The 141,470-nt window shown below is 48.8% G+C and overlaps 7 protein-coding genes and 1 long non-coding RNA gene across 19 annotated transcripts; 3 read left to right on the top strand and 5 right to left on the bottom strand.

Moving 5' to 3' along the window:
* Positions 1-26,770: 26,770 nt before the first annotated feature.
* Positions 26,771-35,467, bottom strand: inhbb (inhibin subunit beta B). The gene is made up of 3 exons (XM_023826898.2): positions 35,004-35,467; positions 34,198-34,621; positions 26,771-29,032 (listed from the first exon to the last, which is right to left on the bottom strand). The coding sequence occupies exons 2-3, from the start codon at positions 34,583-34,585 to the stop codon at positions 28,257-28,259; spliced, it is 1,164 nt and encodes a 387-aa protein (XP_023682666.1). The 5' UTR covers positions 34,586-34,621; positions 35,004-35,467; the 3' UTR covers positions 26,771-28,256.
* Positions 35,468-38,936: 3,469 nt separating this feature from the next.
* klhdc3l (kelch domain containing 3-like) lies at positions 38,937-45,986 on the bottom strand. 2 transcript variants are annotated; one of them, XM_023826976.2, is made up of 8 exons: positions 45,713-45,986; positions 43,762-43,993; positions 43,607-43,680; positions 43,357-43,435; positions 43,189-43,235; positions 42,913-43,033; positions 42,413-42,599; positions 38,937-40,180 (listed from the first exon to the last, which is right to left on the bottom strand). In XM_023826976.2, exons 2-8 carry the CDS (start codon positions 43,922-43,924, stop codon positions 39,565-39,567), a joined length of 1,287 nt encoding a protein of 428 aa, XP_023682744.2. In that variant the 5' UTR covers positions 43,925-43,993; positions 45,713-45,986; the 3' UTR covers positions 38,937-39,564. The 2 variants fall into 2 exon arrangements, with proteins under 2 accessions (XP_023682744.2, XP_023682745.2); XM_023826977.2 differs by lacking the exon at positions 45,713-45,986 and adding an exon at positions 44,891-45,696.
* LOC111851761 (ras-related protein Ral-B) lies at positions 44,050-59,079 on the top strand. 4 transcript variants are annotated; one of them, XM_023826980.2, is made up of 5 exons: positions 44,050-44,341; positions 54,298-54,447; positions 54,795-55,003; positions 55,505-55,682; positions 56,591-59,079. In XM_023826980.2, exons 2-5 carry the CDS (start codon positions 54,334-54,336, stop codon positions 56,702-56,704), a joined length of 615 nt encoding a protein of 204 aa, XP_023682748.1. In that variant the 5' UTR covers positions 44,050-44,341; positions 54,298-54,333; the 3' UTR covers positions 56,705-59,079. The 4 variants fall into 4 exon arrangements, with proteins under 4 accessions (XP_023682748.1, XP_023682747.1, XP_072556917.1 ...); XM_023826979.2 differs by lacking the exon at positions 44,050-44,341 and adding an exon at positions 47,192-47,340; XM_072700816.1 differs by lacking the exon at positions 44,050-44,341 and adding an exon at positions 47,206-47,340 and having other exon boundaries at positions 54,278-54,447.
* Positions 59,080-59,257: 178 nt separating this feature from the next.
* Positions 59,258-79,477, bottom strand: epb41l5 (erythrocyte membrane protein band 4.1 like 5). 5 transcript variants are annotated; one of them, XM_023826974.2, is made up of 25 exons: positions 79,219-79,476; positions 78,183-78,371; positions 75,509-75,613; positions 74,112-74,154; positions 73,766-73,844; positions 72,986-73,030; positions 71,932-71,984; positions 71,019-71,139; positions 70,757-70,844; positions 70,547-70,635; positions 70,322-70,412; positions 69,831-70,000; positions 69,404-69,510; positions 69,183-69,201; positions 68,906-68,945; positions 68,695-68,810; positions 64,648-64,799; positions 64,375-64,466; positions 63,957-64,103; positions 63,813-63,877; positions 63,304-63,411; positions 60,865-61,132; positions 60,729-60,773; positions 60,535-60,647; positions 59,258-60,418 (listed from the first exon to the last, which is right to left on the bottom strand). In XM_023826974.2, exons 2-25 carry the CDS (start codon positions 78,360-78,362, stop codon positions 60,361-60,363), a joined length of 2,394 nt encoding a protein of 797 aa, XP_023682742.1. In that variant the 5' UTR covers positions 78,363-78,371; positions 79,219-79,476; the 3' UTR covers positions 59,258-60,360. The 5 variants fall into 5 exon arrangements, with proteins under 5 accessions (XP_023682742.1, XP_023682739.1, XP_023682738.1 ...); XM_023826971.2 differs by having other exon boundaries at positions 60,535-60,773; positions 75,509-75,610; positions 79,219-79,477; XM_023826970.2 differs by having other exon boundaries at positions 60,535-60,773.
* A 1,695-nt stretch (positions 79,478-81,172) lies between these two features.
* LOC111851729 (protein tyrosine phosphatase non-receptor type 4) lies at positions 81,173-110,649 on the bottom strand. 4 transcript variants are annotated; one of them, XR_011983159.1, is made up of 28 exons: positions 110,062-110,649; positions 102,335-102,489; positions 99,076-99,183; positions 98,889-98,931; positions 98,721-98,799; positions 97,954-97,998; positions 97,772-97,824; positions 96,630-96,750; positions 96,310-96,397; positions 95,439-95,527; positions 95,007-95,070; positions 94,379-94,551; positions 94,022-94,090; positions 92,692-92,826; positions 92,224-92,379; positions 90,201-90,360; positions 89,897-89,980; positions 89,740-89,796; positions 89,047-89,203; positions 88,620-88,786; positions 88,076-88,166; positions 87,933-87,994; positions 87,690-87,836; positions 87,360-87,488; positions 86,945-87,093; positions 85,809-85,944; positions 84,383-84,878; positions 81,173-83,743 (listed from the first exon to the last, which is right to left on the bottom strand). XR_011983159.1 is itself a non-coding variant. In XM_023826911.2 (27 exons), exons 2-27 carry the CDS (start codon positions 102,470-102,472, stop codon positions 84,801-84,803), a joined length of 2,778 nt encoding a protein of 925 aa, XP_023682679.1. In that variant the 5' UTR covers positions 102,473-102,489; positions 110,062-110,649; the 3' UTR covers positions 81,173-84,800. The 4 variants fall into 4 exon arrangements, 2 of the variants coding, with proteins under 2 accessions (XP_023682679.1, XP_023682680.1); XR_011983160.1 differs by having other exon boundaries at positions 81,173-82,199; XM_023826911.2 differs by having other exon boundaries at positions 81,173-84,878.
* A 1,295-nt stretch (positions 110,650-111,944) lies between these two features.
* tmem177 (transmembrane protein 177) lies at positions 111,945-113,939 on the bottom strand. The gene is made up of 2 exons (XM_023826944.2): positions 113,798-113,939; positions 111,945-113,384 (listed from the first exon to the last, which is right to left on the bottom strand). The coding sequence occupies exon 2, from the start codon at positions 113,345-113,347 to the stop codon at positions 112,418-112,420; it is 930 nt and encodes a 309-aa protein (XP_023682712.1). The 5' UTR covers positions 113,348-113,384; positions 113,798-113,939; the 3' UTR covers positions 111,945-112,417.
* Positions 113,940-122,679: 8,740 nt separating this feature from the next.
* Positions 122,680-131,086, top strand: LOC111851762 (ras-related protein M-Ras). Its single transcript, XM_023826981.2, has 6 exons — positions 122,680-122,850; positions 126,041-126,247; positions 126,478-126,631; positions 127,093-127,192; positions 129,195-129,274; positions 129,978-131,086. The coding sequence occupies exons 2-6, from the start codon at positions 126,055-126,057 to the stop codon at positions 130,072-130,074; spliced, it is 624 nt and encodes a 207-aa protein (XP_023682749.1). The 5' UTR covers positions 122,680-122,850; positions 126,041-126,054; the 3' UTR covers positions 130,075-131,086.
* A 3,530-nt stretch (positions 131,087-134,616) lies between these two features.
* Positions 134,617-137,286, top strand: LOC140578860 (uncharacterized). Its single transcript, XR_011983140.1, has 3 exons — positions 134,617-136,149; positions 136,623-136,723; positions 137,132-137,286. It is a non-coding gene; the product is annotated as an uncharacterized lncRNA (long non-coding RNA).
* The last annotated feature ends 4,184 nt before the right edge of the window (positions 137,287-141,470 follow it).

Below are 141,470 nucleotides of genomic sequence, written 5' to 3'. Positions count from 1 at the left end.
CTCATTGTTTGACGCAAACCATTTATCTTGGGCCCATGATTTGGCTCAGTGTTGGCCCTTTCACTCTCATCGCTAGAGCTCAAAGCTAAATTAGCATCCACCCTGAACGTTCACTCGAACACAAAGGAGCAGATTGTAGCTGTCGGATTTTGGGCACATTACGAGAAGAGCCAGCGGCTTGGAGAAGATCACGACGCTTGCAAATGATGAAGGTTGAAAGAGGAAGAAGATGACCAGCAACAAGATGGATAGACTCTATTGTCAGAACAATAAACACAACTTAGTGCAGCCTGTAGGCTGAGGTGGAAGAGGATGTTATGGGGAAATGCCACCTACATGATCAGCAGGAGTTCCACATCCACCAGATGGCACTTCATTATTATTATTATTATTATTATTATTATTACAATCCATCCATACAACATCTTCCATAGTTACCCAGTTCAACGTTGATTGATTTATGAGTCTGAGGTGAGTTAAACAAATGTTTGTTCTGGTGTCTCAGTTTAGCATCACGGCGGCCTGACCTAGCGGCAGATAGGTTTAGCATCGCGACCGTCTGAGAATAAGTGATTTGGACAGGGGTGTTCCGTGATAATTGTGGTGAGCAACCCCACACCAAACCCCCTTTTCCACTGAATAACAGTCGTGCCATTGTAATGTATCCTACAATAAGATAAGATTTATTGTCATTCTGCAAAACACAATATTGCACTAATATGTTTTTTGAAGATATTATTGATCTCACGGGAAATGGCATTTGATGGCATTAGCAATGCAATCCCAGAGATATCATCACCTTATCTGCTCTTCCATCTCTGTTGATATTTGCTTTTCTGTATTCATGAAGTTGTGACAGATTTTTCGAAGAAAGAGCAAGTTTGCTCAGCTTCCAAGGACCACATCGGGTAACACTGATGTAAGGGATATGCGAGCATGTTTCTAATCATATTGCCGTGTGCTGGGAACTCGGGTGTAATTTACATCGCAAAATGCTAAACAAAGGAAGTGGCAGGAATGCGTTTTATGTCGAGCCCAGAGCTTTCGGTTCCGTGTCGACCACATAAACGCTGTCCATTAGATGACTCAGGGCACTTCCACTCGGAAACACGGCGTACAAATTGCGCTGTCTCAATGTCTGTGCCACTGGGGAAGTGAGCTGCTGATAGGAACAGCACAGGACCACACCGAGCTAATGGCAGCCCATGGGGCTCTGGGCCAGGGAGTCATGGGAAACGGCACGGTGGATAATTAATAGGTCGTTTACGCTCTTTGATGACACGCAGCATCTACACTCCCACCGGTGGTCAGTGATCACGAGGTGGCCCTTAGCAGTGCTATGCTACCCGGCATCTCCTACATCAGGGCGTGTTCCATCTTCCATCTCCCGCGTCTTCGTTTGCTTGTAAAACCAAAAGGTTTCTCCGTTACTTCTCTCAGCGGAGAGAGACTTGCTGTAACTGTCCACCCATCCTCCAACTCCTCCTCTGCAGATGTAAGCCGGGAGTGAGTTTCTGTTGTTGGCTCAGCGGCGGGGGGGGGGGGGTGTTATGGCCTCTGAACACAGAAGCGGCGCCTGGAGGGACGGAGAGCCCAGCCCGGGGTCGTGAGGTCACCGGTGGCGAGGGAGCCTAAGAGCCCAGCTTTGTCCATGGTCCACCAGGCCCTGACCTTGAGCCACAACGACGCCGAGCCTCACATTAGTCCTTATCATGGTGATTTCTATGCCCTAGTCATTTACCGCTACAGTGGGGCTGATATTTTCCGCCACAGTGGGGCTGATTCAGCTGAAATGGTTTACAGATCACAGGGGGCATCATCAAAAGCAGAGGCTCTGTGTCTGCCACCTCAGGGAACAGGCCGGGCGGAAGCATGGCGATCTCACGGCAGCCCTGTGCCAGACAGGAATGACCCATTTGGACCTCATGGCCGAATGCAGCGGCTGCGGTACTGGCGTGATTCAGCTTTCGGTTTACCTTTATATCATCCTCACCATGCCACCACCGGCCCTAACACAGGGCGCCACAGCACGCAGCTGTAAGGTAAACAATGTCACGAGCGAAATTTGGGCACTTTCACGCATCTTGTAAGGATTCATTCACACTACATGGGTGTGATTATTACATGGTCACAGGACATCTTCAGCGGATATCCTCAAGGAATCCCAGGACACGGCAGACTCTGGGAACTGGCCAAAGACCTTGGCTGGTGTGCCCTTCCTGGGCGGATGTGCTGTTGGAGTTTTCGACCGACTTTAGGAATCCACATAGGAGTGCAAAAAGCAAAAGTAATATATTCACAAGCATTCATGTGAACATCACCTCTGTGCAGCAGTCTTTAAAGTGCCTGTATCTTACTCTGCAGACGTTAAGGATCCTCCTGCACCTACATTCTGGTATCTGTGGCAGCACCGTTGTTTCCCATCATCTGTGCATCAGCTAAGTGACTTGAGTAGCCCTGGTATTGTTTGGTGCTTTCTGACCACAGGAACTTTCTTCCAGAACCAGGGACTTTTGATGCGTTCACACCCCAGGAACTCAACTCGATTGTAATTCCTCGGAGGCAGTTCCCAAACCGTGTTTTAGGCCCTACTCCAGTGTAGGTACTTTTCATTTGAACACGAAGTACTGGGGAGGCGCTGACAGCGATATACGTTGCTGAAAGTGCAGGGAAAAGAGATGGAAGTAGGGGAGCAAAAACTGAGCAGATGAAATTGCTTTTGTGCCTTGATTACATTTAATGCATTAATTGATACCCTTTTTGCTTCCATCACCATATTTCTGCTTCAGGAAATGTTTTTAGGTGGCAAAACTTGCAACGCTTATTAGCAGAATAATGTTACATCATTTTTTATTATGTGGAAAATGAAAGATCTGTCTGCTGGTGCTGTCCAGATTTAATAATGAATTATAAACATGTTTTAGGCTGTATAAATAAGATATATGCAAAATGCTGTGTCCTGTTATTAACCAATATGGGACACAATTTGTTTAACCTACAAGCTTTTTGTGTCTCCTATGCTTGTTCTCATAAAGGTCCCAGTTCCTGTTCTGTGGTGGGAAAGCGACACACAAAATTGTCCAGGAGTGAAGTTCCCAGTTGAGACAGCATAGGAACTCCAGTGGGAAAGTGCCTGTTGGTAAGTCTGCCAAAAAAAGGAGAACATTGTGGTTTTGGTTGGTTAGTTGAGTATGAATTGTAAAATGTTTGATGCAATTTTTTCTATTTTAACCAAAAAAAATGTAACATCAAACATTTTACCAATGTTATTGTGAAATTATGTTAAATTTAATTGTATTTAGATCAAGGCTTGTGTGTGTCACATAAAGAGTTATCCTGGTTGGTGGCCACATTTCTATATGACACCATCAACATTAAGTTAGCACTGAAATGCGAACACTGAGGTGAAGCCACCCTTCACCTGGGTGGAGGCGTGGCTCATGTAGCCCGCGGCTGGAGGGGTTTCCCGACCCGTGGAAAAGTGATTCATAGACAGTGGTGCTGAGGTCTTTCAGCCTCATCGTGTGAGGGTTCTGTATGTGGCTGAGCCAGTGTGTGTACACAGCGGCCCGCACCCCCTTCACGGGATCCTGAGCAAACACACAGTGAGCGGGCGGGAGTGGGGGGGGCTCCGTCCTACATCAGTATGAAGCTCATTCAAGGTCATTTAAGCAGTGAAAGAGCCTCACATAACACTGGTCCCTTCCTCCATTGTTCTGCCAGATTCTTCAGAACCCCGCCCCCCTTCCAATGATGTTCTGTACAGCCAGCCCTCCCATCCCTTCTGTATGTGCTGTGTGCGTGTACACACGTGGGCGGCAGCCCGTGTACATGTTTCACGTGTTTGTGGGGGCGGCGCCCTCGTCTGGGTGCGTTCTCCACTCAGTATTCCAGGCCGGTGCACCTTTCATGTGCCTGTTTGGCCACATTAAAGCGATGGCTATCACGCAGCCACACTCCAGGCCCACAGGCTGCTCCGCCCCCCCATTCTCTGTCCTCCAATCCCTCAGCGTTGACAACCCCACCTTTTCCAGGAACCCCTGTGTGCTCTAGTGAAGTCGAGATAGCACATGGCGCCAGGAAAACACTGAAGGGATGGGACCTGCATCTCTGAGCCCATGGGGGATGCCTCACTGCTCCTGCTCTGCAGCCGCAGCACAGCCTGGCCATGCGCTGGAGTCATGGCGCTTGCCGCATTCGGCGCCTCTCCAATCCACCGCTAAACCTTAAGCTAGATCTCATTAGCCAGGCAATCAGGAGTCACACTGCGACGGCTCTGGATGAACTTTCCTTCACTCTCTCGTGCTGATATTCTGCTGCGGCGGTGTCGCGGGGATAGATGCGGCCTGTGTGGCCACCTGCAAAACTGACTGTTTTGTCTGGTTGCCATGCATCTTGTTTTCGGCTACTCAGTGTGGGCGGGAAACAAGCCGATATGAGTTGCTATCGCCTGTTTTAACTGCTGGTAACATCAGGGTTTTGCTGGCCCTTGAGTGTGACTTCGAAAGTCCTCTTCAGTCACTCTGTGTAGTTCCCCCAATGTCGAATTTCACTTTTTGATCAGCTTGGACCCGAGGCACAGAGGTACACACCTGGTTTGCGTTTCTCAGAAAGCTGAACAACGCAAGGCCGCCATTTGAGCCGCTAAAAGCTCCTGGCTGGGCTAGACCAGGCCCTCGGGGCCCATCTGCCTGCCGCACCCTTTGCTTTCGTCTTTCATTTGCCGCATCAGGGGGGAGAGTCACCCTGTTGTGGGTCCCACCATTCGTGGGGGTGCAAGGTGGTGTGGTAGAGTGGAGTGACCCAGGACACAGCAGGAAGGCATGGACACATAAATGACAAAAAAAAAATCAATAATCCCAATCCCCGTTAATAATCCCAACAACATGTAAACGGCATCATTGCTTCTGGCAGTGACTCCTGAGTGCTTGAAATGCATTTAAATCAGGGTCAGTATGTGTTTTGTTCTAACCGCAGAGTGCTTACAATGCTGAGGTCCCGACCTTCTTAACCTCTCTGACATCGGCCCTTAATAAGTTTTACTTCTGGAGCATTAACCGAATGGTTAAACATATGTCAAGGATAATTTCGGGTCAAATTAACCTGACCTGATGTAATCCACTTTGAAAGGGTCCAAGCGTTTAACTGTGTTTAACAATGCCTACGGGCTTGGGCCACTCTGAAAAGTTTTATAGTACCTTTCACAACTGCCCAAGACCTTGAAAGAATCCACAAATATCCAGAAAAACAAGGACAAGCCCCATTCTCCTAATGAGCTTGACAGTGGCTGCACCAGGCTGCCGTGTAGGGTTGCTCTCAGCAGTTTGGCTCATAAAGAAAATATTCCTGCAATGTGTTATTGAATTTATTGCTTTGTGTACGTAATTCTGTGTTGTTTACATGCAAGATGCTGTCTCAATACTAACATGGAGGTCACTGTATTTTCCATGGGCATGATGTTTTGGGCTTTAAACTTTTCATCTTCCAGGACAAACCACAATCCTGGAATGATCATGGTGTGAATGTCAAGCTCTCATTAGGGGTGACCTTATCGGAGGCCTCTTCAGACTGGTCAGCCTGCAGTCCACATCCACCTGCTCCCATCAATCAGCCCCTCGAACCCAGCACCGACAGAGTCACAGACCGTCCGCCAGTCCTCTAATGGTCATTTTAAGATCTAGAGGTCCTGAGATTAATGTCCCGTCTCAGCTACAGCGCCTTTAGTGTTCAGACACTTTCTGTGATGACAGCGTGCCATGTCTACGTGCTGCGTCTGCGTCCTGCATACGGGACTGCGTCTGCGCGGGGGCTCCGTGCACCGGCTTCCCCTTTAAACACATGAGTGAGTTTGCAGAATGCGAGCTGACGGGATTAAGCACAGGAATGAGGCAACCGTCTCTCTCCCTGGCAGCGGTGCCGCTCCTGTCTGGTCAGGGCAAATCCCAGCCTGGTTAAGATCCCTCGACAAAGGGAAACCTGCCTTTTTATAGATGATTTCTTAATTATTTCATTTTTTGCTTCACAAGTGACAAGTGACCTGAGCACCCTTCTGGGGAAAGGCGGGGGGAGGGAGATCCGTGGGTCATCGTCCCGAGACTCCCTGGCTCCTCCCAGGGGATTCTGTAAAGCCCAAGGCCCTGAATGGAGCCCGGATCACAGTGAGATAGGGGGCGCGCCGCTTTTCATCTGCCCAGCGGCCCCCCGCAGCCCCCCGTGGCCCCCCGTGGCCCGCGCCACACTCTCCGTGCTCCAGCGTGTCAGACACGGAGCCCCCTTTTGTTCCTGTTGGGATCCAAGCCCTCGGGGGCACTCTGGCTCCTGTCCCATGGAGGGACGCCCCATGTGGGCCCCCCGGTGCAGGGCCCCAGGCGCTCCCGGGAAGCACCTCACTTCATACCCTCATTTGGGTAGCTGACAGGAACTGCCACGCTGTTTCGGTAATCCTGCACACAGCAGGCTGGCTGAGGCACTGCCCAGCCCCTACGCCTCAGCCTCTACACCACAAGCCTCAGCCTCTACACCACAAGCCTCAGCCTCTACACCACAAGCCTCATCCTCTACACCACAAGCCTCAGCCCCTACGCCCTACGCCTCAGCCTCTACACCACAAGCCTCAGCCCCTACGCCCTACGCCTCAGCCTCTACACCACAAGCCTCAGCCCCTACGCCCTACGCCTCAGCCTCTACACCACAAGCCTCAGCCCCTACGCCCTACGCCTCAGCCTCTACACCACAAGCCTCAGCCCCTACGCCCTACGCCTCAGCCTCTACACCACAAGCCTCAGCCTCTACACCCTGCACCCCAGCCCCTACGCCTCAGCCTCTACACCACAAGCCTCAGCCCCTACGCCCTACGCCTCAGCCTCTACACCACAAGCCTCAGCCTCTACACCCTGCACCCCAGCCCCTACGCCTCAGCCTCTACACCACAAGCCTCAGCCTCTACACCCTGCACCCCAGCCCCTACGCCTCAGCCTCTACACCACAAGCCTCAGCCCCTACGCCCTACGCCTCAGCCTCTACACCACAAGCCTCAGCCTCTACACCCTGCACCCCAGCCCCTACGCCCTACGCCTCAGCCTCTACACCACAAGCCTCAGCCTCTACACCCTGCACCCCAGCCCCTACGCCCTATGCCTCAGCCTCTACACCACAAGCCTCAGCCTCTACACCCTGCACCCCAGCCCCTACGCCCCATGCCTCAGCCCCTAAACCTGTACACCTCACACCTCAGCCCCTATGCCCTGCACCTCAGCTCCTACACCCTGTGCCTCAGCTGAGATGTGGGGTATTGAGGCAGAAGGGATGAGGTGTAGGGTGTAGGGGCTGAGATGTGGGGTGAAGGGGCAGAGGTACAGGGTGTAGGAGCCCCAAACTGGACTGGGAGGACCCCCGGTGTGGAGAGACTTATAATGGCAGCCCCCCACTGCCATGTGATGTACGCAGTGTTGCAGCAAGACGGCACCCAGGGGCTGACACATCTCACCTCACAAGGCAGGCCCTCCTGGCAATTATAGCTACACATCTTTGGGTGATACCTGCTACTCATGTTCTCAGGCATAGGTGGCGAGCTTCCATTTTGCTCAGGGTCTGGGCAAACGAGATATAGTACCTCCATATGGTAAATGCCCCCTCCCAAGACAATGGTACTCCCGTGGTTCCCCAGCAGCCCTAAATGATAAAGCTGCCCCCCCCCACCCACAGAGAACCTGTGGGGGCACTGACTAGCATAGCAACAGCGAACTAATGAGCAAAGAAAATGCATAAATTATGCAAATGAACTCCCTGCTTTTCTCTCCCTGGCTTGCGTTCGGCAGGAAGCAGCATGAATATCGACATGGATTTCCTACAGAGTCGGGCTGAAGCCGCAGAACTGGAGGTGATATAAACCCTGTGGAGGGAACGTGTTGCACGTTTAAGGCTGGTGAAACAGCTTAATCTGTAATAAGCTGTTTGTTCAGACCTTCTCTGATGTCATTCTGTGTTTTGCTTCATTACTGTCAACTCCGATCCCAGGGAAGACCCTCTCCCAAGCCGCGAATTCCTAACTGCGGATGGTAGCGGATCCTTGTGGGGTTTAACGAGCGCCATGGGCCCCCCTCCGCTTGGGCAAAATGGGGCACGCAGGGCAGGGGGTTTGGGCCTTTTCTCAGATGGGGGGTGGGGTGGGGGCGGCCAGCTTCTCTGAACAAAACAACATGTTGCACGGCAGCGCACAGCGCCTTAAAGGGGGGGGTGTTTGGACCAGTAAGTACCAAAAAGAAGCGGATTAAGAGGACGCGGGCTGAGGGTGTCCTGTGAGCTGTGACCTTTGTTCTCCTCCGGGGGATTATGTTCCCATACGAGTCTCCTCATAACAATTGCCGTGGCAGTAGCCTTGTATGAACCCCCCCATGTCCTGATCTGTGCTGCCAATAATGCTGCCATTATAAACAGCGCAGCCCGTATGGGTGCCGTGTGGCCTCTCCGGTTCTAATGGGCTGTTCTGGGATCTGAGGAAGGGGCAGTGTCTTGGCGATGGAAGGAGGGCAGCGTAGGGGCCCATGTTGGCCCGTAAGTCATTTCCTTGGGTAAACACGCTGGCGTGGAACACGGATAGGGGGGTGGGGGGCATGATAACTTCTGGGTTAGATAAATCACCATTTCCGCAACTCCTCTCCTGCCCTCCATGTTTCCTGTGCGAATTTAACGCCACATTTTTGGGCGAAAGAAGCTGCTCTGCCTGCTGCAGCTGCACCATGGGAACCAAGCAGCAGGCTTCCTGCCAGCTGCAGCCGTATCATGAAAACTGCATGCCCTCTGCCCGCTGCAGTCATACTATGGCAACCGAGCTGCAGCTCCTCTTTTTTTCTGCAGCCATGTCATGGAAACCATGCTGCCACTGCTCTGCCTTCAGCAGCTATACCATGGAAACTGCGCAACAGCCGTACTGTGAGAACTGCGCTGCCGCCGTACTGTGAGAACTACGCTGCGGCCGTACTGTGAGAACTGCGCTGCCGCCGTACTGTGAGAACTACGCTGCGGCCGTACTGTGAGAACTGCGCTGCAGGCGTACTTTGAAAACTATGCTGCGGGCATACATTGAGAACTGTGCTGCAGCCATACTATGAGAACCACGCTGCAGCCATACTGTGTGAACTGCACTGTGGCCATACTGTGTGAACTGCACTGCGGCTGTACTGTGTGAACTATGCTGAGACCATACTGTGTGAACTGCGCTGCAGCCGCACTATGAGAACTGAGCTGCAGCTGCTCTGCCCACTGCAGCCATCCAGTCAGTACCATGCTGCTCTCGATTCTGCAGCCATACCATGAAGACCGCATTGTCGCTGCTCTGCCTGCAGCAGCTGAACCATGAGAACCTGTGCTGTGGCTGTTCTTCCTACTATAGCCGTATCATGGTAACTGCGCTGTTGCCTCGCTGCCTGCTGTAGCTGTATAGTGGTAGCTGTGCGGCTGAGACCTGGCCCAGTCACAGATGTTTATGGGAAGCATGAAGTGGGATTCGAGGTGTTTTCCTGGCAGTAAGGGAGTCTGCTGACTCCTCGTCATGTACGCCGCTGCAGATGTGAGCTCATTCCCGCTCATTGGGGGTGGGGGGGGGTCTTTGGTGAGGCCCTACCATGTGACACAGTTCTCATAGCAAGCACCTTTTTCCTTGACGCATTTTATAATGTTATTATGTCTTCCGGAGTCCAGTTACCGTTCTGTCACTATCTACTGCTATCCTTGACGTTACTGGAGCTTGGAAGGGCAGCCCAGCAGGAAATGCAGCGTCATTCCCATGGTCTGTGGCTCTCTCTGTTTTCATTACCGCTTGCCTTGTTTGGGCTACAGATGTGCAATATTTTTGCTGTTTGTATTGCAGCATTTAACAGCATGTGTGTGGAGGGGTGTCTGTTTCACACGTGCGGCCATCTGACCCGCAAGGGCAGCGTGCAGAGGGTGGATGGCCCAGGGGGGGGGTGGGTGCTGCACTGAAAGAGTGAAAGGATCCAAAGAGTGACAGGATCCAAAAGCTGACAAACTTCTTGCCGCTGTGTCACTCCCGCTACTGTGATGCTCCAGTTGCTGTGTTGCTCCCACTGCTGTGGCGCTACAGTTGCTGGGTCATTCCCATCGCTGTATCGCTCCCATCATTGTGACCCTCACATTGCTATGTCATCCCACCGCTATGTCATTCTTGGTGCTTGGTGCTCCCGACACTCCCGGTGCTCACTGTGAGCGGACACCTCGGCGACACTTCCCACCAACGCCAGATAAAGATATCAGCAAAGATCTAAAACTGAAACACAAAGAGACACAGGACAGAATTTAATTACAGGCAGCCACATGCATGCCGTCAAATTAGAACTAATCCCACAGCTATGAATGTTGGGCTTCTTAAACAAGACAGGGGCATCAAAGGAAGAGCTGCTGTTGTTTATGTCGTCCCGTCTGACTTGAAGGGATGAGTTCCTTTCTTGCGTTACTCTTCCCTGTCTGCTCTCTGTGTTATAAAAGAACAATGTGGCGATTGTTTCTTTGCTCGACAGGATCAGAGCACCCTTACCCAGAGTAAACAGACTCGAGCGGAGAGAGGTACCCCCCCAACAAAGCCGACACAATCAGAGATCTGACTACACACAGTGCAGTCGCTCATCCGAGGAGCCATATTGAAGATGACAGTCTGTTTCTCAGATTTCAAAAGGGGAATGCTTTTTGATTTCGACCTGCCTGTCTGAAGCTGAAATAATTGGCACAGGAACCGTTTCATCAGGCGAAGCTGTTTAAGGCAAAGCTGGTAATTACAGTTTGCTCGTAATTCACAGACTGTTGGCCGGCTATGTTGCCGTTTGCGATGACACATGGGAAGACAGAACTCGATATGAAAGGGAATTTGTAACGAAGCCTGAGAAGGCAGGCTGGCATGATGGATGATGGTGAAGGCTAGCGGACACCCCCATTGAAGCCCACCCTATGGGGTATCCTAAACCTGTTCCCAGGTCCCCATGTGAGGACAGGCCCAGAGAGGTTCACTGGGCAGCCCCAAAGCATTGTGCAGTGTGCAGGCAGAGAGCCCAGAGCTTCCGGGGCAGCATTTGGTTTGTACCCCCGACAAAGACAGCATGTGGTTTGTGGCCCTCTGTCCATCATGCTGTGAATGAGTAGCTATGCTATGCAATGCTGGTGAGACACACTCCTGTCTTAGCCACATGTGGTTGTGCCATATGTTTGCAACTTGTAGTATTTTTGAACAGTGGCTTTGTGTGGTTGCCCAGTGCAGTAGTTTTGTGTGATATCCCTGTGTGGTAGCTTTGTGCAGTTGCCCCATGTAGTACCTTTGTGTGGTACCTTTGTGTGGTAGCTTTGTGTGGTAGCTTTGTGTGGTGGCTTTGTGTGGTAGCCCCATGCAGTTGCTTTGTGCAGCAGCTCTGTGTGGTAGCTTTGTGCAGTAGCCCCGTGTGGTAACCCTGTGCAGTAACTTTGTGTGGTAGCTTTATGTGGTATCCCCGTGTGGTTGCTTTGTGCAGTAGCCCCGTGTGGTATATTTTGTGTGGTAGCTTTTTGGGGTAGTTTTGTGCAGTAGCCCCGTGTGGTTGTTTTGTGCAGTAGCTTTATGCGGTAGCCCTGTGTAGTAGCCCTGTGTGGTAGCTTTGTGTTATAGCCCTGTGCAGTAATTTTGTGTGGTAGCCCGGTGTGGTAGCTTTGTGCGGTACCCCTGTTCTAGTACATTTTATTCAATATGATTCAAAGATTAAATGCTTTCCTTTGTCATCCAAGTTTCGCTCAAAGTCAGTAGTCAGCAATAAAATTGAAATGTGGGAACAAAAGCGGCTTCTTCAGAGTGTGTAAGCTGTGTGATCCCATCTGTTTGTATGAACCCACAGCAGGAGGATCAAGGCTCTTTTCTTCTTTATGCTGTAAAGGGGGAATTATTTGGGAATCACCTGAGTGTGACCAAAATGAGGGTCCTGTCAGCTCTGCTCAGGTGTTCGCCCGGTATGTGAACCTCAGGGCACATGAATGGGAGTTTGGGAGCTTGCCCACAAAGCTCAGGACATGAGGGTGGTTTTTTTTTTGGGGGGGGGGGGGGGGGGTCTGACAGCCATCCAGGGATCTTCGAGGTTGGGAAAGACACCATGCTTGTTGATGTGGATGGCTGGAATCATCTGGGTGTGACTGAAAGAAAAAGGACACAAGGAGGTATAATTACTTTAAGGTGCACATCTTGCCCTTGGTGTTCGCACACTTCTGAGGGCACTGCCCCTTGCTACAGCCCCATGGGTGACAAAGTGTCCCCCTCACTGGAGGCATTGAGGCTGAGGGACACTAGGGGGCCAGTTCAGCTGGCAGCCTACAGCCTCAAACGTAGCCCCCGATCACAGCCCTCTCTGGGGCGGTGGGGGGGGGCGGGACTTTTCGAGGCTTCAGCTTTAACCTTCGTGCACTGTTCTGTAATCCTGAGATGAGATAAAAGCTGTAAATTAGGAAGCTTATCAGTATCCACACCATGATAAAACATATCTAAGCGCGTTTCCCAGCATAAATAAACCGCATGCTAACATGGCATAGCGGTCAGTACAGGCAGCGCTGACATGCAGTACCGGCCTTCAGATTCTCCCAATCAGACCAGCTTAGACTAAATGCGTAATTGCTAATTATGTTGACTGACTGGCTAGAAATGTAAACATTTCAAAGGACGCGGGGCAAAGAAAAAGGTAATGAAGTCCTTAAATACTCAGGCTTCTGTGTAATTTCTGAGTTAATTATAGTGTGGGTTTCTCAGAATATCCAGCATTATTCTACATTCGCACAATGAGCTTTAATTATTATTTGTACCTACAAGTAATCATTTGTGCCGGTTATGGCCGCACCTGTGATTCAGTTCTCCGGCAGGCCTGACAGGACTTGTTTTCTTTTCCTTGTTAAATAAAGCCACCTTTACTCATCCCATGTTTTGCTCCCCTGTCCCTGACATTTCTTCACAGACACGCCTCGCAGAGACAAAGCGTGTCCCTCCAGACCCACTGCAGTATTGTGATGGCGGCTGCTTCTGCGATCCTCCCCGTGATGGACAGATAGTGCTTTTCAAAATGCTTCCATGCTGAATGAACTCATCTGCCAGCCCCAGCTACCGCGTGCGGCTAAACCCTCAACGGACAGCCCCGCTAGACAATGGTGTCTAATTAATGAAGGCTTTTGAAACGCCTCGTCACAAACGCTTGTGCCACCATACAATATATCTGTCTTCTACCCAGAGCAAATAAAATATTGGGGCATTGCGATAAAGAGAGAGTTCAGTTGAAGCCTATTTATGACATTGTTACGCACTAATAAAAGGTCCTGTAGACTGTCGTATTTGAATCTATCATTATTTTGTTTCCCAAGGTTTGAAAAAAAGGGGGTCTTTTGAAATACGTTGGGTGCGCCATGGAAACCATTCAGATCCAATTAGCCATTCTTTCTTAAAATGTCTATCATCACGGAGGTCCACAACAAAGAATGCACAGTTTGTTGTAAATAGGGCACTCTTTACAAAGAAAGACGGGCAATGAGATTCACTGAGTTTGTATGTTTATTTCAGAGCATGATCTAACATTCATTTAGTGTCACATTAGTGATTGACACGGCTGCTTTACTCCGATATGGGGCCGTGATGTTTTCAATCACATTTCGAAGATATTTACTGCCAACAATGAGAGCATTGAGGATTAACACAGTACCTTTAACTCTGCTGGTCTTTTTGTGTGAATAGTCAGCGTGTCTGTAATCGGAATTCTCCACCTTAACTACCCATCTCTCGAGTCAGACATGAATGTGCAAATAACTACGCGAAACCGCTAACGCTAATTTTGGAGAGCCGGCACTATTACTTTATATCATGAATGGCTGGTGAAATGGAGGCAGTGAGTTAATAAGAACCATGTTTGTTGGGGGCTGGGAGTGCTCCGGGGACCCTGTCACTCAGGCCCCCTGCAGGAACTGGCTGCCCCACGGCCCCCACGTCTCACTGAGCCCTTTGGTCCTGGCAGACAAATGAGTGACTAACTTGGGCCTGGGGCCTTAGTGTAATCTCACAACATCTTAATGTTTCCTTTAAGCGGCATACAGTGGCCTACATGAATCAGTCATCCTTTAAAGCTAGCTAGAACAAAGGGGGGGGGGTATTGATCTGTTTCCCTGTTGTAGGATGTAACCCCAGAGAGTGCAAATGGACCGGGCCCCGCCCCCATGCCGATAGCCTAGTAGGACACAGGCTTGTTCCCGCTGCTTCTGGCCCATTGGTCTGGGGGAGCCCATTGATTTGGTGCTGAGGCGGTGGCTCATCCTATGTCGTGATCAGCGAACAGGGTTTACACATTTCCTTCGCTATGGTATGGCCGTGTGATGTGAATGATGCCCGACAGAGTGGCCATTGCGGAGCCTAGCAGTGCAGATGGGTCGTCCCGGAGAAACAGACCCAATAATCAAGCTAATATGATCCTGCAGGCGTTTGGGGAAGCCCAACAGTGTATAAGTGACGCTGTGGGACTATGTGACAGGGATCCGATGTTCTGCAGCCTGACTTAAGAAATGGGGGGCGGGACAGAGGGGTGTGGGGCTGCATGGCGGCTTTGTTCAAACCCTGCAGGTGCTGCAGAACCGTCACTGCCTGAAGTTACACCCTCCCTCCTGGTGGTGCTGCTGCTTTGGAGTGCAGGGGTATGCATGTCCCCCCCCCAGTGTTTGGAGCCCCCAGTGGCCCCTGGTGATTGTGCCGGAGGCTTAGGAGTGGTGGCACTGGAGTTCCCCTCTCAGGGACATCCTGCTCCATCTGCAGGGTTGGCAGCAGATCACCATGGGACACCGCGGCGGGGTTTGCAGAAGGCCAGAGTACGAGCGCCAGGGCTCAGGCAGGCCGAGAGGCACCGGGGTACCTTCCACGGCCGAGCACTGCATCACGCCCAGGGTCCCTAAGGCCTCAAGCTTAGCCACAATTAAACTGGAATTTCGTTCGGAAAAGCAGGTGAAGGCTCACCTCTCTGTCTCTCTCACTCTCTCTTTCTGTTTCACTCCATGTTGCTTGTTAAAGCAGGGGGAGGAAATGAGCCAGTGAAGCACAGGGCGGCAGAAATGCCGCGCTCTGGGGGGTGGGGGGTTGCATGGTGTGGAAACATGAAGCTTAAATGAAGCATTTCATAAAAACAGGATCAAGCACTGACATATGTAGGATATGGGGATGTAACCGGGGGCAACTCATGCCGTGATGTCACACCTGATACAGACACGTTAAAAAAATCACACGAATGTGCCTGAGAAAGTCCCATTTGGGTTTGGAGCACAGAGCTGAGCGGTGCGTCGGTATGGAGGCCCCTCCCCTCCGTCACTATTGATTGATATCTTGATTAATTGCCAGGCGGGCCAGGACCAGGTGCTCGCTGGGCACAGATTGGCTGCAGCGGGCCACAGTCTTCATGCCGTATTACCGAAGGAGACGGGCCGTGGCTGGAGTGCTAAGCCATTGTTTGGCTTGGCACGGCTCAGCGTTCCCTGGGGTACGCGCCATAAAGGGGTTTCTGTCGGGTGCTGGAGTGCCCATTGTCAAAAAAATTGTCCCTCGGAAAAAGAAAAAAAATTAGCATGGTAGAATGAAGAATGCATTATGGTGTGCAAATGACAGCTGCTTAGCTGAAACAATGGCTGCAAAATGGCTTTTGGTGAGCAGCGCTTCGTATGGAAATGAATGCCCCGGCCGTCAGGAACGCCACTCTGCCCAGAATGCCGCTCTGCCCGCAACGCCACTCTGCCCGCACGCTTGTTTGTTTTCTTTAAATGTTTGTCTGTCTGTGATAAACTCGCTAATCACTGCAGAGGGAGAGATTCTCTATTCATCCCATCCGCACAATTTTTTTGTTCCCTTTGTTAGCTTTCATATTTAAAGCATAACACTCAGATTTAGGCTTTTCGCAATCGCATCTCTCTCGCCTACCAGAGGTAATAATGCCGAGGGAGACTCCCGCAGCTCGGAAATGATAAATGGGCTCATCGGCGGCAAGATTAATGATGTCGACTTTGCGTGCAGCTTGTAAACATGCCCATAAATAGCTGCAATTGTCAACAACCAAAGGTGCAGCTTTTCATGAGTGTCAGGATGAAAGGCTTATCTGGCATGGATGGCTGTGCCCATCGCAGGCGAATGTGCTTTTAATGCATGGAAACAATTACCATAATTAAAAGCAAGCCTTGTAATTCTCGGATCTCGATGGCACAAACCACACCGAGCGGCATTGGGGGCCGATACTTACGAACGCTCCCCAGTCATGGCAAATGCATGTGGAGGAAGGTTAAACGACCTTTTATCTTTTAAATAATTGCAGGATTGGAGAAATTCAAATGGAAAAAGGAGGTGCCTCGAGCAGAGGAACGAGTGAAACAGGGAAAAAAAAACTCAGATTAAGAGTCTGAACAGGCAGATGATCTGGGCCGTGGATGTGTCAGTGTTTGGTATGCTAATGTATTCCGAGGTTGGTCTGGGACCCGGCTCCTGGGCACCAGTGCGTGAATTGAGGGGGCGCACGTGTCCAGATCAGGGCAAGCCCCCTCAGTACCCAGAGCTGTCACCTCGGAGCGTTTGTCACCGAGCGGCACGGTTCCTTCACCCAGCACGGATCTGTGCTCTGGATCCCTGTCACTCAGCCGTGCGGGAACATTAATAACGAGTTTTTCTTTTCTTTTCTTTTTTTGTCATTAAAAGATTCAAAGGCATCCTTACGGATTAGGCTCTCCTAGCCAGGTGCATCTCTGTCAGGGACACATTAACCTTCCACACCACCTCGGTATGGATTGTTGGCATTCAGAGCCATTTTGCTACTTGATTAAAACAAACCCACACAGGGCTCCTGGGATTGTAGGGGGGTGGGACACCCACAGTTTGCAGCGGGATGCCCCAAATCACCTATTCCTCAGAGCGAGGGACTTGCCCTACCCAGCCGATACTGTTTCCGCCAAACAAGAGACCATGGCCCATTAGCCATGGTGTGACACTGAGGATGCCAGGCATTTCCAGAACCATCCACCTGACACAGCATTTGTGGGCAAACACAGTAAATAAACGCCATAGTCAAAACAAAAGCCACGTTATCATGGCAACAGCTACTCAAGGCAATCAAACTCAATGTGGATTGTCTGTATTATGTCTTAAGCGGGTGCTTGAAACATTTTTGAAAAAGTTTGTTTTGTAACATGTCAGTTAATATTTTTCAAATTTGCTGTTTAGCTGGAAGTGCAAATAATCAGCAGAAGAAAATAGGATGAAAACTGGTCCCATATGGACTCAATCTGGACTCTCTGGACCCACACTGGACCTGCACAGGACCCTCTCTAGACTCATAAAGGACTCTCGCTGGTATCTCTCTCAATCTGCTCTGGACCCTCTCTGGACCTGCTTTGATCCTGCTGTGGGGTCACTCTGGAGTTCCTATGGACCCATGATGGACCTGCTCAGGACCCTCTATGAAAATGCATTGGACACTATTTGGACCCATTTTGGACCCACTCTGGACTCTCCTTGGACCCACACTGGACTCACTCTGTATCTGCTGTGGACCCACATTGAACCTGCTCAAGACCGTCTCTGGACCTGCACTCAGCTTGCTCGGGATCTTCTCTGGAACCTTTCTGGACCCATGTTGGACCTACACTGGACTCTCTTTTGACTCTCACTGGACCAGCTCTGGACCGACATTGAAGTTGCTTTAGACCCCCTCTGGACCCACACTGGACCTGCTCAGGACCCTCTCCGGACCTGCACTGGACCAGCTCTTGGTATACTAATTCAATTCTGTTTATGTCATAATATGGTGTGAGACACTTGTGTGTTATTCCATCTTCATCCAGCAAATTCTTCCTGACTTGCCCAGCTGCTCCTATGACATCTCCTTTTCCATACACAGCACAAAACGTGTTTATTCAGTTTAAAAACCCCAATGGCTTTACCAGAGCGAGCATGCAATACATTTACATCGCTAATACAATTACAGACACAAAAACGCCTTTCTCTGCAGTCTTTGGGGTATTCTTCAGACGGCAAGTAAGATGGACACTTTCTTGGGTCTTCTTCGCCGCCGCCCCCCCGCCCCGGGCTCCAGCGGCCCTTTGAAAGGCCGTCCGGCGCGATGTCCCCTCTCCTCATTGTCCCCCCGGCACTGCAGTGCCCGCTTGGTATTCCCCTCACAGAGAGGCCTAAACTTTGGCCTGCAGGATGTGCTCGGGGCTTGCAGGCCTCTGCCAGCCCTGCTTTCTCACCCGTCAGCTGTCCAGCCCCACTCCCCCCATCAGCCCCCCACCACCCCCCCCTCTCCTCTCAAAAGCACTTTTTAGGACACGCTGGCAAAAAGAAAAAAAGTTTAAATACAAGCATTGCATCTTCATTAACTTTTCTGTTTGTTTGTTTGTGCCATTCTTCTGCGTGATGCGAGCCTTTGTGCCCCCCGCACCCATACGGGCGCATAGCGCAGACCGCTCCCCTGGCTACAGTCGGCGCTGTGGGGCCAGGCCTGCACTCTGCGGGGTATATGCATATGAATATGTCTTTAAATGCCCCCCCCCCCGCCAGGGCCCATCCTCTGGCTTTGACGGGACACAACAGAGCTGGTGTGCAACAAGAAATAAAGCTCCCCGTCACCCTCAGAAGTCCCTTTTCATCTGCGTTTGATCACACGGCTGTTCTTCTGTCGCTGTCAGTGCAAGACAGGCAAGCATTCTCTCTCGCCTTTTTAAAGTTATCGGAGGATTGTAATCTGATGAGCACATCTGGCAGCCGTGGGCCGGAGGCTTGAATACCGAGCCGCAGTTGGGTGACGGCTCCGCGCGCCGCGTGCTATAACGCGCCGCACACTAACGCTACGCCATTGTGCCCCTTGTGAATCAGCTCAGGAGCTAATTGCATTTTCTTCTCCCCCCCCTTTTTGGCTCAGTCTCCCCCCGCCCCCCCCCAGGCCGGTTCCCGCACTCGTCTCAGGGCGCTTCCTTTTGCCGGCGACCCAGAGGCGACTGTAAAACCAGGTGCTGGTGTGCAGGGATGCAGGATCCGCGAAGGGGAGCCTCCAGCGCCGTCAGAAAGGCAGGGATCCACCTCAGGAAGGTGAGATCCGTCCCCCCCGCTAAGGGCTCTCCTGTGGGACTGAGCCAGACAGCTGCGGTGCTTCTGCTGAGACTCTGTATTTCTGCTGAGCAGAGCTCAGGAGAGGAGTTTACACAAAGCCACTTATTATTACATTTTGCTAAATTATAGAGTTGGATATTTTCTTACTGAAACAAGTCACTGCAGGTCCCCCACACAGGGCGAAGGACATCCTCCAGTTCTCCCATCTTTCTGAGCCTGCGCCCTTGTTATCTGCTACCCGCTCCATTCCAGTTTGACAGATAAGCACCTATGAGACACTTATTTTCCTCTCACTGGGTTGCGAGTTGGCCTTCCCGCGCTTGGCCATGGCGGGGTGGTGGGGGCTCACCTGGCCTCACATGGAGCCGCTCCCTTCGGGGGGGAGGGGGCGGGGGAGCCAGCAGCTGTTTTCTCTTCACTGCCGGGCTGATTAGAAGCCCGGAAAGGAGAGGCCTGGCTGCACACTGCGATTGGGCTGAGGATGCCAGCTCTGATTTACATTCCCAGGGTGCCATTTGTTTGCGTGTCCGTCCCCACTGGAATTCGTCACGCTCGGGGGGGGCGGGGCTGCACACCCCCTCCCCGAAACGGTCACCGCCGAAGCCTGATTCTTTCTTGTCAGTAATTGTGGCTGCAGCGAGGAAGCTCCTGCGAGTGTGGAGCATGCGGCAGCGGCGCAGTGCGATGCGCCCGCCGGCGACGCTGCACTGAGGGCTCTTTGTGCCGGCAGTGACGCATCCTTCTGGACAGTTCGACAGTGAGGGATGGACAGCACCGGAACACAGTGACAGGCCGAGCTCTGCGTACACTGTGCTGCCCTCTATGGCGCCCCCACATGCTGCGTGGGATTCTATGCTCCCTTAGATTCAATGTTATGGTGCCCCTCAAAGCCTTGGGCTGGTTTTATAGCGCCTTACGTGCGCTGCGCCTGGTTTCCGCGCGACCCCTCGGCGCATCACGGCAGAGCCTGCGTGGATTGTGCCGGATTCTCGGTGGGGCCCTGGGCACTGTCAGAGAGTGAGAAACCTCCGCCAGCCAGGCCCGGGCTCTGTGCTCAGCCCACTTTGGTCGGGCTACCAGCGGGTTTGCCGGGAGGTGGGGGGGGGCGCAGTCCATGCACGCACCCCCCCCCCCTTGTTTGTGTCCTTCAACACGCGTGACTCCCAGGCCCCAGGCTGTGTTTCCTGCCTCCTCCTTTCACCAGCCCCCCCCAACCCCCCCCCGATTTATTGCACTCTGATGCTGATGGCATGTTAACGATTTATTTACGAGATCATTACTGCGATGAAAGAGAGGGCGAGAGAAAGGCGGGGGTGAGGGTGGGGGGTTCGGCTCGGCGGAAGAGTTCTGTCCACCATCAACTTCAGAGGCCGCTGCCAATATTTGTTTATTTTCCCCCATCTGAGATGTGAGGCCGCGTCTGCAGACCAGCAGCTCATTCAGACCCTGCGCGGAGGCTCAGTGGGGCCGCTGAATGGGGGCGCGTTAAGGACGGCCTCCCCTCGCTGAAGCGTCCCCTGAGGACGGCATGTGAACCCCCCCCCCCCCCCCCATCTGCGCAGTAGCGCACGTGCAATTCACGGGGACACGTCGGCAAACAGCCCGCACGCAGACAGGGGAGGTTAAACGCGAACATGGGATGTTGGCTGAATTGTAGCAGAACCCCACTGGGGGCGATTAGCTATGCAAATACATATGGAATAAATAAGATGGGCGTGTGCCAACAGCAGGCCGGCCCCCCAAACCCTAACCCCCCTAACTCTAACTCCACCACCCTAAGCCTAACCCTAACCCTAACCCTAACCCCTGTATCCGAGATGGTAACAGCAAACTCACGCCCCTCCCCATCTATCACTGCATCTACTTTGCTGTCTTTCCCACTCGTGGATGTTTTTCTCTTTCGGTTTCTAAGCCGCCGTCCCCGAGTGACTGAGTCATGCTGCCTTTTTGTAACTGTAACTTTCACGGCTGCTGTGAATCCGATTCATGCAACCGAACTTGCTTCAGACCGAGGGCTCGTCGTGTCCTTTCATTCTAACGCATGGGGCATTTTGCGGCGTTGAGCGTCACCCCCGTCGCGTGATGCCAGGAGGCGGCCGCACCCTCAGCCTCCCGGCTGCGTGCTCTGGAAGCCGGGGATTGAGCGACGGGAGTTCTGAGCGTGCGGAGCGGGCGGAGGATGGCCAACACGGAGCATGGGAACGTGCCGGAACATCCCACACGCAGCTGTCACGTCGGCGACGAACACACATCCCACTTTCCGGGCCTATTGTGTGACACTGAGTCACGGCGTGGCTGACCCAGCGAGGCCGTCACTCGCATCTCACATTGCAATCAGAGCTGCAGACTCGATTTGGCGCAGTCCCCCTCCTTCTGATTGGAGGCCCTTGTCCCCACCCCACCACCATGCCGAGGGGGACAGACCCCTAATGACACCTGGTGCACTACAATGTCAGTGATACCCGGAGGTGTGTGAACCTCGAGGGGCCCAGTGAGTATAATCCTTGGGTGTCAGATCACGTGCATCTGGCCCAGCAACCGGCTCCTGCCTTCCAAGGCATGTTTTTATTGAGGTGGACAGAGTGCATGATGTAAACAGCACACGGTGCACCTGGGAAGCAAGGGCCAAACCATCCGATTCGTCAGCTTCACACCCCCAGGGCCAAGCTGGCCCACTATGGTCACAGAAGGAGCATGTCAGGGCTCGCTGCAGGAGCCCCGCCCCCTGAGCGCAGGTGTAATCCAAGCTAAAACGATATCGTGATGTCATTTCAATGGCCGGAGCTTCCATTTGTCATTTTAAAAAAGGTGTGTGACTCACTGAAACCGGCCTGAATTATAGCATTGTTCAGTTGCATTTCCACTCCGACTTTAAAGCGAGATAAAGGAGAGGACCTCTGCAAAGAGGCCTCCTGTTTGCCTGCACTGTGCCTGACATTACCTCACCCTCCCTGACTCATGCAGCATGGCACCCCCACCTCACCGCTGAGTTTCCCAGAATGCCTAGGTGACGAAGGCCTGCGTGGTGCTGATATGCTAGGAGAACCCCGAGAATGGCCTGCAAGGAGGGGGGGGGGGATTTTCGCGTTGGACTTGTTCACCATTACGTGAAATGTGAGTCACGTTAGGGCGGTGTGCGCCCAGCTGCGTGTGGACTGCGTGCTCCCTAGTGCCTCCTGTCCTGACTTGTCCACGCGCTGCCTGCTCCTGAGGCCCAGGGGCTATTTGTCAACACAAGGCCTCCTTAGGTGCTGTTTTATTCCCCTCCATGGACCACGCATCTACTTTCCCGATGCACGAATGCAGCTGCCTGCCTGCTTTCCTCATGCATGCATCTGGCCTTGCATCTGCTTTCCTGATGCACGCGTCTGGCCATGTGTCTGCATTTTTGGTGCATGCATACAGCCGCGAGTCTGCTTTTCTGATGCATGCATGCAGACCTGTGTCTGCAATCCCTATGCATGCGTTCAGCTGCACATCTGCTTTATAGATGCACAGGTCCAGCTGCATATCTGCTTTCCCAAAGCACATCTGGCCACACATCTCCTTTTCCGATGCATGCATGCAGCTGCGTGTCTGCTTTCCCAATGCACACATCCAGCCTTGCATCTGTTTTTCTGATGCACACATGTAGCTGTTTGTTTGCTTTTCCCATGCACGCATCCAGCCATATGTCTGCTTTCCCAATGTACGCATTTTGGAGAATGGGGTCAGAGCTGCTTTGCACGAATTATACTATTGCCATGTGCAGACTTTAACCCCCCCCCCCCCCGCCATCCCATTGTTGGGAAGGGGTGGAGGGGGGCTCAAACTGAAGGCTTCTTAAGAATTTCATTAATGTGATGTGCAAAGAGCCACAGATGTGGTGAGAATGCTGCACTTCCCTGCTCCTGTCCAGACACATCCCAACTGATCCGTTGTTGACCCAACCTTGCAGCCTCCTGCAGTCAGACGTGTTGTTAAAAACAGGAAGTGGGCAAGATGGTTATGCCATCGCCACTGTGACGTTAACACATTGAAAACCAGAAATAACGTCCATCGCCTGAGCTTGAATCTGTGCATACAAGCCCCAGCTGGAAAAACCCCAGGCTTATTTGCATGTTCATAACATGTTTTTCCCATCCCTACTTTTGCATTATGTTGCAACAAAAATATCGCAACCATGTCCATCTGCATCCCCGCTGTTCCTGCAGTTACAGAGTACAGACTACTAAGCCTTTCGAAAATCTCCCAAAAGCTGAATCTTAAGGTTACCTGCGCTTGACTGGCCTTCCAGGAATGTACAGAATGCACCTTAGGATGTCGACAATAAAAGTATTTTGAGGATGGCAGGGGCACACAGAGACCTGTTATTAGCACAGACACTCTGCTGTGTGTCATTACCTGCTGGGAACAGAGGGCTGGGAGTCCGTTCCCCACAAAAAGCAGCATTTGAACAGGAAAACAGGTAAACAGGAAACCGAAATGGCCCAGGCTGCATGTGCCAAGCAGACAAATGTTGCGACTTTAATAACTGCATGGGCTCAGCCGAAAAGACTCCTAATCTCCCGGGACTATTTCCTGTCCACGGATATGAGGTGTATATGTCTATCCCAGCTGCTGATTATCTGGCTATCGTTTTATTTATCTGCTGCATGCCTTTTACACCTCCAGGGTTGTGGGTTCCATTCCCAGCCTACGTGAGCCTGTATGCTCCCCCTGTGTTTGTGTGGGTTTCCACCCACAGTCTAAAGATATGCAGGCGAATGGGACTCTCACATTTACTGGTTATTTGTGTGTGTGTGTGTGTGTATTATGTTTATATTACTTTGTGGGGTACAAAATGTCCCCCACAATGAAATAAAAACCTGTTCTTCTGATGTTGTGGGGACCATTTTTTGGGTCCTCACAAATATCTGTTAATGCAATCAAAAACGTGAAAATGCCAAAAGTTTCATATTTTGTTTGGTTAGTTATGGTTCAGATTAGGGCTAGGTAGGGGTTTAGGTCGTCATATTGGGATTAGAGTTTTCCCCATAAAAATGGAGAGTCCCCACAAAGATATGATTACAAACGTGTGTGTGTGTGTGTATTTAAGTGTGTGTGAGCCCTGTGATCCTGTCCATGATGTTCTTGCTTCTCAGGTTAGACTCTGGGTCAGCAGTTATGGACAGTAGATGGACAACTGTGACCTTCTGACAAACCCTGGGGGTGAAAAATCCATCTGATGTACACATTTTGATAACCACAGTGGAACATTCCCATCATTCTTGCCCAAAGATTCATAAAATGAGTTTTTTTTACCTCTGCCTGTGGCTACCATTCTCCTCAAGAGATATTAATGAATTTACTTTGGCTGATCTTCCTTAAGACTTTCCTGCCTGTGAAGTGTGAGGCCAGCTCCTCTCTCTCCTTCTGGGGGGTGTGTGCCCTCGGGCTCTGAATCACTGGCCCAGTAAGCTGCTGAACTGGGAGTGGTTCCTCAGCTGGACTGTTGGGGGGGAGTGAATTTGGTACAGCCTACATCAGACCGGACAGAAGATGGTTTCCTAGTGTACAGAGAGGTAACATGCTGAGGAAGCTGGGCACATGGGGTGGTGAGTGGCTATGCAGGTTAGGCTGCTGTGCCTGTGATTGGAAGGTCCCTGGCTTAAATCCCAGGGTCAGCAGAGTGATGTCATCATTGGGCCCCATTGCTCCTGGGACTGGCTGACAATGTTCCCTCTAATTTTTTCAGCCCTAAGCAAATAGAAATGAGTACAAACCTCAACACTGTGAGCAATGTGTGATCCGTGTTCCCCACTGGACCCGACCAGCGGGCTACACAGGACAACTTTGGCCATAAAGTAGAGGGTGGGAGATATGGGGTGAGTTTCCCGAAGCCTTCTTAACGCTACGTCGTTCGTTAGTTCTATCTTTTAACACTTAAGAATGACGTAGCGTTAAGAAGGCTTCGGGAAACTCACCCATGGACAAGATTAATATCATGATAAAATCACAGCAATATCTGTATAATGATATATTAAGATATTTGTTAAAGTATTGGATGACTGATTTCATTGTGTTAATGTTTTTTAAATGTTTTTCAACAGGTACAGCACATTTTAGGGATGGCGTTGTTGACCTGCTCTGGCTGTGACTCACCCTGTCAATTAGGGGTATGAGGAAGACTTCTGTCAGAGAAGCATCTAGAACACACATATAAGCCAAGGGGAACACTGTTAAAAACATTTTTAAGCTTCAGTCAACTAATTAATAAAGCTCAATGAATTATGACAGCACATTATTTATTACACAAAAAGTGAAACGTATAAACATTTTAAGCTTTAATCGCTTTCACATTCACGCGTTTGACGTTCGCGATTTCAGTTCGCAAGTTGGCCATGAACAATTAAACAGGAATATTTTTGGAGCTTGCTGAAAGATCGCAGAAACTCACAGACGACGTGTAAGCCAAAAACAATACTGAAAATGATTTGGGTCGCTTATAATCATATAATATATAAATATTAGTGTTACATCATATTTGTTAGTGTAAGTGCATGGTATATCCTTAATATTGAAGGTGTTCAAAGCATATCTTTGTCTCGGTAACCAGTAAATTTCCTTGTGTGCGGGGTCTGTAAAATCTAGTACGTGGGTCTTTCAACTGGTCCGTGTGGCTGCACATGTGCAGGGTTTGGGGAGCAGCACAGTCTGACCCTGCTGTCTCAAAAAAAATTGTATGTCACTTTTGAAAAAGCATCTGCCAGATAACTAAAATGTAAATGCTGGCCTGACATGTGATGTCTCTGCAAAGAAGATGTATGCTGGGCAGTGACCACAGACATGGTGGCGGATGGAGTTCCTTTCCTTTGGGCCCCGGCCCACCCTACACCTCTATGGACTACAGCCTGTGCTGTTTAATGTTCCTTTCGTTTGAGCCCCTGCCCATGCTGTACCTCTGCAGCCTGTGCTGTTTAATGTTCCTTTCGTTTGGGCCCCGGCCCACCCTACACCTCTATGGACTACAGCCTGTGCTGTTTAATGTTCCTTTCGTTTGAGCCCCTGCTCATGCCCCAGGATGCCAAGCCCTTCTGCCACAGTTACGGATAAAGGTCACAGGCATCTATGCACGGCTGTTTCGCTCATTCTCACTATTCCAGTCTCTGCAAAGAACAGGTATGACATCACGGCTGCACAGGGACTGTCACGTGACCCTGACCTGCTGCCCAATGTCTCCTTTTAATAAATATAATCCCAGCATTAGGTCTCTCATGGTGCTCACCTGTGTAAACATTATGGCAGGGCCTGGGAGGGGGCAGGCCTTCTGGGGAGCCGCCTGGGAGAGTCGGCTTTCAGCCACTGACCGATTTTTACTCCAAGCACCGAGAGAAGAGGGTGGGAGTTTCAGCACAGGACAGGGAAGGGGATGCCCGTCTGTTGGCAGGAAGGGGCGGGACTATTGAGCAGCAACCTGCTTCTGGAATGTTCCTTGGAAAGCTTTTACGGCTCTTGCAGGTTGGTTTCAGAGTGCAGGCTGCCATAAAGGTCAGTCACCCCCAAGCGCGCTGCCCCCGGTCAGAGATGGGTCTCCAGGGATCTCCATTCTACTCTGCCTAGTTTGAAAAGCTCACTCGTCATTCTACCAACGGAAAACACTCCACAAACCTTCCAAATCCACACTTTTCTGCAGATTATTTTAATGAATTTTATTCCAGATACAAAGCACAAAATATTTTAAAACCATATTTTTTATCTTACATAAACTGTACAGAGATGGCATTTGATTCTAACTGATTCTTGGACTAAAAAGTACTTTTTTATTAAATAGAAAACTGAAATGAATTAAATTTGATGAAAAAATTATGAAATATTCCATTTTTCTACTGTACAAAATAGAAAAGACGTTTAGATGAAAGTGGAATCCATGATTTTGTACCCTGATACAGCACTTAGGCCTTTTAAAATGGTCACAGACTACTTCACAAAATAACAGATGGTGACACCATCATTATAACAGCTCAAAATTTGGCCTCTTTGGTTCCATCATTAGGTATAATACATTTTAACAGAATTCAATTTGCTTCTATAAAAATAAGTTTATTATTTTTTTTTTTTTCAATGGCAGTTTTTTTTCTTTTTTATCTAATCACGTGACTTTTCAGTGCAAACGTCGTGACAATCATCCGCTTTTGTAGAGGAAACGAATGATTACATTTCAAGTATTGATGAGAGTTAAAAACTAGTAGGATAGTTCCGCTCGTCTGCTTGTGGGTCAATACTATACATTGCATAGCTCAACGGCACTTGTTTCATTTAGGACACTGAGCAGGGGTCCCCAAGGCATTTAAATCGGCAAGTGCTATGATGTGTGCATGCAGGAGCTGCGCAGTGGCGGCTGCGCAGTGGCGGCTGCACCGCTGGCGGCTCCGTGCTATGGCAGCCGTTTAAGTACATCGCTATAAACCTGGGGGGGGGGGGGGACACCAGTGCCATGTGGGGTCTATCCCCCACCGGCGTGTTTTTAGCTCCACCGGCAGAATCGCGGGGATGCCGCCAAGCCCCGCCCCCTCTTGGTTCCCGGTAACGCTGAATGGTCATGCGCTTCAGGCGGGGGACGAAGGGTGGTTGAACGGAGTCCCATCCTCATGGAGCGCGAGGAAGAGAGTAGCGGGGAAGAGAGGTGGTGTTCCCTGTCGGAAGTGCTGATGATCGGAACGTTGCGTGGTCAGTGCTTCTGCGAGGTCCTCGTGCGGATGAGGCCGGAGCGTCGCTGGCTGCCTGCTGGCCCTCCTTCATCGGCCCCCGGAGGATCCTCGTCACGCTGGAGGAGATCTCTCCTTCTTTCATACAAAAACGGTCAACTACAAAAATATAATCTGCTCACGGCTCCCCTATCTTCCCTTCGACACCGAGACCTATGGTTCATCTGTTTGCCCACCTCGGCGTCACCGGGTTCGATCTGCTCGCCGGCGAAATCGATAAGTTTCTACAACGTGATATTAACAGACATAAATATATGTACAACACGTATGATTCTGCAGGAGTGCTTCGCGAGGGTGTGTGTGTGTGTCTGTGTGTGTGTGTGCAGGAATTAACGTCACAGAATAGGGTGATATTTATAAAGAAGATGTATCTGTGATGCGTCCCCCCCCCCCCCTCAGCCCCCTCAGGCACAGCCACACTCCTCCACAATCATGTTGGGCACATCCCGCTTGACGATATTGTACTCGTCGTCGAAGTACAGCATGGACATAGTGCTGAGCTTGGTGGGGATGCAGCACGAGTTCATGGAGCCGGGGCTCATGCCCCGCATGCGGTACTGGTTCACCACGGCCGTGTGGAAGGAGGATGCTGAGCCAGGCACCCCCGCCATGTAGGCGGGGCAGTTTCCCTCACAGTAGTTCCCGAAGTAGCCAGAGGGGGCGATGATCCAGTCGTTCCAGCCGATGAGCCGGAAGTCGATGTAGAACTGCTGGCGACAGCACAAGCTGCTGCTACCGTCGCATTCTAACCCCCGCTTGCGGATCCGGTGCTTGCCGTCTGCCTGCCGCGCCTGCACCACCAGGAAGGGCCGGTGCGACTCGTCGCTGGGGTTCACCAGCGCGGGCAGCACGCCGCTGGCTTGGCAGGCCTCGCACTGCACCTCCAGGTCCTGCCGCCGGTCGCCCGTACTGAAGGCCTCGCGGACGGAATCCGTCAGCGGGAAGGTGTGCCAGCCGCTGCGCTTCAGCTCCACGCGCTTCTCCACCAGGGTCCGCGTGCCAGCAGCGCCCGGCTCACGCCGGTGCACCTTCACCGCCACCTTCCTGCGCAGGCCCTTCTCCGGGCTGGAGGGAAGCACCTTGAAGTACAGCCAGAGGTTCGCTTGCGTGACGTACAGGTTCTGGTTGCCCTCGTTGGAGATCAGGAAGTAGAGGCCTGCCTGAGGGGACTGCGTGACATCTGTGGGGGACAGACGAGACAGAGACAGCGGCACGTTAAGGGACCAGCTCTGTTTCAGGCCATTTTACGCAACGATACAAAGCAATCAAGACGGCCGAGGGATGTGAAATGCGGACTGACTGCTTGCCTCCCTATCCAATGAGAACGAGGGCACTCGACTCTATGCGTCAATGTCAGTCACATAACAATGGTGCGTTTTTTTGCTTTCTTTTGCATCATGCATAAAAACATGGGGGGATGCCGCTACGGCGAGGGGCCGCTCCACAGTCTCTGACAGACACGTGCCAGAGTGCCGCAGCTCGGCGAAGGCCGTCCCCTGAAACGTGAGCTGCTGGTGAAGGTGTCCCACACAAGCTGCCCTCTGTTCCAGCAGAGATTAGCATGCGGCGTGGGCGCTGCCTCCGAGCGCTCACAGTTGGACTGCGTTCACGGAGGGAGCGGAGAGAATGGCTGCGGAGAATTGGGGAGGTTCAGAGCGATTGCCCCTGCCACTTTGCGGGGAAGCCCCCCCTTCACAGAAGGATGTCACTAGGGAGGGGGGGGGGCTCACCCCACACTCACGGGGGCCCCTGGATGGTCGGCTGCAGGGGCAGGGTAGGGGGATGGCAGAGTCCCCATAGAGAAGTGCAAAGGGCACAGTGCCCACCAGCTCATGCCCAGGTGGGGCCTCCAGAGCAGTAATGACACCAAGCCAAACAAGTGCGTACAGCTCTGCACTGGAAGGCCAGCCGCTTCAGCAAACCACGCCTTGGCCAAACCCCCACCCAGCTGTGATGTGGGACACTCTGTCAGGGTCACTGTCAACAGCTGCAGCCTTTAGATGCCACTCTGCCGTCTCTTCCCAAAGTGGTTATTTACACCCTCACAGCCCTGTCAGGACTCAGCAGCCCCCGTTATCTAACTGAGAACCTCGAAACCCCATAAATCACCAGCAACTGTGAGAATGGAGGTGGGTGGGCCAGGCAGATCAGCAGGCCAACGGTAATCAGCATGTGATGCACTGAACCGTGAGTAAACATTGCCAGCGCCCTGATTGTACACTTTTACCCATCAGCCACTGGGCCAGACCCTTTTAAACACCATCCAAAAACAGCCCCCGTACACATGAGTGAATCTAAAGCGAAAATACTCCCTGCCTGCCGAGATGCCAGGACAGCGGTGGCAAGGGGTTGGTTAAGGTGACGACATAAGGTCTGAGCACCGGTCACATGGTCTGATCCCTGCTGCCCCATTGGCCGGGCTGAGACTCTGCCTGGCACTGGGCCGGACTCTCGCCTCCCTGCCTCCCACCTTCTCTGTCCGGCCCGACGCTGAGCAGCCCGGCGTCGGACGCCGTCCAGGCGAGCTGGGTTATGTAACGCGCATATGAATCACGCATCGCACTGAGTCGGAGGTGCTAAGGGAGGATCAGGAGCCGCACTTGTAAGGAGTTTCGAGCGACTCACAGCCCCTGTTGTGCTGCTGAGAGGAGGATCAGAGGCCTGTGTCTTTGGGAAAGCACTGCAGCTTAAAACGCGGTTAAAAAAAAACATTTGTATGCATTCATGTAGGTTTGTTTTCTTGAAAAGTGAAAATATTTCCAGAAATAACCAGCGGGGTGTCCAGCAACACCTGTGTGTGATCTGTCATACCCAATCAGAGGGAGCTGGCGCACAGTAACATGCAGCTAGTGAGACATGGGGGAGTCCGGCACAGCAGCCTGGGTGGGCCCGCCGGCAAGTCCCCACTTGCAGTGGGAGGTGGGGGGGTGATACCTTTTGTTACTCAACTACTTTGTCAGCCACATCTCATAAGAACACGTGCAAAACAAGTGGAGGTATCCCAACTGTCTCTGGTGTAAAGACGTGTGTTGCGGGTGTCCTGACTGTCTCTGGTGTAAAGACGTGTGTTGCGGGTGCCCTGACTGTCTCTGGTGTAACGACGTGTGTTGCGGGTGTCCTGACTGTCTCTGGTGTAACGACGTGTGTTGCGGGTGTCCTGACTGTCTCTGGTGTAACGACGTGTGTTGCGGGTGTCCTGACTGTCTCTGGTGTAACGACGTGTGTTGCGGGTGTCCTGACTGTCTCTGGTGTAACGACGTGTGTTGCGGGTGTCCTGACTGTCTCTGGTGTAACGACGTGTGTTGCGGGTGTCCTGACTGTCTCTGGTGTAACGACGTGTGTTGCGGGTGTCCTGACTGTCTCTGGTGTAACGACGTGTGTTGCGGGTGTCCTGACTGTCTCTGGTGTAACGACGTGTGTTGCGGGTGTCCTGACTGTCTCTGGTGTAACGACGTGTGTTGCGGGTGTCCTGACTGTCTCTGGTGTAACGACGTGTGTTGCAGGTGTCCTGCCTGTCTCTGGTTTGATGGCAAGGCAAGTTTATTTATATAACACAATTTAGACTCAAGGCAATTCAAAGTGCTTTACAAAGGCAGAACACATTTAAATAAAATACCTTAAAGACAAAAAAAAATAACAATACAATTAACTTTAAAAAACCTAAAACAAATAGATAGTTAACTGAAAATAAGTTATATTGTAGTCACAGTGTATGATTAAACTGATTTAATTTATTGAAAAGCTGTAGTAAACGTTTTAAGTCCTGATTTAAATGAGTTGACAGTTTTAGCATAGAAATTGAACGCTGCTTCACCTTGCCTGGTACTGATTCTGGGAACGCTGAGTAAACCTTTCCCAGATGACCTGAGGGGTCTGCTAGCTTCATAATGTTCAAGTAATTCAGAAATGTATTTGGGCCCGAGACCATTTAGTGCTTTGTGCACCAGTAATAATATTTTAAAATCAATCCTATAATGCATGTGTTGCGGGTGCCCTGACTGTCTCTGGTGTGATGGCTTGTGTTGCAGGTGTCTTGACTGTTTCTGGTGTGATGGTGTATGTTGCGGGTGTCCTGACTATCTCTGGTGTGATGGTGTGTGTTGCGGGTGTCCTGACTATCTCTGGTGTGATGGTGTGTGTTGCAGGTGTCCTAACTGTCTCTGGTATAACATGTACGTGTTGAGGGTGTCCTGACTGTCTTTGATGTGATGGCGTGTGTTGCGGGTGTCCTGACTATCTCTGGTGTGTATTGAAAGGCAATAAACGTGCCGAGGAATGTGTCTGTGATACAGGTGAAAAGCCAGCACAAGCCAAACAAGACCTGACAGTCAGCTAGGGTTTCTCACACACTGGGCTAAGTGATGGAACATGACTGCTACTCTGCTGTTTGAAAGAGGCTTGTTTCTGCGGGGGAATGACGGGACCTCGCCAAGCCACAGGACGAGCGGCGGACAGGAGTCCGGGAGCCAGAAGAGGGAATGACAACAAGTGTGATTTGTGATTCTGCTGGGCAGTGTAAAGGAATTCCACGGCGACCCAGGGCACGAGCTTGCCCCCCCACTGGAGCACAGTGCACCGCGTCTTCTGGGGGGAAAGACAGCAAAGGATGTCTAAAAACTGACAAGCACACAAGAGGCCTGCTGGGGGGAAAAGAACAGCACTTTGCTGGGACAATCGGAGAAGAGCTCTCAGGGCAGGACGCTGCTCCTGAAGGGAACACGCTGAAGACCTGTGATTCTACGCTGAAAAGCAGGTATTCCAGGGAGAGCCGGGTTTTATAATGACCCCTTTGTGTGGCAGGAACATTGTAGGTAAATATTAATACCGACACTGTCATAATTTGGAAAAACGTGTAACGTGTAAATATATTATTAAAGATATTTTGTTAACCATCGAGCAGGAATTAAAATATTTTCACTCTGACATGCGATTTATTAGAAGCCAGGTGACATCATTGACAGAAACTCGTTTTGCAGATGTGAGATAAACAGAGTCAAAAGACACGTAGTGTTAAAGGATGATCAAGGGCCGGACCGTCACCTATAACAAGGTAGGGACTGGTTTAACACGGAAGCCAAACAGATGTCGCTCCATTGATGAGAGCCAATCCTGGCGCATGGGCACCAGTTCCGGAGTGTTGTGAACCATGCCACACTTTACACCAGAGTGCGTGTGAGGCCTGACTCAGCACCATGTCTGTCTATCCAGCAACCCCCCCCCCACACACACACACACACACACACACACCACACATGCACTGTGTTGGGGGTCTCTGTGTCTGGGAGACCCGAGTACAGCAGAAAGATGCAGAGAGGCATCTGTGAGTAAGACCTTCGACTTGTCCAGGAATGGACAACGCCCCCCCCCCCCTCCAGCTTTGAGATGACTCATACTCTGTGTACTATTCCATGGTTTGTTTTACGTCGCTTTTTTAGACCTGGTCACAAACCGTTTGTACCCAAACAAAAAGTGTCGTCCAGAACACAGTCCATCAGTCCTATTGTCATGTGAACACACAGAGATAACATGCTCCGAGGGGTCGTGGGAAGGGCATCGAGGGGTAACCATGCCTGCCACCACTTTGAAAGGCTGGAAATGTGTCCCTGTACCCCCCCCATACAACGCCTGTGCTGAGGTTTAGGCTACCCGCTTACCCTACCAGAGGGCTTTTATTCGCTGGGGGCTACACACAGCCTTCGCTACTGTTTAAGGACAGAGGTCATTTAAGGTTCTCAGAAGAGACACAGAATCCAGGGACAGGGCTGCGTCTACGCCTATGAATGCATAAAACACGTATTAAATGCGGAATCAAACAGCGGGATGGTCTGCTGCGTGTCATTTTAAACATCTAATCACTTCGACTTGTTTTAGTTGTTTTATCTTATTTATTATGTGTGTAGTGATGATATGGTTAATTGCGGTCTTGTCGGCGCTTTTGCTCGTATGTATAGACCCGGGCTGAAATGAAACATCATTTTAAAGTATCATATCCCGATGTAGACAGAAAGCGCTTATATCGCGGTGTGTGTGAGTGAAACGCTCCAGCGACTTCATTCACATTCCCGTCTCTCTCATTACATGCGGGATCCAAATCCGAATTTTAATGGACCATCCATTCATCTGTCATCTTGGTCGTCTGCACGTTTTAAATTAAATTTGTAAAAAAAAAAAAACACACACACACACACACACACACAAAAACAAGGCCATATGTAAATAAATGACGATTATATGTTATCACAATTTAAATAAACCCAGTAGCCTATATGTCTTGATCTCCGACGAACCGGTTCAACTATAGTTAAAAAGTCTATTAACTATAGAGATGTTTCGAGCGCTTTATACCTGACTCCGCGAAGCTGATGATCTCTGACGTCTCCTCCGGGACCTCGTTAGTAAACGCGGCGTGTCCGTCTAGGGTGGGGATCTCCACCCTGCCGTCGTCTCGCACTTTGCCGGCGTGCAGCTTCTTCAGTGCGGTCACCATCGCCGCCTTCGGGATGGGCTGCGTGATGTTGGGTCTTTCCCGCATCTGTAACCTGTTCAGAATATGTCTCTTCACGGCTTCCAGGAAGTCTCCGTCCAGCCGGCCCGGCTCCTCTGGCTGAGCGACGCCGCAGGACGCGCACGTATCCCGGGATGTCGCTTTGGTGTCGGTCCCCGGCGCCGGTGTGCAGCAAGCGGAAAGTACGCAAGCCACGATGCAAACCACTCGCAGCATGTATCTTCCCATTTTCTCGCCTTTTTCCAAGTGATATTCCCCTGTGCGCTGGAAATAAAGTGTACGTTTCTATAACTCGCCGACACGTATACTAAGCGTAAGAAGTTCGTCTTCCCGTTATTTCCTAAAATGAACCTCGAGGGCAAGCATAAAATTTAGAGTGAAGAAATGCAGCCGATCGCTGGAGACATCCGATCGATGCAGAGGAGCAGTATGATCGGTCCGCACACAGCCCTTCATTCATGAATCCCCCGTAGCTTTCTGTCTTTGGTCATTTTCATGGAAAGCATACAGTGGCGTTGCCCTCCGTCTTTATCTGACTCAATGAACAAGTTGACTTATAACCCCCAAGTTAGGGTGGCCCTACTCCACCAACAAAAAAAAGAAAAAGAAAGAAAAAAATGTTGAGCGGATAAGTTAAAATCAGCACCTTTTAGAGCAGTGAGAGGCACTCCAGCGCAGCGCCCGGCGCTTCATGCCATGGTTTCAAAGGAACACTGGAATAAATAAGGAAAAGCAACGGCATTTAAGAGCAGAAAACACGCTCCGGAGTGACAAAGCATCCACAGGGAAAGAAGGGAGAGCGCACTTTGGGGAGAGGTGCGGAGCGCCGTGCATTTAAATCATGTGCGCCTCTCACTCGCTATGCGTTCGCTTCTTTCTAGCTATGCGCTCATTTCTCCTGCTGCCGATCTCTGCCGCTTTGGTTTATTTAATTAGGCGCCTTGTAATTTCCTGCCGACCTGCGAACGGCTGTCGCTCTTATCTGAAAAAAAAATATGATGTAATCTTCGCATGAGCTTTTTCCTCGCAGTCGACTTTGGTGCTATTATGCACACTGAAACTTTTTATATGAGAGTCGGAGCCACCTCAAACGCGCCACCAACGGGCTGACTGACTATACGTTGTTTTTAAGGGGGATTATTCCCGCGACGAGGTTTCATATTTAGATTTATGTGCCACCCCAAAATGACCTCTGGTCCCACCCTGGCCACCACACTGAATTTTTTTTGGCTCCGCCAATACCCTGTGGCCTGCAGAAAGGAAACGGCTCCAATTAAAGTCATATTTATAAAATTGTATAACATTATTCTGCTTTTAATATAAGGAATTATTTCGGTAGGCTGCCTCAAACAGACAGTACATCATTTTACATGCCCACAATATTGTGATAGTTACCTCCCTTTGTTGAAGCAGACCATATGTATTGCGACATGTCATACGCACGAGACTGTATGTTTGAGAAGTGTCACATTCAACCCGTGATTTGTTTAGAGTTTTCAGTGCAAACTGAAAAGTAGTCAAATTACTCTTCGTTATGTCTTTGGATAAATTGTTATTAGGCCTGATTCTCATTGTTCTTACAAAACTCATCTTTAATTTGGGAGAGTTATGAGTTGTGGTGTGTGGAGGCTCACAATTGAAATACTGAAACATTCGGCACTGCGAACAAAGAGGAGCCGTAAGAGGGCGTTATTTTAAAACTTTTGTCACTATCAGAATTTAGAGAAGCTGTCTAATGACTGAGGGGTGGGAGGAAGCACAATAAATTAACCGTTTAGGGAAGGGAGGTAGGTAGGTAAGTAGCTCTTTCTTCATGTAGGGCATGCTCAACATATCCTTTCATTTGTTGTGTTGCTATTTTAAACCGTGACAGTAACCTCCAGACGGGGATCCCCGGTGCCCTCCGGTGACCTGTGCGCTCATTCCTTCGCCCCTGATCGCGGCGCTCCGGCCGACTTCGCTAATTAAACTTGACACGGAGAGCATGAACACCTAACACAGGGGTCTGCTTTATTTTCCTGGCAGTTCGCGATCATTTCTGCGGCCAACAATGAGCCGTTTGTATTCGGGAGCGGCGCAGACAGCAGGCCGCCACCTCCGTATGGTCTCCGCTTTACTGTAGTTTTCGTTTTTGCTTAATTATTTCGGACAATTAAATGAACTGCGTGGAGTCCATTAAAATAGCAGCGATTAAGCCGCTCACGTTGCTGTTTCATTATGTTAATGCCCCCTTAGATTTCTGATTTATGAATGTCGCACTGGTGCGTCAACCCATAACTGGAATGAAGCCTCTTGAGACATAATTTTAAACTACGAATTCATATTTTCATGGGAATTACAGTTACATATGTATCTAACTAACAATGAAAAGTAAGTGGAAATAATAACGGAAGAGCGCCATCATTCTTTCAGATGTAAATTTTATACTGAAAGAACTAAAACCGAGGACAATTTTGTGTACCTCTTGAATATTGTATGTACATTTTCGCTATTAGAGCTATTCATTTAAACAACTCGGGCGATTGTGACAGGTGCGTTTAAGCTATTTTTTTTTTATCTCGAATTGGGCCCTTATGCAATAGGACTTAAATATGACATCTGTTAAAAGAAAAAGCTGCAATTTGTTCGTAATGAAAGTCGGCATGCAGATAATACGCAGCATCTCTTGTCTAAATATATAGTTTTCTTAAGGGCAAGATACCTTGATTTAGGTTAGTGGGTCAAGTGAACAGACGCAACAGCAACAGTCTGGGCTGGATTAAAGTGGGCTATCTAAATCTTAAAACATCAAGAGAAACCGCGTCCTGTGAAATGTTTCTCATTGTTATATGATGATAGTGATGTTGATTATTATTAGCAGTAGTACTTGGACGGTTGTGCGTGAAAACATTTGTAAACGGTTTTTTAGAAGTGGAGGATTCTGCAGACGATATCGCCAGTTATGACTGTAAGAGCAACAGAATCAAATTTAAATTTGATCCTCTTCTGGCTACTGCAGCCTCTGTATCCAGTATTACTTTGTCTTTATAGACTTATAAGACGGGTTTAAGTTAAACCACAAAAAAAAATCCTCTTTACAATAAATAAACATTTTTAAAAACTGTAATCGGTGTGCAAACTGATTGTAAAGCAGCTTCTGATGTGTGCGTTATTATAGACCTACTCCTGTCACGTTTCATTGCTTATTTAAATGTACATTAATACATGTTTTCAAATAGCAGATTCCACACAGAATCCAGGCTGGGGAAATCAATTTATCTTCGCGCAACTTTTGCATCTTAAGATATATATAATGACGTCTTTGAATACATAAATTCTATTGTGATACTGTCCTAGGATGAGTTTCTCGAAGCCTTCTTAACGCCACGTCGTTCGTGAGTTCTAGGCCTATATTTTAACATAGAACTTAAGAACGACGCAGCACTAAGAAGGTTTCGAGAAACATGACCCTGTATGATTCTAGGTGTTCGTGCTGCCCTCCAGTGGTAGATAAAAAAACTTACCGTTATTTGCCATAGGAAGGGAAGCCAGCGATTGATTTGTTCTTTTGATTTGCTCATTTGTATTTCTTAGATTCTGATAGGAACTTCACAGTATATTAACATAATTTTCTTCTGAAAGTTTACCAAAATGCTGAAGTTTGGAACAAATCACCCACAGCGGACACTATGCCTATATTATATATATATTATCAAGCTACATTTGTTTTATATTAGGATATGTGTGGCTTACAGATGCACCGATACTAGTAGCGGTACTCGTAGTCTTTTTAATGCGCCAATAGATAAAAACTTTAAACTCGGTATCGGTTATAAGATGTTACTGAGTGAAATATTTAAATTGTGTTTGTCATTTTTGTTGTTGTGAGTTGTTTGCATCTGTAGTGTAAATAAATTAATTGACTTAATTGACCCATTATCTGAGTGTTCATGTTTGTATTTGGGGTATTATGGGTTTCTGAAGACACTTCAGAATATCTGATCATTTGTTTGGTTTCACATTTGTATTCTGTCTCATTAAGCAGTGAAAAAATGTTGCTCTTGTAGAAAAAATTAATATATAATACAGCCTATTTGAAAATTATTTTTATATTTTAAAAATACTGTATTTTGTAGTTTATTTAGATACACTTACAAATAGGGTATTTTGTATTAAAATGCATCTCTGACTGTACTCTTGAATGAAAAGTATTCTATCATTTTAGCCTAATTCTCAAGAGAAAATAGAGTAATCAGGGTGGCATGGTGGTGCAGTGGTTAGTGCTGCTGCATCACAGCAAGAAGGTCCTGGGTTTGGGGTCGGGTCTTTCTGTGTGGAGTTCGCACGCTATTCACGTGGGTTTTCATCAGGGGCTCCGGTTTCCTCCCACAGTCCAAAAGCGTGCAGAGCAGGTTGATTGGCGAGTCTAAATTGGCCCTGTGTGAGTGTGTGTGCCCTGTGGTGTGTTGGCAACTGCCCAGGGTTGGTTCCCACCTGTGCCCCTTGTTCCCGGGATAGGCTCCGGTCCCCCCTGCGACTCCAGTTGGGAATAAGCGGTTACGGTGATGGATAGATATAGTAATGAAAAAATATCAACCAGTGAAAATCATGCTTTTTATACCCATCAAAGGATGAAGAAACATACTGTTTCACATTTTACATTTTTTTCAGACTGCTCACGGCATATTTTTAAAATCATAATTAAACCTGGATCCATCGTTTTCCAGAGAGACTACAAACGTGTTTAAGGGATTGTACGTATATCATTCTTTCACGTTTTTTTTTTCCCAGCTAAAAAAAATAAGCGCCCCTCTTTGTGCTACATGCGTCTGTGGTGTGTGTATGTGTGTATGTGTATGGCGGGGGTGTGATTTAGAATTTTTCTTTTAGCCAGATATTTTTACACTATTGCATAGACATTGCCCAGCCACATTTCGTACCACTCAGTCTGAAAAAATGAAAGCAGTGCATCCCCAGTATGGCTTGTTATTACTATTTTGTTGGGAAATAATGTTCCATCTTGAAATTAAGTCAAATCAGTAACTTAATAAAGTCCCTATTTTCATTTTAATTTGGCAGAATACTCATAAATGAACTGTAAGTCAAATAAATAAAATATTAATGGTCAGTAGGTGTCAAGCAGACGAATAATGAGAACCTCATCTACAGACAATGTAGACACCCTGCATCTTTTGGCACTGGAGGGCCGTCTGGTCCTTTTCCAAAGGTCAAAGGTCAGAAGGTGTCATCTGCCACACGGAGATGCTTGCACCTTCACTGAGGGGCCTTCCCCCCAAGAGCAGGAGTACATCTGGGTGTCTGAGCACGCCCATCCCTGGACTGGGTGTTTCCGCGCAGTCCGTGTCTCTACTGCAAGCGTCTCGGTTTTCGAATGTGAGCCCGACCCCATTCACTGTCACCTCCATAGTCTGGGGGCTGCCTTCAGCCAGTCTGCTAGATTGATAGTCCTTCCCCAAGACGTTACTCACGCAGAAGGTCTCCAGATGAATGCTGTCCTCAATGGGGCCAGTGGGCCGGCTGAGAGCCCCGGGAAAAGAGCGGAAAGCCTTGAACATGGCCCTGCCGCTTTTGGACCTGCCTAGGCACGCAGGAAGGGCAGCACTTCGGATCTGGAAGGCAGGGCCCAGTCCCACGCTGCAGTGGTACACCTTGTAGGGCGGGGCGACCTCGGTTAGCCTGGAAAGCTTTTCCCAGGTCTGATCGGCGAAGCTGAACCTCCAGAGGTCTTCACTGGTGAGGCACTGGCCCCTCGCTCCCCCAAACAGCAGCATGCTGCCCCGGCAGACCACCGCCGAGTGGCCCACGAGCCGGGAGGGGCCAGAGCTGTGCAGTGAGAGAAGCGGGAGGCGTGTGAGCGATTCACCTAAAACTCATCCTGCCCTCTTCCTTAAGGTATATATGTCGATGCAGATGGTGGTATTAACATCCCCACTGGGCAGCTGGGCACTCTTGGCCATCTTACATGTACAAACTGCTATTGTTACTATGGTTACACTGTTACAGTACACATGGAAAGATACCTTTATTTATAATCACTGTGCTCTTAGCTGTTACCTGTGTCAGCACAATGAAATGCCCATATCTTTGTGCGTTGGCTTTCCATGCCAAGACCTGTGATGCGTCTTCCATTTCTAATATAAGACGGGGTGTGAATCTTGCCCCTGATCTCCATGTGTGGAGTCCCTGTGCTCTAACCCAGTTCCCCAGTGTCATGTGGGGTTTCTTAAAAAAATCTCTGGTTTATTTTCACAGTCCAAAGACAGAGTTCAACATGTCCCTGGGTCAACAAGGGAGGGGCTTGTGTTTCGCTTTAACCAATCACAGTGTTCACTCTATGACATCATAGTATTAATTAAAACAAAGGACCCGTTTTATTGTGTATGGCTTTTGTTTATAATGTGATATATATTTTTTTGTATAAGCAAATGAATAAAGTAATGACTTTTGTTACAAAAACCAAATATTTATAAAGTTTCTGTGTGCACTATATATATATTAGTGTATATGTTGGGGTGCATATATACATACAGTATGCATTCATACAGTATATATATGATAATAATATCAACAATCATGATAATAAGCTGAAAGACCTTTCTCAAAGGACCCACAGATGTAGTTATTCTGCTTGAACAAATGACTTTCCGGTGATAAGCACAGAGGCTCAGACTGTTGAGCCTCACACGACCCGGGACACAGCTGTACGGCCGGAAACCATGAGTTTGAAAATGAGAAAAAAAGGACTAAGTTGTAGAGCCGTCACAATTACTTGATTAAACTCAATCACCCAATAATTAAAAAAAAAAATCAGTAAAAAATTCCCTTCCCATTACTCAGCTATATGGCAGAAGGAAGACGCCACACAGCTGACAAGGACCCAAATAAAGAACGAGAGCATCAGAAGTGAAGGAGCACCACAGAACTACTGCAATGCAGGTACATCTTAAAAAATGACATTTGGGTTTGACAGACTCACCCAATGATGGAAGGTCAGCCATAGATACGTGCCTTTCAGCCAATCATAATCTTTCACTTAAACCTAATTTATTTTCTACGATTCCAGTATGTCAAAATTAAAGCTGCAAAAACGACGGTCAGCATCACCTTACATAATACATAATACTGTAGACCTACCTAACAACCATATTTCATTATTATTGTTATTATTATTACTACTACTAATATATTTTGTTATATTGTGTTTTTTAGGGCTGAATGATATTTCAGGAAAGTTCACACTGCCATATTCTAAGTTATATTGATGAGCTGAAAATGAACTATAGGCCTATAGACGAACAGAATTTATCTAGAGTCCGTCACATAAGTCGGTGGTGTGTTATGCTAACAGACACAAAGCAGTGCCGGCAAATCAATTGTCTCTGTGGAATAGAAAATACAGCTGTGGATGAATATATTTCCCAGACTGGCGCTTGCTCACTTTTCTCCTCTTCGCTCACTTTTTGTGTCATTTCTCACAAGTCGCCACACGAGTGAGTCCAACGGCAAGGATGACAACAATGTTTGTCTCAGAGAGCGCATGCGGAGTTTAAAGAAAAGCAGCGGTGGTAAAGCGGTAAAAATGTTTTAACACAACTTATTGGTAATTTGAACCCAGCAGACTATCATGGTCCTTGCGATGTGACAACTGCAGGTGCATGAAATGCCACACCGATATTTGCATGGCGCATCTCGTACGCCGGGGGCTACGGTGGCATGTTAGTGCAGAGGGGAGCGCTGTCTCAAATTATACAGTATATTATATTATATTATATTATATTATAAATGATTACTCAATAAATCAACTGATTAATCAGTACATTATACGATTATTGATATAATTGATAGTGACAGCCCTACTAATTTGGTGATGTCGTACAATGAAGACTCTGATTGGTTAAAGAAGTGAAACACAAGCCCCTCCCTTGTTGACCCAGGGACACACTGAACTCAGGGAAATCAGGAACCTGTTCAAACCTGTGTTAGAACATTGCTCTCCTGAATTAGGCGGATGAAGGTAACAGTAAGCCAAGGCTGGAGGGGGGTGCAGATACTCACTGGGATCTGATGCTGCTCCAGTTGGTTCTGGAGAAGCTCCACCTCCAGAAGTCACCCAGCTCCCTGAGACCTGCCAACCCCCCGTAGAGGTACATGTCGTCCTGGTGCACCACAGCCGAGTGCCCGTGGCGTGGTCCGGGGCCCGTCTCTCCCTGCGCACGGGTCAGTGACGACCACACGCCCGAGTCTGCCGTACACAGCGCAGCCAATCAATGTAGCAGCTACACCATGGCATTCTGGGAAGCTACAATACCAGCACCCATAATGTGTGATAGCAAGCCGGGCTGGTGATTCAGTTAATGATCATTCAGCTGTTAATGAGCACTGCTCCTCCTTAACCTGCTGCTAATATTACTTCAGTTCTTTTAACATGTAAGCTCACTTTACATTTTTTTATTTTCAATTTTTTCCAAGATACTCTGAATTTGACATCCTTGTGAAGTTCTACTTCATTTTATGCAGATGGCATGAATGTCGGCCGGCGTTGGCTCTGCACTCACCAAAGTGAAAGCTCCAGAACTCCCCCGATGAGCCTTTCAGGTCAACGTATCCCCCAAACACGTACATGGCTGCCTCAAAAACCACAGCACTGTGCCCCTTCCTGTTCACAGGAGCCCTGTGCTAAAACACGCGGCATGCAGTCAGGCGCTGTTTCACTGGCAGGCAGCCATGAGGCGCTGTTTGCAGAATGGGCTGCTAAAGGGCCCGTATCCGGGCCGTCACCGTGTCTGTCCCACATCCGTCAGGTATGCGGACTCATCGCCCTGATTACACACCTGTGACTGATGGTCCTCATCCTGGCAGTGCTGCCATTGTTCAGTATCTGTGGGACAGAAGCAAGCAGAACCATTGGCCCAGGTTACCAGGTCACCCCAGCCTGTCGTGAAACATACGGAGTAAAGAAAGCAGCCAGCTGACGTTGGCACCAGCTCAGCGCCTCACACCTGTATTGTAGAGCCAGAGGGGGGTCTTTCTGTGAGCATATGCACAGTCTATCATCCCACCGAAGACATACAGGAGATGCTGAAACAACACAGAACCACAGCATTACCAAAGGGGGTACAGCTAGAGACTCTGTGCTAGTTTTCAGGTGATTCACGCCTAATTAGAATTAGATGCCTCTCTTCATGAATAAGCAATGAGGCAGCTAGAGGCGGAGTCAGTCTACAGAGCTGACTGCATGTGCCCTTTTACCTGATTGGCCACCATGGACGCCTGTTCCAGGGCCTCCTCGCAACCGCAGTCCAGGCTGGTCCACTCATTGCGAACTGCAAGACACAGCAGATCAGGCCCCCGTGCTTTCCTTCCGACCCTCATGTTCAGTCATGTGACCGCATGCCTGAGCTTACCAACATTGTACTTCCAGAAGTCATTCAGCACGGTTTTGCCTCGCCCACCCAGCAGGTAAATGTTGCCCCCCTGGCAGCAGCACGCGTGGTTATAGCGGTCACATGGGGCGGGGTCTTCCTGAGGTACCAGGGTCCACAAACAGGGACCGGTCTTCCGAATCATGATGGAGTCATTTCCGAAAAGCAGTGAGGACCAAGGGACGAGGCTCTGTACACCTCGTGTACTGATGTCCTGCCAAGGGTGATGGTATAACATGAACCATAAATATTAATCACGATTCGTCTGTGTCACACTTTCCCTGGTCGGAAGGCATAAAGAAGCACGTGACACAGGGATGGGAGGACGGGATCAGGAAAGAAGGGAAAACAAGCAATCAGACTGTAGGAAGGAAGGAAAACAAAACAGTCATTCCAGCATCAGTACGCGGGGAAAAAAAAGAAGAAAAAGTGAAAGTTAGCTTGGGAAAGCAGGCACTGGAAACTGGGCGAGATAAAAAAAAAACAGAAGACGAATAACGTGATCATCATCTGACCCTGGCCGGCACAGGAAAGCCGCAACCAACCAACCTTACAGTCACAGGTACCGTGCCTCTGCTAATTTCACCGTTTACTCCCCTTCGGAAGAAATGTAAGCCAAGGAACTGTTAATTTAAACGATGTGTTATATGAATCCGTAAAATACTCATCTCAATAAAAGTAGACTACTTCGTATTAAAATTTTCACACGGTAAAACCCTCCAGCGAATATAGTGACTAAGTCTCAAAACCAGTATAATCCGACTGGTTCGGTATTTCGTCATATCTAAGACTCATATAGCATGTTCCTGTATTAAACCACACGTTTTCATCATTTCAATCAATGGATTTCAATGAATTGAACTCCTCGATGTTTACTATCACTTGTTTGCTTGATCGGACGGTAATACGTACTCGTCGTACTGTAATACGTACATCACGTTTATCGGTCTTCATTGTAGCCCTATATTCGGACTGGGTTAGTTTCACCTGGGGACGTAATGTAATTGAAGCGATTACCGACAAGGTCCGTAATTTTAACCCTGCCCGAATCTGCCATGCCTATAATTAGCCTATTATAAACGTCCAGAGTAAGAATCCAGGAGCGAATTACCTTCTGTATTTCGGCGAACCCAGGCTTCTTTCGGCATAGGTACTGCGATCTGGCATCTCGGTAATACAGTCATATATGTAACGGCACGCCTCTTTCCGTAAGGCGGAAAAAACATTTATGCGGTAAAAGTGCAGCTTTTATAGGAACTTAAGTTTTCCACACGACTGTCTTACAGCCAACACTTACAGCCTCTATTACACTAGCCGACTGAGCACAGAAATTTGTAGCTACTGTACGGGAGAGGGAACGGTCCTGTTTTTTTTTATCGTGTTTCATGAATATATTATACCCAAAAAAGAAAATTATATTGTAATTTGTTTTCTAAACGCGTTAACATCTAGATTTTATTAGTTTTATATCTAAGATAGCTCTACTAATTTGGGGAAATTACACATCTTTCTTATCCCGTCCAAATCGGTTATCCGATCACTTTGCAAACTGTACATGCCGACCCCCAAGAAGAAACGCCAAACCCGCCCGAATAGGACTTTCCGCTGGCTAGAAGCACCGCTCCCTTTATTTTGGACTTGAACGTGTATTCGTTTTTTACGTCGACTAAATAAGCAAACTTCACAAGTAAATAAAAATGCATCTTATTGTTTTTAACTGTGTCCTGCTTATATTTATACGTGCAGAAACTAGCGTCGATGCATTATTTACCCCTGAACAACACTCTCCAAAAAGGGGCTCCGCTCGTAGTAAACATAAAATTCGAAATTATGGCTATTCGTATGATGCAAATCATAATTGCCTGTACTCTGTAATGTCAAGTGTGGGTTTACTCATCAAAATGCTGGATTAAATGTTATAACGTTAACTTACATGATGCTGCCCCGGGGATCAGTTCCGCTCCTTCCTTTTCCGCTGGCGAGGACCCTAAGACACGAGGTCCGGGAGAGATCGAGCTTCTTCGGAGGCGGGCTGTTGCAATGCGCTTATTAACCTCATAACCATGTATAGGGGGTGTAGCAGGAGATATAGTGATCCACATGCGGGGGTCCCTGTTAAAATAATTTTGTCCCGGGCCCAGGAATTATACACGTTGGCCCTCTGTGCAGCTACTGCTCCAATACTCCGATACGAGTACCTGCAGGCATTCATTGGAATCTCATTTGGAATCTCTATTTATTACTAGTTGTGACAGTACGTATGTTTGCAGTGGACTTTTTGCCTCACTTGTACATCGCTTTGAATGCAAGGTTTTGGTAAATATGTGTACACCTATATATAGAATTTTAAAAAATTTTAAATCGCACCATTTTGCTAGATTTCTGAGTGAAATTCACTTGAATAAAATTTTAATGAGAAGAATTTGAGAAAACAATGAGGTTGGTCTTTATTTAATCTATATTTTAGATAACTGGTGATTAACGGAACAATGAATGGGAGGAACACGATAATGTAGTTGGAAACATACCATGAGTTAGGGCCATTCCGGAATGCATTCATCAATTCAAGTCCAAATCAGGAAATGGAACTGGAGTTGGTATTGGGGGAAAAAATCGAATTTCAGCGACATTTAAATTCCAACACCAGTTCCATTTCCTGATTTGGATTGAAATTGATTAATGCATTCCGGAATGGCCCCAACCCTGGCGCACACAACATGAAGGAATGTAAAAATAAAACAGCCTGGCCATTAAAATCTTTTCCCTTCTTTACTCCGAATCATTGCAGGTCAGGAAAATTACAAGCAACCATGAACGATTCACACTCACAATTCATCATACCATTATACACGTGCTCTGCAATGTCATGAGACCCTGCATACTGGGATTATAAATACCAGTGTTATGCGGCATGCAACCTCAACTCAAGTGTTCTCTCAATGTTAATAAGAACAATAGAAAAAGGGCAAGCCCTGCAGTGTTTAAGTACTTGTAATCAAAATGTTAACAGTTTATATCACAGAGAATGTGTCACTGTAACCTTGAACAATGTACATAACCTGATCTGCTATCTGCAAGACATTTTTCAGTGCTTAAAAACGTTTGTTTCACCAAAGTAGGCAAAGCTTGATTTAGAAAAAACAATCAAGGCAAACAACGCCACCGCTGCTGATTGAACATCCTTCCTTCACCGCATTTGCACCCGTTTCCTGTGTCTGATGCCCTAACCAGCCACAATCACTCTTCTTGAGAACCACTTGCACTACAGTATTATTCCAGTAAATGGGGGAGTTTATGTCAAATTGTATTTTAAAATCTGTGCAATCACACTCTACCGAACATAAAACGGTTTTTAACTGCACGCGTGTATGCAGGGAACCTCCCCCACACTGTGAACTGCGTCACGTCCGGCCAAATTCCTTCTGTTGTGTAGCTGTGCGCGTCGAGTGGAGGGCGGGCCTTTGTGCCTCTGGGTGGACGGAGCGGTGTTCGGCTGCCTCGCGCATTCATGCTTTATTCAAGATAACATCTGGATAGAAGCGACAATACGTTAAAAAATCGGTAAGAACGGCTGAAATGTAATATTCGACATACGCCTCTTACTGGAAAAAGAGATAAATGAATATGACATGCAGTTATCTGTATTCCTTTAGGCGAACGATACAGCTGATTGCGGGTATCACGTTAGTTGATTGACAGAAGGAACAGCCAATCGTGTCTTAGATATGGTGATCGGTACGCGTGTGACTGATACTAACGAACCAATAGCTGTCTGCATTTAGCCGGAGCGGGGCGGGAGATATTGGGGATGTGGCACAGACCAGGGTGGTGCTTCTCCCAGATTTCTGTCATCTCCAGTTTATCTCTTTATAATAATTTTCCCATTACAAATGATGGAAACCTGGTGAAAGAGTGGGGCTGCTAAGAATGTCGCGTTTTCAAGTATGTTCAGTGTTTAATCCATTTTCTGACATGGAAAATAACATTTCACTCTTATTGCTACTAATCGTAATAGATAGATAGATCGAGATAGATAGATAGATAGATAGATAGATAGATAGATAGATAGATAGATAGAGAGATAGATATACGTTAATGCAAACATACATACATACTTAATTGATATTAATTTGTTTTGTGCCTGAAAACTCCCTAGGGTGCATTACTCAAGCGACCAGTGACAGACTGCTAAACTACCGTAAAACTACTGTCCATCGGCACTTCTCACGGTGTTAGACGGCGTTGAGCCCTAGAGGTGTCCGGGTTAAGTAGGAGCGGGCTGTCACTCTATGAGGGTCCCCTGGCTGCCTTGTGCTCTCACGTTTCCACCAGCATCTCCTGTGGGTGGTGTTTACATGCCGTAAAATGTGGTTTCACTTACTCTTTTCTATGTAAATCACTTCGTGAGGTTAGATTGGGTAGTATTCTCATATGCCATTTTGAGCTTCTGTGGAATGATCGGTATAAATATACTAACCACCCCAGGCTTTCTATACTTCTATTTAAATTAGTTTACAGTTGAATATGGGTAACCCGTTTGACTAATGTCTATGTTTAGCACGCCTACCATTTAACTGTGTTGCTGTTGAGCTACATTTGTGCCCGGTGTTGATATCCCTTCTGTGATCATGCACATCGTGGCTTTGCATATCTGATACTGCAGTTGCTGCTTTTCCTGCACTCTGACTAAAACAGAAATTGCATAAGTATACGAATAGAAATGGGGCCCCAGTCATACTTAGGGCACCGGTAGACATTTTGGACCCCATGTAAGCGTAACCCCTAACCCAGACCAGTTCAGTTATGGTCTTGTTTTTTCGGGCTCCTGTGAAGTACATAATTGTCCCAACCCCCCCCCCCCCCTCCCCCCGGTACGGTGTCCCTGGATAGGTGTGAAAGGCTGACTCTGTTCATGGTCCGGTGACCCTGCATTCTGAATGAGTGATGACCGTTCAATGCCGATTCACCGTCAGACGCCTTATTTTTTCAGGCCGCGTTACTGCTGTGAGCAGCACTGTCACCCGTGTGTGTTACGCTGGGAACATTGGCCACTGCTGCACTGAGTGTGTTTGTACTGAAAACATTTTGGCCACAACAGCATTTGTTGTGCCTGGTGTGCAGGCGAGTGCTTATACACTGTGCTTATTCCCGAGCACAACTCAGGAATAAGGCACAGAACACCTACAGCCAGCCACTCCTGGAACACAGAGACACACGCACAGTGGTCAGATTAGTAGATGCCCCTGTGTTGGACCCTCTTTACTTCCAGAACCACTGTAAGGGTAGACGGGCTGAGCATTCAGAGATACCTTTCTGCTCACCGCCGTACTTGTTGCCTTCCTATTCGCTTTTGACCATTCTGGCCATTCTCCTTGGATCTCTCCCATGAAAAATGTGTTTTTAGCCACAAAACTACTGCTGGCTGCCACTCTTCAGGGAACTGAATATTGTGAATAGTGGCAAACAGTGCCTGATAGTGGTAAGAGGAAGTGTTCCTGGAACGTCCAGTGAGGCCTGTAGGTCCTTTTCCATGTAACAGGATCGGTGTATGTATATTTACTACAGCGCTGAGTAATTTGTTCCCTCCTGTTTGTGTGAACAACACCCATTTGTTTGCTGTGGTTCACGCCATTGAGTCTTCCTGGCACAAAGAATGTCGAAATGTGTGTGTTTGGGGTATTTGTTTTTGTTGGGTAGTTGGGGGGGGGGGGGGCAGCTGTAATTCACATATCAGCAAACTGCCAAGTAAGGTGCATCAGTGTCTCCGGACCCTGAAAGTAATCAAGCAGTGCTGTCCAGCCTGCTCCTCGGGGACTTACACACAGTCCACATTTTTGCTCCCTCCCAGCTCCCTGGCAGACAGATTGTGTGGACTGACTAACACAGGGGTGGCCAATCTTATCCCGAAAGGGCCGCAGTGTATGCGGGTTTTCGCTGCAACTCCCTAATTAGATTGCTATATAGAGGACTAATTGGCTGAAGAGTCCTCATACCTGGGGTTGAACAACTGACCTAAAGGTTACCCCAAAAACCTGCACACACACTGGCCCTTTGTGGATAAGATTGGCCACCCCTGGTCTAACACAATGTGGACTCTCTGATAGGGAGCTGGGAAGGAGCAAAAACGTGGACTGTCTTTGAGTCTCTGAGGACCGAATTGTGAAACACTCAAAAAGAGAACTTGGCTGAAAGAGTGCTTCCCATTTCGCCCCTGCTGCTTAGAGACATGGAGGGAAAGGTGCATCACATGAACTGTGATGCCACACTGGTATTGTCTGTCTGTTTTTCCCTAAATCAATGTAATGAACTGACTTTCTGGTTTAGTGTAGAGAAGAGGAAATATATTGCAAACATTACTTCCAGTTCTGGGAATGGACTTATGGCAGATCTTAGTTAAAACCTCTTTATGTCTATATGATGTGTATAAGTAGCAAAGTAATTGATTAAATGCTATGGTTTTGTTCTTTGGCAGGGTGTTTTGGAAAGTTAAGACTGTACAATACTTATGGGTTCAGAGGCACCGTGACATTAGAACAGGGCTGGTTAGTTCACCATGCATGTGATTGGATGGTTGCTGGTTCAAATCCCAGGGCCGGCAGAGTGATGTCACCGTTGGGCCCTTAGGCAAGGCCCTTAACTCCCAATTGCTCCTGGGATTATATGTCCTGCTTTCCCTGTTGTGTATATCTTTGGATAAAGGCTTTTGATAAATAAATGTAGAATGTCTGCCTAATTTGGGTGGCGTAGCCTCCTTGCTTAATGCCGTCTGGATGAACTACACTGACGCCTCTACCTTTCACGCCGGTCAGCTGTGGAGTTCCTCTGGTGAGGTTTACACTTGAACCTTCACTACTGGGAGCTCTCTGTCATCTTAGCAAGAGTCAGCAGGCGTGTTCCTGTGTTCAGCGTTGCATTCGATGGCCCAGGCAGAGGAATCCACATTTTTTCAGGTCCCATCCGATGTACAATTGCTGTACAGATTGTGTGTGCTTTGTTTAGTGAGATTTCCCACTAAACACTACTTCCACCTCTCAAAACTTTATTCTTACAAGGATTGCATATCGCTGTGCTACTAGTTGCTGTTAAAAGCGTAAGATACTTCCAGATCGTCACCGTCTTATCTGATACTCTTATGCTCCTCATACTGTGAAGAGTATGTGCGTGACGTCACAGCAGGCGGAAGTCACCGTGCTCACGCCTACTAAGTGGGAAGAACTGCGTGCTTGAATGCCACAAAATCACATCTAAAATGGGAAAGAGTTGTCGTGGGATTGATTGTACAAATAGATTTGACACGAAGCAGGATCTTTTTAGAAACTGCCAAAAATGAATTAGTATCGGATGTGGATCGGTTACGTATGACTGATACCCGATCCGCCAAATTGGTCGAATCTAGTTGACAGGCCGTAATCTAAAAGAGAGAATGGAAGAAGGGATGGAAGGAATAAGGCAGGGAGTTGTAGACCCCGTTGGGAGACTCTCCTTGTGAATGTGGTCCTCGTGTTTAAAAAAAAAACAGACAGAAACCATAAAATGTGGAGCAGTGCAATATGAGATATGAGATGTCACCTGCCCCATAACATTCATTTTAATCATCAGGATAATTGGCTATATTGTTTCTTTGGGAAATGCTTAACCTTTGGGATGTGGGACTGGCCTCCCTAGTGAACAGTATGGGGGTTCTGCGTTTTAAAGATTCAGTCAACCATCTGTACTCAGAGCCCTGCTTTATAAGACTTTTTTCACGATTTTGTTGGATTTGAAGAGTACAAGAAAGTTCTGGTTTCCCGTTGCTGCAGTTTTCATTCAGAACTGCTACGAACCAGAAATGTTTTAGACCCACTACAGTTCCAGAACCAGGAATTGCTATAAACCGTGAGATACCATTGACTTGAAAAATTGGTGCCAATCATCACCCCAATACTGGACATCTGTTACACATGTAGGCTAATTAAATAATATGCACTGCTTCTCTTTAGGGCGGTACAGTGGCACAGTGGGGAACCTCAAACCTGGGTTTGAGGGGTACAGATCCCACCTCAGTTTGTGGAGTTTGCAGGTTTCCTCCGGGTACACTGGGCTCCTCCTACCATCCACAGGCTTGCAGTTAGGTTAACTGACATCTGTAAGTTGTGTCTGGCATCCCATTCAGGAATAATCTTCAGGTCCTACTGTGAGCGTGATCAGGATAACTGTTTGTTGTACTACGATACTGTGGGTTTTGTACTAAGCTAACATAGTTTACATTCCAGAGAGCACGAGTTAACTAACTTAAAGGCTGTATCCCTTCGGTAAGAAAACATGTGGTCCCACAATGGTTTGGGTATCAACAGTTCCCATTGATAGGGGGCCATAGTGGCATCTGGGTCACTCAGGGTTACCATTGAGCTTGAAGCCCATCTTTCCGATTGTTGTCTCATAACGTCTGAGCCTGTTAAGCAGCACAATCTGCCTTGTGTGCAGCAGGAAGGATGTGGTCATCGTGATGTACGAGGATAAATGGAATCACACTCGGCACACTATCAGTTAGGAGGTGCTGACCTCAGCACACTGGCCTCCTGCCTGATCCCATGTCCTCTTCCAGGCTTCTCTGCATCAAGGTCACCAGATGTGCAACAATGGCAGGATGCGTGGGGAAACCTGGGCCTCTTCCTGTGGTTCCAACAAAACCGGGTCTCGGGCTCTGTGTTGCGGGCTCGGTCCAGCTTAGGCCACGTTCTGGACTGATTCAGCCTCCGGGTCCGATGGGGCTCCTGTCTGCCTCGGCAGATCTGTGGCGCGTTCCAACTGCGTTGCATTTGTTGGTGTATTTCCAGTGTCTCACAGTAAATAATTGGCAAGGTAGAAAATCGCAACTCCCATGTGTTACACGAAAACATCATTTTACTTAGATATTAAGTTAATGTTTAAAATTTTAAGTGGTATCAAATTGGATTAATCAAATCAGAATCGGTCTCGCAGAACAGCGTTTGAGAAGTCAGACTCTTTTTGCTTTGGTGTGGAAACCTGTGGAAAGCGGAGTGGCCCACACTGGGGGGAAATGGAGGGGGGGGGGTGTATAGAGCAGTATGAGGTAGGGGGTGCTGATGTTAGGGGAAGATCTGAGTTTTTGAGTGTTTGCTTTGTGAGAGGCTGACTAATGCCGTCTGTCATGCCTCGATGACAGATGGCATATTAAGTTTGCTTTGTTCTCCCTGGAGGCTCTTTGTAATGTCGAGTGACTTATTGTATATTCAGATGGCTGGTTCTCGAGGACAGAAGTGCACAGACAAACCTGAGTGTGGACCCCAGAGTGGCTGGGTTTGAGGTCAGCTGCGGTCTTCAGATCTGCATGTCGATCTCATTGAAGCCATTGTTAAAGCTGGGGGCAGATTACGGCTCAAGCTTGGGGAATTACCATGGGAAACAGCGAGGTGTGTGGTATTCTCAGCCACTGGGAGTAGAAGGCTCCAGACCCCACCAGGATCTGGTCTTTTAATCTTACATCACCCCCTGATTGTATAACCAATAAATCTTCATAGAAAATCACTGCACCAGTTGCTTACATAGCAGATAAATTAATAAAATAAATTTACTGTTCAGCAACATCGGGACTCAAAAAGGGTAAAGAAGAAGAAGGATAAACAACAGAGAGCACGCATTGTATCATCACTGCAGATCCGACTGAGACAGACCGTGTAGTATTATGTTACTGTAATAGGAGAACATCACAGTTCCTCTTGTTTTGTGTAAAGTTTAGAAACGTGGGTTTTCGCTTGCTTCCTGGCAATACTCAGCCAATTGTAAGCCCAGTCTGGGCCACCATCCAGTCTGGAAATGTTACACGTCGTCACAATGCCGTACTATCAAGTCATGTGTCCAGTGCAAGTTCCCAGTTCAATTTGGCCATCTAGCCATTTGGTTATAGTGGGAGAGAGATGCACTAAGTAACCTCCAGTGATCCTCTCCCCCTTTGGCATAATGGGCACAATTTATGTTGCTAACTGTTTCAAGTATTGATCTGTTGGGCTGCTGGAATCTCATAAGAGCTTCACTGTTTAAATGGACGCCTCTCCCCAGGGCGATATCCTGCCCAGGACAATAACACCAAGCACTCCCCAGGGCAGCTGCGGCCCACTGGCTTTTATTACAGACCCCCACTGCCCTGTTGATGTGGAATGGTCAGTAAAATTACCCCTCCCCGACCTCAAAGAGTGACACACAGGTGTATGGTGAGCACAGTAACACTTAAGGCTTGTAAAATCTGAATGAGCCTGCAGGGGGGGTTTATACATGGAGGGAGCTGTCAGCGAGCCACTTATTCATGATGATAACAATGTGAAATGTCATTTTTCTACAAAGTAAATATTATTTATCCCCAGACAAATTGATTGAGATGTGTCCACTGGCTAACTGGATGCATTGGGAACAAAAGCTCTGTGGGCCCTTTTCTGACCCTCGGCTACATGTCGGGGTGATCTCTTCTCTCAGCAGTGGGCGGTGCCGCTAACAGGCGCAGCTTTGCGCTCTTACCCACAGGTGGTGTTGGTCAGCATCCGGAGAAGGAGTCCAGCCATGGCAGCCAGCAAGAGCAAAAGTCAGAGCACCCTGGCCCTGCACAAGGTCATCATGGTGGGCAGTGGCGGCGTGGGCAAGTCCGCGCTCACCCTGCAGTTCATGTATGACGAGGTGAGCCACACATGAAACTTGAAACCCAAACCTGCTCCTCTGCTCCTACTTGTGGCAGAGCCAGTGTGGGCTTGTGGTCAGGTAGAGCCCATCCTAGACAGAGCCTGAGTGGGGTTGTAATCATGTAGATCCCGTCCTAGGCAGAGCCTGAGAGAGGTTGTGGTCACGTAGAACCTGTCTTAGGCAGAGCCTGAGTGGGGTTGTGGTCTCATAGAGCCTGTCCCGCACAAAGCCTATGTGTGGGATGTTTGGCACGAACAAGCATCACTGTTTTATCTAAACCAAATGGAACAGCAAACAGATGGACGCTGGAAATAACGGTTGCCAATTCCACTCCGGCTATTCAGTTTGTAGAGGACTACGAGCCCACCAAGGCAGACAGCTATAGGAAGAAGGTTGTCCTGGATGGGGAAGAGGTCCAGATTGATATTCTGGATACAGCGGGCCAGGAGGACTACGCTGCCATTCGGGATAACTACTTCCGCAGTGGAGAGGGCTTCCTACTGGTGTTCTCCATCACGGAGCAGGAGTCCTTTGCCGCCACGGCTGAGTTCAGGTCGGTCCCGGTTCAGACGCACTAGCCCCGCCCATCGTGCCATTAAGTTCTCACTGAATGTTCTGAATGCTCACATCAGCAGGACTACTACACACAGTGGGCTATTTATGGCTGAAGAGCACATAGAAAGATGCATTCAGGCTTCACTTGTGCGATTTCTCCAGCTGGAGAGTGTGACCAGCTCTTTGCATTGACCCGTCTACCAGTGTCCTGCTGAGACAGATACTGTTAAAAGTACAATACTGCACAGCTACTTTTAAGCAATTTATTAAGTGGTATTTTAAATCAACCCACACCCTTTTTAAAAAATAAAAGCTCCTTTCATGAAAAAAGGGAAGCTGTTGATTTGTTTCACGAGCTGGTGGTCAGTCTGTTTTCTTGTAAATTGGCTGATGAGTCAGTATTCGATAACAGTCATGACGAACACCCGGGGGGGGGGGGGGGGACTTTACCCACAAAGGCAGGACATGGACTAAGTGTGTGTATCCGATACACTGCCAGGGAGCAGATCCTGCGTGTCAAGGCTGAAGAGAATTGCATCCCTCTGCTGCTGGTGGGCAACAAGTCTGACCTGGAGGAGCGCAGGCAGGTGGCTGTGGAGGAGGCCCGGAGCCGGGCCGAAGAGTGGGGGGTGCAGTATGTGGAGACCTCGGCCAAGACGCGTGCCAACGTCGACAAGGTAGGGCACAGGCTGGCACTGGGTGAAACCAACTGCACCACCATGTACAGCACTGTGCAAAAGTCTTAGGCAGTCCAAAGAAATGTCTAAAGCTGTTTATCTGGGTAGCAAGTGTACTTTGGCTTAGAACAAAAAACACAATTTAACATTAGAACATGTGCAAATGAAGAGTAACACAATTAAAAACTAATAATAATTTCTTCTGTTTTCTCAAAAGTCACTGATATCTGGCTAGATGGTTAGATGAACACCGCTTCAGTTCCCAAACCTCTCCTCAGGGGCACCTCAGCCGTTCCATGATTTTGTTAAATTTCACCAACAGCTCAATTAAATAATGAAATAGATTGGTTTAAAAAGTCAGTGACAGATTGACTGTATGGGGTGAGCTAGTGGCCAAGTCAAAAAATACATGGCTGCACTGGATGGTTGCTGCAAATACTGGGGTGATTTTAGCAGAGGTTCTGAAATGGCTACGCTGACACACTTTGACAGGCATAATATCATAGTTTTACACCAACACGAGGATAATCTAAACATCATTTTCTTTGCTTGCCTAAGACTTTTGCACAGTACTGTAATCATGTTCCTTCTGAGATGCATGAGCTTTACAGAATGTTCAGAGAACATCTCAAGTACAGCAAATAAATGAGGAGAACTGGAATGTGTGTGTCTCCTCACCACACCGCCAACTGACGCACCAGTCAGGCTCCTCTGAGTCAAGCTCCTGGGAACCGTTCAAGATTAGGAACTGACCCAAGGCCAGAGCGGACGGTGCCATCTTCCCCCACGTCACAACACAGCTACGTGGGCTGCAGCTTCCAGACCAGCAGATACCAGTAATGGTGAACAGTAAACAGTTGGAGTGATCAGTAACAGCACTCTCCTCCCTCCCTCCCCCCCCCCCCCAGGTGTTTTTTGACCTGATGCGAAATGTGCAGGCAAAGAAATCAAAAAACAAGGAAAAAAAGGAAAAGAGCGGAGGAAACAAGAAAGGATTCAGGGAGCGATGCTGTTTACTCTGATCGGCGCTGGACTGCAGGCCACCGGACACCCTTCAAACAATCAACAAATATCACAGCTCCCTTCCTTTCACTCACGCTGAGGGTTTAATGCTGAGGGTTTAATGCTAAGGGAATCCGTTTATTTCTTTGATATTTTTAAACATATTTTGATTGTAATGATGTTCCTCTCTCACTTCAGACCTCCACAGCGCCTTGGAAGCACAGGAACGTACCGAGCTGCTCGCAACACTAAGCCTTTGTTGAGTATTTTGTCCACTTTAGTTCTGTTGTTAGGCTGTCAGCACGTCTGCAAGGTCTTTGCAGTCCATCGGGTTTCAGTATTTAAACACGGGGCATGTTAAGTTTGAAGTAGTGTATCTTTAGCCAAGCTGAACCAAATATGGAGGAGAGCCGACTGGATGGGTGCAGTGTGATGGAGGTGGATGGGGCAGACAGCCCTACTCCCTGTGAGCCTTGGGGCCCTTCCCCCCCCCCGCCGCCGAGCCTTTCACATGGTTTTAGACTCAGAAACACGCAGCTGAGCACCTTGGTCCGTTGTGGCTAGCGGGCCACTGCCTCCTGGCGCTGGTCTTCTACCTGTATCTGTGAGGGCCCATGTACCAAATCCAGGTCCCTTGCTGGATCATTCAGGGACAAACAGTAAGGCGACTCTCCATAGACATTCCCACACCCCTGTGCAGGCAGTCAGCTCACCTGCCTTTTCTCCATTTTTACATTACCAGAACTAGTACAATGGTGCTTCACTGTAGACATGGCAATTGAGCAAATACCTCCCTCAATAATGGTCTCTGATTGTCACATATGACAGTTTGGCGCACTGATAAGATGTTCTGAAACTGGCCTCCTACAAAAATGGACTTGAATCTTAAGTCAAAGTTGAAACATAAGGCAAACATTAAGCAAAAGGCAACAAGATGACAACAGGCACAGGTCTAGCTGAGAAGCCAGCAGTTCTTGGTCTGCTGTAGGCTCATTTTTCCTGCTTTAACCCACCGATCATACCCAAGAGTTTTAAATGAGAATCAGCTGAATTGATTATGATTATGCAGAAGAATTTCCCCACACTGGACTCAGGAGTACAGTTTTCACCAACACTGGAGACCCCATCTGAAGAAAAAACAGAAGCTTAAAGTAAAAATGGCAAAATGAGTTGGTGCAGGAGTGTGATGCTCATAGCGACCCAAAGGCTCTCAGTCCTCTGTCTTCAGATCATGGGACGTCAAAATAACGCTATAAGTGTTAAAATCTACCCTTTCGCTGGGATTGAGAGCCTGCAGGGATTGTCGTTTGTGTAATCAGTAATCAGATTGTTTCTTCCATTTGGTCCTCTGTGAAAAACAAAACACTAAATGACCAGAGAACAAGCCTTAAATCAAGTGCCTGCTTGATTTCTCAAGGGCTAACGACACCCAAGTCAGGGAGTATCGCGTTTGGCATGACGCATGGTGCTGCCCGCTAACTCGGCGGCTCAGCCAAGGATGAATGAGTGAGTTCAGGTAGAACAAAAGATGGCACATGCAGGACCAGGGCAAAACCTCTATGTTTACAGAGCTGCACGTTTTCAGTGCTTTGAAGATAATGTAAAAGGTAGTTTAGAGACAGGGCTTCACTGAGCTGCGACACAAAGGGCTTCCCCCAGCACACTGCAGCCCTGTGCTATTCTGGGGCGGTCGCCGGTAAGCCATCAGTAACATGCTGACCGATGACTCTGCTCACATTCCTAGAATCACTGGTGCTGCTCTAACGACGTCATATTCACAAGAATTCGCAGTGTCAGAATTCTAACCCCATGTCTTACTGTCGTGTTCAGTTTCCAAAAAGGGAAGCAAGGTTAAATTTTACATTCCCAGATTTCCGATGCATCCATCCATCTTCTGCCTATCCTAGGGTGGGGACCACCCTGGACTGGATGAAATTTTTGATGCAAAATGCCCCAAAATCCATTATCAGCTTTTTACTACAAAAATACGTATTGCTGTCCATTTCCAGCTCCATTAATATTTGTTAAAATGCAAACATTAATGTGCTACATCCAGATCTTGCCCTTCTGTATGCACAGTAGCATCGTCTCTGGCTGTGAGGAGACGTCGCTTCTCACATGAAGGACCCAGGGCAGGAGAACTCTGCAGCCTGCCTCCGCTTTCCGTTTGAGGATTTTTCAGTCACACGTCCCACTTGACGTCCCTGCTGCAGTTTGTAAGGGGCGATCAGCTGTGAACAATCCGCTCAATTCAACAAAGCAGGGCCCTCTGACCCGACGGAACCATGAAGTCACCTCAAGACATTTCAAAGCTGAAACACTATTTGTATGATTTTTCTGCTGGCTGTTTTTAATGAATATTACTGTTGCCAAATAAATATTTTTTCCCATGTTAGCCTGTCTGTTACCCTTAAATGTGTATCCTCAGATTCTGCCAAAATGCACCTTCCAACCTTTATGGCGTCTCCCACTCTTACACAAAGATGGCAGTGTGGGCAGTTGTCATGCGAAACAGAACAATGTCACAGATCCACGAGTGTCACCAGTCACAGATCAAACGAGTCAACAGGATGTATGAGTGTGAACGTTTTACTTAGAAACGCTACATTGTAAAAAACTAAAATATAAACCAGCTCTGTGAGCTTCTTTACACCTAGATGATGCTTAAAATGTACAAAGGGGTGACAAAATACAAAACAAAACAATAAATACACTGAGTGAGCTACAGCGAATTGCACTTACAAAGTGAAGGTTCTAGAAGCATTAGGGAGAAGCACATTTCATAACAGCAATCCGTGCTTTATGGTCCGAGGGGCGGTGCCAAACATTCCCAAGCTCAGCCTCCTCAGTGATAGGGTGTGTGTGCTTTTCCAGCTTATGAATTCCGAATGACACAATGAATCCCAGTTAGCTGAGACTCACTGCCCTGTGACCGGCGTATGGCCTTTGGGCTAAACGGTCACCTGTCACAGTGCAGCTATATAGCACAGTGAGCTACGCGTTTCAGTTTCCATGGTTATATGATACTAAGGCAGATAAGATTATTGCATAATATACAGAGGAAACAATTCCATTTGCTTTAGACGTATTTGCATCACCACCCCCTTGCATGAAGGTCTAACGGAGTATCAACACAGTCGCACAATTATTCAGAAACAACTCTAGTGCCGGAATTACAACAGAGTACAATCCAAGCAGGACAGACGCTACAGAGGTGCCTACGGCATGCCATAGGGCAGTGATTTGGGGTACAGCTGCAGCCGTCCCCTGGGACTTCGTCAAGGTCTCCAGGCTGTGTCAGGGTCAGCTCTGGGTCACCTGGTCCGTGGCAGCAGGTCTGAGGTGGCACGTTCCCAAGACCTCAGTGAGAACGAGTGGAATGCAACTGGAATGTGGTCTGGCCCCAGAGCTGGAGGCCTTATCTCATTCTCTAATGAAAGGTTTAGTATTTCCATGCCTATTTTCAAATTCCCCACATTACTATCATCAGTAACCCTAGAAGCAGTATATCAGGAGGCTTATGGAAATGCCATAGTCCACGGTGTGCATAAAAATAAGAATTAAAAACCTTCTAAGATCTTCCAAATGGAATGTAGCTGAAAGGAAGGGCACCCGGCCAGGTGGACAGGGAGGTGTATGATGATCTGTGATGGAGAGGCAGGCGCCCCAGAAGCCCTCAGAGCTCGGTGGTCAGCAGGCGTGTGGATTTGGGGTACTCCTCCTTTCTCACCGTGCTGGTGGACACACAAGCTGCTAGTTAGCAATTGTAACTCACCACTTCTCCTTGGTGCAACAGGGTTAAAGTCCAGCAACATGGAGGTTGCCCACATCATACTGAGGAAACGAGTACCTGATCACAAAACGTGCGTGAGACATTTGGGGTTGAGCGCCTCCATCGGGATGGAGAGGAGCAGCATTCGCAACATCGTAGTCGTCCAGAAGGCCATTAGTAAAAACACCCGTCTGTCCAAATGGGGCAGGGGGGTCAGAGGTCATCAGGGGAAGGGTGGGGGGATGAGGAGGTTTCTGCTGAGCTGAACTCACTGCAGCCGTGGGCACGATCCAGCGCGGCATGATGACGGCTTTGGGCTGCGCGGATCATAGAGAGGGAGCTGGTGAGAATCTGGGGCGTAAACCCAGACACCTTGGGCGTGTGCGACCAGCACCGACACAGACTCACCACCGGGGGGGGCTCTGAGAAGTCGATCAGATTATCGCACAGGGGGGCCATCGGCTGCTCTGGCTCCACCGAGGTCACCTGTGTCTCGAGAAGCTGCGCAGATGGCGGAGACGCCGGCACGACGCGCTGTGTCACGTCCACCGACGCACCCGCCGGTGACGCCTTTGCCATGATGGCCGGGGCCTCATTCACGGGGACAGTAGGCAGGTGGGAAGCCGCGTCGTCAGCTTGCACCTCCTCGCCGCGGACGGCGGGGCAGTTCAGGTCCCTTAATCACACACAGGGTTCAGAAGTGGTGCTCAAGCTCAACAATTTGGACAAAGCTTCTAATGACATACTTTATGACATAATTTGGACTGCCTGATACAATTTTTATATCGTCTCACACACAGCAACCGGATGGTTAAAATCAGGAAGGGCCGGCTCGCACACTGAATGAAGGGGGGGGCGGGCATTAGGGCAGGATGTAAGCCCCCACAAGCCCAAGACCTGCACGGCTTTGGAGGGCAGGTCTGAGGGGAAGCAGAGCCACAGCTAACAGAGACAGCAAGAAATAAAAAGGCCCGTCAACGACGTTGCTGCTAAACCGAAGCAGTTTCCTGTGCTGTGATGATGCCGTTTTTACCATTTCCATTCAGGCGAGCTCCTTACACGCGTACACACACAGTCGCACGCGTACACACACAGTCGCACGCGTACACACACACACACACACCTCCCTGCCAAGTCTGCAGGAAGCCAATTGTCACGGGTCTGCTAAAATTCCAAAGGGAGTCGGGGTGTGAAATTGCCACATCCCTCATCCACATGAGAGGAGCTACAGCAGATACAGTCAGCGCCAGGGATCTTTATAAGATCCTTCTCTCCCCAAAAAGCACCGGAGGACCAGCCGGCAGGGGGACTGGCCTGATCACAACTTCCAGCCCTGGTCCTTCAAGAAGGTTGGAGAAAGCTCTACCACACTCCTAGAATCCATGTTCCTGGGTCTGGAGCCAGTATCGGGCCTTTGAAGTGGGGAGGGGGCAGCGCCAAGGGTGTTTATGGGGCAATTAGGGCCCATTCACCTTGACTTTGAATGAAGATTGTTTCCGGAGTCTTGTTGGCACATGCAGAATGACCAATTGTGATGCTCGCAGGGACGACCTGGTCCAGCCACCCATCTGGCGATGCATTGTGATGTTCTGAGGCCAAACAGGCCCATGGGCATTTAAACAGAGGGTGCTAACTAGCATGCTTCTCATGTCACCAAGTCTGGCAGCAATGTGGCCGAAGGCAAGGACCCAAAAAGATACTGATCTCACTGACTTAATAGTGCTCCTTTATTAACCGACGCTCTGCCCAATGTCCATAACATCGACCCAACACCATCAGTAGCTTGGGGGGGTGCTGTTGTTCAACCTATTCTGAGCCAAACATCACCAAACAAAACATACAATATCTATCCATCCATCTATCTAGCAGATTAAAAAAAAAATCTAGGTGACATACATTTCAGAAAGGGTCATACAGTCCCTGGGGTAACTGGGGGCTAAGCATTTTGCTCAAAGGCCCAACTCTGCTGACCCTAAGACGTGAATCGGCAACCTTCTGATCATGGGTACAACGGCCCACCTTGACATATATAGACACTATGTAACATCATTTAGATCTGACATTATACACTGGGACCCTTTTCTCATTATATAAACCATTCGGTTTAACAATGAGTCGTGTTTTTAGTTGCAAATACATCTGTACAGGTGTGCTGCTCTTTGAGGAAGCAAGAAGGCACTCTGGTGCAGCTATATGGGCAGAACAGACTAAAGACGGAAGGTGCCACCTACTGGCTGAAATGAAGATGTGCAGCTTCGACAGCTTCATGGAGACCCTGTCTCATAATTCAGTAACTCTCGCTGATTTTCATGCAGCACGAACAGTGTAAACAGCAGAGATACGTTGCCCTTGATAAACTGTCATTAAAATGATAGACTTTCACTGCCCTGCTTACACTGGATAGGTATCAATCAGCAGCAGGGTGTGCAGCCATGGGCTTAATGGCATGGGCCACGTCAGTCTGCATGTTAACAAAATACAGCGCTAATCTCTAGCACAGTTTTATTTTTACTGAGACTGATAAAGTGACCTTTCTCTACAATTCTTTATGTAAACATCAGCAGAATGAAACTGATACCATGGTGTAACCGATGTCCCAGTATGACCACCAGAGGGCAGCACACAACCAAGAGGAAATTTCCACAGTGTTTATTGTGTGTGTGTGTGTGTGAGGGGGGGGGGGGGTGGTTCCAGTGCCTCATTGGCTACACAAAAACCCCATTCAAAAAAAGGTCTTATTCCCTGTACAAGGGACTGCAGCCAGGACCTCCACCTCATCTACAGCTCCTGGAATATCCACAGGATAAGATGATCTGAGATCAGTGTGGACTGCCCCCGGAGGCTCACCTCGGCCAGGCACAGGGCAGGGCAGCCTGTACCTTCAGCTCCCGGGACCCCTGGTGCTCAGGCTGCCTGCTGGTGGACGGGGAGGGGGCCCCACCAGACCCCTTGGTGCTGAGAGAAGCAAAGGGAACAGTATATCCATAACCTGAGTACAGGGGGGCTCATCGCATCCGGGACACAGGGGGTGCTGTTCTTTCAGTACTCTGTGGTGGGATTACAGCCCTTATTAGGAAATGAGTTGCCCCCCCCCCAAACAGTGTCAGGTCAACACACTAAGTAAAGAGCATCTGAATGACCTGGAGTCTGGACCTGGTTCTGGCCGGCTGGCTTCCTGCAGAAAGCAGCAGCTAGTGTGTGTTCAAAAGCTCATTATCCCATTGTTAACAATCCTGGAAGTCAGGGCCGGGCTGGGGCGGGGCAGGTCGCGGGTGACATCACAGCCCAGGCTATTCGCGGCGGTAAGGAGCTTTGCAGCGGGATGCTGGTGAGCACACAGCCACTGGAGGGCATACCTGGCTGCCTGCTCCTGCAGGTTACAGTTCTTCTCTCCCATGGGTGCGTGCTCGTCCCTGAAGCCCTGGGAGGGAAGGACTATGTTCGAGGTTTGCCAGTTTAACAGGGAGCAGCACTGTTCATCACGCTTGAAGGACACTCACAGCGATGTCACTCTCTGCTGCCTGGCCCCCCGCTACCTTGAGGGCGGCTTCTGCTTGAGCTTTGAGGATGTTGCTCTTCAGCTCCTCTGGGGGGCGCAGTGGAGATACCCCGCTGAGGCACTTCTCAGTCAGCTTCTCCACATCCCCCTGAGGGGCAGAAAACTTCAAGTCCCCGAGACTGAATGGCCCTCAGGGGCCGACAGATGATTCAAAGGGCCACAGTCTATCCTGAGGCTGCAGTAACCCATTTTCCCTCAGGCATAATCTCAGACACCTCAGTAAGCGGCAGGTCCTGGAGCCAACTGAGTAACCCAGCATTTGATGCTTGACCTATGTGAAGTTACCGGGGGGGGGGGGGGGAGCACCATATTCATGCCCCCCCCCCCTTGCCCTAGGACCCCCCCAGTGCACTACCGACCTGGTTGTTCATGTTGACGTTAATGTCAGCTCTGCCCGGAGCCTGGATGAGGGAGCTGTCAATCTCCAGCTGCTTCAGTCTCACTGCGGCCTCTAAAAGAGTCAGAGAAGAAAGACACTTCATTCACAGCCAAACACGGACTTCCCGGTAAGTGAGAACATTCTGGAAGCTAAGGGGCCCCATTTGGCTCTGCGATAACTGACCGATCATTATGCCAAGTCCCCCTTTGCTGAGCTAAGCTGAGCCGCAGCCCCTCAACCCTGAGCTCTTCACCGTTCAGAGAGATGTTCCTGTCCGCTGTGTTACCGAGGGCTGACACGCTGAGGGCCGCATCCTCCGCCGGGCCCACTGTCGCCATGGGAACCGCCAGCAGCACGACCTCGTCACCGGACGCCTCCTGCAGGTCCGCGATGGCAGGAGGCCGACTGTAGGGGCGGGAGGACAAAGGGAACTCAGAAAGGGAGGCGAAAAACAAAGCACCGCACGGAAAGTGCCGGAAAATCCTCATTTGATTAAAAAAGTTCCAGTTACTCACCCGCAGCCAAGCAAACGGTGGCCCGTCCAGCAGCGGCTCCAGACAGCGATCGCTAAGCTGGCCCAGAACAAAACAGGCCACGAAACCGAGACCACGGGGACCGCGACATTCTGATGGTGTCCAGTGTTCCGGCAGGTTCCACCAGATCCAAATCACAACAGCGCAAAGCAGAGCATATGCCTCGCATGGACTCCCGTTCTATCTTAAACTCCCCCTTCCCCCCGAAACGCTCGGTACAGAGACGGGCAGAGCTGACCGGATGAAAGGGTTACGGTCGCAGTTACGGTTAAGACGAGGTGCATATGGAAAAAGGCCTTTAATAGGCGCCGTAGTGAATCCACCCTGAAGGTCAGGCCTGAGGAAGCGTGTCATGGAGGTGCTTACAGCGCAGAGCAGGGTGTAATTAATACATATGATAAGTTAACTAGCCGAGAAGCCAGAAATGAGGAGCCAGAAGAAGGTGACCCCCCCCACCCCCACCCCGCTCCGGCTCAGCCTTGCATGGCTGGAACACCCCCTCCGAACATGGAGCATCTTCCGTGTGTCCGAGGGAGATATCCCACGATTCACCTGCAGAACCAGCGAGCCACCGGTCACACCAACCGCAGGCTGCAATAAACGTCATGGAGGCCAGTCGCACAGACGGCCGGGCCCGCGGGCAGCACCCCCACAGCAGGGAACGCGTATCTGCGGGCTCAGACCACACAAACACAGCGCTGTCTATACGCTGGACATTTTTATTGGTACTTTTCTGAGGACTTAGGGAAGAGAGCATAAGGTACGCAGTTACAGGGGAATGATACCGCTGATCAGGCGAGATTTCAGATTACGGCTGTAATGACTGAGTAAAAAATCCGCAGTCCTGATAGATGGGCAGCATAAAACTGAACTAAACATGGGATTTACTACAGCCTTTATGATTTCATATGTCCAGATTGCGGGGAAAAAAAGGGAAATTTACATATAAAGGAATAAAAATGTAAAGGGGACAGCATGAGGTGGGGTGAGCAGTGAGAGTTCCTGATGAGCCCTGAGGGGGGCGCCGCTGGGACGGTCATGTCCTCTCACATTAGGCCTTCCTTTAGGGGTGTGTCCTCGATGGCGTACGACACCTGCACATTCCAGCGATCCTTTCAGCGGGGAGCTATTGTCCCTCCCCCTCATGCAAGAGTTTCATTCTGGGGGGGGGGGGGGGGCAGGGAGGGGCATGCAGTTTCACCTGACCAGAACAGAGGCGCCTTTGTCTCCCTGGGGATTCTGGCGTGATTTTATTTTTATTTTTTTAAAAACCATCCATACACTTTAGGAGCCGTGGGGAGCAGCCTGGGCCCTTGTGGCAAGGTCAGCTGGGGGGGGGGGGTGGGAGGTGGGAGACACAAGATTAAACACATGACAGGAGGAATGTAGGCAGATAGAGGAGCTGGAGCTGATAAGGCAGACAGAGAGAGAGAGAGAGAGAGAGTTCTAGAAGGCAAATATGAAACCAATGGCACAGACCAATAGCAGCTTATAAACACAGGCCATACAGACAGATCACAGAAGGGCAGCAGGGCTCTAACAGGGCATTCAAGCAGCATATGGCATGCAGGACATAGAGGGTCTTGAAGGTTAGTGCGGAGGGGGGGTGTTTAGTAGGGGGGTTTGAGGGGGGTTCTGGGGTCCCTCCACAGCAACAACAATCCCTAATGGTCCAACACGCCGGGTGCGGCAGTAACACCGCGGTAACCAGAGCACTGATGCTGACAATTATCGGATGCTAGGGGATTATTTAGCACGGTATTATCGAGCATTCTTGTCAGTCTGACTAATGAGATGAATTGGCTTGAGTGTACCTCGCTTACTCCGGCCGAGAGGCGGAGCTTAAAGCACTTTCCTTCCCACATGGTTACTGGGGGCGGCTCAGCTAGCAGACTCAGCGGGTTAGGTCTCTGTGTCTGTGATCAGAAGATCGCCAAGTCAAGCCCCAGCCTCGGCAGAACAGTTGTGTGTCCACGGGCCCTTGAACAAGGTCCATAATCCCCAGCTCCAGGGAACCACACGCTGGCTGACCATGCACTGTGTGCTAGGTGAAGAGAAGCATTCCGATGTCCCTCTACTTGTACTTGTGCAAAGGGCAAAATAAAGAATTTGTCAGAATGTATTTATCAGGATAAAAGTAAGCCTGCAAATTAATGTGGCTTCATTCTGAATACAGAACACAAAGCCCTGCACAGAGTTTAAGGTGATACAGATCCGTTTGTTGCATTGTCAAAAAGAGGGTTTATAGAATAAGACTTAGATAATCTCTCTCAGAAATCACCCAGCTGAGTCTCTAGGTATCGATACATAATCCACAGATATCTGAAACCATGGTTATGGAAACTGCGGATACAGGGGTCCCACTGTACGTGTGTGTTTGTGTGTGTGTGTGTGTCTCAAAGGAGAGCATGATGCGATACGTGTAAACTAAAGCATTCCTACGCACCTATACAAATGGCACATAGGCCAAGAGTGACACAATCAGCCCTTCATTAAAAACGTCAGCGCAGATTTACACTGCTGGACTGTGATTGGACAGCACCGTTAAATACGAATGGGCCTCTGTCTAGCTGTGGCCAAGGAGAGCTTTCCCTGTTGTAAGGCCAGCAAGTCAGCGAGACACACCGGATTGGACGATTTAAGGGTTGAACGTGACAGGATATTAGTCCAGAGCAGGAGGTCAAGAAGGACCGAGGGTCACAATCAAATCACCATGGAGGGAATGTGGTGAGGCCCAGCACAGTACCGCAGAGTAGGAGTTGCACCACACCTGCCACTGATTGGATTATCGCAGAGAGAGATGATATAGAAAAAAAAATGAATCAAGAAGGGAGAACCAGCAGCGACAGCCCCTCAATCAAAAACCCCGGAATCTGATTGGTCGAAGCGCTCTACAGAGGGCGGGCACATGCCTCGCCAATGGGTACATACCTCGCCTTGAGAAATGGCTGCTTGCACTCAGCACTTCAGGCTGGAACAAATAATGTGCAGTTTTAAAACTATTAGCCATTGATCTACCAGCATGGACGGGCATCGGGGAAGCCTGCAGGTAGAGATACCCACCCTACACCTCAAGGTGGTTATACCTGGGCCCTTTAAATGTGTAGGGGAGAGTGGAATAGGTTTGAGTGATTAGACTGGTCGGCAGGTATAGATGAAGACCAAGTGAACGACTGCTGAATCTCAGTACCACGTCACGGAACCGTTCCGAGCCGACTGAATAAAGCTGACAGCTCGTCTGAGCAGGAAGCCACAGGGAAAGAGGCGAATCAAACCAGCTGGTGCCTCCAGCGCTCACACAGCCGGGCTCATTCCATTATCACCCTGCCAGTTACACTCTGCTTGTATTCACAGCTCCAGCAGCAGTAAATTACCTGACTGTATGTGCACACGTCATGCGAGACACTATTTATACACGCAGCGCGAGCAGAGCGTAGGAGCCGCCCGCGTGACGCTGAGGCAGGCCGATCATCCCGCCGCGGTCGCTAATCTGTCTGTTTACACAGCAGCAGGTGACGTCACCCCAGCGGGCACAGGAATGGGTGATAAGAAGAGGAGGAAGATCCCGACTACTGCTCCCGGCACGGCCTGGCCAGACCGCTCTGTCTCCAAGCCGCCCGCCCCCCACACCCACCCAGAGCTGACGGTGCAGAACTAACAGCCTTCTGTTGTCAGACACTGAGTGGAGGAGGAGCGGCCGGGCGACAGCAGGGTGCCGGATTAACCTACATTAATGTTCTTATTGTATTACGCTAAGGGCTGCTCACCTTCTCTTCTCCGATTGGCTGGCTCCGGGACTCCTGGAGAGACACTCGATTTCCATTGGCCCAGGGTCAGTAGGCAGAGTGGTGACTATGGGCAAGGTGGGCCAGGGACTCCGGGGCTGAGGGGACAGTGACACAAAGGCGTCCCTCAGCAAGTTTGTACAAACAGGAATAATATCCCACTCATGGGAAACTCGTCCCCAAAGCTCAGTACCTTGGCATCGCTGCTCTGATCCACTCCGTTATTGTGTGTCCTTTACAGGGGGAAAAGAAGAAAGGTTTACACAAATTTTTTTTAAAAAACAGCCCAAAAGGCAGGGTGGGACTGTACTCATATGGCCACGGGGGCTGTGGGGGCTGCTGGGACTCGGAGCTCCACTCTGTGGTGTCGGTCAGGGTCAGAGTATTCAGGCCACCGTCCTCGAAAGTGAAGCAGGACTCCCACAGCACCCCGCCATATCCCTCATGGGCATTAAGGGGGCAGTACTTACTCATGGTTCTTGTTAACAGCTGTTTGAGAAAAAAAAATTGGGGGGGGTGGTTAGTATGATTGTCTCGGCTCATATAGGCGTCAGGATTAATGTCCTTTGATGTGTTCAGGGTCCTAAAAGCCCATTAGATCAATGCATTCACACGACTTCATACTCAGGAAAGCAGAACAGCGGCACTTCACGGGAGCAGTGACCCATGCTGGCCAGTAGGGGGCGCTCACCCTTGTTTGGCAGAGTCCTCCTAGAGTAGCGCCGGCTGGGTCTCCTCTCAAATGAGGCAGAGCGCCGGGTCTTGCTGGCCTTCGTGGTCTGATACTCAGTCTTTCCGCTGGGGAAACAGCACTGGAGCGGTGAGTACCAAATGCCCCCCAGTAGGGGGCGGCATGCTGACCCAGTACAGAAGGGCGTCTGATGAGGACCTCTTCCCGCTCTGGGTCATGCCGGCTCCCCTCACTCTACCTCTGAACTCCAGGAGATGTTTGGATATGGAACTGACCTCTGGTGACTAACATTCCCCCCAAAAGGTAAACAGGAAGTACTTCCCCCACATTTGTATATAAAGGGTGCATCAGGTTACCAGGCTACTCCTCCTTCCCCTGTCTTTGCCCAGGAAAGCAGGCAGACCCCACACACACAGGCCTGGCCCACCTGTAGCGGAAGCGGGAGCCCATGCGGATGAAGCCGGAGCGGGTGGCGTTCTTCTGGACAGGCCCTCGCAGCCGGAAGAAGGCGTGGTGCTCCACAGCGCACTTCCACAGGTGCTTGCAGGCTTTGGGATGGTCCATGCGGAACACAAAGGTATGCTCCTGCTCCTTCCCCTGTGCGGAAGGTGACAGACCTTAGGTGCTGATGCTACCCACAATGCACCAGGCACAGCAGGGGCAGAACGTCTAAGCCACACATCCTGCCAGGAAGGTGATACCCAAAAGCTCCATCAGGCCAAAATAGTCCTATGATAACCCTAACCGTACACAACCCTCACCTTAACCATAAGTAACCAAACAAAATTCAAGACTTTTGGCTATTCTAGTTTTTTTTTGTTGTTTGTTTTGTGGGGACCTGAAAAATGGCTAAAAAGTAACAGGTTTTACCACATTGTGGGGACATGTGGTGTTGTGTTAGGGTCAGAGCAGAATGACCTCCTTAGCCGGCCGCATCACCTGGTCATCATCTTCCACCACCACCAGCGTCAGCTTGCTCTTCTTAAAGTCCAGCCGGGTGATCTTGGGCCTGGGTAGGGGGGTGGGGTCAGACTAAAAGGACAAACCAGCAGCACCCCCCACCCCCCCCAACTGGCGTCAGTACAGACAAAGAACAGATCCTCTCCGCCAGGACAGAGGTTGTTCTCAGGAAGTAGCCCTCACCAGAAGAACAGGCCGATCTTGGTCTCGCCCTCGAACACCAGCACCCCAGTGGGGGTCAGACCCAGGCTGTAGTCATTACCGTCGCGCGCCTGGGAAGGACAGAGATGGTACAGAGCGTCAGACACAACCCTCACACTCCATAAGCCCCGCTATGATGTCACATTGAGCAGAGCGCCCCCTTCAGGCAGTGCATCCTCCACCACAGCCGACCTTGACCGTGTGCATGTCCACACCGTACATCTCCAGCCACTTGGCCTTGTTCAGGTAGTTGATCTCAGCCTGCGCTGGTGTCTGGCCTCTGGGGTGGGGTGGGGGGCGGGGGGGGAGATACTGTTTAGCTGTCACAGTTGCCAAGATCCTGGGGTAACACTTAACCTTACGCTTAACCAAAGACACCCCAACACACGCTCCCAAATCTGATTTAACACATGACAGCAGTATGCTGGGTGTCTGTAGGAGGCGACTAACGCACCTGCATCCCTTCCAGGCGTCCAGCACAGCCAGCTCCATGTCCTCCGTCTGCTGGGGGATGAAACGGAACTCGGACACCAGATCGGGGCTGTGTTCGGTCGGGTCGAAGTCCCCGAGCTCGCCTGGGAGGCACGGACAAAGCACAGAAAGGCTCTGAGTATCGCCCCACTAGAGGCCACAGTAAAGTTAACGAGAATCTGAGATGGCTCTCCCACCATCACTAACAAGAGTGTATGTAAGGTTCTTCACAAGCATATGACCAGCAGGCTGAAGGACACCTCCCCACGTTTGAGGTTAGGTGTGAGCTACTGGGTCCCGTAGCTTAATGAAGTGAAGATGCTCAGACTCACAACACCAAACCCAACACCTGTGGGTTTATATGCAGACCAGCCGCACACCATCAGCCTGTATGGGAGGCACAGCGTTCACGCCCCACGGCGCCCCCACAGACACATGCAGGGAACGCAGCTTTAACCGAAGGCAGAGTCAAATTAGAGGGTGTGTCCACTACCCAGAATCCTTTGCAGGTGAGGACTCCTGGCTGGGGGATGATTTGAGTCAGGTATCAAGAGGGGAGTGTTAGGTGGAGATGGGGGGAGCAGAGGGGGATTATAATGAGCTGGCATGTGCATGTGGCTCCAGATTGGGAGGGGGGGGCAGGGTGGGGTGGGGGCTGGCAGACAGAATTCCAGTTGGATTCATCAGCTCCTCCAGCCTCCACATTCCTTTAGGCCAGACCATGTTATGGAAACGAAAGTTACACAGCATCATAAACGGCATGATAAATGGCCGCACATCTCATTCCGGGCCTCTGAGATTATCAAACCCCACCCCCAAGTGAAAAGGCCCGGGTGACAGGAAACGATTTACATGAAGGAGGGAGGCAGGGCATGATGGGAGATGGAGGCGCTTACCCTGCAAGGCGAAGGCAGCCAGAGCTACAGCTGTGTCAAAGGGACACTCCAGCCTGTGGGGGAGACAGAAGGACGCCTAAGGGGTGGGGATGAGGGTCTGGGGGCCGAGTTTGCCGGGCTGCTTATGAAGAACACAAACCATCCAAAGTCTCACGTGTACAAACTGCTGTGAAACTGGATCCCACAAGAATCCACCAAATTCAAAGGCCGAAATAATCTACTAAAGCATTCTACCACACGGTCACAGAAAGCTGAGTAGATGTGCAGCATCTGTGAGGAGTTAAACAGGATCGGATTGATATTTATGTTTGTGTGAAGCACAGGGGTCAAAGGTCAGCAGCAAATTCCGCTTCTCTTCCAAAAGCTCTCCGTAAGCTACATGCACTGAGGTTAGATTCAGGGCTCGATTACGTGAAGTTTGTTCCAGCTTTTGGTTTCAGGAGAACGAGAAAGCAACAAAGGAAGTTACTCATGGTGAACTCAGCATGAGACTCTGGACTCTGTGGGGATAATTATTATAGTCGAAAGCGAAACTGATCAAACTACAATAGTGTACATTTACGAGACGACACGCCTCGTTTGTGATTCAGTGTTCAGCTGTATTGTCTAATAAAATAGGGACACATTTATCACCTAAACAATCTGAATTCAATCAGCTCATCACCTGCGAATAACATGAAGCTTCTCAGCAGCTCTTACTGCTAATTTACACGTAACCAACATGTGACCATCCCAACCTGAGAGTAAGGACAGGTGCGAATGGGCTCGGCCGGAAGGCTCTGCCGTGATGCACCATCTGCTGTGAGTCACACGGGGGTCATGTGACACCACCTCAGCTGACCATGTGCTTGTAAGCCAGCAAACTGGCAGTGCCACAGAGCAGCCTGATCATAAAACCACAGCCATAAAACCACCCATAATCCTCTTACCAGCCTTATTTTGACATCATTCGGCTATTTATTATTATTTATCAGAAACAGCGTGAGCAGTGCGGTCGAAATCGCGGCCTCTTGGAGGCGCTGTGGGACCTGCGATGGTAGGGAGGGATACTCACTTTCCACTCAGGATGTCTTGCTTCAGCTGGAGCACAAACAGATACCTGTTGGGTGGGGGAGAGCAGCTATCAGCATCACCGAGGACACAGGGAGACACACACACACACACACAATCACACACCAGGACACACAGACAGGGACACACACACACACACACACACACACACACACACACACACACAGACAGACAGACAGACAGACACACACACACACACACACACACACATGCAGGGTAAACATATCCTTATGGGGACCGCTCATTCATTTCAATGGGAAAAATGCTAACGCTAACTATGACAACCTTAACCCCCACCCAGCCCTAACCATAACCATAAGTAACCAAACAAAATATAAGAGTTTTTGCATTTTTAGTTTTTTCACAGCAGTCACCGATTTTTATAAAATAGAGTTTTCCCTTATGGGGACCAGGAAACCGATCCCCATAAGGGAAAAAAAATGGATATTTATCACATTTATGTCCCCATAAGGATAGGTAAACCCGCTCCAGGACACACACACACACACACAGACACACACAGACACACACACAGACACACACACAGACACACACAGACACACACAGACACACACACAGACACACACAGACACACACACACACCTTCACTGTGCGTTGAGGATGTTTACCTTGCCACTGCATCACAAGAGCCTTTGCTGAGCTTTGTCCTCATTACCATGGCAGCATAACATCAAAGGGTCCTACAGGGCCACACAAACAGGCCGTGCCCCCCTACCCCCACCTCTGACCCACGGACGCTCACCTCGTCAGCTCCTCATGCAGGTTGTTTGGCTCAGAGGAGTAGAATTTGACCTTCATGTGAAGGCAGTAGGGGGGGCCGACTGCAACACACAGCGGGGTGGGGACATTACTGCTCGTGCCCATGCAGAGCAACCAGACGGCCCTCGCAGACTGCTTAACACACTCATCTAGCATGTGCATCACGAGGAACATGAGCAGAGACACGCTGACCGCACCTCAGTCTGAAGGGCGCGGCGCACCTGCGGGAGGGGGCTCACGCGAGTCACGCGTGTCAGGCCGTGTTTCCCGGCTGAGGCCCGGGAGCTGCCGTCCGGCCAAAGTGCAAACGTGACATGAACAGCACTTACTTTTCACCTGCTTTTTGATGCTCTTCGTAACGTCCAGCCAATGCTGTAGAGAGGAAGAGAGACAGGAGATACTGGTCAAGCAGCACAGCACACTCCCCAGCAGTGATGAGATGCCTGAGCCACCCCCCCCCTCCCCCTCCCCCATCACCAACGCTGCCCAGACGGCCTCCATGACACTCGGGAAGAGCAGATGCTGTAAAGCCGCAGCTGTGCGCAGCGATCCAAGCGGAGTGCAGATTAGGGATCTGGGGGTCGTGTCACATCGAGACGGGGCCAGGGGGAGCGAGGAGGTGCTCCGCGGGGCAGAGGGGACGCACTCCCTGGGTGCAGCGACTCCCTGCTCCCCAGCACCTCCCGCACATTCCACACGCAGGACACACCCACACAGCTCTCTGCTTCCTAAATGCTGTTGCAATATCTACATAACCCAAACAATTACAGACTGACTGTCAACATGTCATTAAACCTCCAGCATGCCTCTGATTTTTACCTGTGACCTAGAAACAGAGGCCCACAGGCACACACCCCCATAGACCACACCCCTCCAAAAACCACAACCACACCCCTTAATTACACACGGCCACACCCCCATACACCACAGCTCCCTCTCTCCACAACCACACCCCTCAATTACACACGGCCACACCCCCATAGACCACGGCTCCACCTTTCCACACCCTCCAATCACACATGCAGGGTTCCCCCTGGAGTTTGATTTCAATTCTTCACTTTTCTTTGTATTTTTGCTTCTACTAATCAAATTCCTCACTTTTTTTCAGCATCTATTTTTTTTAGTCACTCTCTCGCCGCTTCTTAATAAATTAATCATTAAACTCACTGAATATACATCTCTTCTGACAATCACACTGTGATTGGTCAACTAACGGCATGGGCGAGTCACGAGTCTACTTGATAAGGTTGGGAGAATCGTGAATACTGTGTAAAAATTTGCGTGCTGGCGTGCTGAAAACATGATGTATAGTACGCATTTCGGAAATAATGTTCTAATTACTATATATATAAGGTAAGCTAATACTTTCCCGGTGTTTCATAGTACCTTTGAGAGGGACATTCTAAAACGCTTAATGTGAAAACGCTTAATGTGGTTTAATGTACCAAAATAGCGACCAATAATCACCAAATTTCGCACACACACATCTGGTCATAAAGACTTTCACCTGACAAAAAATCAAAACCGAAATACAAGGAATATGGACTTTATTTTACATTAAGCCTTTTCCTTATAATGGGCGTCAATGGAGGGGAAAACGCTTAACGTAGTATAAAGTCCTTATTCTAAGCATTTCGGGTTGTGCTCCACCCCTCCAAAACCCACAGCCACACCCCTCCACAAAACCTGAGCACAAACCCTGCCCACAGCCCTCCCTCAACCTTACCGGGACTTGGGCGGAGTCCATGAAGCGCAGCCCAAAGTAGTCCTTCTCCACGATGTCCATGTGATACATGATCTGGTCAAACAGCTCCTCTCCTTTGGCTTTCTTCTGTGGAGGGCAGACAGCATGTCAAACACCCACGGGTCGGAGATGTGACCAAAACCCGCCGCTGTGAGATGCCATGAAGGGCAGCATTTGTATGAGTGTGAATGTAAGCAGCATCCCTGTCTGTAAGCACTAGCCTCCCCACGCTGAATTACTCACTACCTTCAGCACACACTGCGGCACGCTGTAGACTTTCTGGGTGTCACGGGGCCCCCAACTCCCTGAAGCACCTTGTAGCATGAGCCCCCCAACAGGAAGACACAGGAAATACATCACCTGCCTGTGATGTCAGCCCAGTTACCACCAGACATTACATCCTGGGCTCATATGTAATTTCCCCATAGGTGTGGCCTGTCCATGCCCGCAGTCCCGCGTGGAGTAAACAGCAAACTGTCGCTGCTGCACCACAAACACGGTCACAGCACAAAACACCCCCCCCCCCCCCCCATTTCACTGGCAGCTCAGAAACCTAACTCTGAAAACCCAAGCCAAATTCCTCCCAAGGCACCCCTGCCCTAATGAACTCCTCCCCCCCCCTCCTGGGTGTTCAGCTGCCTTGTGCAAATCTCTGCACTCCTCAGCCCAGCAGCTCCCACACAAAGCGTGGGGGGTGGGGGGGGGGGGGGATAGGTATCCACGGCAACAGATCGCTGGCCTCAGACACTCAGCCACGTGACGCCCAAACGGCCAGCCTCCATTGTGCCGTTCTGCTCTGGTGGACCGGCGACCCGGCCAGCAGAGGAAGAGCCTCTCTCCGCCTGAATCCACCAGAACCACCGACCACAGAAACGCTCCAGCACAGTTACGACCCAAAGGCTGAACAAGTTCGGCACTGCAATTATAATGTGCGTCTTTAAAGCTGCGGGACAGTCAGAGAGGCCTTTAAAAGCCATGGGGAGGGTGGTGGTTGGGTGGGGGGGGTCACGCCAAGCTCAGGGAGCACCCCCACCTGCGGCATTCCGACAGCGGCGGCTACATCCCCGGCCAGTGGGGGGAGGGACATGAGGCTGAGGGGCCGACCGACTCTGGCCCCCCTGGCATTCCAGGGGGAGTGGACCACGGCGCCCTCAGCATCGCAGACTCCCCTCTGCGGTACCTCATAGTGTTCCTGATAACGTGCGCTTCTCTTGGGAAGAAGCAGAACACGAGCTTCCGTCTGAAACGGGCACTCTGAGGTGGATTGAAACCAGATCCTTAACCACATCTGATAGTAAAATCCACGCACCCCCAGCGTCTGGTTAAAATCATCCAGGGGCAGGGCAAAGGTTTCCCACAAGGCAGCGGGGGCAATGATTAACCCCCCCGCCAGAGCCAGCAGCAACATCTCAGCGCATCAATCATACCCACTTGTCCTCAATTGTCAATCATATTCTTTACATATATTATTACAAGGCGTTGGGTGACTGAAAAATGCAATTTTTCAAAAGTTCACGTGAAACATCGTTTGAAAACTGAGGACACTCTTCCACATCGAACCTGCTTAAGTCACATTCAGATGAAGGACTATGATAACCTATTTAAAAAGATCAGGCAGAATCACTGCCCCCTATGGGACAGGAAGTATGACGGCTTAACTGGGGAAGGTGACAGGACAAAGGATATCAGAGCTGTGCTTGGGGTTAGACAGCTTCACGCAGACAAGCGGCGTGAGAACCACTTCAAGACAAGACTTCAAAAGTAAGATCCTGCATCCAGCATGTGGTTAAAGGGACCTACTAAATCAAAGAATACAGCAAGAGCAGCCATGCAGTTTCAGATAAAGAAAAGCCTCCCATATGAGTGCCAAAACAAGACATGAACCAGCCATCTGCAAAACTGATAGATAATAACCATAATTATAATCAAAACAGGGCGTTTCCTCTGGGGTCAATAAAAGTATTCTGAATCTGAATCTAATAGGAATCTAATAAGATCTAATAGTCCTCTAATTCATACGCATGATAATCCCAGAGGCTGATACCTCAGGTATCTCCTTGTCTCAGTAACAAAACAGCCAAAGACCCAAAGGGAGTCAGGTACAGGGTGACTTATCCAGAAGCTTCACAGGCAGCCCCACAGCCCATGGACCCACCACCAGTCTGTCCCTCAGAAGAAAACCCGTGACAAACTTCACAAAAGCCCCTCTCTATAGACACGGCAGCGGTAAGGAGTGTCCTGAAAGCAGCAATGCAGGGAAAAGCTGGCAGGTCAGCTAAGAATTCGGTTTTCGGAGAAGGAGGTAACGGACTGGGGAGATGGCCAGAGAGCAACCAGGAAGTAAGGATGGAGAAGCACCTTACACCAGGAACTGGAGTCTGCTTCACTGAGTCTTTAGAGTGCATTATGCTGCAGCTAAAATAACACATGCAGCAGATCCCGGCTCATTAATGAGGCATTCGTGTTACTTATTTCTATCCCGTTTGGACTGTTAATTGGTGTTGAGTATGATCTCACTGTACCAAAAATTCTTTCCGAGGAGGGGAGTACCCAAAAAGCAATTAACTAGCGTAATAAAACAACCACCACCAACTTAGGCATGTCCAACAAATAAACAGAGCCGATCGTAGGTAGAGAGACAGGCAGACAGCCTCACCGGCAGGTCCACGCTGACATCGGTGCCATCCAGCAGGGAGACGCGGCAGGTGATGACCGACTTGGCGTCTCCGGCCGCCGGGATGTGCGTGCTGGCTCTCTGCGCCTCTCGGAGGCGCGCCTTCTCCCTGTGCTTGCGCACGGACCGCCGGCCCAGGGTCCGCCGGAGGAAGCTCAGCATAGTTTGGGGCTGGGCCGGGAACGTGGGGGAGGGGATGCTCCTGTCAGACTGTGCCCGATATCAATGTAACAATACATAGGAAACGCGTCTGGGGGATGATCAGAGTAACAAGTGTAACAGTACCCGCAAGTTAGAATAATCGCCTTTTGTTGGATGAATGTATAGATTACCGACCGCAGACCTCAGATAATATTTACAGTCCTTCCAGTATCGGGGCAGGTACAAATAAACTTGTGGCCTAAATGTACGTAAACTCTCTAGTTATCAAGGAATCCGGGATCAAGGAACCAGTTATAGATTGGAGTGAATGGAAGTGTTAACCACCCTGCTGAAACTGAGAAAAGGCAGCATTGCCGGCATTAAAATGCGAATTACAAAAGGTTAAGACAACCGACCGCACATCATCGTTGATGCGTTTAATGCTAAAAATGCGCATAACATTCTCTACTTGCATTTCACCTGTGCTTCTTGTCCCGTTTATACTGTAAACTTAACCAGATTATCGTTTATTTTAAATCACAAACAATAAAGGGATAGCTCCTTTAGCTCTGTGTTTAGTTAATCGTGGGACTTTTTTTCTTTCTGCTTTCTACAGGGTTATGCTGTTGATAATTATCTGTAAATGATGCATTACAGTTTTAATGCATATTATATATTAAATATTGTGTACACCGGAAAACAAAACAGTTGTACTATACAGCCTATGTAAAGTACATTTATAAAGCTGAACTATTTTCTTATTAAATGAAATGAGCCGCATCATCATGCCCATCTTGGTAGTTTTATAGACGTATAGGCAGCTCCAATAACGTCCCGCTGAAACGGCCCAGGGCAGCGACGCCAGCAACAGGTTTACCTCTTTTAGAGATGCTGGAGCAAGAGCCGCGTACTTCCACCTGCAACCTGAAAAGTGTAGCGCGATGCAGCCCCCGGCTGTCTTGTCTTCGATTAGGTCTGCTGGAAGTGGTCGTGCGACTGACTCCTTAAAACAGGTCAATTAAATCCCTCTGGAATGCCTTATAGCCCGCCATAGTGAGAGCTGGGACCCCGAGGCAGCGCTTTCTGAGACTCAGAAAGAGAGGCGGCGATAGAATCCGCGAGAGGCGTGACTTGATATCACGGGGCGGGGATATAATCCTTGGAGGCGGGGATAGAATTGCTAAGCGGAAATGACGTTTACCGCTACTCTTCGAAACCAGCATGGATTTGCACACATCAGGACTGGGCGAACCAATGTGCCGCGACTCAGCCAATCAGGATCCGAATATGCCGCCCCATTCGTTGTCTCAATCAGTGTGTGCAAGGGCGGGTTTGTTGTTTATGGGGCCCCACTCAGTGTAGTTACTGTTTGTGGCCAACAGCCCCCCCCAAACCTTGGTGTGGGATGTGTGGGGGGCACGCAAATTCGTGGTTTTAGTTGTAACCGCCGCTTTGTATCAAAATTAAATGTTACATTACCAAAGAGTTTACATGAGATTGTGTTAGATCTTACCGTCACCTGTGGTAACACTGGTAATGTAAGACTTATCTGCTAATTAGAATAGCCCACGTGGAACCGCCAACGGGAAGTGACAAGTTAGAGTGAGATAGATGGACGGGGGGCAAGCTGCTCCTTTACCGACATCAGATGCTGGCTGATATTTTTGACATCAGTCTGTGATCAGCGCATGACGCCTTACAACAAAGACCGGGCGGAGTAAAGGGGGGCTTCTTTACTGTTATTTGGCAAGCCAACTGCTCAACAACCGTGAGAAATTCGTTCTTGGACAACTTAATCATTAAGAGAACCACTTTGAAATAGGAAGTTTCGTCAGCATCTTCAGAAACGGCATTTTTCGTATGGAAAAGGCTTAATCGGTTAAGACTTGTAATCCAGTTTCAGCTAGTTTATTATTCAATTGAACTATAAGAACCTATCGATCAAATTTTAATTTTAAGCAAACAATTTTAATGTTAAGACGGCATCTTAATTTGACAACAGCACCACCCGCTGATGACACTGGTTTACAGTTTCTGTTTCCTTTATAATTTTGAGTGTGCCAGATATTTGTGATCAGCATCACAAAATCTAACTTCATGAGTCACTTCCATCATGCTGGTTTAATAGTGTGTCACTCAAAATCCTTGCGTGACAGGTAAATTCTTACTAGATATTCGAATTCAGCACAAACAACACTAAGATTCACCTATTTATGTTTGCAAGATTTTGTTGACCAGTGTTATTTATAAGCAGTACAACAGGCAGAAGAATTTTCAAAAGTATTAAGCCAACTGAATTAGTGTAGGGATTGACGTTATAAACAGTAATTGTGTATATGACATGAACATGAAGCTATTGAAAACACAAATTTAAACCAATTAGTAGGTGTCACAGTGCTGTTAATTAAATCTCAATCAATGTTTGGCACAGGGACCCATTAGCCACTAGGCGGTTTGTCCATGACTGGTTCAGGGTTACGGGACACTAAGAAATACTTAGACATGCATTTAATTTGAAATTCTTGGAGAAAAGCTGGTACTTTTGAGCCACAGAACAGTAACTCCCAAATATGACACATGCACCATGACACCTCTGGTTTACACATTTAAGAGTCAATGCAAAACTGAACAGGGCAGCTGGCAGTAAAACATTTTGTAAATGGACCTCTTTAATAGCCACTGTAAATTATTAATGGCTGAGTCATGGAAGTGGAAAAAAAAACCAGCAAATGACATTCCTCAAATACCACCTTCATTTTGAAGCGTGAGAGAGGGGAAAAAAACAACAACCGAAAGGGCTACTGAAAGAAAGTGACCACAGATTAGCATAGTTCCATCTTTAAGCAGAAATAAGACTTTACTTTACACAACATTGGCACTAAACAGACATCGTATTGCTCTTATGTACAATGAAAACATATAGGGGCTTCGCACAGCTCCTCCGTTGCCCTTAGAGGACTAAATCACAGATTTGAAGTGGGATCAGTGAAATAACCTTTGACCTATACTTATATATTCACTTGGAAGTGTACAAACTATTCTCTTTTTACAAGTGGTATGAAAAAATATTTTCCTTTCAGAATCCAAGTCACAGACCTCTGACCCTCGGAAAGTCTCTATAACGTATGAAAGGTTGATACATTCAGTTCTTGAACAGCATGACAACAAAGAGCATTTAAATGTCTTAGTATAGACTCTTAATAACGCAGTTTCTGTAGCAATATTTAATTTATGAGGAGTCACTGATCTATTTATACCACAACTGCGCAGAAATACAGCTCAGGATAATTAGCTCTCTAATATATCATACTGGAGCCAAAAACATTCATGATAATTCAAACAAGGTTTACATGTTGGTTTAAACCTTAATTGCTGATCAAGGAAAGACCAGGGGCTTGTATCTCGAAGCCAGATTTGTTGGTTAGCTAGATAACTTGTCAGATTAAAGGACCCCAGTTTAATCGACTTTATCTTTGTTTACATACATTTATCACAGACTACCGAAATTTAACAAGTTATCCAGCTAAGCAAGAAATCATGCTTTGTAATACAGGCCCTAGGTATGCATGTATGTCAACACACGATTCTTCTGCTCATGTACGTCAATGTTCAGCATAACTAGCTTCTGTAAACACAAATGTCCCACCCCCCCCCCCCAGCAGACACGCGTTTGATCATTAATAAACAGTATTGTAAACATCTTCAAAGCACTGTCCATATCCTTGAACAAGAGGGATCATCATAAATTATTATATTTTCAAAATGGAATAATTTGAATCCATCCCGCTGGGTTTTGTCAAAGCCAGCCATTAAAAACGTGGAAGGAGCTTAGAGGTGGAAGCCAAGGCATTACCAGACCTGTAGGGGGCAACATAGCACAGATTATCAGTGTAAGAATTCAGAATTCGAGGACAATCCCTTTTTATCCCATGATTCATTGCCTGAGATAATACAACAAAATTTTATAAAATTAAATTGCATTTGAAATTGTGACTTGGAAGAATTAAACTGAAGCATTGTACAGTAGTGTAGGAAATATTACTTGGATCAAAACATCTCCTGTATAACTGCATTAACAATAAATTATTTTTTGATTCTGACATGTGGTTGAAATTAAACCATAATGGTGGCTTCATCCTTAAGGTCGGATCCCTTCCCTCATACAGAGCCTGACATGGGTTAGGTGATCACATTACCAGCAGAGGCGTGTGATTCACCCTCGATTAACACAAGCTTGACAGAGCAGGAATCTCCCAGGGCCTGTTTAAACTGCCTCTCGGCATTCCAGCAGATCATTGGTTAAAAGGTCCATAAATGAACACACCAATCAGAAAAAGGTCACAGTAACGATTGCTGGCTTTGACAAAACCTCTCCCCTCTGGGTGTTAAGGTGAGTGGATTCCCATTCGCTCTCACAGTGTGTGTGTGTGTGTGAGTATGTGTCTGGATCAATGGAAAGCACTTTACACCAGCAAGGTTCCAAATGTACTCGCATCTCTTAGGGTACTGTCCAAGGGAAAACAAATTTCGTCATTTTCAGACTTATTTCTTTTTTATATAAAAATAACATTTAAACACACAAGATGTCCTTTTATTTTAAAGATTTTTAATATACAACAAACAATGTATTTACACAATCTAATTTATGTACACAAAAATAAATGGCACGGCCTGCTTCCGATTTTACCCTACCTGACCCCCCAGCAAATATTAGCGATAAATAAGAGTTCCTCATCATCGTTCCCCAGACAGGATCTGAGTAGCACTATAGGCCACACAGTCAGCTGCAAAGTGCTGTCCATTCCCAAAGAGTGTTCGTCTTACAAAATATCTTTTTTAACAAAACCCCATAACAAATATATAGCTTATGCTATCGCGTAACAAGCCAACAAGCACGTCGCTGAACATTCAAGATGAACACCGCTGGTCCTGAAGCATGAAGGACACTGGCGTGTGCAGCCCTGCCCAAATTACCCCCCCATGGGGACCAGCCTCAGAGCACCAGCAGCACCGAGGGGGGCACCTGCCAGCCCCCCCACCCCCCGCTGCCAGAACTTCTGTGGTTTGGTTTCTGGGGGTATACACTTCTCAAAGCGACGAGGGGGGGGGGGGGAGGGGAGTGAGGTGCGGTGTAGTATCATCAGTTTGGCACTGAGCCCAGAGTACTGTGCACGTTTGAACACAAGCACAGCATGCTGGGAAAGGCAGGGATGGGGCGTTCCTGACTCTGCAGAGGCCACAAAGCCTCTCGTGCGTTTAGATGACTGCCTTAGATGACTCCACAGAGACAGAAATGCTCACAGCACCACCAAGGGGGCTACATGGAAACTGCAGGATTTCAGTTTACAGAAAAATTTCAGCCAGTTGTGGTTAGAGCCCCTTGTCCACATGTTGCCATCGATCTATTTAAAACAAAGAAATAAAAACTCTTTTGGTTTGGTGAGAGTACTGCACTGCTCAAGGCCAGTGAGCAGACCACAAACGCAGTGTCATTTGTACCTAAATTCCCACAAAATCAACTGCATTCGTTCCCTTTAACAACTGAGGAAGACCACCATGATTGGGGACTCAGATTTTCTCACCGTATTATTTGAGAGAAAAAAAATCCTAAAACAAAACTGAGAAATACCTTAAATTTGACATAAATTCACTTAGTTGAGTTAGGCTTCCCCGACAGACCAGAATTTAGCACTAAAATCAGCCTCGCAGATACTTAAATGTGGGTGGCCGCCAGATGAAATAAAAAAAATAATAATAAATAAAAATCAGTAGATGTGGCAAAGGCAGAGAGCACCAGCTACGGCTTAAGGAGAAAAACAGCACAGCTTCAAGCCCCAAGCTGCCTCCCAGGAGCGTCCGTGCTGACGATTCGCTCACAGGACACCCCCTGCATCAGTAGCTGTTCGGATGTGCAAACAAAAACCGTGGGTGTCCTAGGGAGGCCACACCCCTAACTGGTGGGCGGTGCTTCTGCACATCGCTAAGACTCTGGCAGAAGACAGACAGCGAACAAAGCAAAAGACTGAAAAGGCGAGCATTACCTGGGGGCAGCCTGCAGGGACTACAGATGTTTATCCTGCCTCTGGTAATGGCACTATGGACCTCCATCATCATCACCACCACCACCACCACCTTCACCATCATCACCATCATGTTTGCTTTCGCCCTGAGCAGTAGCTCTTTGTCCCTTGACTATGACTGGATGTTTCTGAATGATTCTTGTATTTTTGTGTTTTTTTTTTTTTTTTGTCCACATAAAGTGCAAGAGTGCTAAGTTTTCTCCCAACTGCCAGCTCTGAGGTGTCCTGTCGGGCACCCTAGGAACATCTCACGCGTGCCGGGGAGCCTGCGACAGAGAACGGGCGGGTGTGACAGCATCCTGGAAGTGTCCATTTGCCTAGGCTGGGGCGCCGGCTGTGGTTTCAGGGCCTGGCGACGGCTGGACCGCCCCGTCATCACTCACACGGACTTCAGTGGCTTGACCAGACCCTCCTCATACACCTTCAGGATGGCCTCACACACGAAGCGGTATTGGCTCTGGAGGGGAATACAGGGACACACAGCATGAATCCCGAAACATTGCAGACAGGCTCAGATCCCCGGGCAGGTTCGGGTTCGAAACCCAAGCGGCTGCTTCAATATGACAGCATCTGGGGGGTATCAAACTATAGATATGGCCAGACATTTTTACTTGCATTATCCTGTGTTGTATCTTTCTGTACTACTGGACAAAGAAATTACCCCCAAGGAGATCGATAAAGTTCTTAATCTTACAAAAATCAGGCAAAATGTCTGAAAGATGCTCTTCAAAGAGTGGAAAGCAACTGCATTAATCTTCTGACCACAAGGAGAAGAGGAATCACTTCAGACTGTCAGAGAGGCTGCATCATTCTGCAGAGCCTCTCATTCTTGTTCATGCTTCAGGACAAAAAGATACGTTTTAGAGGAGCTTTAAAAAATGTGTCTTACCAAAAATAATTACCTGGTTACTGAGGATAATCCACAGACTTCATAAAAAGCAGTTTAAGGTAGGAATGATTTTTTTCTACCGGACTCCACACACCGATCGTATCACTTTGCAGAAGATATCGCCGGGCTGGCAGATATCGATCGGAGTCCGGTAGAAAAAAATCATTCCTACATTAAACTGCTTTTTATGAAGTCTGTGGATTATCCTCAGTAAACAGATAATCATTTCTGGTAAGAGATATTGCTGTTGAACTTTTCTATTTTTTTGGTGCTTTATTCATCACAGAAAGAATGCCATTCGGTCCCATCATATTTGAGATAAGCACGACATTTCTACGTCTGATATCGCCAAAACGAGGCAACTCCCAGCAGAACAACCTATATGGATAGACAGCACTAAAGCCCCTCTCTAAATAATCTTCTCTCACTTCTGGGGTAAACTGCCCCATTAAGGCTCATGTTGAGACCCATGTGATGAAGAAGCAGGCTGCTACGTACCGGGGTCTGAATCATCATGGCCCTCTGATCCCTCATTGTTCTCACAATGTCTAACGGATACACAGGCTGACTGCATTCCATCAGGCACATTGCTGTTTCCATGGTGATGAGAACCCCGGTCCGGCCAATCCCGGCACTGCAAGAGACAGGAGAGAGCGTCAATTGCGGGATGGCAATAACCCCAGAATAATCTAACATAGGCAGCCGGGTCAGATGGGGACTTGCACTGCCCGCCCTCATTCCCCCTCTCTGTACCCCTTCAAGGGCTCCTGATGCGGTGCAATCCCAGCATGCACCTGACAGGCTCACTGCTGAAAATGCTTGTTACTGAATAACTCTTCACACTGCAGCTGCGGCGCCCCCGCTGCGTGCCTGAAAAACCCAGCCTCCTCTACCCCTGTTTACATTCAACTCCCCATGCATTATCTGCACTTGCAACAGTCGCCAAAAGTAGCGCTGCCCCTCAGGCATAATGAAGTACTGCCGAACATGATGGCCTTAGTCTACTGAAGAATTATACTGAATCACTTTTGAAAGACAATCCACTGTTATATATAGTACTTAATAAAAAAATAGCAATGCACCTACATCTATTCGTCCACCTTCCATGACCACCTTCCCTAATAGGATTATGCATGCGTCTGGATCCTACCCCAGGAAGCATAGGGCAGTGTTTCTTCTGGAATCATTTCTCCATGGCGATCCGCCACACCAAAAAAAAACTAAAAAAATCAATCTAACCAATCAGTCATCTAATCCAACGCCTTGGTGACTTGCTCGGGAAGCCTGACTGCCACCCTCTTCCCCCCATGCAGGAATTCAGCTAGTTAACAGCACTAACAGGCTGTATCATGTCGGCATTAAGCAGACGCTATTACAAAGCTCTAATAAAATGAGCTTATACAGGTATTTTCCAAGGAAATTAAAAACAGACGATGTAGACAGAGCAGGCATTTAGTTAGGTAGGGGTGATGACACCCCCTGTATGCAAAACCTCAAGAAACACCACAAGGCATACAGCAGAGGACCCCATGGCCAAGATGCCAATCAATTACACGGTACACACACATTAAGGGGGTAGGAGGGGCCTTAAAGGAGTGTGACATGCAAGGGACGTGGCCGGGACCAGCTCTCACCTGCAGTGGACCACCACCGGCTCGTCCCTGCCTGCCCTCTTATTCCGCACCAAGTTCACGAAGTCCAGGAAGTCGGTGGAGTCATCAGGGACACCATGGTCAGGCCAGGCCACGTACTGGATCTGGGTCAGCTGCCGGTTCTCGCTGCTCTGTGACGACACGCCGATAGTCAGCGCATGTTGTGGTGGCAACAGGGGACGCCCTCAGATGGGTCGGCTAAGGATGGCAGCCTGCCACCAAAACGCACGTCCTCCAACCGTGGCACCGCGCTCCAATGAGCCATAGTAACACCCTGTCACTGCTCTTTCTCCCCTCAAGTCACCATAGCAACCTCTCACATTGACAGGGTGTGCAAAAAGCACACAGTAGGAACTTCTAGAGAGTTCTCAGGAACTTCAACAAATAGTAAACGCACCTCCAGGCAAGTGAGGACCATGTCTCTGATCAGGAAGGCGGCATTGCCCTCCTCGCTGAGACAGGCCACCTGGAAGCCGCCGTAGGTGGCGCTGTTCCCCGAGTCCGGCCAGTATTGATGGCACTTCACCTAGAGGCAGAGCAGGGGTCAGTCAGCTTTAGCCTGTTAGCATAAGCGCATCCATGTGGCGGCGGCGTGCTGGGAAACAAATGGGAATCTCAGACGCTCCAGTGCAGTCACTTGTCAGCGTGCACACAAAGCAGCAAAATCGAACATGCACACGATCAAGTGACATAGCAGCCATAGCCACCAGGGGGCGCCGCAACATACCCGACCCCGCTCCACCTGCGTGGTGAGCATGACCACCATGGAGGAGCCCTGCTCCCAGGCCATCTGCCAGAAGTCCGAACAAGTGTTGGGTAGGGGCCCCTGGCAGGCGATGTAGCGGTTTATGAGGCTGGAGCCCGGGATCTCCATCTGGGGGCGAGCAAGAGGATGGAGGGGGTGTGACTGTGTGCCCGAGCGCCCACTTTAAATAACCCCTGGGGGTGGGAACCCGAAAGAGTGGCTCACATTGATGTAGTTGGCATTGATGTAGTCATCCAGGCCCCTCAAGATGACCCGCGTGGCATCATCTGCAAACAGCCAATGAGCAGGCTGTTAGGTATCATGTGACAAACTTCAGAGGCACCCCACCATCCCGGAGTGATACTCACAGGGCGAGATGTCTCTGTATCTGTTTTTGGAAATGTTCTGAGGTAATTTGGCACAAGACATCATCATTCCAGGTCTCTTCCGATATAACTGCTGTAAGAGAAGGACGAGATGACAGTTAGGTCAACACTACAGGAAGTATGAGGGTATGATTTATTATTTTCAGATGTGTGAACACGGTCATTCACAGCCGGTCGGAAGTAATACTCTACATAAGTGTGGCGCGCTGCGGTCGAGGAGACCGGCTCGCAAGTAATACACTAACAGAGGCAAACAGGAAACTGTCTGGGCATCAACAACAGGAAATAACAGAACGTTACTTAGATACAAAGTTGTCGTGCATAGCCTCAGGTTGAGCTAGTGTCTGAGTCGGCTGATTTGACTACACAGAGAGGAGAACAGATTTAAAATGGAAGCAGCAGTTAATCTCGTCGGGGTTCAGGCCTCTCTGTCAGAAAGTGGCCATAGTCTGCCCCTCCCAGCCATCTGCCTTCCCCAGTACCTGCCGGGGGTTGAGAGTGGGGAGGGGGGGGGGGGGGGGTTCACCTCAAACTGGGCCAGCACAGTGCCGCTGCTGAGCCCGTCCTTCAGCTGTTCCATGGACTCCCTCCAAGCCTCCCCATCCAGCAACGCGGGGTCTTGTGCACACTTCTCCGGGATGTACTGGAAGTCCGGCTCTGCATCCAGCTTCTCCTCCACCACGTCGTACACGGCTGTGGGGGAAGAGACAAGGTCAATACCTGGGTTAATTTGGTTGCACTATCAAACACCTGGGCCTCAGCGATCGCTACCAGGAACCATGGAACACACCCAAAGAGCTGGCCCTCAGCGATCGCTACCAGGAACCATGGTAGACACCCAAAGAGCTGGCCCTCAGCGATCGCTACCAGGAACCATGGTACACACCCAAAGAGCTGGCCCTCGGTGACTGTTACCAGGAATCACCGTAGATATCCAAAGAGCTGACTCTTACCATTGGGTCGAACCAGCAGCATGAGCTCTCCAGAATGGCTCTCACAGCTGGCCTTAATGAAGATGACCACCTGGTCATGTGTGTGCTCCGAGATGTCCCGGCCATTGATCATCACAACCTGGTCACCCTCGTTCAGGCGTGGCACACAGAGATCAGCCTGGAGTGAGATAGAAGAGTCATAACAGGCTGCTTTACTTCTGTCCTCAATCACTTCATCTTACTCTCCTCCATGCAGTGAATCTTCTGACTTGCTCTCTTGGTTTCTTTCTCTTTCCTCCATTAGGACAACGAGAGTTTTAAGAATGATCAGGTTCTGACTCATTAAGTAATGAAAAAATCAGCAGTAACAAATACCAACATCTGATAAGAACACAGTGTCAAGCTGGCACTCGACACTCAAAATACCACGAAACCAAAAGAAGCGGGGGGGCAGGGGTGGGGGCGGCCAGAGAAGAACAGGCGCTCTGATCACGCCGCTACCAACTGCGCTCACTTCCCGAAAGTCTACACAGTGACACAGATTATAGATCCACAGAGATGTAATCAGCTGCACTGTCAGGAAAAGGGTGATCTGAACAGCTCCACCTGTCATTGCAGATGTGGACGGGAGGCGTCTGAACATTACCAAACATCACTGACAGCCAGGAGCAGCACACACCTGTCAGCTGGGGGGGATTAGATCCCTCTACCTACCGGCGTTCCAGGGGCCACCCGGGACACGATCACAGGCATCTTCTGGTCAGAGCCACCCTGAAGAGAGGAATGTAACGTTAATGCTGATATAGGACCACAACTGGGGGGGGTGGGAGAGGGAGGAACCAATAAAAGCCCCGTGAGGAAGGAGCCAGACCTTGACGTTGAAGCCAAATCTTCCATTTTCATCTGGCCTCATCTTGATCAGGACCAAGTTGTCATGGGGGACGGCACCGTTCAGCTGGGGAGGGGGGCGAGGAAGATGCGAGGGGGTGTGAGAATCAAAGTGTCACTTTGAAAAGTTCAAACTGCGGGCGCTTCATGAAACCGACTGAAAGGTTAAAGGGTTGAATCCCAGGAGAAACTCTACTGTCATGCAGGAGGGAATTAAAATATTCCACTGTAACGACGGCCAGAGCATCCAGTTGCTCACGGCAGCGCGCGGGGGGGGGGGGGCTCACCATGGCCTTGTCCCCCGTGACAGGGGTGTCGAACATCTCGCCAACGTGGTAGTCCAGCTCCTGCTGCGACTGGGACAGGCTGCTCTGGGTGTAAAGGCTCCGCCTGGACTGTTTGGGAGGCAGGGCTGGGGGCTGCCCGTCCAATATGGCGTCGGGGGATCTGGACACGTGCAGACATACCCACAAACACAGTGTCACCCGCAATTGTAAAGCTGCTATTTTTATTTATTTATTTTTTTTGGGGGGGGGGGGGGAGCTGTTTTTGCCAGGCTTAAGGTGGCTGTATACTTCAGATGGAATCAAAATCGTATCACCACGGTGATTAAATAGACTCACACACTCATCACAATACCTTTATCTGTGCTCTGTATGTGGGTCCGCTGTATCAAAAACACCCTGCGGCCTCTGGGGTTCTGTGCCCCATGTGTCCGAATGCGCAGGACACAGCCAATTGCTTAGTGGACAGAGACACACACACTCTCAAGGGCAACCTGGCATGCTATCTGCTGAACACGCAAGGGGTTATCTCTCTAACCCTTATAAACAGGAAACGGCACGAGGTATGCATACGTCTATCTGTAGGGGGCGCTAACGTACAGCTAGAGCCACAGGAATGGGCTAGAGCAGAGGGATGATGGAGCCAAGTGACCCAGCACCTACACAAACATGCTTCTCGCCATAACGGCTGTAAACAGGCAAATTCATAAGGCTTTCATTTCATACTGCTAAACAGCCCCAGAGTCGAGCGATTTGGCAGCTGCAGCCTCACACGTCATGATTCAGCAGAAATGCACCAGCTGGTCTAAATATACACTTGCATGCAACACAGAACAAGAGATTGCTGGTATAATTCAAAACAAAAGCAAACCAAGCTAATGCTCTCAACAAGGTAACATGCACAACCTCAGCAAGCTAACACCCACACCGTGCTAATACCCTCAGCAAGCTAACACCCACACCGTGCTAATACCCTCAGCAAGCTAACACCCACACCATGTTAATACCCACACCGTGCTAACACCCTCAGCAAGCTAACACCCACACCGTGCTAATACCCTCAGCAAGCTAACACCCACACCGTGCTAATACCCTAAGCAAGCTAACACCCACACCGTGCTAATACCCTAAGCAAGCTAACACCCACACCGTGCTAATACCCTCAGCAAGCTAACACCCACACCATGTTAATACCCACACCGTGCTAACACCCTCAGCAAGCTAACACCCACACCGTGCTAATACCCTCAGCAAGCTAACACCCACACCGTGCTAACACCCACACCATGTTAATACCCTCAGCAAGCTAACACCCACACCGTGCTAACACCCACACCATGTTAATACCCTCAGCAAGCTAACACCCACACCGTGCTAATACCCACACCATGTTAATACCCTCAGCAAGCTAACACCCACACCGTGCTAACACCCACACCATGTTAATACCCTCAGCAAGCTAACACCCACACCGTGCTAATACCCACACCATGTTAATACCCTCAGCAAGCTAACACCCACACCGTGCTAACACCCACACCATGTTAATACCCTCAGCAAGCTAACACCCACACCGTGCTAATACCCTCAGCAAGCTAACACCCACACCGTGCTAATACCCTCAGCAAGCTAACACCCACACCGTGCTAATACCCTCAGCAAGCTAACACCCACACCGTGCTAACACCCACACCGTGCTAATACCCTCAGCAAGCTAACATTCACACTATGCAAATAACATACACCATGCTAATACCCACAGCCAGCCAATATCCACACTGTGCTAATATGCACACTGTAGCAATTCTCCCAGTGAGCTAATACCCACAGTGAGTAAGGATGTGCTTGTAGCCCCTAACAGTGACATGCCCCCCTCTATCACCCCCCACTGGCATGGACGGCAGCAGCCACCCTCTTGATAGACAGAGCATGCGGCGTGTGTACGTGCATGGCTCTTAGCCAGACGCCCCCATGTGTAAGTGACTGATAAAAGCTGGGGGGGGGGGGTATGAGGTGTGGCCCTTACGAAGAGGAATCCAGGCTGATGCTGTCCGCCTGGGTGGAGGAGGCTGACTTGTGGTTGGCGAAGACGTCACTCGGCGACTCGTGGATCATGTGATCAACCAGGTGTCCGATGGATGACGGCCGTGGGCGGATCCCCGTCTGCGCGTATGGGGGACTCCTGCCGGCAGGATCACAGCGATCGGGGGGTCACGTTCATGAGCGGACACTTGGGAAGGCCTGCCTTCTGGGGGGGTCCCCCAAGCCACTTCTCACCTGCCTCCACCTGGCAAACGCCACTGCCCCAGGCTTCCTCAAGGCGGGACACCCCCCTATGCCCCTCCCTCAAATTACAGTGCAGACCTCACGTATGTACACAGGTTTCGGCATGTCTTCTGAAGTCCCTGAGTGATGTTCACACGCGTGTCAGGGAGCACATGTGTGTGTACACATCACCGCGCCCCAGCCCTTGTCAGGCATCCCCGGGACTCACTGGTCGGGGGTCCCAGGCGGGGAGCGGGTGGGCAGACTCCGCGTCTCCAGCCGCTCCTCAGACACAGAGTTCCGGCTGACAGTTTCCCAGTCCATGCCGCTCAGCAGATTCTTGACCAGCGGCTTACTGGGAGACCTGCGGGGAGAACTCAGGGGTCAGGTGGCGGCACGCAAAACAAAGGGCGTGGCCAGCTAGGGGGCGCCGGCGAGGCTGCAGGGCGACGTCACTCGAGGCGGCATCCGTCACACTTTATCTCACACCTCCAGGTTTTGGTCTTTGAACCGACCGACGTGAGTCAGCTCGCAGCGAGCTGTGAGAAAGTGAATCATTGCTGTCAAGGGGTCGTCCAGGGTCCACGGCTCAAGCCGTCAGCAGTTTGTCTAGAGCGGCCCCTCCCTGGTCTGCGGGTCCTGGCCTGCCACCCCCACCCAGTCACTGGATAAGACTATAAACAGAGCCTCCAGATGTGACGGGCCCCCAGAAGCAGAGCTGACAGAGTGCATCACACGGAGAAGCAGGTGGTTTCAGGGGAAGCCTGCGACACACAGCGAGCTCCTAGCATTACGCAAACAAGCCAAACGCTTAAGAATCCATCACCAACAGACCAGCTCAACTCAAACCCCACCCAAGGACGAGGCTACACAGTAGCCCCCTTTTTAAGAAAACCCCAATAACCCACTGAGGCCGGCGAACATCTTGATGAAGCTCTAGCCCCCCCCCCCCCCCCCGAGAAGGAACCGCAGAATTCTGCCGTCAAGATACGGATCGATCCCGCGATTACTGACCCTTCAGCACGGGGAATGTGCGCAATATCACAAGTGAGACAGCCGACAGCAGCACTCAGCCACGTGCTCACGCCAGCCTCCATCGCGGAACAAGATTCAAAGACAAACAGGAAACCTCAGCGTTTATAACTTACTCAGAGGTGCAGGTGAGCGCAGACCTGCCTGGAAAATCACGCCAGCGAGCCAGCGAGCAAGTCCACAGTGTGACCCGGCAGCGGATCCCGGTCACATGACCTCCCCCACGACCACCGTGTCCCGAGAAGCCCCCTGATCGCGGCGGTACATTACCGCTCGCTGGAGCGGTGGCATGTGACCAGCAGCATGCTGTCCCTGCGGCTCGGAGCACGACGCTGCTTTTAAGAGTGGGGCCCCGCCCTTCCCCCACCCTGCTGGTGTTGGTTAGCAGCACGTCTTCCTGTGCCGAGTGCCGAGCGGCCGTCTCAGAAGGGCCGACTGCACCGCAGCGCCAGCCCCCACCTGACTGGCTCGTATGGGGGAGGGGGATCATGAGCCTCAGCCCCTGGCCGTTTCCCATGATGCATTACCTGGCAAACACGCGATCTTTGACAGCCTTCTCCTTGCCATACTGCACCGACTGCACCTCGGTCCTGCCACTGCAAGAGAGAAGCAGGTGGTTAGGGACATCGGCGAGGACATATAATGAAGGCTCTCCTGTTACGACATTGCGGTACTTCAGACAGCATGGTATATCCCCCCCCCCCAACTGAAAGGGACGCACGCTGACTGTAAGGCATGGCTTGGCATGACGACGACCGTGACAGTACATCTTCTCTCTATGATTCACACCTACATGTGCTACTTCCTTGGGTCAGACTGCACCGCAGTGCTCACATGTGCGGATTAAGAGGTTTCAGAGTTGGGGGGGGGGGGGGGACACTCACCTGTAGCGGAACTTGGAGCCCAGGGTGAAGTAGAGGCTGAAGAAGCCCCTGTCTGGTGAGGCAGGCCGCTCCAGCCGGAAGAAGGTGTGGTGCTCCACACAGGCCTTCCACAGCGTCTTGCAGGCCCGGTAGCTGACCATGTTGAAGCCCAGAAGCTTCTCCCTCGTCTCGTGCTGTGGCCGGAGGGGGGAGCAGACAGCACAGGTTCAGTCTCGGCCGTAAGTTCCGCCCAGGATCCGCAGTAAGTAGTCTGCCTACCCACTCGATATCACACCCCATGTCCAACTGGTGCCAGCAAGATGCTCGTTAGAGCAGCCCTGTAATTAAGCAGCGATCTGCTCATTATCCCACACTGACATTCTCAGGAAGTGGCTCCTGGTGCGTGTAAAGAGCCCCCCCACACACACACACGCACATATGCGCACACACACACACACACACACACGCACAAACACACACACACACGCACATGTACATATGCGCACACACACACAAACACACGTGCACGCGCACATACAAACACACATACATACACACACAAACACACATACATACACGAAAAACCTCAAAATTATTTTGTATAACCCCCCCCCCCCCCCCCCAAAGCTGTCTTGCTGCTAAAACTCACCAATTCTCTCCGGAGTTGAATAAAAAACTGTTTACATTTAAAAGATATTTTTACAATCTTCAGCCTGGAAGGGAAGCAGAGACACAGAAGCGTCACACAGGCCCATAAATACTGCTAATGATGTGCAAATGTCTGCTGACCCATTTCAGACCCCCCCCGCTGCATGAGTCAGTGATATTCTAAATAAAGACTGTGCCTTCGAACCCGGCTTGTTAGCTGTCCCTGCCACCGCCAGCCCACAGAACCAGAACAGTGTTAAGTGCAGGAAGCTGAAGGTCCCTTTCCTGTACGGGTCACAGTACCCCCCCCCCACCCAGGCACATGACTGTGACCCTGCTCACACTGGGTTCACTCGCTACTGCCCCTTGGGGGCCGCCTGAGTCTGTGCAGCCCGCTGAAACCCATCCCAGCCCGGCCCCCGGGAGTACTCACCATACGAAGCAGTTGATTCGGACCCTGTTCTTGTAAATGACCACTCCTGTTGACATCACCCCAATTAAAATCTCAGTGTTGCTTTGATCCTAAGGACAAGAAAGAGGTAAAAAAAAAAATAATAATTAATTTTAAATTCAGGTCATATATCCCCAGGAACTGGCACCAGTGCAAAGTGTGGAGACTTGTGAGCTGAATCTCACAAAACTACCACCAGGGCGGCACTGTGCTGCATTAGCAGGCATGTTGCCCAGGGCTTCTTCTAGATTGAAATCCAACTACAGCCCAGCCCTGGGTCTTGATGCTCTTTCCCTTCATAATCAAATTCTTCCCTCAACCAAAACACCAGGCTGTTAACCCCTGAAGGCATCTACTGTTGATGGACGGGCAGTCATGAGAAATAGACCCGCTCTGCGGGAAATCCCGCAGACTCCCCGTACAGGGTTACGAGGTGTAAGCAGATAGCAGCATTTCCTCACTGCTGCCTCTGTGTGGCACTACAGCACAAGAAACTTGCAAAAGCTATGCCCTTAATATTTCCAAATATAGGCAGCGCTGGACGTTAGGATTGATGCTTCGCTGCAGCTCAGACTTGCAATTCAGCTGGGAAACACTCGCAGACTTTAAAGCTTTAACAAATTGGGCTGCCCAGACGCATCATATTAATACGACGTGCATCTTCAGGGGACAAAGGCGGCCAGCCGGCTATGATTTGTGTCACTGTCAAATTTCAGTGTAAAAGCCACATGGGACAGACACCACCACACTGAAAGCCCATCTTCTCTCTGCATCAAAGTGCATGTTTGTGAGACAGCAACACTGGAGACACAAGACTGGGATGTGAGATACACACATAGACACACACACTCACTCTTGCGTAGTGCAGCTCCACGCCGTAGAGCTCCAGTGTTCGGGCCGTATTAAGGTAGCTGAATTCTGCTTGGGCGGGAGACAGGCCTCTGTATAGCCAGAAAAGAGGAGTGTCTTCAGGAAGGCCACCAATCAGCAGGCACCACAAGCCTATCAGTGCTGAACAACCCATCCCTGGCCCCACCCCCTGAACTGTAGCTAGACCCTGGAAATGAGCAGTATGGTGCATTCTGAGAGGGGGGTGATGGGGGGACAGCACACAGCACCGAGTACATGTGAAAGTGCATGAGGGAGTTCCCACTCGATAGCACCGGTCCTCACGTGTGCTGCTGGTGATGCTTCACCACCTCCTTCTCGAAGTCTGTTGGCTGGCCGGGGACGAAGCGATATTCAGCCAGGTAACCGGGCAGGTGCTCCTCCGGGCAGTAGTCTCCCAGTTCAGCTGCAGGAGATGCAAGAGATAACCCTAACACTCAGCCAATGCTAACGCTAACCCTAACACTCAGCCAATGCTAACGCTAACCCTAACACTCTGCCAATGCTAACGCTAACCCTAACACTCTGCCAATGCTAACGCTAACCCTAACACTCGGCCAATGCTAATGCTAACCCTAACGCTCAGCCAATGCTAAAGCTAACTTTAATACTGAATCGGTGCTAATGTTAATGATCTGGAAGCCCTCTAACCTGTATGTTTGAAACTGTGTTTAAGTGCAGAGTGAACACCACCGACAGCCTCCCACTCCCCAGCAATCCTGAGTCCAGTTTAGGGATCAAGCAAAGGGGCCCTAAGTCATGGGTGCCTCACTAGCCCTGCATGTGGCGGGCCCTGCAGGCTGGCCCCCGGGGCCAATCGCAGGAGTTTCAGCATCACTGTGACCAAATTACTGCCTGGATCCCACTTCATACATATCAACCACGGGCTCTGAATGGGGGTCCAATTGGACTGATGCAGTAAGCATCCTAATCACAGCATGACTGCAGTCAGGATACTACACCCTGTGGTCAGGATACCAGTCTCTGCGGTCAGAATAATAAGATACTAAACTTTGAGGTCAGGATATCAATCTCTGTGGTCAGAATATCAATCCCTGTGGTCAGGATATCAATCCCTGTGGTCAGGATATCAATACTGCACCCTGTGGTCAGGATACTGCAGGCTGCGGTCAGGATACCAAACTTTGAGGTCAGGATACCAGTCTCTGTGGTCAGGACATCAATATTACATCCTTCGATCAAGATGTCAAACTCTGCAGTCTGGATACTACGCTCTGCTGTCAGGATGCCATACCCAGTGATCTGGATACTACGCTCTATCATGTGCACAACTGGTGGGAAGGTCAAAAAAATGAAAAGACACAAAATGAAAACTAAAAAAATGATAATGTAACAGGCCCCACTGTCATGAGAGGGTTGGGGGAGAGGACTCGGAGAGGACAGGGGACCCGCAATGGGATACTCACACTGAACGGCGAGGGAGGCCAGCAGGGCGGCAGTGCTGTACGGACAGGGGAGCCTGTGAGGAAACAAGAAACATCAGCCAATCACAGCCAGAGACCAGAGGAGCCAACCAGAGCCAATCAAAGTCAATGACAGCCAATGAGAACCTCGCGTGATGAGTAAATGGCAGGAAGATGACAATCACCTTCCACTGAAGATGTCCTGTTTGAGCTGCAGAAAATACTGGTACCTGAAATGGACAAACTGGTTAGTGGGCACGACCAAAACAAGGCCAGAGTGTTTGACTGCTGAATGACCTCCTGCAAATATACAGATCTGACATCATCACTCTGAGATATTAATACTTCCCTTACTACACGCTCTTATGATAACCCTGTGGAGGTATGAGTCTTGTTTCCTTCCCCCCATAACACACCTACTGCTTCCTGCACCTCTCAGCCAGCTCTTAGCTCAGAGAACGACCCTGTTTCAGAGTGGCCTCCCCCCTCCTAGGTTCAACCCCAAAGTTTCAAACAGGCCAAACAGTCGGCAGGTTGCTCTGAGGGCCAGCATGCCACCAAGGTGTTAAAAATAGCACGCTGTGCCCACTGAACCTTCCATGGGGCATTTTACTGCACCACAGCGCCCTCTGGCTCAAAGATGGCGTACCGGGACAGCCTTAAGATTAGATGGAGTCATGGGGAGCAATGAATCATGGGACTGGTCTTGACCGGCGAGGAAGGAACCCATAGATGATGGAACTGATGTATGCTTGGTATTTGTAGCGGAGTAGGACCATCCTCTATACTTGTGTTCTTAGTAATGGAACTGGTTTTCGGCAATGGTAGATGACACAAAACAGGTACTGAGATTCACCCAAGTTCACAAACACATCAGTACAGCCTTGGGAGTTCCCCACCGATGCCGTGTCGGGTCATGACCCTTCCCTGGGTTTAGACTCAGGCCCCTCACCTGGTGTACTCCTCCTGAAGTTTGTTTGGGTCGCTCACAAAAAACTTGACCCTGAAGTTCAAACTGTGAGGTGATCCTCCTGCAAAGCAAACCACGGGATGGTGAATGATTCCCTCTGGCGGCGTGCGAGGTGCGGGTTACGGGCAGAAATAGGGACTTTTCACTTACTCTTTAACTGCTTCCGGATGAGCTTGTTAGTGTCGAGCCACCTCTGCAAAACAGAGACTCAGTGTAGTGACAGTGACGCACAGAGTGGAGATACACACAGCTGCATATGTCCTACCTCCATGCAGGTGTGTGGGGTGGATCTTGCCCCTGTGGCCTGAAGGTGATTGGGGGGGGGGGGGGTACTCACCGGACTGTCTGAGGACTCGTCCGCCAACTGTAGCCCAAAATAGTCCCTCTCGGTGAGCTCCAGGTGCTTGAAGACTACATCCAGCAGGGCCTGTCCTCGCTCGTGCTTCTGTGGCCAGTATGGAGGACAGGTGTGTCACACGGGAGCCCTGGTAGCATACCCACAACGCTCCTTTTCCCACATCTGCTCCGGCACACATCGTTCTGCCCCATGGAAGATGGATAGCGCCATCTAGCGTTGGACCAGTCGCTACCAGCTAACAAACCTAACAAAGGCCTCTAGTTACACAAACCTCACAGGCCCACACACCTACAACGTCACACTGCTGCACCCTAACCCCCCAGGCTTCTCCAGTAGCCCTGCTCCTCCCTCACCCTGAACCTGCGGGTGCCATTTGTCCCTCGCCGAACAGAAGCTGTCACTTGGCCTTTCCTGTCAGTCGGCCACCACAGAGCCCCCGGACGTCAGGCAGAGGGAAGATGACCATGTGACCGCTTCCTGCCCCCACAGAGAACGATTCAAAGTGTAAAACCGAATGTCTCTGCGCCCGTGCCTGAGCTTTTCACCCGGCGAGGCGGGAATCCCATCCCATGAAGGGCATCTTTGCTGCCACATTCCTTTGGTCCTGACCTCCACAGCAGCCCGCGGGACGCACGCCAAGCCCCATCTGCCAGCCCAAAGCAGACGTCCAGTTCCTGCCTTTTATAAAGAGCTTCTCTATCCAGCAGCCTGCAGGCTTTCTAAAGGCATCAGGAAGAGCACAGATGCTGCCTTTTTGGGGCCTCAGACATCTATTATACACAAAAAGCCGCTGGGGGGGTGCAGGGTAACCGTAACCATGGCTCTCTGACTGAGCCTCCTAGCAACAGGAAAGTGGGGGCCGAGGATGCGCCTTGGGGGACACCGTGCATCTGCATAGCTCGCTCATTCACTGCCCTCCCCCGCCCCCATCCTAAAGGCTGCCCATTTACCACTCAGACGGATGAACAGATTTAGCAGCTCTGAGGTTTCAGCAGCACTACCCTGAATGGGTAACTGATCAGCCTGACTGGGTCCAGTGACAAGCCAGATCCGGGTTGGATCAACCATCACCAGGACCCAAGATTAACTCCTCAGAGCTACATGATCCATTAAGTGGAATAAATAATGCAAGAAATGCCCCTCTATCCCTAAATATCCCTGCACCCATGCTCCCAGAAGTCCTGCAGCAGTGCCAGGAAGAGGAACCCACACCCACAATGCACTGCTGCAGATCAGGACAGAGGCCATGTGGGTAAATAAAGCCACTTTACGCTACAGTGAGGTGAACGCAACACCTCCAAAACACACCCCATTCAGCAGAACGCAGTTACCCATTATAGCCCCACAGCAGCTGTGATAGAGGGCAGCGCCCCCCAATGGAACGTTTTACAAGTATCACACAAGCGTGCAAACGCACACTCACCAGAAAACCATCACGGCGGCACGCTGGGCATTTACGCAAATAGCTGGCTACCCTGTTCCGAGGGCGAGTCGCGGGCCTAAAATTAACAGGGACTCTAGTTACAGTGTCACGTCTGCGGCGTGTTCTGCCGGCACCGGCGGGGAGCTGGAGAGAGGCGGGGGGGGGGGGGGGGTCGCCTAGCCTGAGCTGTGAGCCAAAGTAAGCTGGATGGGCTGGTTTCCGGTATGGAGGAGCCCACTGGGGTATTAATGCACAGCTCTCGAGGCAGACGGAGGAAGCACATAAACACAGGCCCTCACACACCATAACCGCACATGGCAAAGGCCCGAAACCGGCACTCTGGCACCCCTGCGGCCTCCAGCAAGGGCTCCCCTGGCGTGGGGTAGGGTGTCCCTCAGGAAGGGCAACACTGAAAAATGAATGATGTGAAATGAGACACCCCTTAAGCCTTTTTCTTTTATAAAGTGTAGTCTTTATGAAGAATATGAAAGGGATTGGTCAAATACTCGGGCCTGAAGGACACTGAAATGTTAAAGTTTGAATGTTTGAAAGTTTTGATTTAAAAATAAAGTTTCAAATGAAATATTTTCTTAAACATCACACGTAAAATCTGGATGAAAAATTACATTTGGCAAGAATAACGTATCAGGATTTAGTGTCTGATTATCAAGATATGGAGAGGGTATTCCACACAAAGAAAGTGTTCCTCCGAAAGCGTCTTCCTGCTACAGTGTTTGAAACGCCTTCGGGTTTTCTGTGCAATAAGTAACTTTTCTTGGAGGCTCTCCTCATTTGTAACAGATCCTATGTACTTGTGTCAAAGAGACCCTCCTTTGACACCTAGAGACGACCACTTACAAAGACCTCGAGGTTTTATGACAGACCAACTCTGCATCTTTCTTTCAAGCTGCATTACTGCATCTGACAGGTTAGGACCTCCCGCCATGAACTAGCGCTTCGTCCAGCGTTTGCTGCTCGGTCTGGCTAGGTACGGTGTCGTCGAGCAGACAGAGTGGCCAGATCGTCGCTTAGGTACCATACATGACCTATCCCTAGCAACAAGAGACACCCTTTTGTTCACCACTTCATACTGAATTAAATCACTCATGAAGTTACAGTCATGGCAGGGAGCGGAAGTGACCTGTGGGGCAGTGAACCACGTCTCCAAAGACTACAGGGAAGGACAAACTACAGACTTCAGGGAAAACTAACTAAAACTGCTAGGAGTCTCATTCACAAATGGTCATCAAATCTGTCGTCAGCAATCATTCTCAAGGAATAAACCACACGAGCCATACATCAGGTAGAGCTCCAGGTTGGGAAAACTTTACACCCCTTTCCATGTCACCTAGCAATATGTAAACAAACTCAAGTCACTCCCTGCAATCAACCTCCCGTCAAAAAAAGGATAAAGCTTTAGCTGTGGAAAATGCTATGTTACAATTACATTGTATAAAGCATTAAACACATTATTTACCATAAGCTTTTCATTCACACAAAAAAAAAACAAGACTGGATTTTTTGTCCGATGAAGAGCTGCAAATTTGTCCTTCATCCCAAGTCTATAAGTAGGAAAGGAGCATTTTTCTTGAGATTCTTGTTAGCGTATGTTAAAAATGGACATTTACTAATTATATTGAAAACTCCCCAACAAAACAAAACTTCAAGGCACATGAGACACTGGCAAATGTTAATCAATCGATTTGAATCCTGGCACACGTCCTAAATTCATTAAAGGAAAAGAAGCAGGGGGAATCTCAATAATTTCATAGCAGTCGACCTCTAAGGGACATCCTAGCGTAGGGAGGTACTTACATCAACTTTGAAGGCTTGGATGGTGTTATCCAGGAGAAGGACGTTACAGAGCACCTCCGCATGCTGCCGGTCTCGTGCCAGCTCCGACGCCCGGACATTGTAGGATCTGCCAGCCGGCAAGCGGAGGCGTGCGCTCATTACGGTCCACACGGGGTCTGCAGTGCAGACAGACAGACAGACAGACAGCATGTGAATCACTGCAGATTCCATAAGGTGAAGTTGCCGGTGAAGAAATTATTTCTTCCAATAAAACTTCAAGAAATATATTCAGAGATAAAAAGAAATTCTCAGCTGAGTATTATGGGTACTGTGACAGTAGGATTATAAAACTACAGACCGACAATGAAAAAGCGTAATCATGTGACTCTCTGGGCCCCGTCCCCACGGTTCTACGTGAGCGGCTGGACATTTGGTTCATGGTTCCGGGATTAACAGCCTCACAGGGACCACGTCCTCCCCAAACATCACTAATCATTCCATGCCAAAGGCCTCCTTACCTCTAGGGGTCAGCACCTCTAACTGGCTAGCGCAGGCGGGAATGTTAACCAATGAGTCAAGCACCGCCATTGAGCCCTGAAAAGATCAACCTGAGGATGCAGCCCAGGGAGCCAGCCCCCGCCGCAGGCTGCAAACCATGGAGGAAGCTTCCGGAAATGCGCTGGCCTAGTTTTCCAGAGGCAGCTGTACACTTGCCCTGCTGTGAGCGTGCAGCGCAATATTGCGATGCTCACAATGCACAATCCCCACACGCCTGTCGACAGCAGGATGGCCTTGAAGGGAGAAAGTGAAACCCAGGAGCTAAAAGCGGCAGCCAGTGCACACCGGGGACAGCGGCCCCCAAGCCTGAACCCAAATCACCATCAGATGCAGGGCCACTAAGCAGATAAGCCTAAGCTGGATATGAAGCTCCCGCCCAACGTCACACTCACAAGCATCACCAGGAAGCCATCTCCCTACACGGCAGAGAACTTCAGTGGACAAAAAGAGACCCCCCCCTCTAAATCGGCATAATTAACGGCCCAGTTGTGGATGAGAGTCATGTGATGCAGAGTATTCCCCCTCACCTTGGCTTGGGGGGGGTCCAGGACCCCCACAGGAGAGATGGAGTAATCAGGGATAGGAGAAGCACACATCTGCGTGAGGACATTAAAGCCAGAAAGCAGCCGTGTGTGACATCCCACCCCTAAGCTAACAGCAAATCCTGCCTGAGGCTCCCGTTTAATGCCCATGATCATCCGGTGATAATGGCCGCCTTTGGACAACAGGAGAGTCAAAGCCTGCCTTTGCTAATGAGGATGGCAGCAGACACCTACCAAGGCCTCAGCTCTCTCTCTCTCTCTCTCTCTCTCTCTCTCACACACACACACACACACACACACACACACTCACACAGAGGGGGCCCTCAATAAGCCCCGCCCACTCTTCAGGGGCTATCAGTAGCCCTGCCCCCAGCTTGCCATTGGCACAGAGCTCATTATGTTAATGTTTTCACTGAGGGGCCGCTGCTGACTCCCATAGATGAATTTAAATAATAAGAGAAGAGGAAAGGTTCTCCAGGGGACCCTGTTGCTCCCAGCACGAGCTGCCGTCTGACCTCCTTAAAAACCTGCTGGCCGATTCGTCCCGGCACGACAGGGGCGGGTCAAAGCTGCGGTGGTGGGGGGGCTCTGTTGACCCGCCCGACACCTCAGCCGCCTGCATGTTAAAGTACAATCAAGCAGGAAAGCGGGGGGGAGAGTCCCAATCTACATGACTATGTCCTCCAGGGCACAGATGAAGCGAGCGGGTCAGGAGAGAGGCTGCAAGGGGGGACGGAGACGGGCAGTGAACACGAATAAAACGACAATGGCAGCCTTTCACAAAAGGTCAGATGTCAGAGGCACAAACGGCATGTCACCATGGGAATCTACACTGAGATCCTGGTACGTCCGACACTCACAGGGGTGGCAACAGGAGTTCCACAGGAGGCCCTGCCTTCCCAAGAGACAGACAGACGGACACAGAAACATACACGTACAGACAGACCGATAGACAGACACTGACAGACAGACAAAGACAGACACGTACAGACAGACTGACATAGAAAGACAGACTCAGACAGAAGGACATAGGAACGTGGACACAGATAGACACAGCCAGATGGAAGGACAGGGACAGATGGACAAAGACAGACAGACACGTACAGACAGACATCTACAGAGAGACCAATACACAGACACCTACAGACAGACCGATAGACAGAACGATAGACAGACACTGATAGACAAAGACTGATAGACAAAGACTGATAGACAAAGACAGACAGACACGTACAGACAGACACAGACAGAAGGACAAAGAAAGACAGAGACATAGACATAGAAAGACAGTCACAGACATGGACAGAAGGACGCAGGCAGATGGACATGGACAGGCACATGGATGGCAAAGCAGACAAAGTGACGGAATGATGTGAGCAGCAGGGGGGGGGGAGATCATGCAGATGGTTCACATCGCCATTTTATCATATGGGGAATGAAAAATAAGGACCAAATGACCCAAAATCACACACTGGGAGTTTCCGGTGATGGGAAACCCTGGGATAGGCTAACTGCAGCCTGGGCTGGAGGGAGCGGTATGAGAAATCAGGAGATCCAATGACGGCACACGACCATGAAATGATTATCCTGAAATAAATTTTCCGGTGGAATGTAAATCAATCATGGCCAGAAGATTTAATTCTTCGAGACAGGGAACTGTTGTGCGCTTGATGCTTTTTATCTCATGCATGTCGGTGTAGATGAGGCTGTGAAGTAACTAATAAAGCGACCAATAGGAGATGAGGCAGGCCGTGACGCACAGTACACAATAAGCCCGCCCCCCGCGGGATCCAAAGCTCCCTCTCCCATCGGTACTGAAACATTTTCCTTTCAGAGTTTTTTTAGCGCCACAGAAATGTGGTTTAATTCAATCGAAGTGCGACACCCCCCAGCCTCACACCCCCACACATGGCATGGGACCCCATCCAGGGCACTGGGCCGCTCTGAATCTCCACCAGAACCTCCCAGACAGCCGAGGTCAGACTTTACAGTAGCAGGTGTAACATAATACACTTATTTTTAATGCCGTACAGGGCGGTAACTCTCCACCATAAACAGCCCCAGAATAATCCCAATAATTTGGACTAAAATAGTCCTTTGATGGATGCGAGTGCTTAAGCTGTATCCCCTCTTTAATAATGTGCCACTCAGAGATGCTTCAAAGGCGTTTAGTGCTGGTTAAAGCTACGCACCGCTCTGGGTGCTAGTGTGAGCCTCAGAATGCTGCCCAGTTTTAGTGCTGGGATCACAGGGGAACAATCCACATCTAATGCCCGCACCGGACAGCATCCTACCTGACCACACGGGACGAGGTTCCCTGCCCCAGAGCCCAAAGCACTGATAGGCTGAGAGGAGGAGGAATCTACAGACTGCAGCCAATGAAAATCAATGACACACAGTAAAGGCAAGCCGAAGAAATCGTTAGCTGTAACCTAGTTTAAAGGCCCCCGGCGTGACACCTACGTTATACTCAAAGCTGGTCAGCCGGATCCTGTGAAATGCAGCATTATACAGCCAGAGCCAGTCATTCTGCAGCTCATTCTGGAACATTCTCACATCGACAAGAAGAGAAGAAACGTCTGCTTCTAAGTGGCTGAGCGGCATAACCTGACCGCCGTGCAAAATAGCCCCTCGTGGTTTCCCCAAAGACGCAGCGCATCCAAAATAACTCCCCAAGCGCGCAAGAAAATACGCAGTGCAGCTGTTCCAAGCAGAAATACCCCCAACTGGGTGTCAGAGCAGCGCGCCCCTGCCCTCCCGCTGCCCCCGGCCCCGACCCCAGGGCCACATGGAGGGCCATATGGAGGGCCCCAGGAGCCACATGGAGGGCCCCCGGAGCTACATGGAGGGCCCCAGGAGCCACATGGAGGGCCCCAGGAGCCACATGGAGGGCCCCAGGAGCACACAGGCTGGCTGAGGCCCCCACGATTTCTCCAGGGAGTGAGTTCAGGGGGGTGAGGACTGTGACCCCGGGACAGTCACTGCATGTGCCACGTGGTTCTGGGTCTGCAGGCTGGAGCGGCAGGGAGACACTAAGGGAGACTCAGGGAGTCCCTCTCCTGTCTGAGGGTAACTTAAAGGTCGCCGAGGGCAAAGCCACCGACTGAAGGCCATTCAGAAAAAGTGTCTGTTAAAACCATCACCGACACAGCAGGCTCAGCGGACAACAGGGCCCCAGTACCCCTTGGCCGAGTTCCACAAAGGAGGGGAGTCTGTCAGTCACATGGTCGGCACCCTATTGTGTCACGTGACGTCCCAGATATGACACCCACCGAGAAACTCACAGGCCCTGAAACCGCAGAAATAAGCAGTCGGCGTGATATTTACCTCCGACAGTCAAAGAAGCGGCACGAAGGTGAGAAACCGCCATGCTGTCGAGAGATGAAAGAGCGGAGCCTGAACGCTCAGCTGACCTCAACGCCTGGCCTGTCACATGATCGTCCCGATGTGGTCATACCGCGGTCACTGAGTGGGCCAAGCCAGTGGGGAAAGGTGTTTTAGGGGGGAGGACCTTGGGGGCGGATTCTCGTGTAGGGAAACATGTCTGCTGCATGGAAACTGAGGGTCTGCGGGGCGCCCCCTACTGTCACCCACAACCGACAGAAAAGCCAGTCATCCGGGAGCAGGGGGGGGGACTTTCCCTGGTCACTCTAAGAATCTCCAGTCATCGTGTGCCACGTTATGCCCCTCCCACCCAAAACACAGAGCCCCACTCCCCGTGCAGCGGCGCCGTCGCACCATCCACCTCCTCGCCACCCCCGCACCATCCACCGCCACAGTGCATTTAAGCAGCCGTGCGTCACACATCGTGCAGGTAGGTGGCGCCCTGAACAAAAGGATGACATCATTCACTCCGGAGGCTGCCTGCTGGACTGATTCGTCCTCCCGGAGGCGGGGGGGGGATTCTGTGCGAGCCTTTGTTCACTATCCACCTCCCCCCACCCCCCATTAAGCACACACTTTCCAAGGCTCTCCTCTGTTCAGGAATATGACGTCTCCCCAACGCCGCCCCCCCCAAAGGTAAAACCGGATTCACTGCTACCTGCCCTCCTGGGAGAGGCCCTGGAGCTGCATCTCAGCGGAGGGAGGGCAACACAGGCAGGGACATGGAGGTGAAGGAAGGGCGAGAGGGAGACCCGCCGTCAACCATAGAGCCCACGGGGTGTTGCGGGGCAGCCTGGGGGCTCCTCCCCTCCCCAGCTCCACCACACGCCCTCACAATGACAGCAGGAGCTCCATTCGCCACAGCCATGCCGACGCCGTCACCCACCCCTGGTGACACACGGGGCCCGGAGCCCCACACATCTGCACGAGGCCAACCACCATGGCTGCCCGCAGATCCAAATCCGGTCAAGCTGCTCTTGTTGTGTTTTGAGGACAATCCTGGAACGGGCGTGGCAAATACTGGGAAGCCGAAAAAGTGGAACACAAGGCGGGATGAATCAGCGCTGACACTCGAGACTGCAGGGGGACGGAAAACGGTCACTAAGGGGAAGCACAATCAGTGATGTGCATTGTTCCTGTTATTAATTCGGAATAACACCAGAGCTGCGCTCTCAGCACAGAGCAACAACAGCAGCACCTCAACCGCGACGGAACAACGGCACTCAGACGATGCGGGAGGCACCCGTCAGGTGAGGCAGACAGCCCCACCTCATGTCACCGGTGCGGAGAGAGAGAGCGCCACTCAACGGTAATCCTGTCCCCAAGCAAGGTCCACCGCCCATCAGTCGGACCAGCACACCCAGCCTCGAAGGTGCGTGTGTCAGTCGAAACCCAAACTGCACAGAAACCAGATCAAAACCCAGACCAATAAGAGACCCGTGGACGAGCCAAGTTCAGCGACAGTGCTGCGTGCTCGAACCCGGCCGGGATCCTAATCCGGGCTGAGCAGGACGCGACCCATTTACTGGGAGAAGGTAAACGTGCATTTCCACACCCTGAAACAACTCATCAACTGCACACAGCCAACAAAGTCGCAGTGAAAAGGAGACACACAAGTGGGAAAACTGCTCCAGTGACTATTCATCAAGGTTATTACAGGGTGGCTGCCAGTGTGACTGTTTTAATTGCCTTATTAGTAAAGTCACATGAATATTTATCTACATGTCAGTCTAACGAAGACGTCAGGAATGCACAAGTGGCCCAGTGTGCCCTGCTGCAGGGACAGCTGCCCCGCATGGGGGCCGTAGGAGTGCCAGCATCACACTGGCTCCTGCGGAAAACCCCAGATCCGAAGAGCCCTGGGCTCGGTCTCCCCAGGTGCCTCCTTTAAAACGGGGGGAGCGATACAGCAAAAATATCTGGAACTGAAGACACCGGCTTCATTGTGGGAGAGGGGCAGCTCACAGGAGCTGCTGAATATGCTGAATCAGCACCCCCCCCCCCAAATAAGCGGGTCTTTGGCCCCAGTGTGGAGCCGCTTACAGTGCGGCGTGCAAATAAAAGCACGGTAAGATTCCTCGTTTAGGTTCGGTTACGCGAAGGGGGAGGGCCACACTCCACCCCCGCCCCCTGGCACACACCTGCTGCGCTGCACGTTATGGCCTCAGCACCAGCATTCAGCACGTGGGGTGGGGGTGGGCAAAAGAGGCAGGATTGACAGCAACAAGGTCAGCTTAATGAGGAAAACAAGACAGGAGCGAAGAAGCGTCTCTGTAAGTGCCCCCCCCCCAAACGTGACCCCAAACCCCTAACACCATACACTCCCAGGGGTTGCTTTATGCTCAAAATGAGAATATCAGGAATCTGGCCACCATCCACGGTTTAACATTAAAGCGGGGGTGATGTCGCTATGGAAACAGGGTCTCCAGTTTCTCAGACCTCGCCCCTCCAAACCCACAGAGACAATCCTTACGCTAAAAAGACAACTACCCCACGGCAAGACACGTGACCCCAGTCGCCATGGGTCTTGCTGGCGCCCCCTGGCTGCAGAGCTTGGAACCTCACGAGGGACACCAATGACCTGCACCTGAAACAGGTCAGTCTAAGGGGGCTCTCCACATCACAGTGGTGAAAATGGCTTGCTGCTCAGGCCTAATGAAAGAGCAGAGAGCCCACCCCCCCACATCTGCACCACAGCAACCTGTATGTGTGACTCAGTGCCAGCGCCCCCCAGGGAGACTTCACTTCGGTTGCTAGGGAGTGCAGCGGCTCTTGGGTGTATGGGGGCACATGGAGAGGATGATGCACAGTTAATTTGAACAGTAATCCTGAGAGCCGGGTGGGGGACCATTGGGTGACAGGCCAGGGGGGAAACGGGCAGAACACCAGCGGCTGACAGCTGCCTGCATAGGTCCCCAATCCGCCTGTGCCCTAGCAGGGGAGAGGAGTCCCCACAGCTTTGGCAGCGGGTATCATCAGTGCCCTGAATGAACGGACAGACAAACAGACATAGACACACACGCACAGTTCCCGGAGGCTGGCCGTTACATCGGCCGTGTTAGCGGTTCTGATGCACTGCAAAGTGAGTCTGTGCTCCGTGTGTACCGGCTGGAAGGGAATAATCCGGGTTATTCACTGACACAGCACGTCCTGCGGCAGCCTCCCCCGAGAAACTGCATCATCATCATCATTATTACGGTTATGATCATTATTATTATAATTATTATAACGTGACGCGGCGAGTGAGATTACGGCGCTGCTCACCTTCATCAACAGCTCTGACAGGGTCCAGGTTTCAGGGAACGAAATGTTATTTTTAAAAAGAAAAAAATAACGGGAATGGGGCAAAGGACGAAAAATCCAGTTCAGATCACCCGCTGCAGCCCCACCGAAGCTTCTTCGTCATCATCATCGTTATGATCTTCATCATCTTTCTCTTCCTGAGGCCGTACGCAGACACCCGCACACACCCGCACACACCCTCACACACTCCCCCACAGCCGTACATACATGCACACAACCACACTCTCACACACAGACTCTCACACACTGAATGCGGGGCCTCCCGAACCGCAGCTGAGGGTAATCCGCGCCGGGGAAGGCGAGCGGGCGGCCGGGCTGGCGAGCGGCCGTTACGGGCTGACACCGCTCATCTTAGTCCGGCGCCGATCGTTCGCGGGAACAGGGCGAGACAGTTAAGAGGGGAACTTTCTCCGTCCCTTCGCGTCTTCTTACTGCGACGTCGCCCACTTTTTACTCCGCCGCCCGAAGGCTTCGCTCACCTCTGCCGCAAAAGCGACAGCATAGCGACGCAACATGGCGCAGCCTCTGCGAGCCTCCAGCGCGCGGGGGAGGGGCGACGCACGAGGGGGAGGGGCGACGCACGATGGTGAGCGGGACGCACGGGGGGAGGGACGACGCACGAGAGTAGGAGGACACGCGGGGGAGAGGCCATTGCGTGGGGGAGGGGAAATGCACGGGCAGGGCGTCCGCCTATCAAGCCACATCTCTGGATGACCGTGCCTCTGTCAGTATAGGCTCTCAAATTCACAATCAATTCATTTATACACAAATACATAACGCAAGATTACACGACCTCTTTACATAGTTACATAACGCCAATGCACTTCATTCGCTCATCTGCTGTTTATGACGTAAGACAGGCGACTAACATTAGTTAACATTTTACTTGACGGAGAACAAATACTTAGTAATAACTCAGTTGCTACTGAGGTACAAATCATGAACAAATATAGCCGCTACTTCAAATAAAAGATGCGTCACCATTCATGAATGATGAACAAACACGAGATCAGTATTCCACTTGTGTTATTCTTTACTTGTTCCTTCAGTAGTTCCTTAGTAGTTCACAAAGGTTTACAGAATTAGATATAGTAACAAATATAGTAACTGTTTCAGATAAAACATGGAACATGATTCATTAATGATGCATTAAAATTAGATCAATATGTAACTATGACTTAACTTGTGATTAATTAGTAGATAAGTAATAGCATAATACTATAGTATTAATGCCAAGTCAAGGGAAGTGTTGCCGTTTTTTAAAATAATCTATAGTGGGTCTCGACTAGCTTTCATTTTTACGGGAATATAGTGAAATTGTGAGGCGACACCTGGCGGCGGTCTTTAAGAATGTTTAATATATCTGCATGTAAACGATTTACATTTACAGGATTATATTTCTGCATAAAACGTTTGAGTTCCATGATCTCTCCAGGTACTCTGATTCCCTTCCACGCTCCAAAGATTCTGTCTTTAATTTGCTCACGGTGTGTACCTGTGCCCTGCTATGGACTGGCAACCCACCCAGTTTGTACCTCAGCCTTGTACCATGTGCCATCTGGCCGCTAACCCGTGACGCTGACCAGGCAAAGCACAGGAAAACAAAGGAAACAAAGCAAAATAACTTGCCCCAAATTTATCGACAGCGCATAGCTCCCAACTCTAATTGAAACATACAATAAACATGAAAGTCAAGTATTCTTGACTTTCCTCTGTATATCTGTGATTCACAGATTACTTTTCAGAATATTTCAAATGCTACCCCTAATGTTCATTAACACATCAGTGATCAATTGTCTGATTACTTAACAAAAGTGAAAAAAGAAACAAGTGATCTAGGCATGTTTTTACTTAAATGTTTCTTTTATTTAATGATTCCTGAAACAAAAAGGTATTGAACCTGTTTGCTCAATAAAGTCAAGCAATTTATATGACTGAAACAAAAGAAAACATATAAATGAAGCCACCTCACGTTTCAAATCTATCATTGTAACAAGGGAATAGTATTTCACTTAAGTGTGAGTTATCCAGCCTTAACCCTTTCATAGACCTTTAATTAAGGATATTTTATCACAGGAATATTTTTCTTTCGGTCGCTTGGACACTCCCGCATTCCTCGTCTCGTAGCACAGCTGTAAAAGCCCACTGTGTTGAGTCTGCTAGAGACCTGCTTCACCCCAGAACAGCGAGCAGTATAAAAGGCAGCTTGCCAGTGCATTCGTGCAGGAGGACTTTGGCGTCAGCACGGCTTCTATGGCAAGGTGACATGGCCAGTTTCACCTTAAACTGGAACCCAGGCTGTTTGGGCTGTTTCCCTCTAGGTTTCCATCTCCTTGAGGAGGCTGGCAATCCCCTCCCTCCTGGCGGTGTAGGGTGCGTGTTTCAACCGCAGCAGACTGGCAGGGAACAGGTTCCCACTGGGTGCGTACATCTCCTCACCCTTTGGGCCCATCAGCAACCGCAGGACTCTGTTCCTGGATAGGAGCTTGTCGTAAAACTCCACGCCACCCCTGGCGTAGTCCCCAGACAGGCTGGCGGCCCGCCGGTCCGAGCTGTACTCCTGCCATTGGCTGACAGCGTCAGACGCCAGGATATAGGACACCGCCCCCAAAGCCAGAGCCAGTAGGGTTACTGCACCACGCAGCAGTGCCGAGCCGGCATATAGTCCAAAGATCTGCTTGATGCCCACCCCATAGGCACAAGCCCCCGCCAGACAGGTGGGGGCCACCACAGCCTGCAGGATCGGGCAGCCGTTCTCCAAGCGTGCCACCTCCCTGGCCACGCCGAACCGCTGGGCCTCGGGTGACAGGATCAGGGCCTCCTTCAAGGCCTTGCCAACAGCACTGTCCCACTGCACCGGCTCACCATTTATCAGGACCACACGGTTGGTGATGCCCGCCATGTCATCGGGGGAGCTGTTAAAGTTAGCTGGAAGGCCGACCAGTGCCCCAGAGGGCAGCCATGGTACCCCAGCCCCGATGGGATGGAAGCCATAAGCTGCAAATGCTTTGTACCTCTGTGGAGAGGAGATGTTCATGTCCCTCAGGACACCCTGAAACATGTCCACCAGTTTGCCAGAGAGGCTAGCCGGCTGTCCTTTATGCCAAGCTTGGTACACCTTTTTGTACGTCTGCTCTGGAAACACGTGGTAGAGCAAGTGGGCAGAGAAAAGGCCGCCACATCCAGCCAGGAGCAGCCCGGACCGGTACCTCTGCACGAAGACGGTGACCCTGGTGATGAAAGGCATTGCAAAAACCCTCCTAAACCCACTCAAGGGGAAATATCTGAAAAGAAAACGAGAAATCCAGTCAATAGAACTGCATATTCAAACATTTCATCCGACTTTTAAACTGAGATCTATAGGCTGAAAGCTGGAGTTTAAATTCGTGAAACGGACCGTATTTGACACCTGACGGGCTTTCATTTGAATAGCATCGTATTACCAAATGAATACCTACAAATATCTACAAATTCCTACGTAAGGACTCGTCGTTCTACATAAAATCGTCAATATAAATACAAAATTATTTTAAATTAACAATTAAAGAATTAAGAATACAATATTCACACTCCAGAATAGCTAACCCGACCAGAACCTTAGCTAGATTCAATTTCCCAAAACAACGTTTAAAAATCAGATAGGAACTTTTAATGTCATTATAGCATAATGCATAAAATAAAAGAATAGTTTATTTACCCTCGAAGCACATGTCAACAAGGACAGACAGAATAGAGCATTTTATGCGGTGCCGTAAAGCAAATTGGAATTTTCACGACAACGTAAACCATTTGCGGCAGAAAATTCTACCTTAAAATGAAGCTACAGATTTTTTTTATTATGTTTTTAATAAGTTGTTATGTGACTAAGAAAGCTCGTAATCTATGCATGGTGACGGTAATCCCATTTTTGTCATTAAAGTTAAGATTTAATATTGATACTGCAGACGACAGGTTGTAGTCAAATCTGCAATTACTTAAACTACCACTAGGGGTCAGAATGTAACAAAATTTGCAAAAATTACTGAAACTCTACCTCATAATAAAACAAATAAAAATATGGAAGGAACCGTTTGTTTGCAGCTTTTGTCCTAGAAACACCTATAGCACTACTGACTACTGGTTCTCACTTTGGTTTATGACCATTGACAATGTATGGTTGTCTTAGAATAGTATCACAGACACTATAGTGCCCTAAATATAAAACGGACTAGCCTGAAGCGTGAGTAATTTGTGATTTTGTGGACTCAGATTGGATGTGAAGACCTTCAAATAACATTTTATCCTGAGCTCCGAAAAAGTCCATAGTGTCAGCCCTGACGTTAGTACAGGTGGCTTTACATATGTGTTACTACTCCCGCAATATAAATTGTATTCAGGTGGACATCGCCGGACTACGAGTACCCCGGGATGAACACAGCTTCAGCAAACGGCAAGGCAGCTCAGCTCACAGGGGGCTGACATGTTGCTAATAAATTATTTGCAGCAGTCATCTGGTGACTGCATGTTCACTTAACAATCCTTGATTACCGTTGAGGTTGATGGCCAGGTCCCAGCGCACCCCGTCTTATGAAATATTTACCATCAGGAAGTTTCCTGATGAGACGACGTAAAAGAAAGCGAGGAGGGCACATGTGTGAAAGCTGATAACGTGGCACCGAGCATTGCCGCGAATCTTTTGTAATAATAAATATTAACAATGCTCGTCCACAGGCAAAAGCTGAAGTAATTAAAACCGCAGCAAAAGACGTTCTGCATTTACGAAGAAGCAGAAGTGTGCATCAAAAATTAAAAATGCATGAAGAATAAAAAAAATGTCCCCACCAAGCACTAATAAAACAGCCTCCATAGACCTTTATTCTGGGTTTCCATGGCTACAACCACTGGGAGTAATAATTCAACCAGAGATCCTATAAAAACTATTGTGTTTCATCCAGCTGATCCATTCCATCCAACATACCATTCTATCATGGTTAGAACATGATTAGACCATGATTTATTTCCCAGACAAGGGAAATTCATTTGGGCTTGGTCTGACACACATTTTTAGAATTTGGTGAAATCCCTTGCAGGGAAGTGTTAGAGCACTGTGTGGATTAGCTCAAGCTGAATTTGGACAAGGCTCATTCCTGATGCCTCTCCAGACCTGGGGTGGGGGGTCTTTGGGGTGACTGGATTCATCTAAAGCTGGGGTAGTGTCTACATGAGGTAACATTCTTTGACATCTGTCCATCATTTAGCTCAGTGGCAATTGTGTGAGATTTAGTCTGATTGAGAGCATGAAGCCTGCTTCTTGTTTAGCTGATCTTATCTGCACAGCCAGCTCACAAACTATTTTCTGTTTCCTCCTTGCTGTGCTGAGGACTCACATTGGCCTTCTTGAGTCATTCTAAAATAGAAGTCTTTAGCATTTCCTTTTTTCTTTATTTTTGTTGGTAAAGACACATATGATCGAAATATGCTCAGAATTTGATGCATGAATAACTAAAAAAACAACTTCATGTTTTTTTTTCTTCAGAATTTTGAAACAATTGAGGGTGATTTGCTGTAGCTTTCAGATAGAAATCTAAATAGTCTTACATAAGAATGATGAGAGTACATTTTCCAGCATCTGACCTATGGCATCAGGCATTTCCTCCTGGTTTGGTCCTGTTTGTTTGTTTAAACCTCTAAAGCGCTGTTTCCTTTACTTGGTGCTGCTGGTTAAGTATCTCTGAAATACGCACCACCATCTCAGTAACGCTCTCCATCTCAGTAACGCACCACCATCTCAGTAACACTCTCCATCTCAGTAACGCACCACCATCTCAGTAACGCAACACCATCTCAGTAACACTCTCCATCTCAGTAACGCACCACCATCTCAGTAACGCACCACTATCTCAGTATCGCAACACCATCTCAGTAACGCTCTCCATCTCAGTAACGCACCACCATCTCAGTAACGCTCTCCATCTCAGTAACGCACCACCATCTCAGTAACGCACCACCATCTCAGTAACGCTCTCCATCTCAGTAACACTCTCCATCTCAGTAACACTCTCCATCTCAGTAACGCACCACCATCTCAGTAACGCAACACCATCTCAGTAACACTCTCCATCTCAGTAACGCACCACCATCTCAGTAACACTCTCCATCTCAGTAACGCAACACCATCTCAGTAACGCACCACCATCTCAGTAACGCAACACCATCTCAGTAACACTCTCCATCTCAGTAACGCACCACCATCTCAGTAACGCAACACCATCTCAGTAACACTCTCCATCTCAGTAACGCTCTCCATCTCAGTAACGCAACACCATCTCAGTAACGCTCTCCATCTCAGTAACGCACCACCATCTCAGTAACGCACCACCATCTCAGTAACGCTCTCCATCTCAGTAACGCACCACCATCTCAGTAACGCACCACCATCTCAGTAACGCTCTCCATCTCAGTAACGCACCACCATCTCAGTAACGCTCTCCATCTCAGTAACGCATCACCATCTCAGTAACGCTCTCCATCTCAGTAACGCACCACCATCTCAGTAACGCTCTCCATCTCAGTAACGCACCACCATCTCAGTAACGCACCACCATCTCAGTAACGCTCTCCATCTCAGTAACGCACCACCATCTCAGTAACGCTCTCCATCTCAGTAACGCAACACCATCTCAGTAACGCTCTCCATCTCAGTAACGCACCACCATCTCAGTAACGCTCTCCATCTCAGTAACGCACCACCATCTCAGTAACGCTCTTCATCTCAGTAACGCAACGCCATCTCAGTAACGCTCTCCATCTCAGTAACGCACCACCATCTCAGTAACGCACCACCATCTCAGTAACGCTCTCCATCTCAGTAACGCACCACCATCTCAGTAACGCTCTCCATCTCAGTAACGCAACACCATCTCAGTAACGCTCTCCATCTCAGTAACGCACCACCATCTCAGTAACGCACCACCATCTCAGTAACGCTCTCCATCTCAGTAACGCACCACCATCTCAGTAACGCACCACCATCTCAGTAACGCTCTCCATCTCAGTAACGCACCACCATCTCAGTAACGCTCTCCATCTCAGTAACGCACCACCATCTCAGTAACGCACCACCATCTCAGTAACGCTCTCCATCTCAGTAACGCACCACCATCTCAGTAACGCTCTCCATCTCAGTAACGCAACACCATCTCAGTAACGCTCTCCATCTCAGTAACGCACCACCATCTCAGTAACGCACCACCATCTCAGTAACGCTCTCCATCTCAGTAACGCACCACCATCTCAGTAACGCTCTCCATCTCAGTAACACACCACCATCTCAGTAACGCTCTCCATCTCAGTAACGCACCACCATCTCAGTAACGCTCTCCATCTCAGTAACGCACCACCATCTCAGTAACGCACCACCATCTCAGTAACGCTCTCCATCTCAGTAACGCACCACCATCTCAGTAACGCTCTCCATCTCAGTAACGCAACACCATCTCAGTAACGCTCTCCATGTCAGTAACGCACCACCATCTCAGTAACGCACCACCATCTCAGTAACGCTCTCCATCTCAGTAACGCACCACCATCTCAGTAACGCACCACCATCTCAGTAACGCTCTCCATCTCAGTAACGCACCACCATCTCAGTAACGCTCTCCATCTCAGTAACGCATCACCATCTCAGTAATGCTCTCCATCTCAGTAACGCAACACCATCTCAGTAACGCTCTCCATCTCAGTAACGCACCACCATCTCAGTAACGCACCACCATCTCAGTAACGCTCTCCATCTCAGTAACGCTCTCCATCTCAGTAACGCACCACCATCTCAGTAACGCACCACCATCTCAGTAACGCTCTCCATCTCAGTAACGCACCACCATCTCAGTAACGCTCTCCATCTCAGTAACTTTGTCCACCTCAAGAACACTCTCCATCTCAGTGACACTCTCCTTCTCAGTGATGCTCTCCAACTCAGTAACTATCTCTATTTTAGTAACACTTCCCATTTTAATGATGCTCTCTGCCTCAGTAACACTGTCCATTTCACTAACGATCTCCATCTCAAGAACACTCTCCATCTCAGCAATGTTCTCTATCTCAGTAACACTCTTCATCTCAGTGACATTCTCCTTTTCAGTGATGCTCTCCATCTCAGTGATGCTCTCCATCTCAGTAATGTTCTCAATCTCAGTGACACTGTCCATCTCATTACGCACATCATATACTTTGATGCTGGTTGTGGAACACAGACTTGGAAGATATATATATATGTGTATATATATATATATATATATATATATATATATATATATATATATATATATATATCGGAAGACATATGCACAAAGGTCCATTTGAAATGTATGATGTCATGGTGAACCAGAAAGGGATCCAGACCATGCAAATTCTTTTGAATCCCTAGTTCAGGAGAACATTTCTGCAGGAATGATCATTAAAGCTGGTTTCCACATTAGTGACTCTCCTGCCGCTGCTGAGATACCTGGCACATTGTGCTAAACAATCTCAGATGCATGATGAAATGTATGCTTCAGGGTAACTAGTAACCTTAAATGAAACCACAAGACCAGGCCAAGCAATATCCACCTTAACTATAATCTATCATTCCTCAGCCTTGCGTTCTCCCTAGGACACAAACTGCTTGAAGACCTGTAACTCACCTGTCTGTCCCTCAGAATGACATAGAAGAAACGATTACAAGACAACCTGTGATCCCAGTAAAGGGCAGCAATCAGATCTAGAAAGGTTCAGGCCAATGAACTAATTTTATTTTTATACAGGCCTATTACAATGGAGTTACCCCAAGGCACTTTACACAGTGTGTTGTGGCACATAACAATATTATCAACACAATGAGTGTGCAGTCGCCACCAAAGAAGTTTTAGAAGGGGGCATTGGGAGGCTTGTGAACTATATTTTCCTATATTTTAGCGAAATATATCTTCCAAGATGGTGAAAAGCTCTGTCATTCGGGAGGGACTCAGAGTAGAGCTGCTGCTCCTCCGCATCGAGAGGAGCCAGATGAGGTGGCTCGGGCATCTGGTCAGGACGCCTCCCTGATGAGGTGTTTCAGGCATGTCCCACTGGGAGGAGACCCAGGACACACTGGAGAGACTATGTCTCTCGGGATTCCCCCAGAGGAGCTGGACGAAGTGGCCGGGGAGATGGAAGTCTGGGTTTCCCTGCTGAGACTGCTGCCCCTGTGACCTGACCCAGAAAAATGGTAGAAGATGGATGGATGGATGGATGGATATTTTCCAAGACTGGCAGACAACTTGCTTGTAGGTGTTTCTTAATGCTACAAATATATCTTAAAGTATCTAAATTTAAAATCTAAAAATTCTGAGATGGGTGTGTGTCTGGCCCTTTTAGAGTCACCCATGAGTGAGGATAATGGGGGCTTTGCTACTAAAGGTGCTTGGTGTTGGAGGGGGGGGGGGGGGGAATCTCCTCAAGAGTCTTTGCAAGACTGCTGCCCTCCAAGCCTGGAGTGATGGAGAGCATTCCAAGAGAAGCCCACTTGTTGCTAGGCAACCTCTTCACTCCTCATTGAGAAGCGGCACTTGGTGTGAGCCAAGCGCCCCCCCCCCCCCATCCTCCCCGAGCACCACATGCATATCATTACATCGGCATTGTTTGGTCTGAGCTCTTTAATAAAAGGACAACATGTTCCAAGGTGTCACTGAAGCAGTCTGATCAAACGTTCAACGATGTCGCTTAAGCAGAACCACAAGGAGGGATGATCTGATTGTTCGTTCATTGGGACGTTCGGGCAGCAGGGATGCCAACGTTCAGAAACTAAATTCAGCAACACCAGTCAGCAGCCGAAAAACGCCAATGAAGGAACGCATAAATAAATCATGGGTGCCGAGACTGATGGGCGATTAATCAATAGTCATTTTAGAGTCTGTTCTTCCTGTAAGTACATTTGCATTAGACTGGGTGGTATGGAGATGCAATGGTTGGCACTGTTGCCTCAAACCTCTGGGATCAGTGGTCCATGTCTGTGGAGTTGGTTCTCCCCGTGTCATCATGGGGTTTCCTGTGGGTACTTCGGTTTCCCCCCACAGTCCAAAAGCATGCCGAGGTTAACGGAGTAACCATGTTGCTCATATGTGTGAATGGTGTGAGGGTGAGCCCTGTTACATTTCGTCTAAGTGTAGCGTGGTTGCTGTAAGTTGAATCCGATTGTTGAGTGTGCCGATTAGCTCAGCCCAGACTCCTTTGGGGTTTTGTGGAAGTCGATTCTGCCCTGTCAGTGACGGTTAGCACCAAGAGGCTCCCACTCTTATCCAGGTTGGTCCTCCTCAGGCTTCCTGATTCACCACAGTGCCGTGCAAATCGCGGCCCCTTCACTTCAGCAATGCAAATGAGAAGAGAAACGCAGAGAGGTGTCATAATGATTATTATTGTGTAAGTACAGCAGCACAGATGGGTGCGGGAGTAGTGTCTCGTATAACAGCCGATGTGTTAGAGCATCCTTTGTCCAACAAACTCTCTCGTCTTGGAGGTGCCATTGCATGTGTCTCAGAATGGGCATCATTCACAGGTCTGGATTGCCAGTGACTGCTCCTCTGTCCCAAATCCAAAGCGCTGCCGCTCTCATAATTAAATCACAAAAATAAATGTAACCTTTACAGTTACTGGGAAAAATACAGTATTGTGCAAAAGTCTTAGGCAGTCAAAGAAAATGATGTTTAAATGATCTTCACATTGCTGTAAAACCCATAAAGGTGTGTTAGTGTAACCATATCAAAACCTCTCTTGAAATCACACCAGTGTTTGCAGCAACCATCCAATACAGCCATTTATCTTTTTAGCACAACCACTAGCACACCTCGTATAGCCAATCAGTATCTCACTGACTTTTAACTTAATAAGTGAGCTGGGGATCAAATTCAATAAAAACATGGAATGGCTGAGATACCTCTGAAGAGAGGTTTGGGAACTGATGCGGTGTTCACGTAGCCATCCAACTACATAGATATCAGTAACTTTTTGGGTAACAAAAGAAATTCTTACTAGTTGTTATTGTGTTATTCTTAGTTTGCATATGTTCTAATGTTAAATAGTAATTTTTGTTCTGAGCAAACGTACACTTACTACCCAGATAAATAGCTTTAGACTTTTGTACAGTACTGTACATATTTAAATTACAGTAACTAATCAAAATGTTTGTGATTACAAAGGGGTTGCATCCTAATTTATTCTTTTCAATAAAAAGCTTATTTGTATAATATAACCTTCATTTTGTTGCTTTGTGTGTTTTTGCCATGCAGAAATGCCTTCTTTCAGCATATTTCCAGACAACACGGGTCAGCAAAGCCGTTGGGGCTTCTCAGCTAGAAAAGAAATCAAGTACATTACTCATTACATTTTTAATGGGGTAACTAATAATCTGTAACCTATTGCATGCACAATATTGGGAGACCACAATACTACCCATTGAGGGCCACAAATAACAAAATTTATGTACACATAAAGCAAAGCTTTGGTTTTACTGAAATACATGAATGTGTGTCTGAATGCATCTGCTTCACAATCCATGTGGGGAAACTATATGGAGCTTTTGAGGCTGTAGCACAAAGGGGAAGTCAAGTGTGGGAAAGCTTATTCTTGACAGTTTGAGAGCTGCTAGGAACTGCCCAGGATGTGTTACATGTCAAGAAGCAGAATTAATAACATCAGTACAGTGTTGAATACTATGTGCAGAACAGGAAGTTTGCAGTTTTTACAGTGACCAGAGGAAAAATCGGTAACTTGTGCACTTCAGCACCATTTCATTGTGAAAGTACTGCTTGATTCAGGTGGTATTTTCTGCCCATGTACTCCTAAAACACCATCCATCCATCCATCCATCAACTGACGCTTCTCCTTGTACCAGTGAAGCATCTTAAAGTGTCCCCTGCGACCTTCTTGTAAATACACAGGCCGTTAACCAGCCAATCTGACGCATTTGTATTTTTCTTAACTTTACCAAGACGTGCAGGTCTCTCTTTACAGCTTCGCACGTGCATGCCACCTTCTGCTGTCTGTTACAGCATGACTGAAATGCGCAAAGTAATGCACAAATCACACAATATTCCAACATAAATCTTAATCATATTAAGCACATGCAGCAATATAAGTCCGTTTAAGTAACAGAGAAATTAAGATATGTTGCATTAATTACTCACGCATACACTGTAAGGCTATGAGAAATGTAATTAGCTAATATAATTAATAGTAACTCTGTTACCGAATCACTCCGGCATACCGTTATCTACATGCAATTACAGCCATATACATTGATTCCCGTTGTGACACATTTTCCACCTTAAAGGACCGACGGGGCTCCAGCATGGCGGCGCAGTCCATTTACGCCTGCAGGGAAAGCATTTCACAAAAGATGTTACCTTCTTGTACTATATTAATGTACGGCAATATTTCGGAACAAAAGTATTTCTTATAATTGTATTAAATTATGTCGTTAGTTTTTGTTAGCTTTCTAAGATAACAAATTACGAAGCATTTTATTATAATGTGTACCGAATACTCTGGCCCACCCCTATGCTCCAATGCTATTTATAGTATCAGCTGTTGCAATATAAAGAATTGCTACAGTGTAAATTTCACTGCGAATCGGACCGGCCTGATTTCGCAAATAGGAAGCATTTACCAAATAACAATGAAAAGTGTCTTATGAGCACAGGTATGAGGGCAAAGCGCCTGGAAAGTGATAGTCGCGCAGCATCAGACCGTTACTCGGTAAGTTGTGTGTGTTTGTGCATGAGAAGTCATTGAAATGGTGCTCGTTACTAGATATGCATTAATAACAGAAATGTCTCAATCGCAGATGTAAAGATAATTGACTGTTGTCCCTTTCATAGCTTATAGCAAATATCATGTGACGGTACATAAACGATACTTAATCTAAAATCCTGAAGAAAATGGCACCATTAAAAAAGAGGTATATGCAAATCGTCCGGTTTTGAAAATGTACTGTCAACGTTTGCATATATTTGATCTAATTTTACTAATCAGTGAATTGATCAAATGATATCATATATGCCGATCGGTAGGTGAGTTTATTTAAGTTAGAGAATGCATTATTACTAATAATATAAAACATTACTGAAAAAGTTCACCGTGAAACACAAATCAAGTTTGAATTAATTGCAGCATTGTTTAATTGTCTTTCTACAAGGAAAAAATTGGTACTTTTTTTTGTTTTTAACAGGTGTAGACTTTTTAACCGACTAACATTGTATGACAGGATTCAAACTTTTTAAAAAGCCACAATAACCATTTTTTGTAATTTAAAACAAATTGTAAAATTCAATGTAGACAGACATACAAATACAACCAGATGAATATAACGGATGTCCACGCTGTGACCGGGCACCCCGGCGTCATTTTGTAAAGAATACTTTATGACTCAGTACAACTGCATGAGATCATCATTATACATATTCTTTCTGTTTATAGCAATACGGAAAGTCAAACCCTACAAATCACTTTTTATATTACTGCTATATTTGATATAATGTTACTATATCCAGTTATGCGAAATAGTCCCACCTACTCTAGTACTGTCAGAAAATTAAGTACCAATTTGTACCTTTGAAGGTACAGTTACTTGTCAGTGGAGCTGTACCCACAAGAGTTTGCCAATTGCACCTTGGCTTTAGGTCAATATACCTTTTAGTCTAATATAAGGTACATAAATAGACTCTGAGGAACATTTTTGTACCATTGGGGGTACATTAATGTTGTTTTTTACCTTGGGGGAAAAAACTGTACCAGAGCTGTACCTTTCATTCTGATAGTGTAGATGGTTTTGGTAGCCTATCACTCAATAGCACATTGCAGGAACATTAACCACATTTGAAAATGCATCACCCTGCATCTGTACTTGGAGAAATGCCTGAAAGCACAGCCCAGCCAATAAGTCTATTAGAGAGTCTCTGTGACAGACAGAGTGGGAGAATTTCTGTCCAGCTAGTCAGGCTTCTCATAAACCCAGATACATACAAGATCTTGATTTTAATAACCTGTTTCATCCCGCTGCAGTAATTGAAGCACTTTTAGTTCAAAGTGCATTTGCGCACAGAGGAGGTGCACTGATGTGATCTAACAGGAGAATTCCTTGGAATCATAACCTTAGATCTGTCTTTGCGTGGGCAAAGCAAACCGTGCTGCAGAAAGTGGCTTTCTGCTTGTGGCAAACATGCTAAGTGTGATTGTGATTAGAGGATAGACTTTATACTGTTTTCTGAGGGTCATTTGAAAATTGCATATTTTACCAAAGATATACATGTGAATAAAACATGTCTAATTCCTTGGGTCTGAATAGTGTGAGTCTGCTGTAAGTTCCAGAGAAACGCCGGTGGAATCCATGCTTCCAGCCTCCATCAGGAGTGAAGCCTTCTGCTGAAGATTAGCTTATTTCTTTGGTACAGTAACATAGTCCACCAATGGTCCTGCTGATGAGTTAAAGTGGCCCATGACCCTTGCTGTGCTGAGAGGAATCCTGTAACTTCTGGATTTATGAATTTGGTTTGTTAGAGAGAGCGCCCCCTACAGACTGGAAGGTGTTCCTTCCAGTACTGTGAATGTCAAGTTCTGTTGTTGCTGCCTGGTTCGAGCTGGATGATTATCGCCAAGCCGACGTGAGCCGGAATGACCTTACGATGATAGCACGTCTGTGTATGATGTCGGAGTCGGCTGTTTGAACTAATGCTTAATGGTCAATTTGACTCATTCAGCTTTGATTAGAATGTCTGGAAACTGGGGGGCACTGGTGAATGAATGAGAGCCCCGTGGGCTGGGAAAAGCACTTCAGGACAGCTTTTGTAAATCAAGAAAATCAAAGGAAATCTTTCATTTAGCAACTTATAGTGTTGATTAATGTAAGCGTTGGTAGACATAATTCTGTTAGCCTGAAGTTCATCCTGTTTGTCTGTTCAACATAATGGATGACTTGCATTGAGTTTCAGATGGCGCCACCTGCTGGCAATTGGCATCTTCTGCAAGTCTCCTTGGCATCTTTGGCATAGTCCGCAGGCAGCTCTCTCTCGCAGAGTAAAATTATAGGCTGCTCAGTAATGCAGCTCATCGGGGTCTGTTTAATTGTACTTTGTCTACAGATGTACCCGTGTTGTGTTAAAAATGGCAGCAGCGTATTAAATCTTCAGGAAAATGGAGGATAGATGGTCTGCGGAAAGATGTCAGTTGACAGAGAGACAGTGGTGAGCAGGCAGGGGGAGAGCAGGGAACTGCTACTAACAACCAGAAACGAGAGCAAAGTTGACAGCAGGGGACAGCGGGAGGCCCATGGGGCCCCCTCATAACAACAACAACAACAACAACAATAATAATAATAATAATAATAGATACTTTATCGATTCCCCTGGGGAAATTGTCTTTACGCCTCCCTCAACTTGCTCTTTGTAGAGCAAGCTGTCTGCGAAGGGCAGCCACCTGTTGGGGCCCCCAGGAAGCTGGGGGTTAAGGGTCTTGCTCAAGGACCCACAGACATGCTGAGGTTGGGTTTAAACTGGCAACCTTGTGATTACAGGCACACAGGCTTAGCCCACTGGGCCCTGCTCATGGCGTGGATGGGAGGCGGGTGGGGCCCCCTCATGGCGAGGATGGGAAGCGTGTGGGGCCCCCTCATGGCGAGGATGGGAGGCGGGTGGGGCCCCCTCATGGCGCGGATGGGAGGCGGGTGGGGCCCCCTCATGGCGCGGATGGGAGGCGGGTGGGGCCCCCTCATGACGTGGATGGGAGGCGGGTGGGGCCCCCTCATGGCGCGGATGGCAGGCACATTGGTACCTTGGTGCCTACTCTGCCAACTATGATGGAAGCATCTCCATTCAATCACAGAAACAGCATCTGGCACGGATGGTGGCCTCAGCAGCAGCATAACACCATTCCTCTCCTCCATCCATTATAGGTGTAGCTGTTTCTATGGCAACCAGCGCTGTTCCCAGTGACAACCTTCCCACGTACAAGCTGGTGGTAGTGGGGGATGGGGGGGTTGGCAAGAGCGCCCTCACCATCCAGTTCTTCCAGAAGATCTTCGTGCCAGACTATGACCCCACCATCGAAGACTCATACCTGAAGCACACGGAGATCGACAGCCAGTGGGCCATCCTGGATGGTAAAGTGACCCCCACCCATTTAGCTTAGAAGGGTGCCCACTTAGCATCCCACCATGTTTGTGTTTTTCGATCTTTCCTTGGGGGGGGTTTATGAATGCATACCTTGCTCTCAGGGTGGAGTAGGCGGGGTTGCTCTCTTTCACGGTAAAGGTGATACTTGGGGGGGGGGGGGGGTGACGTATGCATCTTCGCACCCTTTTCCATCTCGGTGACTCCGTCTCCCCCGCAGTGCTGGACACGGCTGGCCAGGAGGAGTTCAGTGCCATGCGAGAGCAGTACATGCGGACTGGTGACGGCTTCCTCATCGTCTTCTCCGTGACAGACAAGGCCAGCTTTGAGCACGTGGACCGATTCCACCAGCTGATCCTGCGTGTGAAGGACAGGTGAGGTCTGGCAGGAGCCTTTGATATGGAAGGGGCCTGTGATATAGGAGGGGCCTGTGCTCTGGGAGGGGCCTGTGCTCTGGGAGGGGCCTGTGCTCAGGGAGGGGCCTGTGATATGGAAGGGGCCTGTGCTCTGGGAGGGGCCTTACTCTGGCAGGAGCCTGTGCTCAGGGAGGGGCCTGTGATATAGGAGGGGCCTGTGCTCAGGGAGGGGCCTGTGCTCTGGGAGGGGCCTGTGATATGGAAGGGGCCTGTGCTCAGGGAGGGGCCTGTTCTCATGGAGGGGCCTGTGATATGTGAGGAAGCTGTGCTGAAGCTGTAGGTCTCTGAAGGGCATCCCCCCCATCAGATGTCATGCTGCTCCTTCTGCCTGCTTCTCCTGATCTGATTTAAGCCTTTATCATTCTGGAACCCACGTTCCCTCAGCCTCCATTCATCACCTTGCGTTTTTCATTTCGCAGGGAGTCCTTTCCAATGATTTTGGTGGCGAACAAAGTGGACCTGGTGCATTTGCGGAAGGTGACTACGGAACAGGGCAGGGAGATGGCGGCTAAGCACAGCGTGAGTGTCTGAGGGGGGCTGTGGGTGGGGCCATGGACAGGAAGGGGCGGGGCCTCGATAGATGGTTCCCACATAGCCCATCCACTGGTGTACCAAGCAGTGTCAATGCCCAGAACTGTGGAAATGTAATGTTTGTTACCAACATGTCAGATCTGGGCCATCACCATCCTGATGGACCAGTATCAGTAGCAAGCCGTACACAATGCAGATTAAAATCTTTATTGTTCATAAATAACTAAAAAAAAGTCCTTCAGCATGATTAGCAGGCATTGGTTCATTGCAGAATACAGATATTGAGGATATTTTCTCTTCATGTGAGAACTTTGTGTTTGGCCGGTACTCCAGGTCTATTGGACAAGGGGGGTCACCTGACATTTTGAACAGAGTTCTTAGTTCCTTGGCATGGGGTCAGTTATCAATGATTCTCCAAAGAAACTTTTATTTTGTTCTAATTTTATTTAATTGTTATTATAATCTTGTTACTTTTCAAGCAGCAGACAGAAAAGCATTTCATTATATTCAATATCACGGGTGACTGTGTGCGTGAGACGTGAAACTCGAGAAACTCGGCTGAGCTGAAACTGTCATTAAAAGCAAGAGCGGCTTCACAGCTCAGCCGCTATTCTTAGAGGTGAAGTGCCCAAGTGCTGCAGAGCTGTGATGTTCAGTCCCTGAGCGTGTAATCTCTTTATATGCCTTCTGAGAGGGGCTGCTTTAATGAGACAGTAAGATATGTAGCAGGTATTCATGCACAAAGCAGCCTTAATCAAAGATATCTTTACTGGACGGGGCAGCCTGGTCCTCTATACGCAGCGTTCAGATTTCACACATGGTCTCGGTGCTTTTGGCCGTCGAGGTCAGATGTGGGTCTCTGTGGGGCTGCTGATCACATCATGGTTTGCTGTTGTCACCCACTAACCGTCCCACACTGATAGTGCCTGTATCTCACTGGGGCCAAATCCTCCGCACTGCCACACTCGCAAAAGGCATAATTTAAGTCTTAAATCTCAATGCACCTCGTAGTTTTACAGTCCGTTTAATGATGGGAACTCTGTGCAGTTTTCAGTTTACCATGGTGTTCTGTTGTTTGAATCTTCTTGACGTCTGAATGCGAGTAGCCTTTCGATTGTCTGGGTAACTTATGGCGGCGGGGCGTGGTGCGGGTGGAAATGAGGGTTACATTCCACTGGCAGCTCCGAGAGAAGAAGGGTTTCTTAGGAAAACTGAACACAACCGGGTAAGGCACAAAATAAAAGGACAGCGTTGGGTCCAAACAACACAGCAACCTAAGGAACTAGTGATAAAACAACAAAGGAAACGGGACTAACTATAAGAAACCAGAAGCAAACAAGGTCAGGGAACAAGGCAACACAAGGAGCAAGAAATGGGCAAGGAACAACACACAGTAACAAACCTAAAGACTGACTGGAGAACAGAGAAGGGCAGCCACTAAGATACACATAGACAACTGGAGCAAACAAGGAGCAGGTGTATGTAAGACATAATCAATTAAGCAATCAACTGAGGCATAACAACAATGAGAAACAGGTGTAAGCAGTAACACTAAAACACAGAACTAAGAGACAGAGAAAACACTGAAACTAGCAACACTAATGATGCACTAGGAACTCATACACTAGGAAACTTAACTTGGAGCAAAAATATACACAGGGAAAACCTAAGACCAAGGAACGCAAAACAGAACATAAACATGGAGGAAACGGAAACCCAAATAAATACTAATAAATGGATGAGACTAGCCAGAGGCCAGCCTCAAACCCAAGACCAGCAAGTACTCAGATTCTAAGCTGCACTGAGCTATGCGGCACTCTGAGGGCAAGGGAACCACACTAAGGGCTTAAGGGGCAAGCGACAGGGAGAAGGACAGGATGGCCAGCACCACCTGCTGGACAAACGGGGAGGAGACACGAAGGGCAAAGGTCGGATGGTACAGACCCTGACAGTAACTGAACTCACAGCTGCCACGTCATTTTTTTCTCAGATTACGTACATCGAGACGAGTGCCAAAGAGCCCCCGATGAATGTGGATAAGGCCTTTCATGAGCTGGTCAGAGTCATCAGGTATGTCAGCCGTGTGATTGACCACCCAGTTCCTGTCACTGGATTGGCTGCTGCGAGCCAGCCACATAAACGCCTCAGTTTCCCAGGGGCTCAGTGTGACAGGAGTGGGACGCCGGGTCTAGGACCTCCTAGACAGCAAGCCACTGTGTTTTTCCCAGAACCGGGCTTAAAGGCAGGATCAGGATTCGGGAACTGATACGTAAAGGAACTTGCTTCAGAGCCAAACCCCTTACAAAGAGCTTTTCATTGGGGTATAAATAGGATTATTTTATTCTGCTTTCTTTTACTTACCAGCAGAGTTGTGGCAGAATGTTGTTCATTTCAGTCAACAAATTGAAAGAATGTTCTACCTGCACAGTAACAGATCCCACAACAATAGATCCCAGTAACCGTGATGTGTACCTTCCTGGGATCTGGCCATTTTCCTGGGGTCCAGACATCTTCTAGACCGAGCACAGAGGCGGCTCTTTAACTTCACACCCTCTCCTCGTTAATCTTGACAAAAATGAACTTTATATTAGAGGGACAATTTCAATAGGCCTTCTTATTTCCCAAAAGCTTGCTGTCTGCGTTCCGTAAAGAAGCCGTAAATCTGAAATGCCTGATCTGTGATCTCAGTGGGGGGTTCTGTAGCAGCGACCATAATGAGGGGCTCTTGTGGTGTCTCCTTCTTCATCTCACCCTTCTTTCCCCCCCCCCATAGGCAGCAGATCCCAGAGAAGAGCCAGAAGAAGAAGAAAGTCAAGTGGAGGGGGGACAGGGCCACCACCTCTCACAGGCTGCACTGTGTCATCTTGTGATGGTCAGCTCTGGAACCCTGCCCCCCCCAGCACTCCTGACCTCCCCAGGCAGCGTTACCCTTCACCCAAAAAAAGGAGACGTGAGACTGGCCGCTTAAACTCTGCGGAGGGCTCGTCCATTTCCGTGTGAAAGTCAGCAAGAGTGAATGTGGAGCAAAAATACGTGCGGCCAGGTTTACGCTCCCCCTAGTGGAGAAGAGATTGTAAGACGCTTACAAAAACAGAGGCTTTCACAAAGAGGGGTTCATTTGTGGCCGTTTACATGTTCCATTGTCCTTGTGGCTATAGAGAGGAATTGTTTGCACCCCAAGAAGACGCTCTGTGTTCCGAGGGCCTGAGTTGTAGTTTTTAGCTAATGTTGGGTGTCTAGGGAAGGCCTGGTGCAGTGGGAAAGGAGACATCCTGTTTGTCACGATCAGCAGAGTCAGCCAATGGACATTTGGACATCCAGAGGGGCTCCAGTCTGCAAGGGTGTGTGAGTACAGGAGCCAGCGTGGAGCCTGGCGGAACAGGAGAGGTCGGAAGACAAAGACAGAAAATCGCAGATGCTGTTGACCGCCATGGTGCTCAGAGGAGTTAGACAGAAAAGTTCAGCAGAGGAGGTCCATGTGCATTTTGCTGTGTTTTTCTCACCTTTGTGAAGGACTGGGGAGGTGGAGATATGAGTCTCGCCGGAGCGAGCGTCATTAAACCAGGCTGCTCACTCTGCGTGCCCCTGCCCGCAATCTGGGTGTTGGACTCTAGCTGAGTAGGGTTCACTTGGAGCCGTATGGGCATAACGGTCCCAAAGGTCGTCCCATCAGCGGGAAAAAGGGCAAGATGGCAGCACTCCGTCATGTGATATTCTACATCCCATGGGACTGAGATGTCTGAGCATCGTGCTCTTTTCTATGATGTAACAGTTTCATTTGATACTGCTTGTGTTTGTATAAGTGATTTATTGCTGGTGAATCTGGATCACTGACGTGGTTTAGGCTGAGATTCTCCTGATGATAAAGGCTACGATGAATCAGCACTGTGACAAGTGTTTTTTTTCTGTCTGTCTGTTGCCAGGAGCGCCAGTCCTGTGTTGTGTGTCATCCTGTGTTGACCTGTCTGCTGTTGAATTGTGGGGGATGAGGTACCAGGCAGGTGTAGCAGAGTGAGTGTGGTCCTGGTGAGATTGGGTGCTGGCAACAATCCCCACAGCTGGAATCCTTGCTCATAATGCCCCCACTGTACTACAGTACTCAGTGCCACACATACCATAGTACTCAGTATCAGAGTGTACCAGTACTCAGCACCACACTGTATCACAATATACCACAGTACCAAAATGTACCACAAAGTACCCCAGTACTCAGTACCACACTGTACCAGCACATACCACAGTACCACAACAGTACACAATATCACACAGTACCACAATGTACCACAGTACCACACAGTACTTCATCACTGCCACACTCACGTGATAATATGCATCTGTGGGTTCAGCAAGAATGCAGAGCCAGAAATAAGCCTCTGTGAGAAACCACCAGCCTATGGTGTGTTTGTACGTACTGACAGTACTGCGTCGGTGTTCTGAGTCCCGTGCATGCTGGCGTGTGGTGAGCCGTGGTGATGCCATCTACACGCATGTGACTGCAGCCCCCACAGGGAGACACTTTTCACCAGCTGAGCGCCTTTCTGAAGCGTGAAAATGCGAATCTCAAAATTGGGTTCGGCAGAAAGCTTTGATCGCAGGCCCAGTTCCTTCAGCACGACGCCACCAGCAGCAGCACTGAGGCAACCGCACAAAACCCCATGACAGACTTCTCAAGTGCTGGGAAAGTACTGAACGACCTGGAACTCTGCACGAAGCCACCGCCCGTGGAGCTGGCGGTGGCTTTTATAAGAACAGACTAGTAGGGAGATGTACCTTATTTCTCCAGCATCGCTGGAGGTCCAGCCTCTGGCGCTAGCTGACCCTGCTGCAGCTTGCTGAATCCCAGAGTGGTGGTAATGGCAGTGTTTATATCAGCACCCCCACCTGGCTGCGTCGCTGCTCCCAGACCTCAAACCTCTGTCGTCGTCTCTCTCAGTCCCAACGAGTGCTGCTCGTGTACCAGTTTGTCATATATAAGATATATAAAACTGCTACTATATATCAGGTCCAGCCTGCTCCGCCTGTCTGATCCGCCTGTCATTGTTACCTGTCCGCTGTCTGGCCTGCAGACCCAATAAAGCGCCCCGTGAGGGGGTATCCCCACCTGCATTCCGGGTCGTTCCTTCTGCTGCGGACGGGACACTCTCTCCGATGCATATGATTTACGGAATGTATCCCTTTGCCTACTTATGACTACATTTGCTTTGACTACCTTTTGAAAAAGCTGGAAAAAACACTACTTAAATTTTCTACTAAGTAATTCAGTCTTTACTATATAACGTTTAATTGTTTCAATGCACTGTATTCTGCAAAGCTCGTCGAAGACACGCTAAGCCGTAAAACCCTGTTCTGGTAGTAAAACTAAATGGTTAGCGGAGTTCTGCTTTTTCATTTAGGACCGCATTTTAAAGGCTAGGGTAACAGCACAGATGGGGTGGTCGTCCCTCGCAGGGTACACACACGTATACCTTCACATGCACGTATTCATTTGCACATGTCCGTATATACTAAAGGCCCGTTCATACTTCTCCGCATGCATACACGCAGACGTGTCGGCGCAGACACGCGATTGACGTGAACGTGATTCTCTGCAGCCGGAACGCTTGCAGCATCAAGATCCTCGATCAGTGACATCTGCTGGCGAAAAATGGAATAATGGACTTGTTTGGTTTAATAGGTGGGAGTTATCCAAATTCTGCTTAAATGTAATAAGTATATTACAATCATTTGATAAAATATCACATAAATTATTTGGAATACATTCAATGATAATGTATTGGTAATTCGCAAGCAAATAATGTTTCAGTTCTTAAGCAAACACAGCAAATTGCTTAATTGTTTAATGCTTTTCCGGATGCTGTCAAAGATTATAAAATCTCCGAAAGTGCCCGAAAGACACATAAAATCGGTATAATTAAGCCACTCGTTAGCCTCCAAAGCAATTTCCCTTAGTCACTTGTTACGGTCTGACGTTTTGATGGTAAATTATCTGGTGTAAATGTGTAACGTCCACGGGCGTCGCCGCCATTTAATCTGAGGGGGACGTGCCCCCTCACATTTCATAATTATTCGTTTGGACCCCTCCCACATTTAATATGAAATATTAGTTTTATGCCAGTGTGTCCCCCCCACATACAAAATGCTTCTGACGCCCCTGGTAATTAAGGTATATAATAAAAATTTATGTGTGATGTTTGTAGTTTTAATCATGGGTCAGTTATTCAGAAAACTCAAACAAGGGGAGGGAATGCGGTATAAAATCTTGACAATTTACTACTTTATACCATTAAAGCTTTTCAAGATTTACGGGTTTTTAAGGGTTAGGGTTAGGGCTAGGGCTATCGATTAGCACTACGTACGGTAGCCTAACTCGACAAAGTAGGTCAACTCGTCAGAACACCGACGTTATACAAAATAAACTTTTTGATGTGGTGACTAGCTGGGAAGCTAATACTATTTCAGCTGTATAAATAACCAGTGCTTCTCGCATAAAGTCCCAGCAAACATTGGTCCGACGGCGACGTTGTGTCCCCGGCCAAAAACAGTCGAGGTAAGACGGCATAAATCGGTAAAAATATGTGACACAGAACATTGCCTAAAAATGCATTCAGATACATTTGTACATGTCTACAGTTGTCTGGGGTTGCATGTATAGCTGTCACTTTGAGTTTTAGCTAAGTGCATTTTAATAGTGAGTGCATGTGTGAGCGAAGGTCCACTATGTGACGTCCTTTACACGTGCATTTACAGTCCATCATGATCCTTTATTAAATCCACTGTGAAATTGAGCACGAAACATGCAAATGCGACTGTGCTTACACCTTGGTTAATACTGCAATAAAAAGTAAGTGCCCCGAGTAGTTTTTAAGAGGTTGTGAAAAGACGGCCACTGACGTCCTTTACACGTCTATTCAAGCAAGACTCATTGTGGGGGAAAAAGGATATATTTTTTAAATGAAATGCACAATAATGTTTATTTACATAGTTTTATGACAAATTATTCACAAAGTGCTCTGTGATTGTGAAGCCACTGCATTTGGCATTATGCGCCCCGTGTTTTCGAATATTAAAAAATTATTTTATTATTTTTATGAAATTTATGCATTTACATATGAACAGGTATATACCTGGTTACCATTTAAAGTCCGAATTGGTTGTGGATTGTCAAATTTAAAAAAAGTTTACTCGCTTTACTCTGCGTGCGTTTTATTTCCCCATGTGGATATACATAAAGTTTTTTAATTTGAATTTGGAGACAGTTGGCAGTCTCGCGATATACCGCGATATTCCAGATTATCTTGAGAGAGGGAGAGGAAAAGTTAACGCATTTTCACGAGTCTTATTTACTGACAATGAGAGAGGAGGGTGAAAGTTAATATATCTATATAAAAAAAACTACTGTTGGGTAAGTCCATTTTGTATTGTTTTATACATTTTACGTTTGACACGAAGGAACTAAAATGTAGTTTGAGTTTGGCTAAAATTAACTAGCAGGCTAAAAGTTAGTAGTGTTAACGTTAGGCTGCTCCTAAAAGCAAACTCTGTTAGCATGAGTTCGCAGGTATAAAGCCCCATGCGGTCTCTACACTTAAGTTGAGCTATTTTATGCAGTTGAGCAAACGTCTTGGTGGAAAACTGATAGCAAAATGACCAAGTCCCCAAAATATTAAGTTTGCTGGATTTTGTTTCACTGCCTTAAAAAATAATTACAAATGAGCAGAGCAGTTTCATGCTACTGCAGGAACATGGTGTAATATATATGGGGTTCCCAACCCTGGTCCTCAAGGACACCTGGCCTATTTGTTTTCTAATTATCCCTGCCCTACCCACTGCTGGTTACCTGGATCAGGTGTGTTCAGTCAATCAGAAGCTGGAAGATATCATTTCAGATAAGATTGGAGTGGGGGAGGGCAAATCAGTAGTGCGTTTGGTAGGGCAAGAAGTGCTGTTGTAACTGCTTAAATTGACTTTAAAGCGAGATGTTTAGTGAAAGATCTTTTAAATAAAGTAAAAAAAAAATAATAATTTGTTAAAACCCAAGCAAATGGTAAATATTGTAGTAGCTATGAAATTCAGTCGATAATAGCATACCAGTATGTTTTAATGATCCAGTAAGTTTTACTGTTCAATGTAGCCTTTTGAGATTTTTCAAAAAGTAAATTACCTGAAAGAGACTGTGAAATGTTGAGCAAAATGTAGGAAGAGCTCAAGAATAACATGGGCTGGCGTCTGTAAATGAATTTTAACATGGATGTTTTCAGTAACTACTTTAAAATAATTTTGTAATTTTAGATTTGCTAAACATGTCCTACCAGAGGAAGTGGAGACGACGAAGGGCAAAGGTTGATTCCTTAGTGGAATATGATAGCAGCTCTGATTCTGAGGGGTCAGTGGAGCCAGCCTTGGCGGGAGAGGGCAGTCCCCTCACGGAGGGATCAACACACGACGAAATACATCCTATGGTGGCCTGTAGTTCTTCTGTTAGCACAGCAGTGGTGTCAATTAGACATGAAGAAGAATACAATTATGATACTGATTCTACTGAAACTGAGTCTGAGCAGTTGGATGAGGCTTCACGTTCAATTGTTGAAACACCATCTCTTCACAAGGACTTGGCTAGTTGGGCTACTGCTACAAACCAGACCCACAAGGCATTAAATGAGCTTCTGGATGTGCTCAGACGTCATGACCATAGACTTTCCAAAGACGCTAGAACTCTTCTTGAAACTCCACAAGGAGTGCCAGTTCAAAATAAATGCAATGGACAGTATATTTATTATGGTATTGAACGTTATGTTCTTGAACACTTTTCAAAAGAGACACTGCCAGGGAAAGTTGAACTGTGCTTTAATATCATATTACAGATTGTGATGTCACATTTAGGTTCAGCAACTGTCCAGAGTTGGGGGATCTTCTCTCAGGGACTGTGTCAATAAAGTCATGAACAGGTATGTATTTTACCTTGCATTGTTTGTATTGCTGCATAATTCAGAAATAAAATGTATATGTAAATGTATATTCTGGCCAAAATAAGAAACCCAGCTTTGGGTGTTATTTTTTTAAATTACAGATTTAATCTTTCACACATTATACAGTATCTCCTCACATACATGCCTATTTTCTAGTTCAGAAGGTTTTAGATGTCTACTGACTTAGTCTGCCAGACTGAAAACCAAAAAATCAAAACATAATTTCAGTGTAAGCCATTAATGACTAATTAGTTGTCTCAAAAAATGTGGATATGGATAAGAACATAGTTCAGGGAACTTGTTACCTGACAGATGAGTGGTTGTTAAAGTGTATGATTTAACATTGCATGCAAGTAACATGCTGATAATATTACAACTACAATAATTGTAATATTGACCTTACATGTAAATTTTCCTGATGGTGAAGTAATCCTGAGTAATTTCTTTCACAGAATCATGTCGAATGCCTTAATGGCAAAATTCAACATGAGGGGTGGTGGCCAACTGCAAAAGAAGCCATTTAGAGATACAATCATATTCAATATAATTCAAGGTAATTTTGGCCTTATGACGTGAAATTTTGTACTTTTTAAAAAAAAAAATTATTGGTACCTATCTATTGAAGGAATATTGTCTTAAAGACCACAGAAATGTCCTGTTTACTTTCACACAGTTACACACCTACTTATGGAACTTGCTCAACCACAGTGGTTTTGAAGGGGAAGGGGACATGCTATTTTTTCATTCACCTAGCACACATTTAATGCAGAACATCTTTTATTAACCAAAGATTATTCAACAGAAAAATGTCGTGTAATGCATGTTGATTACTTTTTTCTAATGTTTCGTTAATGAAACTGATAATGTTGTTCCAAGATGTATTTTTAATGTCGTTGTAGGATCATAAAGACAATTTTGCCCTTTTGTAAAAATTTTTTTTTTTAATATTCAATTCCCTCAGATGCAGTAAAAAGATGGAGCGCAAATGCAACAGACTCCGAGATTGAGGCAGCAATGGCTGAACACCTAAAACATGCTCCAGGAAGAGCTGGGGGTGGGGGATATAGGAAATGAGCCCATTGACAGAAATAATTCATGTGTGTGTTCATGTTCTTGTTCTTTTCGTTCTTGTTTAACTAATGTTTAATTGTTACTATTTACAGTTCTGCTATATAAATGTTGTATAGTTTTATATTTGTATGTGTGTATGTATGTGTTTATATACAATGCACACAAATATTTAAATATATATATTTATTTGTATATTATGTATGTATATTATATATAAATATATATTTTTTTCTTATTTAATACAAATAAGAAATGTTTTGTAATGTAAACGTTGATTAAACGTTGTATAGACGTTGAGGTCTGACTGGACTGATTTTGGACATTTATTGAACCATTTATATTCTGATGTGCATTTCACAATTAGGACGTTTATATTCAGGCTAATAAGTACACTGACATAACGCAGAAACACATCTTAAAAACATCCAGACGACGACGCATTAGACGTCCAGAAAAGACGCCGAAAAGACGTCGAATACACGGCAAGTTGACGTCAAAGACGTCCGTTCAACTTTCATTTCGGAACTATTTTTCAACCATGACGGGACGTGTCGGAGGGACGTCATTTCAACGGTCATCAAATGTCCAAATGTTTGCTGGGTTTCTATTATCTGAAATGTTGCCATTTGCTCAATACACAGAATTAATACTGACACAATGTATACGTAGTACCAACACACACACACAAACATACAACACAGATATATACATGTCCATCTCAGACAGACACATAGGACAGACACAAACATACAGGTCATACACAACACACACACACACACACCTTTAGCAAACATCAAACAACTTAACAGTTAATATAAACATGACCACACTGAAATTTGTCACATGGAATGTACGGGGAATTGGTTCCAGGAAAAAGAGGATAAAAATTGCAAATCGGTTAAGAGATCTGCAGGCAGACATTGTCCTTCTTCAAGAGACTCATATGGCCAAAACATCTGAACACAAACATACCTTCCCACAGTACCCTCACATGTACTCAGCCTGCTACAACTCAAAACAAAGAGGCGTAACCCTATTGATTAATAAAAGTATAAACTTCACTGTTCAATATTATAACAGATACAGAAGGTAGATTTATAATACTTAATTTATCTATTCAAAATATGGATTTCTACATTGCTAGTGTTTATGGACCAAATGTTGATGACCCCTCCTTTTTTCATGCTTTCTTCCCTTCACTTTCTGTTCATTCGGACTCCACACTTATAATAGGAGGAGATTTCAACTTGGTATTGAACCCAGAAACTGACAGGCTCATCACGGCAGTGAGTCAAAGGAACTGGCAGTCTGCAGATATTCTTAAACAATACATGAATGATTTTGCTCTTTGCGATGCCTGGCGGTCACATCACCCCACTTCCAGGGATTACACCTTCTTCTCACCAGTACACCACTCACACTCTCGCTTAGATTACTTTCTAATGAGCAGCTCCATGATGAGGAACATCACAGAAACCCAGATACACTCTATCGTTATCAGTGATCACGCACCAGTGTCTCTTTTACTGGCAAAGGAAAGAGTCACACCACCAAGTAGGAACTGGAGATTCAACACATCCTTACTTAAAGAACAAGATTTTATTAATTATTTCAAAAATGAGTGGGCAACATATTTGGATAACAATGACTTACCAGAAATCTCACCATGTATTCTCTGGGAAGCAGGAAAGGCAGTAATGAGAGGAAAAATAATATCTTACTGTACACATAAAAAAATAAAGAAAAAACATATGTTGCAGAATTAGAACAGAAGATTAAATCGCAAGAAACAGCGGGGCTGTGGGCGGCTAGTGGCTTCTTGGAGCTGGGGGGGCTGTGGCTGCTGTCCTGTGATGTCTGGGTGTCTGCCCTGGCTGGTGGTGGTGGGGGGGGCTTGGGCAGGTGCTGCCCGGCGGTCATGGGGCGTGGGGTCTGGGGTGCCGGTGGTGGTGGGGGCTGGCCCTGGGATGGGTGGTTGGCCTCTTCGGTGCGGGCTTGGGTGGGGGGGTCTGGGGCTCTGGTGCCCGGGGCCTGGCCGTTTCCTTGGTGGGTGCCTTCCTGCGCGGGGTGGCCTGTGCTTCCTCCGGGGCGCTGCCGGGGGGGGTTGGTTGGTCCATGTCTGGGGGGCCAGCCTGCGCTGTTTGGGGGGTGGAATGTCTCGAGCCCGGGCTGGTCTGCAACTTTTTTGTCGTCGAATGAGTGGGTGACTGAGTGCGGGCTGCCCTTTGGGGCGGGGGAGGCTAGCTCTTGGCGTCGGCACTGCTCCGGGGTGTTGTTGCCGGGGGGCCCCGGGTCCACTCCATCCCATGCCGTGGTGGGGGGCTGGGGAGCCTAATGAGCCAGCTGGTTAGCTGGCTCTCTTCTGCCAGGGGGTAGTAAGTTCCCCCTTGGTATCATGAATCCCAGCCCCTCTCCCCCCTCACTCACATAACATGCCACGCACACATGTAGGATCTCGGGGTGGGAATGTGCTGCGCACGCTGCGGTGAGGGGGCCATCCACATGGCCTTACTCACTGTGCTGCGCGGCCCTCTGCCTCCCCTTGTTTTAATTGCACTTTAGTCATCACATATCAGTATACACACAGGGCCTTGGGGGGTGGGGGCACTACTCAGAGGTTGGTGGGTGGGGCCACTGAGGTGGTCTCACTCACCTCTTCATTGCTGCCCGCCCCTCAATTTTACTTACACCATATACATTGAGAGTCTTGGCGGGGGGGGGGGGGGGGTGATGGGGAGGAGAGCTGTTTGCAAGCAGCGCTCCTCCTCGCTTCCCCTGTCAATTTTAAATCCATCTTAAGTTTCCCAACAGTCATACTCATCCCGTACACCACATACACTCACAATCACCAACACATGCATCCAACACTCTACCTCTCACACAGGTGCGTGGGGGAGGAGAGTGGGCGGGTCTTCCTATACCCCTGCTCCCTGCCCGCGATGGTGGGGGGGCACTCGGGTAGTCATCCGGCTGGCGGCACCCTGGGGTTGCGGCTGGTGCTGGGGGGTGGCATCCGTTCCCCCGCATGGCGGAGGGCGGTCCGGAGTGGATGGGCTTATGTCTTTTGGTCTCTGTGTATGTGTCTGTGTATGTTGTGTGAGTGGGTGTATGGTCTATGTGTATGGCTGAGAGGTGTGTCTGCGAGGTGTCTGTGTGGGCGGTGTGGGCCTGGGTCCGGGGCTAGCTGCTCCTTCCTGGGCACGGCTGCCTCCTTCGCATGGTTGCTGACCTTCCTCCCCGGGTAGTGGCATGGGGGGGGCTCAGGCCTCTCCAGCGCGGGTGGGGCTCTCTGCCGGGGGCCGGTCGGCTCCCGGCCGCCTGGGGTCCTGGGGCCCTGGGGCCCTGGCCCGTGCGGGAGCGGCCGTCACCCTCGCGGGGTCGGCTGCCTGTTGCCTCTGGTTCTCTGGGGCTCGTGCCCTTTTGGCTGCGGGGGCTGCGCCTGGGTCCTCCCTCCTCCTCCTGCTGGGGTGGGGACCCGGCTGTCGTGGGGACGTGGGGCCCCACCCTCGCTATCAAGTGCATTCCATGGAGAAATTCACACGCACCCAACACACGCATACGTGTTCAAACACCTCCCCCAAACAGATGAACACACATGTAAATACACCTCCACGCTCCCTTCCAAGCACACGCAATAATTTTGTATGTCTGTATATCTGTTTTATTTTCTTTATTTCTGGTATTTATCCTTTTTTGGTTGTATATCAAATGCGTTTTTTTTTCCTTTGCCTTATGTGCTTTTTACGTTACTCCTGTCTTTCTTAGCCTCTCTGTCCCACTGTTGTCTCCGCCTTTGTTAGTTTTTTTTTGTCTCTCTCTCTCTCTCTCTCTTTCCATCCTTCTCTTTAATCTCTCTCCCTACCCCTTTTCTTCACTCATTTTCCTAATCTATTACTCCCTTCCGGGCAGCACGGCAACTGGAATATTTTACATGTATTAAATAAAATACAGTAAATATTCAAATAAAAAGAAATTGACCAACATGAAGGGCCTATACAGAGTTTATAGAGCCCCTCATGGTAAAGCAAATATGTCTGATACAGCATTGCATTCAGACCATTGTTCTGCTTGCGAAAGCTGCCGGACAGGACACATAAAAAAAATAAATAAAAAAATGCTTGATTTTCATTGGCTAATTATGGCCACCATTGTATGATTTATGACTGTCATATTCAAACTTGGCCATAGTAGACATGTGCCAAATTTCACTCAGATAGGCCAAGAAGTTT

The sequence above is a fragment of the Paramormyrops kingsleyae genome, chromosome 16 (genome assembly GCF_048594095.1).
Source record: "Paramormyrops kingsleyae isolate MSU_618 chromosome 16, PKINGS_0.4, whole genome shotgun sequence".
In the NCBI taxonomy this organism is placed as follows: domain Eukaryota; kingdom Metazoa; phylum Chordata; class Actinopteri; order Osteoglossiformes; family Mormyridae; genus Paramormyrops; species Paramormyrops kingsleyae.
Note: the sequence above shows the minus strand (reverse complement) of the source record. Positions and strands in the feature narration are given on the sequence as shown.

Excerpts from the sequence above, each read along its gene's own strand:
- inhbb (XM_023826898.2), bottom strand. The coding sequence starts at position 34,585 with ATGGGAAGATACATGCTGCGAGTGGTTTGCATCGTGGCTTGCGTACTT. Across the intron at positions 29,033-34,197 it reads CATCAGCTTCGCGGAGTCAG|ATGTCACGCAGTCCCCTCAG; the intron begins GTATAAAGCGCT and ends TGTCCCCCACAG.
- klhdc3l (XM_023826976.2), bottom strand. The coding sequence starts at position 43,924 with ATGATTCGGAAGACCGGTCCCTGTTTGTGGACCCTGGTACCTCAGGAA. Across the intron at positions 43,681-43,761 it reads CTTCTGGAAGTACAATGTTG|TTCGCAATGAGTGGACCAGC; the intron begins GTAAGCTCAGGC and ends TGTGTCTTGCAG. Across the intron at positions 43,436-43,606 it reads CGTCCATGGTGGCCAATCAG|CATCTCCTGTATGTCTTCGG; the intron begins GTAAAAGGGCAC and ends GTGTTGTTTCAG.
- LOC111851761 (XM_023826978.2), top strand. Across the intron at positions 54,448-54,794 it reads TGCAGTTCATGTATGACGAG|TTTGTAGAGGACTACGAGCC; the intron begins GTGAGCCACACA and ends CCGGCTATTCAG. Across the intron at positions 55,004-55,504 it reads GCCGCCACGGCTGAGTTCAG|GGAGCAGATCCTGCGTGTCA; the intron begins GTCGGTCCCGGT and ends ATACACTGCCAG.
- epb41l5 (XM_023826970.2), bottom strand. The coding sequence starts at position 78,362 with ATGCTGAGCTTCCTCCGGCGGACCCTGGGCCGGCGGTCCGTGCGCAAG. Across the intron at positions 75,614-78,182 it reads ATGTCAGCGTGGACCTGCCG|AAGAAAGCCAAAGGAGAGGA; the intron begins GTGAGGCTGTCT and ends TGCCCTCCACAG. Across the intron at positions 70,413-70,546 it reads AAGATCGGCCTGTTCTTCTG|GCCCAAGATCACCCGGCTGG; the intron begins GTGAGGGCTACT and ends CCCCCTACCCAG.
- LOC111851729 (XM_023826911.2), bottom strand. The coding sequence starts at position 102,472 with ATGAGCGCACGCCTCCGCTTGCCGGCTGGCAGATCCTACAATGTCCGG. Across the intron at positions 89,797-89,896 it reads GATTTGGCTTCAACGTCAAG|GGTGGCTCTGACCAGAAGAT; the intron begins GTCTGGCTCCTT and ends TCCTCTCTTCAG. Across the intron at positions 87,094-87,359 it reads TGGTCCTCACTTGCCTGGAG|AGCAGCGAGAACCGGCAGCT; the intron begins GTGCGTTTACTA and ends GTGTCGTCACAG.
- tmem177 (XM_023826944.2), bottom strand. The coding sequence starts at position 113,347 with ATGCCTTTCATCACCAGGGTCACCGTCTTCGTGCAGAGGTACCGGTCC.
- LOC111851762 (XM_023826981.2), top strand. The coding sequence starts at position 126,055 with ATGGCAACCAGCGCTGTTCCCAGTGACAACCTTCCCACGTACAAGCTG. Across the intron at positions 126,248-126,477 it reads CCAGTGGGCCATCCTGGATG|TGCTGGACACGGCTGGCCAG; the intron begins GTAAAGTGACCC and ends TCTCCCCCGCAG. Across the intron at positions 127,193-129,194 it reads AGATGGCGGCTAAGCACAGC|ATTACGTACATCGAGACGAG; the intron begins GTGAGTGTCTGA and ends TTTTTTTCTCAG.